General features: G+C 46.6%; 2 protein-coding genes across 3 annotated transcripts; one reads left to right on the forward strand and one right to left on the reverse strand.

Moving 5' to 3' along the window:
• The first annotated feature begins 4,322 nt into the window (after positions 1–4,322).
• On the forward strand, positions 4,323–21,678 carry IDH3A (isocitrate dehydrogenase (NAD(+)) 3 catalytic subunit alpha). 2 transcript variants are annotated; one of them, XM_055555591.1, is made up of 11 exons: positions 4,323–4,422; positions 8,907–8,969; positions 11,315–11,398; positions 12,981–13,095; positions 14,168–14,355; positions 14,819–14,952; positions 15,816–15,918; positions 16,019–16,083; positions 17,023–17,107; positions 17,560–17,712; positions 19,086–19,122. In XM_055555591.1, exons 1-11 carry the CDS (start codon positions 4,396–4,398, stop codon positions 19,101–19,103), a joined length of 1,035 nt encoding a protein of 344 aa, XP_055411566.1. In that variant the 5' UTR covers positions 4,323–4,395; the 3' UTR covers positions 19,104–19,122. The 2 variants fall into 2 exon arrangements, with proteins under 2 accessions (XP_055411566.1, XP_055411565.1); XM_055555590.1 differs by lacking the exon at positions 19,086–19,122 and adding an exon at positions 20,136–21,678 and having other exon boundaries at positions 4,329–4,422.
• Positions 21,679–22,506: 828 nt separating this feature from the next.
• Positions 22,507–82,161, reverse strand: ACSBG1 (acyl-CoA synthetase bubblegum family member 1). Its single transcript, XM_055555589.1, has 14 exons — positions 82,067–82,161; positions 53,392–53,492; positions 39,648–39,868; positions 39,127–39,215; positions 38,707–38,827; positions 29,750–29,830; positions 29,511–29,660; positions 28,998–29,174; positions 27,892–28,073; positions 26,740–26,970; positions 25,815–26,032; positions 24,633–24,772; positions 23,857–24,103; positions 22,507–22,632 (listed from the first exon to the last, which is right to left on the reverse strand). The coding sequence occupies exons 1-14, from the start codon at positions 82,144–82,146 to the stop codon at positions 22,547–22,549; spliced, it is 2,124 nt and encodes a 707-aa protein (XP_055411564.1). The 5' UTR covers positions 82,147–82,161; the 3' UTR covers positions 22,507–22,546.
• Between the last annotated feature and the right edge of the window lie 22,538 nt (positions 82,162–104,699).

Below are 104,699 nucleotides of genomic sequence, written 5' to 3' on the forward strand. Positions count from 1 at the left end.
CTAGGCATATACCCTGAGGAAAGCAAAATTGAAAAAGACACATGTATTCCATTGTTCGTTGAAGCACTATTTACAACAGCTAGAACATGGAAGCAACCTAGATGTCCATAGACAGATGAATGGATAAAGAAGTTGTGGTACATATATACAATGGAATATTACTCAGCCATAAAAAGGAACACATTTGAGGCAGTTATGATGAAGTGGATGAACCTAGAACCTATTATACAGAGTAAAGTGAGTCAGAAAGAGAAAGATAAATATCATATTCTAAAGCAAATATATGGAATCTAGAAATATGGTACTGAAGAATTTATTTTCAGGGCAGCAGTGGAGAAACAGACATAGAGAATACACTTATGGACATGGGGAGAGGGGAGGAGAGGGTGAGATATATGGAAAGGGTAACATGGAAACTTTACATTACCATATGTAAAACAGATAGCCAATGGGAATTTGCTGTATGGCTCAGCAAACTCAAACAGAAGCTCTGTATCAATCTAGAGAGATGGGATGGGGTGGGAGATGGTAGGGAGGTTCAAAAGGGATGGGATATATGTATACCCATGGCTGATTCATGTTGAGGTTTGACAGAAAACAACAAAACTCTGTAAAGCAATTGTCCTTCAATAAAAAAAAAAATTTTTTTTTAAAGAAGAAAAGAAAAAATTTTTTAAAGTTTATTTGTGAGATTTCCCAGTGTCCAGTGGTTAAGAATCCACCCTCCAATGCAGGAAATTCGGGTTCAGTCGCTCACTGGGGAACTAAGATTCCACATGCAGTGGGGGAGCTAAGGCCCTGCCACAGTTACTCAACCCATGAACCTCAACTAGAGAACCCATGCACCACAACTAGAGAACTCCTGTGCTGCAAATACTGAGTCGGTGTGCTCTGAAGCCCTCGCCACAACTAGAGAGAAGCCTGAGCACCGCAATGAAGATCCCGTGTGCCACAACTAAGACCCAATGCTGCTGCTGCTGCTGCTAAGTCGCTTTAGTTGTGTCCAACTCTGTGTGACCCCATAGACAGCAGCCCACCAGGCTCCCCTGTCCCTGGGATTCTCCAGGCAAGAACACTGGAGTGGGTTGCCATTTCCTTCTCCAATGCATGAAAGTGAAAAGTGAACGTGAAGTCGCTCAGTCGTGTCCGACTCTTCGAGACCCCATGGACTGTAGCCTACCAGGCTCCTCCGTCCATGGGATTTTCCAGGCAAGAATACTGGAGTGGGTTGCCATTGCCTTCTCCAAGACCCGATGCAGTCAAAGATAAATATATTAAGTAAGTAAATATTTTTAAAATAAAATGTTTGCATTTCTTTGACTGTGAACTGGTTATTCAGAACCTTTTCCCATTTATTTACTAAAGCCCTAATAGGAAAATAAACTAGGGATATTCTGTTGAAATAGATTTGTGTCCCTTTGGTAAAAATTTTTTGAAAAGCTTTTGGTATGTGAATAATCATATTCCAGTTTTACCGACTAATTTAAAAATTGCCGTCTTGGCTGCAAAAATTTTACTTAGAGTGAAGCACACCTGGATCGGGTAGTGTTGTCACAAATAAGGGCGCACCTTCCAGATCCTCCTGGAGAAGGAAATGGCAACCCACTCCAGTAATCTTGCCTGGAAAATCCCACGGACAGAGGAACCTGGTAGGCTACAGTCCATGGGGTTGCAAAGAGTCGGACATGACTGAGCGACTTGACTTTCACTTCCCAGATCCTTCTCCTGAGAGGCAGTTTTCCCACTGTCTGGTCCAAACACGGCTCGCTGATGGGATCTCTGGACACTACAGAGCACAAGAGACAGGACAAGGGGGCTTTTCCAGAGGAGAGTGACCTGCATGTTGGAGAAACTCTGGAATGCGTATTAAGAAAGTGCCTGGCAGTTCTGGACTCAGGAACAGGTCCTGGCTGCAGGGGAGGTAGCTTTCTCTCTCCCTGCTGTCCTTCCAGCCGCTCCAGAGTCAGGAAGCACCTTGATATGCGAGTTAGACTAGGAAACCTCTGAGGTCTTGTCAATCCCCAGAGCCTGAGCTTCCAAGGATTTGTCACTTTTCTGCCTCAAAGTCTTGGCTGGCTCTGGTCTTTCCTCAGGGCCCCATCTCAGGCTGCTGACCTTTTCAATCTCTTCAAAGTGAAAGTGAAAGTGTCAGTTGCTCAGTCCTGTCTGACTCTTTGAGATCCCATCTGAGCTACCAGGGAAGCCCTCAATCTCTTCAAGGATGATTCAAATGCCATCTCCGCAGTGGAATCTTCCCTAATCAACACCCCTCTCGCCCTGCCCTGCACCCCCTCCCCAAACTGTTAGAGCACCTGGCTGAATCTCTTCTGTGTTTCTCCCTCACTAGACTCCAAGGGCACGGCTGGGGCTGATTCATTCCCTTGTCTTCACAGTGCACCTGAGAGGGACTCTACTTAGGAAGGATCTGGTGAGGTGAATGACCCTCCTTCCCAGGGGTAGTTTAACCGTGAGAACTGCCTTGGTAATTAGGAAGCATCCTAGTACAATGTCAGCATCATCACTTACTAGCTATACCTCAGTTTTCCTACGGGACTGTTGTGAGGATTAAATAGACCTTGGAGAAAATCATTTCACATTTTGTTTTTCCATCAATGAGCAGCAAGTAGTTTCAGTCTGTATTCCAGAAACAAAGACATAACAGACTGTCTCTGAGCTTGAGGAGGCTCTTCAGTGGTACACAGCAGGGGAGAAAGCGATTAAGTTCCTGGAAGAGGTGGGAACCAAGTTCTACTGGCTCTAGGTATGGAGGAGGAACACATGCGTGAGTCTGAGGGGCTTCCTAAAGGAATCAACATCCAAACTGAGTCTTGACGAGTGACTGGAATGTCAACAGGTGGAAATGGCACAAAAGAGCATTCAAGCAGAGGGAACGGCATGAGCATAGTGCGGGTAAACTATGGGAAGCATTTGTGGGCTGGCCAGGAGCCCTACTTGGCAGGCAGTCCAGGACTTTGGGGCTGGACGGAGTGACAGGAAATACAGCTGAATAAAAGACGGTGGTGAGAGATGAATGGGAGAGCCAAGAGGTGTTAGGGCGGCATGGGCTGTGGCCAGAGCTGTGAGAGAAGGAGAGGACTGTGTGGAGAAAAGATTGGAAGGGGCAGGTTGTCGGGGGAGGAGGCTGCTGCCGTTGTCTGGACATGAGATGGTCAGTCCTGAAGGAGGGCAGTGATGGCAGTGGGGGTGGAGTGGAGGGGCACTGTGGAGAACACCTTAGAGGGGAACTGCCAGGGCCTGATGAGAGCAAAGGCCAAGAAGAGAGTGATGAGGTCCCTGTATCCTGATGAAGCCACAGACTTAGCAGTACTTTATTACCTCATGCACTGGCATCACTTGTGCATCTAATTCACCACTTCTCTAGGTAGATGGGTAGCTCTTCTCTGGAAAGAACCTTTTTCAGGGTGTGGTGTGGGAAGACTTGGTCTAAATCACCCTGACACCCAACTATGGGACCCGTGATCAGCAGAGCTTCAGGACTCTGGTTGCTGAGAAGATGAGGAGGGAGGGGAATATGACGTTATTTCCTCTGCCCTCTTTCTTAGATTTGAATCAAGTCCCCTGATTTTACCTTCTCATTGCTCCTTGCGCCTTCCCTTCCTGATACTTATCACAGTTTTCATTTACATATTTCTGTCATACTTGATTGGCGTCTGTCTTTTCTACTGGACTGTAAAATTACCATTGAGAACAGTGCCTGGTAACTAGACGGCACTCAGAAATATGTTTAGAGCTTTGAAGACAGAAAGTAGATCGGTAGTTGCTGGGACGTGGGATGGGAAGCTGGGCTGACAGCTAATAGGCACAAGGAGCATTTTCACAGGTTGGAAAACTGGATTGTGGTGATGGTTGTGCAAGTGCTTACATTTATTGAAAATTACTGCGAAATTACAGCGAGTGAATTTTATTGTATATGTTATACGTATACGTTATACCTCAATAAAGCTGTTAAAATAATAAAACATTTGTGAAACAAGTAAATGATCTATCTCCCTCCCTGAGGTTGTAAACTCCGTAAGAGAAGCTATATCCTCCAAATCCATAAGAGTGACTGGCATCCAGTAGACGCGGAACAAACAGCCCACCTAAACACTGAAATCTATGAATGAAGCCGGAGAGGAAGGACTCTGACCTGAGATCCCCGCCAGCAGCTTCCGGGTCGCTGCTCTGCCCGCCCCCGCGAGACGAGCCCGGCGATTGGCCAGCGGAGCCGGGTGTCCAGGGCCCGGACTAGGAGGGTGCTCGGAAAATCCCCTACGCGAACTCGCGGGGTGGGGCTTCCAGGGGGCGGGGCCAAGAAGGGGCGGGCTCCAGGCGCTGGCTGGGCGGCTGCGCACTACTGCCGCCGCTGTCGCCGGGGTGAGAGGAGTGGACGCGATGGCAGGGCCCGCGTGGATCTCCAAGGTGAGCGCCGGGCAGGCCCGCGTGTGGCTGGCGGGCGTGCTGGGTGCTGGGCGGGGGCTGGCGCGCGGGCCCGGATGGGAAGACGGCGGCGCGCGACTGGCTGGGAACAGACGGAGCCGGTCCTGGCCGCCCGTGCGCCTGGCTCGGTGGCCCGCAGGCGGTGTATAGGCAGCCCCGCTCCCGGAAGGTCGCGCCTGGGGCAGGGACAGCATCAAGGTCAAGGCGGGGAGCGCCGGTCCTGTTCCCGATGAGACCCCAGTGCTACCGCCGGCATCTGTCCCGGCCGGAGCCCAGGCCTAGCGCGGAGCCCGGGAAGGTCACCGGAGCCGCCGACCAGGCTCCACCATACCGACTATTTCCGAAGCTGCGGCCCTGCAGCCTGCTGATCGCGCAGAGTCCGCCTCAGCACGACCCGGGCCTTCCCCCGGTCTCTACTCCGGCCCCGGCCGGGTAACCTCCCTAGCCACCGGCACGTGCGTTGGGCTTGAGAGGTTTTCTCAGGTGAGGGAATCCCGGGGTCATTTTCCTGCCAGATTTTTTTCTCCCTTGGAGCGCTTCCCAGTCTGCTGTTGTAGCTATTTCCCCTTCAAAGGACACAGGACACGTTGCACCTTGGAACCTGAGCACCCAGAGACTGGGAGAGGGAGACCAGCAACGCCTCTCCTTTACCTTGTGTTGGTGAGAGTCCTGTGATCTCACCTTGACAGCTGGGGTGCCTGCCAGAGCTGGAAAGGGTTGCAGACCGTCTGCAGTTCCTTGGTTCCTCAGTGGAACTAACTATGCCTGAAAACGTAATTGCTCAAGGTCACACAGGAAATCCCTGCCAGAACTGGAAGAGGAACTCAGGTGTCTCAGGATTACCAGTTCCAAGTCCCATTTTGCCTGCTGTGTCTGTGGTCAAGGTCAGACAACAAATTATAGGCAGAGGGAAAAATGGGCCCTCAGGTCTCCTGTTGCTTTTAGAGAATGATCCCCTAAAAACCTACCATAAGCAGTTTAATTTTTTCTCTAGAAAGTTTGATACTGTATTTCTCCCTTGCTTTGAGTTTAAAGTGAGGTTTGCATACATTTAATTTAGTGAAAAGTGCTCTACACCGGAATTTAGGAGACTTAGGTTTAAATCTTGGCAATGCCACCAACTGGCCATGTGACCCTGAGCAAATTACTTAACATTTGTGAGTCTTAATAAGCTATCTGTAAAATATCTATACTTGCTTCACAGAGTTGTTGAGGATCGAATAAAATAATGTGAGAGCACCTAATACATATAGAAGCAACACAAAAGTCTGAAGCTCTCCTACCTGTCAACATTCTTATCTTACCGCCTTCAAGCAGACAGTTGGGCATCAGTAGCCTCATTTTATTTACTAACTGGGTTCTGCTTTGTTACCCTCTTCAGACCTGGACTTGTGTGTAATGATAACTTATTTCACATTCACTCCTGAAGGTAAAGCAACTTCTGTGTCATTGTCTAAACAGAAGTCAATCCTTCAATCACTGAGCTTACACCTAACACCTAATTATCTTTGATCAATACATAAGAGTTCAGAATGAGGGACTAAAATAGCTAGTAAAGTGCAAGTAAATTTGTTTTTCCCTTAGTGTGGTCTTGAAGGAAAAAACTATGCAGTAGGTATTCAGAAAGTGTTGGGTTGTGGAATCAGACGATGAGGTTCTCTGACATGGACTCCCAGTGTGACCTTTGGCAGTCATTTGACCTCTGGCAGTCATTTGACCTTTGTGGGCCAGTTTCTCCCTTTAGGGACTGGAGTAGGTGGTGCCTTGGATGCTCCCTTTAGGGACTGGAGTGGGCAGTGCCTTGGAAGTTGACGTCCCAGGATGCTGAGCTGGTTGTGAGTTTCAGTCAAAATAAGTCCTCTATTAAGAGTTCCATTTCAGGTTCTATTTGAAAAAGATCTGTATAAGCTTATATATATATATATATATATATATTTCTTTTTTTTTTCCTAAAGAAGTTTTATTTAGAGAAAATTAAAGGGTTTCTAAAGACCTTTCTGGCTCTAAAATTCTATAATTGTAATGAGGCAGTTTCCCGTTAGCAGGCTTTTATTGAGTACCTGTCATACTTTCAAGAGTGTATTTATATGTTTTTAAGTTGGAGGATGAAGGTAAAAAAGGAAATGAGGTGCTATGGGTGAAGTCACAGGTTCAGTCCATATTCTGTGAGCCTGGTCTTGGTCTCCTTACCTGAAAAGGACTACAAATGCAATCTCCCCAGGCTTTATAAAAAATAAAATGATGTATGTATATAATACATGTAACTATATATGTATATTATACAAGTACAATATAACGTAGAAGACAGTCTGTGCTTTAAAAAATCTTGTTTTACTTTAAGTTCTGGGTGATTTAGATGCAGTACTGCCTTACTTTTAAGGTCACAAAGGAGAGATGACAAATATGGAAAAGACTGGTTAAGAGAAAGCTATTGCAAGTATTGAAGCTGTTTGCTGGAGTGGCTGGGAACTCATCAGATAGGGCGATACTTGAGACTGGCCTCAGTTTTTCCAAAAGTATTCTGAGCACCTACTATGAACCAGGCATTTTCTAGGTACTGGAGATGGAAAAGCAATGAACAAAACATGAAAATCTTTGCCTTGTGGATTTACATTTTAAATCAGTTTGGTTGGGTCTTTTGCCACAAAGACATGGGCCTGTTTTGAGTGAATGTTTTTTGTCTCTTTTTGAAGGGTGGGGAGAAGGACCCACACAAATTTTATAGCATAGCCTTAAAGTGGTCTCCCTTCCTTTCAATAGCCCATTTGCTGGTGGATGAACCACGCTCTAGGGCTGAGTTTTTGGCCAGTGGTTTTGGCATAGCGTATTCTTTGGGTTCATGCCCTATCTTTTATTTTATTTTCAGTCCAGAGAGATAACTAGTTGCTGGGTTAGAGGATACAACCTGTTCTCAGCTCCTTGGCTGTTAGTGTCGCTTTACTGCTGCTGCTAAGTCGCTTCAGTCGTGTCCGACTCTGTGCGACCCCATAGACGGCAGCCCACCAGGCTCCCCCGTCCCTGGGATTCTCCAGGCAAGAACACTGGAGTGGGTTGCCATTTCCTTCTCCAGTGCATGAAAGTGAAACGTGAAAGTGAAGTCGCTCATTCGTGTTCGACTCTTAGCGACCCCATGGACTGCAGCCTTCCAGGCTCCTCCATCCATGGGATTTGCCAGGCAAGAGCACTGGAGTGGGGTGCCATTGCCTTCTCCAGTCACTTTACTACATGCTGATATTACAGCCAAAAGTTCAGGACTTACAAGAACTGTCCCCCAAAAGGAAAACTAAGGATATAACAAATGTATCTTTGCTCATGTATCTAGCATGAAAAAAAGTTAACCTTTAAAACTTTTAATGAATTTTAGTTTTAATACCTTTGGTCTATGTAGCCAATTTCTTTTATTATATTCTGTGTATTATAATGTAATGTGGCTTTATAGTAGTTTTCAAGAACTGAATTATTGAAGTTCGAAATAACCTATTAGAATTTATATTTCTGGTATGTCATAGTGTTAAGTGGAAAAAAGATGTTCCAATGGCAACATCTTTGGGTAGTGGAGTTGGTGGTGGTTTAGTCACTAAGTCGTGTCCAACTCTTATGACCCCCTGGACTGTAGCCTGCCAGGCTTCTCTGTCCATGGGATTCTCCAGGCAAGAGTACTGGAGTGGGTTGCCATTTCCTTCTCCAAATGGGGTTAGTAGGTCACATTTATTTTTTTTTTTATATCTTTCCCCATCCCAGCAATTAATAATAATGATGGCATTACCTATATTATCAGAAGTAGATAATTTGTTTAAAATCTTCATTCTGTATGACGCATGTCAAGATGGTATTCAATAAACTTTGTTAGATTTTTATTACAAAGTAAAATTTCTTAATATTCATGGGAGAAGAATAGGCAGAGTGTGTAACTGGAGAAGCCCTGGAATAGGAGTTAGGAGACCCAGATTCTGGTCTCTTTGTGGTCTCTCTGTGGCTTTAGACAAATCCCTACTCTTTGGACCCATTGTTTCCACTGTATAATGAGTGAGTTGGGCTCTGGAATTCAAGGACGCTGCTGGCTCTTAAAATTAGTGATAGTTTTCCTAGGGTGTGTGTGACCCCCAGATTGATCCAGTGGTCAAGAATGTGGACATAAAACTGTCCAGATCATCTGAGGAAAATTCAGTGTTTGAGTTTTAAAAAAGTAGAGTTTCATTCTATTTTCAACATTGATAAAATCGACTTTAAAAGTACATATATAGTACTTAAATTCTCAAAGCAAAGGTAAACTGAAAATTTTGGTTTTCAAATCCAAGAGAGCTTGCTACGTTGAGCTAATACATGAGAAAAATATTCCTCGGAAATTCCTGAATATATCTGTGTGAGCTACAGCATTGTCAGCTGTCAGAGACGGTGCCATGTCTGCCTTTTAACACTATGTGGTTAATCTGTACATGACATTTCTTTGTTGATATTAAATGTAGGTCTCTCGGCTGCTGGGGGCATTCCACAACCAAAAACAGGTGACCAGAGGTTTTGCTGGTGGTGTGAGTATAATTATGTCTTTTATTTTTTCCCTTTTAGAAGTTTCTCAAGAAAAGTGCTCTAACGCATTTATTATATGGCATTTAATCTCCATTTATTTAAAATTGGGGAAAAGTGGCCATACTTATACATTTAAGTTACTGATGAACATGTGTAAATCGATTAGGTCACTTGTACATTTTAAAAAAGATTGTATTATAGCTGGCTATATAAGCCTGTTGAAGGAGGCTTGTTTAAAAATAGAAATTACCCTTGAGCCTGTTACTTTATTTCACAATCTCATTTGGATAAGACAGTTTTTTTCCAAACTAGTACAAGTTGAGAGAAAATTGTTGAGAAGCTTCAAAACCTGCTTCGCATTTTTATTTTGTAAGCTTCCCTGAAAACAGTAGATTGATCACCAATTAAGAATGCCTCAAATATCTATAAGCCCTATAGGCTTATATGTATTGATATGTTCCTTACATAGTCTTCATAGACTCTCCTGTTAACGGATCATCTGTTTCTCATTAAATCTGCTGCTTTTAGAATTCCCTGCATTAGAGTTGTGTGCTTTAAAAACTGATACCACATTTTTAGAGCATTCTAAGACTGTGGGTCAGTGACTTCCTGTATGTTTTTATTTTACCTCCTTTTTACAGAATCTGATTTGGATTCATAATTCCTATACTCCCATATAACATCTTACCCCATGAGGTATTTATAAGAGCATAGTACATTTTTTTTTTTTTCCATTTACTTTCTGAACTCTGGAAGTAAAGTAGATTTTTCTGGTGGCCTGATGACATTTTGTATTACATGTTGGGAGAACAGGAAGAAGAAGCCAAAGGGGTTCTTTTGGCTCTGCTTTTGCTACAAAAGATGCAGAAAGAGGCTTGTTAGCATTTCAGATGCATTCTGAAAGCTAATGAGATGATCATTGCTCTCTGCTATTACTTAATTTTCAGGTTTTCCATTAAAATTTATGTTATCCTGGTGGGAAGGCGGTTATATTTGAGAGAAATAAGAGAAACTAATTTTTAAAAAAGCATCCTTCCATTGTATAGCTAAATTCAGAAATAATTAGTCCACCTGCTTAGGGAGCATCATGTGTGCTTGCTGAGTCCTGTCCAACTCTTTGTGACCCCATGGGCTGTGGCCCACCAGGCTGCTCTGTCCATGGGATTTTTCCAGGCAAGAATACTGGAGTGGGTTGCCATTTCCTTCTCCAGGGATAGTCCCAAGCCAGGGATCAAACCCTAGTCTCCTGCATTGGCAGGCAGATTGTTTACCACTGAATCACCTGGGAAGCCCGTTGGGCAGGATCACTGGAAGCTAAAAGACCAGGGAAATGAATCAGTGATTTTTTTTTTTTAAATCTAAGTTTTTATTTTTTTAATTCTTAGAGAAAATTGTTTCCATCCTAGATTATTTTGTCTAGCTTAACCAAACCAGCAGAGGCAACTAGAACTGAGAAATGCCAGGGACCATTGTCTGGGCCAAACTTCTAGGTAGGGGAAAGTCCACAAATAATGACATATTTAGTTTCCACATGGAAGCCCTCACTTAAATCCTCTCATCATTTCCCTTTACATTTTTTTTTTTTTTTCCCCTGTGTTTGAAATGCTGGCTTTATTCTATTTGAAGCCTTTGCACTAAATCACTGATGTTACATTATAGATCACTTTGCCATTCAATGTGTGATTCAGACATTGCAGGCATGATCACATACCATATTCTTAATGGTTCGAAATGAACTTCACTGGGCTTATTTGGATTACTGCTGTCATTAGGGGCCAGTCTTATAAAGGAACTCAGGAAAACAGACCCTCTCTTGATGTGAAGTCTGATTTTCTGTGTGTCAAAATAGACCACAGTGCTACTCTGGAGGTATCTGAGAGTGTTTTATAAGACTGAATGAGTTACATGAGAAATGGAAATTTCTAGCCTCCTGTTGGAGAGGAATATGTCTGCCTTCATAGGAAACCCTCTAAATTTTAGTGAGAGAACCCTGTTGAAATGTTTTGCTCTCCTTGGCTTTACAGACTTGAACAAAGTGGTCTCTTTGTAGTTTGTCTGAAAAGAAATTTCACTTGGGAAGTTAACTTGGTAGTTTATTTTTGTTTTCTCTGGAGAGCATTGCTTAAGTTCTTTTTGAAACCTCTGGACTCAGCTAGGAAGTAGAGTTGTGGCATCTCTTGATTCTTGCCTCCACTTTGATGAGCTATCGGGAGGTAGGTCTGTTTTCTTAAAAGCATTTCTTATGAGTTAAGAACCCCTAAACTCGATTTCTTTTTGAACGATGTTCTTTTTTTAAACCTTCCAAAATCAGTTCTGACTGTCTCCTCTGATGATTTCTTATATTCAGGTTAAGACAGTAACTTTAATTCCAGGAGATGGAATTGGCCCAGAAATTTCTGCTGCAGTTATGAAGATTTTTGATGCTGCCAAAGTAAGTGGGCTTACATACTTTTGATAATAAATTGTACAAAAGTTTTCTTAGCCATTTGGAGCCTATGAACTCTTAGGATGAATTGTGCACGTTTGTATGGAGTTGGCGAGGTCTCGCATTAAGACTTCACAGATTCTGGCTTGAAGAGCGTTGTTGCTGCCGTCATTGTGAACGGTTTAAGCTACTGCGCTGGCGTCAGTTACGTATAAAGGAATCCAAGTAGTGCTGTAATTTTTATGCATTTTTGAACTCTGCCTCGGTTTAAGGTCTTTAAGTCCTGCCAAGTCACCTGTCTCCCTCATTCTACCTTCTTCTACCTTCCTGCCAAAAAAAAGAAAAAAAAGAAAACAGAATAGATAGTTCAAAAAACTATTGATATATAGGCGATTTTGAAAGGTTTTTTTTCTGGTGTGGTAATACCAAATATGAGATATTATTGTCAAATAGTCTATCCTTCAATGCAGGTAGATATTTAAAAGTGGGAATTTAGGAAAGTTGGATTTTGTTTGACCTGATGCTTTATTATTGCTATTTATAGCTGCTAGGTGAAATAATGTATAAAATTAAATAAGTGGTTAATTTTGATACCAACAGATAAAAGTCAAGGACTTTGATTTATTTATGCTGAATATACATTGTTTTTCTATATGCATTTCTAATTAAAACTCCTACAGAGGAAATGATGCTTATGCAAAAGTGTTCCCTGAGGGAGCTGAACTCTGCTCACTCTCAGCTGTGCGCTCCTGGTGAGCCAGGACCAAGTCTTGCTCTGGTTCCTCTTCCTAGTGCGTTCCCTGTTGGCTGTCAGCTGTGTGTGTACACAATGAAAAGTGTGGGTGAAAAGAAAGGATAGCACTGGTTTATACCTTAAAATTCTTGCCTTTATAGGTTATATAATATTTCTTTTTTTTTTCTTAACAGCTTTATTGAGATTTAATTCATATACTGTTCAGTTCATCATGTAAAGTATGCAGTTCATTTCATTCATGGAGTTGTGTAATTATTACCACAATCTAATGTTAGAACATTTTCATCACTCAAAAAGAAACCCCATACTCATCAGCAGTCATTCCCCATGACCCTTATCTCTCCCACCCTACCCACTCCCATCACCAGCCCTAGGCAACCACTAATCTACTTTCTCTCTCTGTAGATTTGCCTATTCTGGACTCTTCATATAAATAGAATGTTAAAATTACATGATTTTTATTATTGGCTCTTTGCACTTAGCATAATGTTTTCAAAGTTCATCCACGTATCAGTACTATGTGATACTTCTACGAATCCTATTTCTCTGCTCGTTACGATATTCTCATTATAGCACGCTAAGAGTCATTGTGAAAAAAAGAAATGGGCAGGTGGCAGCTAGGAGTGATGACTGGACAAGGGTAATGTGGAGAATCCCTCTGGGCATGCTGGAGAATGACATCTCTTCTTGCATGCCAGGAACTTTCTGGACCTTTACTGTATGTGTTTTCACCAGTTGCATCCAAAGTTGAAGAAGTCTGTTTATAGCTGCAGTGTGAATGTGAGTCACATATAGTTCTTTCCAGTTCACTGTGCTCTGTGGTGTGGCATCTAGGCACCTATTCAGTGGGAGGAGCGAAACGTCACCGCCATTCAAGGTCCGGGAGGCAAGTGGATGATCCCTCCAGAAGCCAAAGAGTCCATGGATAAGAACAAGATGGGCTTGAAAGGTAGTGCTGATGTGATATGATCGTTATTATTGATTTCTGTGACAGGTGTTGTATTTATCTCTACCTGGGTTTATCTTTGCATGATTTTTACATTTTTATTAATTTTAGCTTATACGTGCTCCAGGCCATGATTCAAAACACTGGCATGTGACAGATTGGAGTTAAGCACTAGGGAGGTGGTGTCATAGGATTGGCTAATGTCAGGGACATGATACAGTGCTTGGTCCTCAGTCGGTGTTCAGTGCAGTTGATATTCCAGAAAGCTTCACTGAGGAAATTTCTTCCATATCTGGATCTGAAGCAGAGGGTCAAGTTAGAGGCAGAAAACATTTTTACAGGGTGTGTAGCGTGTGCTCACTGCTGCCTGAGAGTGACCAGCTATGCGTGGGCTCATTTATGATGAAGAGGGTATCAGACTTAGAAACAGAGCCCCTGTCTGTCCTTTCAAATGATGCTGGTAAAAGTGTCCCTCGTTTCATGAAGCATGTGTGTTAAACGTGTCACACAGCTACTTCATGTCCAAAGAAAGGATCCTAAATACAGCTCTGATGGAATGGTGGAAAAATGAAAATTAGAATTTCAAATACAGTTGGCCCTCCATATCTGTGCATTGTGCATTCATGAATAACATGAACCAACCATGTATTGAAAATATTAAGAATTCCAGAAAGTTCCAAAAAGCAAAACTTGAATATTTCCACTGGCAACTATTAACATAGTCGTTTACATCGTGTTAGGTACTATAAGCAGTCTGCTGCTGCTGCTAAGTCGCTTCAGTCGTGTCCAACTCTGTGCGACCCCATAGATGGCAGCCCACCAGGCTCCACCGTCCCTGGGATTCTCCAGGCAAGAACATGGAGTGGGTTGTTAAAGGAGGATGTGTGTAGGTTACATGCAAATACTGTGTCATTTTATAAGGGACTTGAGCATCCATGGATTTTGGTATCTGCTAGGTCCCTTCCCCTTCTCGATGCTGAGGGACAAGTGTCAACATTATGAGCTTGGGTTTATAAAGAAAAAGAAAAGACCAGAATGTATTTTGTTGTCATCTGCATATTCTTCTTTATTATAGGCCCTTTAAAAACACCAATAGCTGCTGGTCACCCATCTATGAATTTATTGCTGCGTAAAACATTTGACCTTTATGCAAATGTCCGACCATGTGTCTCAATCGAAGGCTATAAAACCCCTTACCATGATGTAAATATTGTCACCATTCGAGAGAACACGGAAGGAGAATACAGTGGAATCGAGCATGTGGTATGTTCATTTGGATACTTTTTCATTTTTAGTTAGGTTGCTTTCTGTGTACTTGGGACTGTTGTTCAAATTCCCAGGTGAAAATATTTCCCAAAGACAGTTCCCTTTCACTCAGTGAGGAGTTGTGGGTATTTGTCTTGTGGCCTCAAAAGGATGCCTGGGGGAGGGAGCGTGGTGCTTCAGGGCACAGGCTTGGGAACTTGTCCTCTGTTTGAAGTTTGAATCCTCAGCTTCATGGGTGACCATCTCTGTACCTCGGTTTTCCTCATCTGTGCAGTGGAGCTATTATAGTATGTGGCTCACTGGGCTGGGGTGAGCATGACTAACCCTGCCGACATGCCATATGCATGATGCTCGCCTTGGCAGCTGGCGCCGTGCAGGCCTGGCACAGGTGGTGTTGTCTGCACACACCAGCAGTCTAGAGCCACACCCTCTCAACAAGACAGGACTTCCTCTCTTTCAGATCGTGGATGGAGTTGTGCAGAGTATCAAGCTCATCACCGAGGCAGCGAGCAAGCGCATCGCAGAGTTTGCCTTTGAATACGCACGGAACAACCACCGGAGCAACGTCACGGCCGTGCACAAAGCCAACATCATGTGAGTCCCAGTGGGCGGTGCTCCCTCCAGCTGTGTGGGTGCCAAGCAGTGGCAGGGCTTGCTTTTCCTCTCTGCAGCTTGCTCACTGCTTCCTGATAGTTCTGGAAGATGGCCTTGCAGCCAGTCAGAGGGTCGGGCATTGCTCCTGTGTCAGAGTCTCCTATTTAATGTGTTTCCTCGGGTGGGTGATGAACAAGTTTGGAAGGAGCAGGAATTCCGGTCCCGGCAGTTTAAGGGAGGGGAAGAGAAGGAAGCCAGAGAGACCAGATCCTCAGATGAGGTGGCCAGTTAGCTAGTCACGTCTATAAAAGGGCAGTCGTTCCTGTGTTAGGAGGGGAATAGCAGGAATGTTTCTGAAATGGCCACCTGTTCAGGAGCTTAAAATAGTGCTCATAGTGCTAATCTGATCCGATGTATCATTCTAGCAATTTGAATTCTCCTCATCCCTAGTGCAGTAAAGGCTAACTCGGTGTGTTAAGAAGCAGGTTTCCTAACCTAAGAAAAGTGTTGAGCATGTACATAGTAAAACTATTTAAATAATTGAGTAAGTTAACCTTGTTAAGGCAATTTTAGCATTTCCTTATTAATAGATATTTCTTAATTCTTGCTAGGTAACACTACAAAAATATAGTCTTCTTCATTATGATCAAACTACTTTACATTTTATACCCTTCTGTGCTTCCAGAAGTATCCCAGCATTTAAATTTGCATTTTACTGATTGCCCCCCAAAATTTTTTTACTGTAATTGAAATCAGACATCTTGGCTTCTGGAACTTGAGTTTCTTGAACTTTACTTCTCTGATTTGATCTTTCTCTCTTTGCAAGTCTTTGCTTTCAACAATTTTTATTTGATTAAATACAGGCGAATGTCAGATGGGCTTTTTCTGCAAAAATGCAGGGAAGTTGCAGAAAACTGTAAAGATATTAAATTTAATGAGATGTACCTTGATACAGTATGTTTGAATGTAAGTATATATTCACACTTACCTGCTATGTTTTGTGGTGTATAGTGTGTACATGTGGTGCAGTTTTTGATTGCTGAATGCACAAATGCATTTTTTGTAGATGGTCCAAGACCCGTCCCAGTTTGATGTTCTTGTTATGCCAAATTTGTATGGAGACATCCTTAGGTAAGTCTGGCTGCACCCTTTTAGCCTACAGTTTATTTATAAATGTTCTAAAATAAATTGTGGCTTAAGAATTTTAATCAAGGGTTATAAAAAATAGCGTTTGTTAGAAGATATGAGTTGAATTCTGATAGTGCAGGTGGTGATAATGGTTACATGTTGGGTAGGTTATTCCTTTGTTCATTTGCCAAATTAGCTCTGGACTGTAGTTCCCTGACCATTAGTTCCCTCTTCCCACTTTACAGATATTTTATTGGTTGGTTGGTTGATTTCAGTGTTTTATCATGTATAGCTAGGCAGGTGGGTGTTCATTTTTACAAGGTTTTTTGGGGGTAACTTTTGGCATAATTTCAGACTTACAGGAAAGTTGCAAGAACAGCACAAAGAAATCCTGTGTACTCAGCACCACATTCACCAAATGTTAACATTTTTATCAGACTTACTTTATTACTCCCTCCTTCCTCCTCCTCATTTCTCTGTCTCTACACACATACATGCTGGTGGCCAAATGGTGCTTTTGTAAACCCATCATTCCTTTTACGTCTGTTAGTTGGCATTCTACTGTAAGGATAGCTTTTCTTTCTGTCTGATTTGTTTACTGACTTACCTATGTCAGTCTGGACTCTCGGCTTCTGTCTTACTCAGCGGTTCTGTCCCTCACTATCGTCACTGATATTGGTGCTTAGATCGCACAGACTTGGCCAGTGTCAGTCCCTCGGAGCCGTGTCTGTGCCCTCTTGACAAAGCCCCTTATTTGCTCTCTGGCACAGTAAGGTGTTTCAGGCTCATCCTATATGTTCCTGACTAGTCCTGAAATCAGCTGTTTCTTCAAGGAGCCCAAGGTTCTCTTAGTGGAGAATGGTATGTAAAGATAGAAGTCTGACCACTAGGTGAGCTGTTTTGTTTTTCAAAATGTCCTTTGAAATGCTTTTGTGCCCCCAGTGACCTGTGTGCGGGATTGATTGGAGGTCTTGGTGTGACACCGAGCGGCAACATCGGAGCCAATGGAGTTGCAATCTTTGAGTCGGTAAGGACCCTGGTGACACCTGAAGCTGAATTCAAGTCAGAGTGACGTGAGAACCCAAGAGGGATTAGCTGCATAAATATCTGTTAACTCTTGAGTTTTTCCAGTTGTCAAAAGAAAGTGAAGCTTTGTTTAGCTTTTTGTATAAGCTCAGTTGATTCATTCATTTGCCTCTGGTTTCTTTTGTATCCTCATTATTTATTGTGTTTCCTTCCTCAGTTAAAATATTTTACCAGAAGTTCACTGGATAAGATTGTTTGTTCATCTTTTTATACTTAAAAAAAATTACTTTAGCTCTTCATTTTTCTGAGGCTTTATTTCTAAAACCTGTGTCTGGATAGCTGTTCCGTAGCTATTTTCCATCAGAGAGGAAAGCTGATTAAGAGCCCAGCTTCCCCGGAGGAGAGCTGTTTGCTTCTGTCCCCCTTCTGACTGCCCCACCCCGACCCCCGCAGGTTCACGGGACCGCCCCGGACATTGCAGGCAAGGACATGGCCAACCCCACAGCCCTCCTGCTCAGCGCCGTGATGATGCTGCGCCACATGGGGCTTTTTGACCACGCTGCGAAAATTGAGACGGCGTGTTTTGCTACAATTAAGGATGGAAAGGTATCGGTGATCTTGCCACACTTGGGCTGGGTGAAATTCATTTCCTCCTTGGGTTTTGTATGTGAAGGACAGATGATGGTTCTTCTCAAGAGGGCCAAAGGATTGGACATCAAGCAGGCATTCCTAATGCAGGCTCCCTGGGTGAACTCAAGGGGTGTGCACATGTTGCATCTTCTGAAGGGAGGACCCGTGTGTTTCATTAGGGGAGGGTTGAGAAGCACCGAGGCAGGGGCGTCAGTGTGCAGTGGGAAGGACAGTGATGTGGGGGTCAGAGCAGGGCAGACCTGGTTATCCTGTTGCTACCCATGGGGTCTTGGCTAAGTCCAATAATTTTTCTCAGTAGCTTTTTCCTCTTTGCAGCAAACATCTCTTGCATACATTATAAGGTATGGAGGATATAATAAAATAAGGAATAAAGTAAGGTCTCAGACCTCAAGGAGCTGGAAATCTAGCAGTAGACACAGATGTAGACGTGTCTGTAATAAAGTGGTGCTCTGTGTTACTGTAAATGCATCTGTGGTATAAAAGTAATATAGAAGGTTTATAGATGTATTAATGGCTGATACTTGAATACTTACATGATCTTATACTCTTTATATATATATATATAATCTCAGCAAATTTCTACTACTCTGTGGCATAGATACTGTAATTAAGCCCATTTTAGAGATGAGGGCTTCCTACGTGGCGCTAGTGGTAAAGAACCCACCTGCCAATGCAGGAGATGCAGGTTCGATCCCTGGGTTGGGAAGAGCACCTGGAGGAGGGCATGGCAACCCACTCTGGTATTCTTGCCTGGAGGATCCAATGGACAGAGAAGCCTGGCGGGCTACAGTCCATGGGGTCTCAGAGAGTCAGACATGACTAAAGTGACTGAGCACATAGATGAGCAAGTTTGTCCAAGGTCTCACAGCTCCTAACTGGCAGAGTTGGGGTTCACACCTAGTCTGGCTCTTACCCAACAAGCTTCACTGTTTCCATAAGAGGTTGTGGCCCGTGGGAGGTTGTGATCGATTATTCTGAAAGTGGGAGAATGGAGGAGATCATGGCTTTACAAGGCTGGGCCCGAAAGGCTGATCCTTAGCCTGAGATCTCTTCATTTTTTTCAAGTTATCATTTTAAAAAAGGACAAAGTGCACTTAATACAAAATTGACTGCTTTAATAATTTCTGAGGTGCACAGTCTATTGGGTATTAAATACCCAGTATTTTCACATTGTTGTGTGACCTTCACCACCATCCATCTCCAGACTTTTTCATTTTCCTGAACTGAAACTGTCCCCATTAAACAATGATTTCCGTATTTTCTGCTGTTGCCTCACCCTCTGGCGAGCACCGTTCTACTTTCTGTCTCTATAAATCTGACTGCTCTAGGTACCTCACGTCAGCTGAATCACACACTTGTACTGTTCGGACTGCCTTACTTCACTTAGCACAAGGTTTGCTGCTTATTTTTTAAAAAATTCTGTACTTTGAAATTTCTGTGGCCAAAATATAAGAAACCCAAGCTTATTTTTGACAGTCTGATATAGTCATATTGAAGGGCATGTGCTTATATATATTTTTTGTTCTGATGCTGTATTAGAGAAGCTACTCATAGAACCCAGCAGAGAGATGCCTAAATTACACAGTAGGCTCTTTAAATTGCATAGGATGTGATGAGATGAGAGAATTAAATATATTGAGTTCTGTTTGGGAGTAAAGAGCGTAAGCTGGTAGAAAACAGGGGAAATGGGAGGATTTCTCTCCTAAAGAGGGGAGTTGAAGAGTTAGTAATTTAAATACTTCCCTAGTATTGGTTTCTCAGCCTCCCCAAATAGGTCAAAACGTGTTTTTTAAAAAACAAACTTAAATTCCCCCAGAGATTTATGTAACCTCTTGTTTAGATTTGCTGTCAATGAAATGTCCATGATCAAATGCTTCCTTAGAATCTATTGTACAGATCAAGGGAAAATTTTTGGAAAGCATCCCTCCTCCCTTTGGGGTGAGAGCATCTTCTTTTGTTTTTTAATTTTGGCTGTACTGGGTTTTTGTTGAGGCATGCTAGTGGGGTTCTCTCGTTGTGGTGCGCAGGCTTAGCTGCTCTGCAGCTCCTGGAATCTTAGTTCCCTGACCAGAGATTGAGCCCATGTCCCCTGCACTGGAAGGCAGATTCTTCACCACTGGGCCACCAGGGAAGTCCCAGGAGACTTGCTCTTGTTCTTGCCGTGTTTCTGCATACACTATCCAGTTAGCTTTTCCAAGTCCGCCTGGGGTAGGTGGATGGTGGTAGAGCCTGTCTCACTTTGAAATGAGGAACTAAATGAGAGAGTAGCCAGGTAACTCACTCAGCCGGTGTCTCACTGAGGACTTTAAATAAAAACGTTTTTTACTTCAGTTTAACATGTAGGTACATTTTCTGTCTTTGCTTTTTCCTTTTCTCAGAGCTTAACCAAAGATTTGGGAGGCAATTCAAAATGCTCGGACTTCACAGAAGAAATCTGTCGCCGAGTAAAAGATTTAGATTAAGGCTTCTACGGACGGTGTCTGCATCAGTCACTCCTAGGGGACGCCACATCAGCCTGTGTTAGATACTCCCATTATGTATGCATTTATGCATTTGTTGCTTGTTTCTTGACAGAGTACATTTTTAGACCTGGCCTTTTTTCTTAAAATCTGTGCAGAGGCTGCAGGTAATGTCCCTAGGCCTGCTTTCAAAGGACTTCTTCCAAGTGCTTGTTTTATTTATTAAACGTCTATCTGGTATACATTTTTTTGTAAACTCTCAAGTGAACTGTTATCATTTGCTGTTGTTAACCATTTTATGCTTCAGTTAAAATAGTTTTTCTTTCACTGTAAATATGATACAGAAATACTAAGAGAAAACATCTAACTTTTTAAAGAAAAACACTGATATTCTTGGTTTACGAAAAATATAATGGAGATAAAGTAGAATGTTGGCATAATAGCATGAGAGGATATTCTTATAAAACTAAATGGGCACAAGAGAAATTTCCTGGGAAAGTTTACATCAAAAACAGTGAGTATTTCTTAGTGATATGGAAAGTAAAGACTAATTTGTACTTTACATGAATTACTGAGTATAAATAAAGACTTCGGATCGGAGAAATATATAATGAGAGATGTAATTTTTGTTCATAGGATACGGGTAATATATCGGGTATAAAGACACAAGTGGATTGTGTGTTCAGTTATTTTTGTTATCTTGAGATTTACTGTTCTTGGTAAGAGCTTTTAATGAAGTGAAGGGGTGGTCCTTCCTTTTCACTGGACGTATATCAAGCATGGTGCCTACACAGCCCTCGATCTCCTGTCCCTTGTTCCCTTGGGGGACCCTGACATGGACCTGGGAGCAGTCCCTCTTCCGCAGCCTGTCTGTGTCTGTCAAGAAGTGGACCACGCTCCCGCTGATAGGGCTAACAGGCCTCACCATATAAATTTTGACTGCAATTGAGGAACCTGGAGTACTGGCTGTTAATTTTACATTTCACTGGCTTCTCCTTCCCCAAAGCACCAAATCACCACCCTCTGCCTCAGCACCACCAGGGAAAGAGGAGCTGCAAACTCAGCCTGAATTGACTTCACAAAATCGTGCCACCCTGGGGCTTGGCTTAGCTTTTGACCTTCAGGCACCTCCCCATCCTTCCTCCAGTCCTCACCTTTAGCATGATTTGTCTTTAATCTTCAGAAACTGAGTCACTATTTTCATGAACCCTTTGGTCCAAACCGAAGGCAGCTCGTCCCCCTTGGCCCTTGTGTAACGTCTCCAGCCTGCGGCTTTACGTTGTCACAGGGGGTTTTAACCACAACCAATACTCCTGTCTGGGTCCTTTTTTGAAGCTCGTAACCAGACAAATAATCTTATATGTATTTTACTCTGTTTAAACTGCTGCTGCTTCTGTTTTATTGAATTGTGCTAATTATCGGTGACCCTTCGGTTTACACAAATAAAGAATTCCCAAACGAATTGAGCTGTATGCTTTCCTCTACCCAATTAGATGCCTTGTTTCATCTTGGCTCAGCTTGCTCCTAAGGATGGCTGCTCGAAGTATTCAGAGTGGGCAGAGGGGGCATGGTGGTGACAGACTAGCACACTTTAATGAGGACATTCCCCTTGACCCCCTCCCTCACCTTTGCTTATTCCAGGGCACTAAAGGTCACTCGTATACCTATCGCACACTGTCCTGTGGGCTGAATACCCACCACTCTGGACTCATCTGTTGCTCAGTTGACAAAATCAGGTGCTTGTTGACAGTTCTGTTAAAAAGTTTAATTTCAAGTTACACATTAAATACAATCAAATAGGCAGCAGCAGTTTTATTAAGCATCAGAGTCAGTGGGCATGTGCATTGACAGAACGCCTGGTAATGGGATGATGGGAGCGGCAGCAGCCAGTGAGAGTCCACAGTAGGCCAGCCCGAGAGGGGAGTCACAGCTGAGCGCTTTCCCGGCCGCACACTTCATCCAAGCCGTCTTCCCTCTCCTCCCTCCCCTCAGCACCCAGTCGGCCTCCAGCTGGCCGGTGAAGTGAGCTAGCAGCGTGTTAAATCTACCTGAAACTAAGGTCCCAAACTCAGCCCTTTAGTTCTGGGAAGGAGAGCTAATCTCGTTGTCACCTGAACAAAAAGCAGTACTTAAAACTGTCCACACATGAAGCTTCTCGGGATTGTTGGCTATTGTTGATGTAAGGCCTGGCAGATACCAGGACTGTGCCTAACCTGGAGAACCTAAGAGACTTGCCAGAAGTCTGTGTGCCCAGACCAAAGAGGACCTGAGGGTCAGGAAGATGCTCAGTCTGCCATCTTAAGGAAAAACCAGGGAGGGATGACCCCTGCTTACTTTTTTTGCTCTTGGTAAAAGGAATCGATGACATCTTTGTACTTCTCCAGGACTGCGAGCCGTTTCAGTTTCATTGTGGGACCTAAGAGAAATTGGAAGAGATGAGTGAGGCCTGGGCTTGAGATGTTTGTGAAGGTTATGTGGTAAAGCTCTAGACTCACTAAGTTCCGTAACCCTGGAACTAAGCCAGACCAACGAGTAGCCAGCCTCCAAAATGGCCCATGGTGATCCCTGCGCCTGGCAGTCATACCCCTTGGTGGCTCCTTCCCACACTGTGCCAGGGTTGGTCTAAGTGGCCAGTAGAATACAGAGGAAGTTGGGTAGTTTACATGATGCAACTAATAGGCATATCATCCCTGCATTTCAGTGATCACTAATACAATGTTGGACATTATGCTTTGATTGCTTGTGATGGGGGCAGGGGAAAGCCCTGGCCAGGGAGGGCCTCTGCCATGGTCTTTATGAGAGGTCTTCCTCGTTTCACTTTTCTTGGCCTTGGTTCTCTCCTTTAAGGCAAGGCTGAAAGGGCTCTGCTTTGGGTAGCTTAGATTCCATTTTGTGCTAACTCACACTTGGCTGTGTAACTGGAGACTTCAAGATCAAAGCCATTTATAGAAACTGCTTAGAGAGGACATCTGTCTGGTTGACCTTACATTCAATTTGTTAGCACCAGACAGCCAGATAAACTCAGGGTCTCTGATAGCAGCTCAGCATTGCTGTAGATAGTTGCCTCTGGGTTCAGCCTGACGGGTTGGAGGGAGTCTCATTGAAAAAGCCATTTCCACCTTGCCCTGTGTCATGAACACCCCAAGATGCTACAGCTAAGAGCAACTTCATCCATCTGGCTGAGGCCACCCCAGAGGTCTTTTCTGATTCTGTGGACCATTGGTCCAGAAGGGTTTCACCCCTTTACCTGTTGCATGAGCTGCCTTTACAAAAGATTATGGTGTTCTCACTCCCTGGAGCCAGGTGAAACTCTAGCCCAAACTCTAACAGGGCCTTGGTGTCTGCTTGGTGGTCCCATTGTGCTTTCAGAGGAAAACGATTCCTCAGTCAAAGCAAAGTTAAATGTCGTATGTTCAAATGAGTGAGTTCCAGCACATGTACATTGAACAGGCTCTACCCAAACACAAGCCCAGGCACTGAGCAGTCAAGGTCCTCCCACAGGAAGGAGGTAGGTGTCACCTGAAGTGCCATCAGGGACCTTCAGTTTGCCAAGGCTGCTTCCTAGTGGGCACCTCCCAGGCTCTGCCATGGCCTCTGCCCCCCTGCACAGCCCCTGCAATTGTGTAAAGAAAACACCTACCCAACTCTCCACCTGAAATGGAGAAGTCCTTCTCAAGAATGGCCCACTTCTGGATGTGGTAGGGTCGTGCAGCTGCATTCATGTTGACTCGCTGGATCCCTTCTTCGATGGCCTGATACACGGCCTCATCCTTCTTCCCCACAACCTCAGATACCGTGGTGGCTTTGCTGCCCACCCTCTGGCAGAACTCCACAGCTTGTTCCGTCAGATTATCCGTGGGCTCAAAGGTGTCAGGGTCCAGAGTACACTGAAAAGCCAGAGACAGATCAGAACCAAGCCTCACTCCACAGGAGGTCTCACTGCTGATCGTCACGGATGTGGATCACTGTGAGCTGTTTCAGAGAGATGGTTCTAGAATGAATAGGACGTGCTACTCAGACTGCTTGAGCCCCTTAGGGCAGGTAGAAGGAAGGGAGGACTGAGATTTAGATGACCTCAGCCAATGAGATCATCTTTTAAAACAGGGGCCACAGCTCTAGGCCTGTCTACTACCCCAGAATCAGATACCAGACATCAAACTGGGAGGTATCTACAGCACTTTGTACACTGGACTGTACTAGAAAACACAGGATCACCAAGACAGCACATTACTAACTCTAAAATGGGGCAGAGGGATTCCTGTATGCCACGGCTGCCCTGTAGTACAAGAAGATCTGACTACTTATTCCAGAATACGGTTGTGACATCCGCACTGTCTTGGCCAAACGTTGCTTCTGCCTGGGGCCAGACCCACAGACCACCCACTGGCTGCTCCTTCCCCCACCCCCCAGACACACCTTCAAGGTGAGCAGCATGGACAGGAACTTCCTCTGGTCTCCAATCAGCATGGCGTTGCTGATGATTGGCAGCTCCGTCTTCACGGCCTCCTCAATGGGCACAGGGGGCACGTTCTCCCCACCAGCCGTGATGATTAACTCTGAGGAGGCAAGGCCAGGCCCCCAGCATAGGCTTTAGTCCAGGGGCTCAGGACAAGTACACCCAGACTCCGCCTGGAGAGCTGACCCTCTATGGCCAGAAGGACCCAGGTTCGATCACACACCTGCCTGCATGATTTCCAGAAAGATATTCATCCATTCACTGAGCTTCAGTTTCCCCTGGGAAATTGAGGTGTGGGGTTCCCACAGGGATGCTGAGGGCATTGGGCAACATAAATAAAGCACCTCTTCCTCGGAGGTGTCCCCAACTTTCTTCCCTGGGGGAGCCAAGTTGCTCATGGGAAATTTGAAGTTTCATGCTTTATTTTAAATTTTATGTCCAATTTATTTTCTACTTGGCATCACATCCATGTTTGGGTCCATGTTTGCATATAGAAATACAAAATATTACCCCTCACGTCTTGGTAGTTAGGACTCAGTGCTTTCACTGTTGGGGCCCAGGTTCAATCCCTGGTAGGGGAACTAAGATCCTGCAAGTCGAGCAGCATGCCCCACCCTTCCCTCCAAAAATTACATCCTCCAATTTTCTGGAAAGGCTTGCCTTGTTTACAGAGGGAGTTTGAATTCCAACTTTGTCATTTATTAGCTGTGTGACCTTGGGCAAATTACCTAACCTCTCTGGTTGTCCTCATTAGGTTGGAGTAATAGCAGTATCTTTCCCACGGGAGACAATAATAAGTAAAACAATGTCATTCGTTCATTGTTTTTCATTGGCCATTCATTCATTCACCTAAAAACCTTTAACTGGCCCTACCTCTCAGCTCTGCAGCAGCCTGGCACCCACTACCTTGCTGCAGCTGGGGGTGGAGGGGCCCGGAGGTGTGGGCAAAGGGAGCAGGTTCCTCCAAGCCCTGGATCAACCCCACAGGGAGTCCTGGGGTCCCCAACTTCTCAAGTGTTCATCAATGGCAAGGCATGTGGCATTAACTAAGACCTCAATACTTATAGTGGGTACAAATAGTGGTTGCAGTATAATTGCTCCCACGTCCCACCACAGCCTCGAACCCAGCTGGTGGCACTCACCTTTGAGACGCCCCGTGATATAGAGGAAGCCGTCGGCATCCAGGCGGCCCGTGTCTCCTGTGTGCAGCCAGCCCTCAGCGTCGATGGCCTCACACGTCTTGTCCTCCATGTTCAGGTAGCCCATGAAGATGGTGCGGCCCCACAGGCAGATCTCCCCGATGCCCTCTGCGTCCTCATTCACCAGCTTCACCTGGCAGCCTGGCACCACCTTGCCGGAACTGGGTGTAGAGGGGCCAGGAGGGATGGTCACAGGGAGCAGTTTCCTCCAAGCCCTAGATCAGCCCCTACAGGGAGCCCTGGGGCCACCAACCTCTCAGTGTTCATCGACAGCTAGAATGTCCCCTCCTGGGATTTTTATATTTTAATAGGGTACTCATAGCTAAGAGGTAGGGCCAGTTAAACGTTTACAGGTGAATGAATGAATGAATGAATGGGCAAAATCTTAATGGGATAACTTCATGTGCTGTGATGGGCAGGCAGGGAGGGAGATATTTAAGTACAACAGAGAATCCTTCAACTCACTCCCCAGAGCTGACTGCCTTCCCAGTGCACCAGAGGACTGGCCCAGTCCCCACCAGCTCCCATCACAGTTGGAGCCTGGGCCATCAACAATGCTGGGACACCCTCTAACACACCCCATGCTACTGGAGGGAGGGAACAAAGGGATGTTCCTCCCTCAGAACCCTGCTCAGGGAGCCCCTGAGCTGCAAGGCTGTTTATATCCACAGACCCATGTGACACTGGCACAGGGACCACCCCCACAAGACTCAGGCCTGGCAAAGGGACTTGGCCCAAGATCGAGCTGTTGACACTTAGGGATCCATGGTCCAGTGGTCGGAGCCCAGGGTCCTAATCAGCAGATAGGCACCGACAGGTGTCAGCAAAGATGTTCAGGCCAGCATATGTGCCAAAACCTGGGACACACCTGTAGAGTCGGTAGTTGTAGGGGCTGGACATGAAGTGGGGGCCTGAGGTCTCGCTGAGGCCGTAGCCTGCATACAAGCGGATGTTGAGGCCCAGGAAGAAGTGCTGTGTCTCCGCAGTCATGGGGGCTGCCCCGTAGAAGTTCTTCTGACACTTGGCAAAGCCTAGCGCCTGGCGGACCTTGGCTAGCACCAAGTAATCTGCCAGTCGGGTTGTGAAGGGCTTCAGATCGCTGGTAGGAGAGAGAGAATGGCTCGAGAAGACATCACATCCACATACATGCATTAAAAGGGAGGGGGTGGTCAGTGGGTACCCTGAATGGCAATTTCAGTTATCTACTCTGATTGATGATGTGGTGATGCTGAATCCATCACTAAATATTTTCAATATTGGCCCTTCCTATGAACATGCATGCACACATGGGTGTATACATGTAGTTTTGTGCAAATACATCTTGAGCAGGAAGTCAGAAAAACAGATTCAGCTGTGTGTGACAACACAGATGCACAAAAGTGCACACACAATAACATGCACATGTAGACACTTGAAGTATGTATGCATGGACACGTGAACACACATGTCTGATCCCATTTGAAACCCCTGAATAGAGTTGTTTATACATATTTACTTTTCACATCCTTGCAAATGAAATGGTACAGACACGTGTACACATCGCATGTGACACGATACAGTTTCACAGACACACTAGTGGTGGAAAACATTTCCAAATTGGAACAGGCCAGATTTACGCTGTCGACCCTCCTACAGCACTGGGTGAGAATTTAAAAGCGATCAAAAGGCTGTGGGTGGAAGACTGGGATGTTGGGAAGGCTGGAAAAGCCCCATCACTGTGGCCTCTACTTGAGCCACCTTCTGAAGTCAGGAGTCCCCTCAGGAGACTTCCGGAAGCTGCTCCCAGGGAGGTGAGTGCTACTCCAGAGGGAGCAAGTCAGTCCTTGCAGTCAGAACCCAAAGATGGGGTTACTGTCTCCTGTGGGATCTGGGAGGAGAACAGGGGTTCCAGCCCAGCCACTGATGGGGCCTCTGCGAAGGGGTCGGGATAAGCCTGGCCTCTCAGATCCTACGTTGTGTCCCGGGGTTATGAGCCAGCCCTGCTGCCTCCCCAGGCCTCTTCTTTCCTGGCCCCCTGTACCTGCTCGGGCAGGTGAGGTTCTGCTCCAAGGTCACCGACATGGCCCAGAGCAGCATCTTGCGCCGGATGAAGCCAGACTGAGCCGCCACCTCCTGGATCCGCTCCATGATCTTCTCCCACACCCGAGGCACCCCCATGTGGGACGTGGGCTCCACCTCCCGCAGCGTGTTCACCAGACTCCCCTGTTTGCCACCAGCGAGAGACAGGCTTGTGGTAGAGAGCCAGCTGGGAGCCCGGAGGCCTGTCCCCAGAGTCAGCGTGCACCCGTGCAGGCCCCCTGCACACAGGCACTCGCACAGGTGCGCACCATGCAACTCACGTCCCATACTATTGGCTAGGACGCAACAGCCATCCCTTCCCCACTCTTCTTTGTTAACAGAACCCTGATGTTGCTCAGGTGCCAGGGTGGCCAGTCCTGGTGGCAGCCACTTTTCTATCAGACTAACTCAGAAATGGTCATCCCATTCCCCTAAGCGGTGACTGGGCTTCCCAGGTGGCGCTAGTGGTAAAGAACCCATCTGCTAAAGCAGAAGACATAAGAGATGCAGGTTCAATCCCTGAGTTGGGAAGATCCCCTGGAGGAGGGCATGGCAACCCACTCCAGTGTTCTTTCCTAGAGAATCCCATGGACAGAGGAGCCTGGTGGGCTACAGTCCATAGGGTCGCAAAGAGTCAGACATGACTAAAGCGACTTAGCACGCACACAAACAAGCAGTGACTAGTTGAGGAATGAACGTGAGACATGATTTGGGCCAATGTGGGGGAAGGAAGAAGGCTGCTACAGGGCTTCTGGGGACGTTCTTCTTACAGTAAAAAGAAGGAGCCCAGGCACAGGTGTAGTGTATGAGACCGTGATGCAGGGCAGGGCTGTGGCCATCTGTGACCATCCTGTGATCTTACACTGAGGGTGGCCTGTCCTTGCTGGTATTGCGGACCCACAGAACCACTCTGACTCAACTTCGCTTTACGTAATATCATTGAGTTCCCTTCTTGTTTGGTCATCTGAGTTAGGCTGTGAACACACAGGGGACCGGCAGGCTCACAAATGCTCACACAGGGCCCACAGACACAAGCACACACATGGGCACACGTACAGGCAGACTGACCTTCAGAGCATCAGGCTCAGCGAAGCAGACCTGGGCCCCCCACTGGATGCCTGTCCACAGGTCATAGATCTGGGCGGCAATGTGGCTGAGAGGCAGGTAGCTGACCACCACCTCCTGTTGGATTTCCGCAGGTTGGATGTCACCGGCCTGGCTGCCGTACCGTGCTGTCCATGTGATCTGGAGGATGGGCAGATGGGCGCTGGGCAGTATCTTCAAGTCAGCTCTGAAAGTGCCCACACCTGGAGCCACCCTAGGGGCTTGGGGTACTTCTTTGGAGTGTTCTTTGAACACCTTCCTGGGCATCTCTACAGAAACCCCTCTGGGCCAGGCCTTGCCCTTCCATCCCACTCCACTTTGCTGGGCTCAGTCTGGACCACAGACTTAAAAGCTGTCGTACTTATCTCAGAGTCCTGAACGGAGGGGCTGAAGGAACCCCCTCGAGGGCTGCTGGGGCAAGGCCATTGCCCAGGTCCACCCTCAGCCCACCCCCACACATCTGGGCATCCGTCCTACATTGTCCTGACTCAGCATCACACCCTTGGGGTTCCCGGTGGTGCCCGACGTGTAGACCAATGCACAGCACTGGTTAGGCTTCTGGGCGTTGACGATGACATCCAGGGCCTCCTCAGGCACCTCATTCCCCAGCTCCATGAGCTCCTCCATCTGCACCAGGTGGGAGAGTGGGGGCAGTCCTGGTGAGCTGGGTGGGCTCGCACAGGCCCCTGCTGCCCCCCAGGCCCCCCTACCCATACCGTGTACACGCTGGGCATCCGCATGGGAGGCGCTTCTCTATATATCACTACTGCCTTCAGATGTGGTAGGTGTTTCCAGATCTGTGTGGACAGAGAAAATAAGTGGGGTTTCATTAAAAATAAAAGTCACTTCTTAAGAAGAGCCCCACCCCCAGGTGTTAGCCAGCCTGGCAGGTGTCTTGTGGCAAAGGTTGTTGGTCCCCAGCTCTGACCTTTGACTCAGCAGGACACCTGCCACCCTTAATGCCTGATTTCCCATCATGAGAACTTTGGAGCATCAAAGGTGGAATAAACCGATGGCAGGGAATGACTTCTATTAAAGGAAAGCCAGACAAGCTGGGGCCTGGCTGAACGGAGCAGAAGACTGTGTAACTATGGAAGAGAGAAGCAGAGAGGAAGGGGTAGAGGAAATCAGAACTCAGTTATCTCAGTGAGTTGAGATGTCAGAGGTCAGAGTTCAGGAAAGCTGGGGTGCCTAGAATTTGTGAGATAGAATACCAGACAGGAGAGAACTGGCAGAGAAAGAGTTTGACGAATCTCTTTAGGTGTCTTCCTGAATCTTTGGCGGAATACCAATCCGCACAGGCATAGGTGAAACTTCAAGAAACTGGAAGAACAGATGCTGGAGGAAGATCAATGGCTGGGGCTAGAAGACAAACAAGAGCTTGTATGGGGCCAGAGATATTTGTGTTTCCATCAGCCAGAGTGAAGGGCCCTTAGGAGGTATAAAATACAGACTTCAGAAGCGACAAGTGTTAGCTATGGGGCTAAATCAGCCTTAGAGGAAAGGCTATGTAAACCTGCCCTGAAAGGCTTCATTAAACACAAATTTCAAAACGAAGTTGAGAAAGAGAAAAAAACTGGAATAAATTAACATGGGGGAGAAAACTAAGAAACCTAACATACATGTAATTGGAGTCCCAGGAAACATTTTTTAATTGAAAAAAGCCTGAGAAATTTCTAAATTTGATTAAAACTATAAATCCATCAACTCAAGACTCCCAGTGAATCCTAAGCAGGGTAATCACAAAGGAAAACCATTCCAAGACACAGCATGATCCAATTGCTGAAAACCAGTGATAAAGGAAAAAATCTTAAAAGAGGTCAGAGAAATAAGATATACCATGTGGAAAGGAACAAAGATAAGAAAGTATAGACTATCAGAAGTTATGCAAAGTAGAAAATATTGGGATGGAGTCTTTAAAGAGCTAAAAGAAAAAAAAAAGAAACCCCATCAACCCTGAATTCTAAACCAAATGAAAATAACTTTTGAAAAATGAAGGCAAAATTGAGAAGCTGACAGAAGGCAATTGCCCTTGGACTTGTATTCCAAGAAATGTTGAAGAAAACTTTATAGGAGGAAGGAAGATGAACCAGATGAAAACTCGGGGAGGACATGAAGGGATGAAGAGAGCCAGAAACAGCACATATGTGGGCAAACCAAAAAGAGACATCTTCCCTTTCTTTAAAAAAGTTTTGAATGATACATGACTATTTAAATACTACATTGCAGTGACTTCTCTGGTGGGTCCAGTGGCTAAGACTCTGTTCTCCCAGTGCAGGGGGCCCAGGTTTAATCCCTGGTCAGGGAACTAGATCCCACATGTTAAAACTAAGAGTTGAGCTCCTATGCCACATTGGAGATCGAAGATCCCAGGTGCTGCAACTAAGATCTGACATCAGTTCAGTTCAGTCGCTCAGTCGTGTCCAACTTTTTGTGACCCCATGAATTGCAGCACGCCAGGCCTCCCTGTCCATCACCAACTCCCGGAGTTCACTCAAACTCATGTCCATCGAGTCGGTGATGACATCCAGCCATCTCATCCTCTGTCGTCCCCTTCTCCTCCTGCCCCCAATCCCTCCCAGCATCAGGGTTTATTCCAATGAGTCAAATCTTCTCATGAGGTGGCCGAAGTATTGGAGTTTCGGCTTTAGCATCAGTCCTTCCAATGAACAAACACCCAGGACTGATCTCCTTTAGAATGGACTGGTTGGATCTCCTTGCAGTCCAAGGAACTCTCAAGAGTCTTCTCCAACACCACAGTTCAAAACATCAATTCTTTGGTGCTCAGCTTTCTTCACAGTCCAACTCTCACATCCATACATGACCACTGGAAAAACCATAGCCTTGACTAGACGAACCTTCGTTGGCAAGTAATGTCTCTGCTTTTGAATATGCTATCTAGGTTGGTCACAACTTTCCTTCCAAGGAGTAAGGGTCTTTTAATTTCATGGCTGCAGTCACCATCTGCAGTGATTTTCAAGCCCAGAAAAATAAAGTCTGACACTGTTTCCACTGTTTCCCCATCTATTTCTCATGAAGTGATGGGACCAGATGCCATGATTTTTGTTTTCTGAATGTTGAGCTTTAAGCCAACTTTTTCACTCTCCACTTTCACTTTCATCAAGAGGCTTTTGAGTTCCTCTTCACTTTCTGCCGTAAGGGTGGTGTCATCTGCATATTTGAGGTTATTGATATTTCTCCCGGCAATCTTGATTTCCAGCTTGTGCTTCTTCCAGCCCAGCGTTTCTCATGATGTACTCTGCATACAAATTAAATAAGCAGGGTGACAATATACAGCCTTGACATATTCCTTTTCCTATTTGGAACCAGTCTGTTGTTCTATGTCCAGTTCTAACTGTTGCTTCCTGACCTGCATATAGGTTTCTCAAGAGGCAGGTCAGGTGGTCTGGTATTCCCATCTCTTTCAGAATTTTCCACAGTTAATTGTGATCCACACAGTCAAAGGCTTTGGCATAGTCAATAAAGCAGAAATAGATGTTTTTCTGGAACTTTCTTGCTTTTTCCAGGATCCAGCAGATGTTGGCAATTTGATCTCTGGTTCCTCTGCCTTTTCTAAAACCAGCTTGAACATCTGGAAGTCCATGGTTCACGTATTGCTGAAGCCTGGCTTGGAGAATTTTGAGCATTACTTTACTAGCATGTGAGATGAGTGCAATTGTGCGGTAGTTTGAGCATTCTTTGGCATTGCCTTTCTTTGGGATTGGAATGAAAACTGCCCTTTTCCAGTCCTGTGGCCACTGCTGAGTTTTTCAAATTTGCTGGCATATTGAGTGCATCACTTTCATAGCATCATCTTTCAGGATTTGAAAGAACTCAACTGGAATTCCGTCACTTCCACTAGCTTTGTTTGTAGTGATCTTTCTAAGGCCCACTTGACTTCACATTCCAGGATGTCTGGCTCTAGGTGAGTGATCACACCATTGTGATTATCTGGGTCGTGAAAATCTTTTTTGTACAGTTCTTCTGTGTATTTTTGCCTCCTCTTCTTAATATCTTCTGCTTCTGTTAGGTCCATACAATTTCTGTCCTTTATCGAGCCCATCTTTGCATGAAATGTTCCCTTGGTATCTCTAATTTTCTTGAAGAGATCTCTAGTCTTTCCCATTCTGTTGTTTTCCTCTATTTCTTTGCATTGATCGCTGAAGAAGGCTTTCTTATCTCTTCTTGCTATTCTTTGGAACTCTGCATTCAGATGCTTATATCTCTCCTTTTCTCCTTTGCTTTTCGCTTCTCTTCCTTTCACAGCTATTTGTAAGGCCTCCTCAGACAACCATTTTGCTTTTTTGCATTTCTTTGTCTTGGGGATAGTCTTGATCCCTGTCTCCTGTAAAATGTCACGAACCTCCATCCATAGTTCATCAGGCACTCTGTCTATCAGATCTAGTCCCTTAAATCTATTTCTCACTTCCACTGTATAATCATAAGGGATTTGATTTAGGTCATACATGAATGGCATAGTGGTTTTCCCCACTTTCTTCAATTTAAGTCTGAATCTGGCAATAAGGAGTTCATGATCTGAGCCACAGTCAGCTCCCGGTCTTGTTTTTGCTGACTGTATAGAACTTCTCCATCTTTGGCTGCAAAGAATATAATCAATCTGATTTTGGTGTTGACCATCTGGTGATGTCCACGTGTAGTCTTCTCTTGTGTTGAAGGTGTTGCTATGACCGGTGCATTTTCTTGGCAAAACTCTATTAGCCTTTGCCCTGCTTCATTCCGTATTCCAAGGCCAAACTTGCCTGTTACTCCAGGTGTTTCTTGACTTCCTACTTTTGCATTCCAGTCACCTATAATGAAAAAGATATCTTTTTTGGGTGTTAATTCTAAAAGGTCTTGTAGGTCTTCATAGCATCATTCAACTTCAGCTTTTTCAGTGTTACTGGTTGGAGCATAGGCTTGGATTACTGTGATATTGAATGGTTTGCCTTGGAAACGAACAGAGATCATTCTGTCATTTTTGAGATTGCATCCAAGTATTGCATTTCGGACTTTTTTATTGACCATGATGGCTACTCCATTTCTTCTGAGGGATTCCTGCCCGCAGTAGTAGATAAAATGGTCATCTGAGTTAAATTCACCCATTCCAGTCCATTTTAGTTCGCTGATTCCTAGAATGTCGACATTCACTCTTGCCATCTCCTGTTTGACCACTTCCAATTTGCCTTGATTCATGGACCTGACCTCCAGGTTCCTATGCAATATTGCTCTTTACAGCATCGGACCTTGCTTCTATCACCAGTCACATCCACAGCTGGGTATTCTTTTTGCTTTGGCTCCATCCCTTCACTCTTTCTGGAGTTATTTCTCCACTGATCTCCAGTAGCATATTGGGCACTTACCGACCCAGGGAGTTCCCTTTCAGTATCCTATCATTTTGCCTTTTCATACTGTTCATGGGGTTCTCAAGGCAAGAATACTGAAGTGGTTTGCCATTCCCCTCTCTAGTGGACCACATTCTTTCAGACCTCTCCACTATGACCCGCCTGTCTTGGGTGGCCCCACACGGCATGGCTTAGTTTCACTGAGTTAGACGAGGCTGTGGTCCGTGTGATCTGACAAGATCTGACACAGCCAAATAAATAACCAAGTAAGTAAATAAAATACTACATTGCAGGGCTTATAACTTACGTAGAACTTAAGCAGGAATGACAATCGCACAAAGTATGGAAAGGGGATGCAAGTACACAGTTGTAAGATTCATATGTTACATGCAAAGTAGTACAATATTACATGCTACTCGTATTTGAAAGTAGACTGTGATGAATTAAAGATGCATATTGTAAGCCCTAGAGCAAACACTAGAGGGAGAGCTAAGAAGCCAGTAGATAGAATGGAATGAAAGTGAAAGTGTCAGTTGCTCAGTCGTGTCCCACTCTTTATGACCCCACAGACTGTATAGCCCACCAGTCCATGGAATTCTTCTGTCCATGGAATTTTTCTGAAAAGATTGCTGGAGTGGGTTGCCATTCCTTTCTCCAGGGGATCTTCCCGACCCAGGGATGGAACCCACATCTGTTGCATTGCAGGCAAATTCTTTATCATCTGAGCCATCATTCAGTCATGTCAGACTCTTTGTGACCCCATGGACTGCAGCACGCCAGGCCCCCCTGTCCATCACCAACTCCCAGAGTTTACTCAAACTCATGTCCATTGAGTCGGTGATGCCATCCAACCATCTCATCCTCTGTCGTTCCCTTCTCCTCCTGCCCTCAATTTTTCCCAGCATCAGGGTCTCTTCAAATGAGTCAGCTCTTCGCATCAGGTGGCCAAAGTATTTGAGTTCAGCTTCAACATCAGTCCTTCCAGCGAATATTCAGGATTGATTTCCTTTAGGATGGACTGGTTGGCTCTCCTTGCTGTCCAAGGAGCTCTCAAGAGTCTTCTCCAACACCACAGTTCAAAAGCATCAGTTCTTCGGTGCCCAGTTTTCTTCATAGTCCAGCTCTCACATCCATACGTGACTAGATGGACCTTTGCTGGCAAAGTAATGTCTCTGCTTTTTAGTATGCTGTCTAGGTTGGTCATCAGTTTTCTTCCAAGGAGCAAGTGTCTTTTGACTTCAGGGCTGCAGTCACCATCTGCAGTGATTTTGGAGCCCCCAAAAATAAAGTCTCTCACTGTGTCCACTGTTTCCCCATTTTTTGCCATGAAGTGATGTGACCAGATGCCATGATGTTAGTTTTCTGAATGCTGAATTTTAAGCCAACTTTTTCACTCTCCTCTTTTACTTTCATCAAGAGGCTCTTCAGTTCTTCACTTTCTGCCATAAAGTGGTGTCATCTACATATTTGAGGTTATTGGTATTTCTCCCGGCAGTCTTGATTCCAGCTTGTGCTTCATCCAGCCCAGCATTTCACATGATGTACTCTGCACATAAGTTAAATAAGCAGGGTGACAGTATACAGCCTTGATGTACTCCTTTCCCAATTTGGAACCAGTCTGTTGTTCCATGTCCAGTTCTAACTGTTGCTTCCTGACCTGCATACAGATTTCTCAGGAGGCAGATCAGTGGTCTGGTATTGCCATCTCTTTAAGAATTTTCCACATTTTGTTGTGATCCACACAGTCAAAGGCTTTGGCATAGTCAATAAAGCAGAAGTAGATGTTTTTCTGGAACTCTCTTGCTTTTTTGATGATCCAGTGGATGTTAGCAACTTGCTCTCTGGTTCCTCTGCCTTTTCTAAATCCTACTTAAACATCTGGAAGTTCATGGTTCACGTTCTGTTGAAGCCTGGCTTGAAGAATTTTGAGCCACCAGGGAAACCCATAGAATGGAATACTCAAAAATAAAACAAAAACAAAAAACTGCATTCAAAAGAAATCATGAGAGAGGAGAAAAGGATCAAGGGATGGATGGGATCAAAGAACAAATAGGAAAGAACCAAGTGGTAGTTTTATAGACAATTTTGTCAGACTAGATAAAAAGTATAACTCAACTGTATGCTGTCTAAAGAGACTTGATTTAAATATAAGGACATATGTGGGTTAAAAGAGAAACAATGCAAAAATATATACCATGCAAACATTGATCAGAAGAGATCTGCAGTGGCTATATTAATGTAAGACAAAGTAGCTTTAGAAGAATGGTTCTCAGAGGTAAAGAGGGACATTTCTTAATGATAAAGGAGTTAAGTCATCCAGATGACATAACAACATAACTATGTGCATACATGACAGAGTTTCAAAGTACACAAAGCAAAACCAGATTTAAAAGGATAAATAAATAATCCACAATAATTGAGATTTCAACCCTCAGTATTTGTTACCAACAGAACAAACAGATAGAAAATTAACAGGGATATAGATGAGTTAAACAACATATCAATCAAGTTGACATTATTAATATTTATAGAACTTTCTACCTGACAAACTGAAGAATGCACATTCATTCAAATATGCATGGAACAGTCACCAACATAGGCCAGTTTTTTATCTACCACATCTACTTTGTACAAACAGGATGTTTCAAGTAGCAAAGAGCCCCAGGTGATGAGAGAAAGTTCTTTCTTTGGAAAAGAATCCTAGCCGATCAATTAGAAAACCAGTGTTTTCCCATGGCTCATGTATTCAATAATAATTAATTCAGGCAAAGTTCATCAGTGGAGAGTGATGGGGAATGCCGCAGTGGGTGAGCAGGTGGCCACCCGAATCCAGGGAATGAAGCTCAGCGTCAGTATAAGCGGTACTACCTGACGTCACATGCCTCTTGAAGCTGTGCGATGGGGAGTGCACAGCACCACCTATGGGGTGTTTTTGCCAATTAGCATCTAATCTGAAGGGCATCAAGGTTTGCGATCTAACAGGAAGTGTGGAGGTTACAGGGATAAGCTACACAACAGCTCAGGACCCCTGACCTGGTTTCTGCAGCATGTCTATGACAGAGGCTCTCACGCTTGAGCCTGTGTCAGAATCACCAGGAGGCATGGGCCCCACACCCCTTTTTTAGAATCCTGGGTGGGTGGGTTCTGAAACTAAGTTCCCAGGTGATGTGACTGGTCCTGGACCGCACTGGTTTATGGTACCGGACAAAAGGTGGGGGCTCTGTTTTGAATTAAAAGACTCTTAAGAGACACCACCAAATGCAACACATGGGCCTGGTTTAGATCTCGATTCAAACGAATTGCCTGGAAAAACACATTGTCGGTATTAGATGATAGGAAAGAATTCTTTGACGAGTGTAAATAAAGGTGATAAAGTTGCTGTGATGAAGAAACTGTCTTATATTTTATAAATATTGAGCTATTTAGGGGGTGAAATGCTGTGATGTCAGACATTTGCCTTCAAATACTTCATACTGATGGGTGTGATGAAAAAACATTGATGATTATTAAATCTGGATGATCACTCTATGAGAGTCCACTATACTTTTCTCTCTATTTATGTTTGTCTGGAGAGTTTCAGAACACAGATTTTAGTCTGGCCAGTCCGGGGCTCCAGGTCCCACCATCCCAGGAGGCTGGAGACCACTTCTCCTGCCCTCAGGAGCAGGGGGGCACCGAGGTCCAGGTAACAGCTCCAGAACCAGAGCCAAGTCAACCCGGAGGAAGCCTCTCTGAGATGCCAGGAGCCATGGAGGGCCTTGCAGGCTGTTGGGTACAGCTGGGGCCAGAGGTGTCCTCAGGCCACTGAATGCCAGCGTGGTGTACATGACGACAGGGTCAATAGGAAGGGGCCTTAAATGGATCAGGAGGCATCAGTGCGCCAGAAAGGTGCCAGCTGCCCCAAGAGGCACTTTTGGGCTCCTACTGTGCCCTACAGTCTCTAGAAGACACTGCAGTACTTGCTCTGGCTTGGCCCAAGCCCCACCCTGTGGCAGCCCGTACGTACCCCCATTCCCCACCAAGACTCAGACTTGGGTGCTCACGTGTCAGTGCCCTGAACCACCCTCAGGGCACTCAACCCTTCCCTGAAGGGAAAACCATGGAAGGCCATGGGCTGGCTGCGGGGGATGAAGGGTATGTTCCTTGAGCTTCCTGGGTCTCAGTTTTCAGACCTGACAAATGGGTCAGCGGCCATTGCCCTGCTGTGCTGATGTGTGCGTGTCCTGGGGAGGGTTGCTGCTGAGGATGATGGGTGACTCTGGCAGGGAAGGTGGAGGTCTGTGAGGGTGCCTAGCCTGACCCCCGTGGCTGCTGCCCCCTTTCCCCCAAACCTTCAGGATCTTTTCCAGCTGCTTCTGTGTGTCGACCACGATGATGTTGGCGCGGCAGTCATAGGCGATATACTGGCAGGCCTCAGGGGAGCTGGTCGTGTAGATGCCGGTGATGATGCCACTGTCAGAGACCCGGGAAGATGTGTGTCTGGGCGGGTACAGCAGCCCACCCCCTCAGCCCCGACCCCTGCCCAACACACCCACAGCCCCTGGCCCCAGAGAGCTCCCATGGCCGGCCAGGCAGCTCAGCACAGCTGCCCTAGGCAGAAGGGGACAAAAGCGGGTCTGGAGAGGGCCCCAGGGAAGAGAGGAGATGTTGGGGAGCGGGTGGGGGGCGCCTAAAAAGAGATAACGACCGTCTCTTCACTCTTTGCCCCCCTCCAACCCACTGGAAACTCTGCCCCTCCCTCAGCCACTCACCCTGCGAAGACTGCGCCCACCGCTGAGAAGAACCACTCCGGGGAGTTGAAGGCAAGGATGGCCACGCTGTGGGCCCGCTCCAGGCCGAGCTCCAGGCCAAAGGTAGACAGTCCGGGTCAACCAGCAGGAAAGGGGCCTCTCATTCTCACCAAACCCCCCTTCCAGACAGCAGGGGACTCTGCCGGCCCACCTCAGGGACCACCTCCCAGGGTCAGAGTGTGCCCTGCGGGACCAGCCCTTGCTGCCCCTCCCAGGCCTTCCCGGGGAGCCCACCCCTCAGCCCAGTGCACCAGGCTTCCCAGCCCCCTCGAGCGGGCCGAGAAATGAGAAGCTTGTGACACATCCTGGCACATAGTAAGGGTCCAATGAACGTAAACCCTCAGCCCCAGGCCAGAATGGACCATTAGCTCAATGAACAGGATGGTTTTACAGTGATCTTGCCTAAGGGCTTGCCCAGTGGGGTATCAGAAGGAGGTCTGTGAAGGCCAGAACTGAGGTCAGGCCTTGGGCGGCTTCCTCACCTTCAGGAAGCCCTTGGCGGCTTTGCGGGCCAGCAGGTAGTACTGGGTGTAGGAGATGTGTTCCCACGTGCCCTGCCTCTTGAAGCCCATAGCACTGAGGTCCCCATACTTGTCCAGAGTCGTGGAGAACATCTGATGAACAGTGCGGGGAGTCTGCGAGCAGATGGGGTCTATGCGTAGGCGGACGCGCCCGTCGGCCCGAGTCGTCCATAGCGCCTCCTCTGCAGGGTCAGGGAGACCACAGCTTGCATTGTGCCAGCCAGGGCTTGTCCCCGGGGGACTCTTGCTCCTTCCCTGGGCAGAGCTCCCAGGCCTCTGGTTCCCACAATGCCTTGAGCACTGAGCCACGAGGGCTGGCAGACTCATGAGGAGGCTGCCTGGAGGGGGACGCCTGATGGCCTTGAAGGATGGGCAAGGCTCTAGGGAGGCAGCAATGAAGAGGAAGGGCAGAAGGAGGCCTTGGGGACCCTAGACATTTTTCTGCTAGTGTCCATCATGCCAGCTGGAATTTGCCTCCTGAGGCTGGGTAGTCAGCAGTGGATTTGGGGGTTGCCCAGAAGAGCAGGACTCTCAGATCCTCTGGGGTTTCTACCCTTCCTCTGTCTCCTGAGAAGCGGTTGGGGACAGACCCAAATGGCAGAAGATCAAAACATCAAAAATAGCAACACTTCCAGGGGGCTAGAGGAGACTGGAAACTAGCAGGCTCTGATCACTAGCCTGGAAAATTTCCCAGTCCCACGAGATAATCTAACCATCTCTTTGCTCATCCCTGCCAGGGCCAGGCCCCATGTGAAACCCTCACGTGAGGATCTCATCTCATCTGCACAACATGGGTCTGGTAGCCCCCTTTTACAGATGGGGCAGCTGCAGCTCAGCGAGGCTCAGTCATTTTCCCCATGTCGCACAGTGGGAAAGGCATGCCTGACACTGTCCCGGGCACCACCTACCCATTAAGTTTACTGAGTACGATAGATGAAACAGAGCTTTACCATCTCGTCCGTGAGATGTGGGGTGAGCTATTCGACCTCTGAGTCTGTTTCCTCAGGGGAAAGCTGAGGGTTTAGTTCTCAGGGATGTTATGAGGGTCAAAAGAATGAAAGAGCTTCAGCATGTAGTTTGTGCCCAATAAATGCACACCTTGTTCTTCTTCCCTTTTTCCGGATCATTTGCAAAGGGGTTGGGTGGTCTAGACACTAGTCCATGGGGCTGCCTTCTGGGGCCAGAGAAGCCATTCTACGGTGAGTCATGGGTGAGGGAGTGGGGACCACAGGGGCTGCTGCGCCACCTGCTGGCCAACCCGCTCTGAGCTGGAGAGGTCCCACTTCCTTGGACATCCATCTGGAGGCAAGACCAACAGTGAGCTGTATGACAGACGGTTCTGAGGCAGCCAGCAGATGGACCTTGTTTCATGTGAACCCTGGAGTTGGCAGAAAGAGGTGGAGGCCCTGGGGCTGGGACAGAAGAGCCCATCCTTCCTTCCATGGAGGCCAAGGATGGGGAACAGGGGACATACATGCGTGCTTAGTTGCTCCATCGTGTCTGAATCTTTGGGACCCTTTGGGCTGTAGCCCGCCAGGCTCCTTTGTCCATGGAATTCTTCAGGAAAGAATACTGGAGTGGGTTGCCATTTCCTCCTCCAGGCAACCTTCCCGACCCAGGGATTGAACCCGCGTCTCCTGTGTCTCCTGCATTGCAGATGGATTCTTGACCCACTGAGCCATCAGAGAAGCCATTGAAAGGGGACATGCTGCTAAGTCACATCAGTCGTGTCCGACTCTGTGTGACCCCATAGATGGCAGCCCACCAGGCTCCCCCGTCCCTGGGATTCTCCAGGCAAGAACACTGGAGTGGGTTGCCATTGCCTTCTCTAATGCAGCAAAGTGAAAAAAGTGAAGTCGCTCAGTCATGTCCAACTTTTAGCGACCCCATGGACTGCAGCCCACCAGGCTCCTCCATCCATGGGATTTTCCAGGCAAAAGTACTGGAGTGGGGTGCCATTGCCTTCTCCGAAAAGGGGACATATCCAGGCCCAAATAGGAAAACAGAATGTCTGGGGAAGGGGCATGGCTGCTTGGAAATGCAGACTGGGGCAGAGAGACGGTCACCCAGTGCCAGGCAGTGTGTACTGTTGAAGGCTAAGACCAGGCTGGCTGGCATCCATGGCTGCCTTCTCTGACAGAGGCCCATCACCAGCCGCTGCTGGACCCCCGCGCCCCCTAGTGGAGGTTTGAGTCAGTGCCAGCTGAGGAGCCCTCTCCAATTGCTCCTTAGACTTCTCCAAGCCCCTTCTTCCAGGTTCTTCTTCCTGGAACCCCAGCCTGGCAGACCCCAGAGATCAACCTCTTTACAGTCTCCAACCCCTGCACTTTGTGCAAGTCCGCTCACATGAGCAGACCAGGGTAAAGACACAGCCTGTAGAGTCAGGTCAACCTGGGTTCAAATTCCCTTCTGCCATTCCCTGTTGCGTGACTTTGGCAAGTCTTTCTCCTCCCAGCTCCATTTGAATAGTCTTCAAGCGCAAAGGGCTGGCAAGAGAGACCAGAGCCTCATACAGGTGGGAAGAATAGAAAATGGTGCAGCCATGATGGTAGACAGTTAGGCAGTTTCTTAAAAAGTTAAACGTAAATCTACTATACAACCCAGCAAGAAATGAAAGTACGTACCCCACAAAGACTTGTACAGGAACATTCATAGCAGCATGAGTTACAGAAGTCAAGAGGTGGGAACAACAAATGTCCATCAACTGGACACTATTTGGCTCTACAAAGGAACAAAGTGCTGATACAGGCAACACCATGAATGAAACTCAAAACATATCTGATGAAAGAAGCCAAAAGGACCACATATTGTCTGATTTCATTTATATGATATGTCCAGAAAAGGTGGTAATGATAGAAAGCAGATGAGTGGTAGCCTGGGACTTGGGAATGGGGAGTGACCACAAATTTGCATCAAGGGTCTTTTTGGGGTGATGGAAATGTTCTAAAATTGAATTGCAATGAGGCTGGTACATTTGCAAATTTGCTAAAAAATCATTGAAAAGGTGACTTTTTTCAATGAAAAAGTGAAAAATCATTGCATTTACAAAGGGCAAATTCAATAGCATATAATGTACACCTGAATAAAACTGCTTTTAAAAATGGGAGGATGGGAGGAAATGAAATTCCCTGGTGGTCTACTGGTTAGGACTCTGCACTTTCATTGCCAAGGGCCCTGGTTCGATCCCTGGTTGGGAATTCCACAAGACATGAGATGCAGCCAGAAAAAAAAAAGAAGGAAGAATGCTAACACCACCCCCCAAATTGACATGAGAATTCTGTAAGGTAGCCCAACCAGAGTGCCCAGAGTCTGGCAATCACTTTCCAGTAGCTGGTAGCTGTCTTCCCTTCCCTAGTACAGGTTCTTCTTGGTGCTTAGGACAGAAAAGGTATATTTTCCTGTGGGCATTCTAGTTGCTCAGGTTCCACTACATTTACCTGTTCCCCCAGGCTTGCCAAGATAATGAGAGATAAGTCTTACAACCTCTTGTGAAAGTTTCCCTCAGCCAAGAGTTTTCACTTATCACTTTTTAAGTGATAACCTTTTTTTAAAAAAAATTACAAAACTATATGTTTGTTCTAAGAAACAGGAAATGTTAGAAGTACATAATATAAAAATGGATAGGTCTTCCTTAAGTCTAGGTAATCACTGTTGTCATTTGGTGTGTGTCCTGCGTATACAGGGGCTTCCTAGGTGACGCTAGTGGTAAAGAAGCCACCTCCCAATGCAGGAGACCTAAGAGACGTGGGTTCGATCCCAGGGTTGGGAAGATCCCCTGGAGAAGAGAATGGCAACCCACTCCAGTATTCTTGCCTGGAGAATCCCATGGATAGCGGAGCCTGGCAGCTGCCGTCCATGGGGTTGCACAGAGTCAGACACGACTGAAGCGACTTAGCACACATGCACGCACTGTGTATACAAATATATGTACAAGGAATTCGTTTTAATTTTGTGGCTGTTATCTTTTTAACCAAAGGGGAAAAAAAAAGAATCATGTTACTATTGTATTAATCAAGGGTAAAGGGCCTTCCCTGGTGGCTCAGATGGTAAAGCGTCTGTCTGCAATGCTGGAGATCTGGGTTCGATCCCTAGGTCGGGAAAATCCCCTGGAGAAGGAAATGGCAACCCACTCCAGGACTCTTGTCTGGAAAATTCCATGGACAGAGAAGCCTGGTAGGTTACAGTCCATGGGGTCTCAAAGAGTCAGACATTACTGAGCAACTTTACTCAGGGTAAAGTAATCAAGGGTAGCAAACCCAAAATGCCAACGGGGGGCAGGTAGGTAATGTGTCAACATCAATAATAAATAATGTATAATACTAAACAATAAATAAATGAATTGCCCCAGGATTTGCAAGTGAAACTCAGAGGCACAGTCTTGCTTTTCACAAAGAAATAGGCTCCCTCTCATTTTCTTTGAGACACATGGCTCCTGTAGTCTGCCTTTTGTTTCTCTGTTTTTGACAAAGACAGAGAATAGTACAATATTCTGCTAAGGGAAGCTGTAATACAAGGGCAGTGACCATTGTCCCAACCCCAGACTCAGGGCCAGGGAGGTAACAGGGAGTAGTGGAGACTGGCAGGGGGATACAAGCCTCTAAAGAGGGCAGCTGCTCCTTGGCTCTAGGATTTGGTGCCCAGGAGGAATGGAAACCAAGAGCTACCTGAAATCTGGGTGTTAAAGTACAATCACTTGATTTTTAATGTTGCTCACACTTTAAAAACATGTTATATGGACCCAATCAAACATTATCATTATCCAAATCATCCATCTTTAGCTTTTGTGACATTAATATCTATCTCTCAGGACTTCCCTGGTGGTCCAGTGGTTAAGAATCTGCCTTGCAATGCAGGGGACATGGGGTCAATCCTTGGTCAGGGAACTAAGATTCCCATGTACTGCAGAGCATCTAATCTGGCGAGCCGCAGCTAGAGAGTCCATCTATCACAGTGAAATATCCCAAGGGCTGCAACTAAGACCCGGTGCAGCCAAATAAATTAATATTAAATTTTAAAAATCTAGTAAAACAAAAGATTTTAACTTAAAAAAAAATCTCTCTTTCTCTCCCTCATTGTGTGTGTGTGGCTACATAATACTCCATTGGCCATATCAATTTCATAACATAATGTACATATCATAGAAGTCTCCCCACTGAAAGATACTCAAGTGATTTCCAGCTTTCAGCCCTGTTCTAGGCTGTCCTAAGGATGGATTTCTAGAAGTGGGTTTACTGCATCTGAAAAAAAAGCACTTAAATTTTGATGGCTATTTTGGATAGAGTTCCTTTATTTGGTTCCTTTTCTCCCACAGAATGCATGGTTCTGTCTTTTTGCTGCATTGGGTTTTTGTTTTTTGTTTTTTGTTTTTTTTTAGCTCAGGTGGTAAAGAATCTGCCTGAAATGCAGGAGACCTTGGTTAGATCCCTGGGTTGGAAAGATCCCCTGGAGGAGGAAATGGCAATCCACTCCAGTATCCTTGCCTGGAGAATCCCATGGACAGAGGAGCTTGGCGGGCTGCAGTCCATGGGGTCACAAAGAGTCAGACACGACTGAGCATCTAACACACACACACACACCTCTCTTTTTATCCATGGTGCCTATGATTCAGGGATAAGTTGTCTTACCTCCTTCTTAGAAGAAGAAAAGAAGGGACAGATAAGAGAAGGAAAGGCAGTTGGTCTGTGAGTTCAGTCTCCTCTTAGCTTGGTTGCTTTGTGACAGGGATGAGAGCCCTGGCCCCTGGTGGAACCACGCCCTTCAGGAAGTGTGACCGGGCAGCTTGGCTCTGGCCTGGCCCTTTCTCTCCAAGTTCACTGCACAGGCTCAGCTGTCGGAACCCCCAGACCACCAGAAGAGGAGACTTTGGTGGGAAGGGGTCCACCCTGCCCCTGGCCTCCCAGAGAGAGGCCCCATCATTGTCCTTCCCATGAAGGAGTTAAAATGATCACAGCTCCCGTTTACCGAGCACCCTCCTGTGCCAAGTGGGCTGCGTGCCATCTGGTTGTGTGACCTCACACTGAACAACCTTCCATATTGTGCTGTAGCTCACTCTATGACTCTCAGAAAGGCTAAGCCACAGCTGGCACAGCTGGGATCCCCACCCACGGTCTGACTCCCAAACCCATGCTGGGGTTGCAGTAGGGTTCCAGGCTGACCTCAGCACCCGCACCTCCCCTGCGAAAGGACCGTCCTGTCTCCTACCCAAGTCCTGTGCTCAAGCTCAGGCTCAGTGACCTTAGGCAGTCATGATCTCTGGCCACTTCCTCTTCCTACGTTCCAGAGTTTCCCAAAACCACCCTTCTTAACCCATATCTGACCTGTTCAAAGCCTCCCACATCTCCCCTTGACCACAGGGTGATGCCCTCACAGTGGTTTCTAAGGAAGGCCCTCCCCAGAAGGGCTCGCTAGCCTTTGCCACCTTGACATGGCCAGCCTGAGCTGCTCCCAGTGCCCTGCATTCCTGGCCACCCCATGCCTTTGCCCAGGCTGTGACTCTGCCTTGAACACCCTTCTTCTTGAACGCCCTCTCCCGCCCTTCAGGCCCCAAGTGCAACCCCCTCACTGAGGACTTCAGTGCCCAAGCCTCACTGCGGGCCGAGTCCTGGTCGGATGTGCCTCTCCCATCAGGCTAGTGGCTCTCCAAGGCAGGTCTGACTCCTCCCTGGGTCCTGATCACAGATGCCTGGCTCTGAGCAGAGGTCAGGGGGCCTTCAGGGAAGCAGGAGTCAGCCTCTGTCCCATCCCGATCCCAGAGGGCTGGACCGAATGACTGTGTGTCCAGGGCACCCAGGCCTGCCCCTCGCTCCCCGCCTCCCTTCTCCCCAGGTGGCCTGAGGGTGGTGCAGGACACATTGGTGCCCAGGCATAGAGAGAGGTGGGCCACCAGAGCATGTGCCTGCTCCAGCAGCCCATGCCAGGCTGAACCTCTGTCCTGAGCGCCCCTAGGTAGGGCTGGCAAGACCCAGCCTTGCCCAGTGTCCTCCTGAGTCCACCATAGCTCTGTGGCCTTGGGCTTAGGAATGGATCAGAAGGAAGGCAGATGAGTGCCCTGCCTGAGGTGTCCCATCCGTCCTCCCTTCTCATGCCCATGCATCCCCATCTCTGGGCCTTTGCTCACACCATTTCCTCTCCCAATCTCATCTCTGTCAGAGGAGAAATCTCTGGACAGCATGTTGGAAGATCCAGTCTTAGCTATCAGTGAGGTGGGCAGAGCAGTCAGAAGGGTCCCTTGCCTATGAAGCCCCGCTCCCCTAGCCACAGCAATGAGACCAGAACCCCACACCTGCACAGGGGCCATGAGGTCACTGTGCAGGGCCCTGTAAGAGTGCTCCTCGTGGGTCCCTCCTGCAGAGATCATGACGGAGCTGCAGAGATCATGGGGTGGTAGGAGTCCTAGCAGGTCTAGGGAGCAGAGAGAAGCAGGTGGTTTCAGCCAGGCACAGAGAGGCTGGGTTTGAACAGTGGTGGTTGCCACTGGAGTAGGGAACCATGGAGTCTATTTATTCCCACCCCGACCCCCACATAGCCACTTTCTAAGCTTCCTCTCTTCCCTGCCTGTCCTCACAGTAACCTCCATCCACTAAAGCCATCTGAACTCACCTACCTTCCTATGTACCTGGGTTTCTCCTGAAATCAAAGAACATGAAGTAGCAAAGATTTGTAATAAACAAACAGACAGGAGTTGGCCTTTGTATTGTGGCAAGAGCACTGTGTCATGTAAAAGTGTCAATCGATATAATAGGGGACTGGCTAAATTCGATAGAGTATAGCCATATCATGGATTCATAGGCAGTCATCAAAACAAAGTATTTAAAACATATTTAATAATGCAAGGAGATATTCACAATATAATTTCAAGTAAAAAAAAAGGAGCAAATAAAAGTGCATATAAAAATACATAAGTAAAACTGAAAAGATTTGCATCAAAGTAATATTGTTAAAAAGCTTAGCACATTTTGGCTGCTCAAGAAATAGCTCTCTGGCCTTCTTGACTAGACTCTGAACTTCTGATGCAAGTGTTGGACTTGCAATAAATGTTTGCCAAAAGAATGAATAAAACTACACACACACTGCCCAGCAGGGATATCGACTGAGACCTCAGGGTTGGGGGGAGGGGAGGGCATCCTTGAGAAGTGGAGGCAGGGCATTCCTACACACAGTACACAGAAGGAGAAGGAATGGAGTCTCAGAGTGGGCAAGAATGGCCAACGTCACAGCAGGTTAGGGGCAGAACTGGGACAAGGCACCAGTTCAGGAGCTAGGGGGCTGGTTAGTGAATGAGGTTTAGGCTCTGGGGGTCCATGGTCTGTTCCCTTGGGGAAGAGAAAAGTGGTGCCTGGGTCCCTGACCCTCTGCCACAAAGTGACCTGCTCAGAAGTGAGCAGGAGGGAGGGCTCGTGAAGGGGCTCAGGGCTGCTGTGGTACCTCTCAGCCTGCCTCCCGGGAGTGAGTCCTTGGAGGATAGCAGAGATGTAAGAAATCAGAATGGGCTGCCAGGCCCTTATAGTTGTCCCCATCTCCTTGCCTTGACACTCAACAGGGGCATAGGTCTGCCCTGTGCCCGGCCAAGCTCACTACTCTCATCATAGACAAAACATGGCCAGGATCCAATCAAGGTCCCTGTCACCCAGTGAGGCACCCAAGAGCCAAACCAGACCTAATTCTAGAAGGCAACCAACAGTTAGACCAACAGTCTTAAGCACACATTCAGAGAGTGTCCGCTGAGTCTTGGGGTGGGCTTTCCCAAGGCCCAGATTGCACTTTGTACTGCCTTCCTCCTCCCCCTCTCTCCCCCTCCCTCCCTCCCTCCCTCTCATGTTTCCCCAACTCCTCTTGGCCTGACCAGTCCTGTATCTTATCAATCGCCCTTTATGCTGAGGGTGACTGAGCAGGCAGGGAGCTGTGTTCTCTGGGGCTCTGGAACAAAGGCTTCTAAACAGCAGAGAAAGCCACTCCTAATTCACTGGGAAAGGTCGAAACAGGAGAGCAAGAGTGGAGAGGAGAAATCCGGAGTGTTTTCTGCAACCTGTGGGAAAGGCCTTAGAATGAAGCAGATTAAGCAGAAGGAGGGAGACTCTGATCCTGGATCAACCCATGTTGTTCCCCAGCCAGGACAGACCTCCCTTCAGGGTACCGGATCCCACAGCCTCTGCTGCAAAGGCCCGTCTGGTGACAAGCACCAGGAGGATGCCCCTTCACACAGGCACCCTCTGCTAAGAATCTTTGGAACCCATTTACCCCTGCCAGACACTTTGGGGATATATAAGGCAAAGAGGCCATGGTGGCTTCAGGACCTGGCAAGAGATTAAAGTCAAGGCCTGCCCGGGCCACGGCAGTGTATCCAGCCTCAGGCACACCTATAATTGGCAGAACTGGACATTTTCATTAAGGTAAGTTTTCCGCAAGTATCCCCAGAGGCTCTGCTTTTTTAGACTGTTAAGGTTAAGATTACCACGTGTTCCCATTTCCTCTGACCTCTGCGAAGTCCTTCTTACCTTCCCCTACACTCGCTTCAGGCCGAAATGATAGCAGATCTTCTACCTCACACTGTCTCCAGGACCCCTCCCTGCCCCAACCACAGGCTCTGAGCTCCCTGAGCTCTTTCCAGCAGAAACACTATGTCTGCCCTTGAAACGTGTGGGAGGGTAGCAGCGTGGGACACAGAGAGGCCTGGAAACCAAGCCGGGCTGAGTTCCCAGCCTCCTGACCTCCAGCTCAAAGCTCCCCTGTGGATGTGAGAATCGCCTAGGGAGAGTGGGTGTGGGGAATAGGGCTGACTAGCACTTCTGCCAGCCCCATCCCCAGCAGCTGCTCCCCCTGGACACCCTCCCCTCTCTGTGGTCTTGACATTGCATTGCTCCAGCTGGGGTTCCTGCTCAGCTTAGAAAGGGCTAGGAAAAAATGTATGTCTAGCTTCGGCACAAGGCTGCCTTTGTATGGAGGTCAGATCCCTGCAGCTCTGCAGCCTGACACAGTGGGGCTGTTCCCGGGAGAACAGCCATCTGGGCTGCTCAGAGCCCAGCCTGGGGAGCACAGCTCAAGGACCTGCCAGCTCCTTGGGAACTTGAGGAGACTCAGGTGAACACTGAATCCTGCAGGCAAGGTTCCAAGAGCTCCCCAGAGAGGCTGCAGCTCCGCAGTTAGGAGACAGGGGCTGGCCAGGGTGTGCAGGAGGGGAAGGGACCCCACCTAAACAGTTCCAAAGAGGGGTGTGCCAGTTCCGACTTTCACATCTTCCTAGCTGTGTGACTCTGAGAAGAATCATGGAACCTCTCTGAGCTCAGTTTCCTCTACCAAATGAGATTGATAGACGTGCCTACTCTACTGCTGCCATGAAGAGAAGATGAAAGAATGCAAGTCAGTCCCTTAGCACAGAGCCTGTGCTAAGTGGCTTCAGTCGTGTCCGACTCTTTGTGAGTTTGTGTACTGTAGCCCGTCAGGCTCCTCTGTCCATGGGATTCTCCAGGCAAGAATACTGGAGTGGGTTGCCATTCTGGTCTCCAGGGGAACTTCCCAACCCAGGGCTTGAACCTGAATCTCTTAGTCTCCTGCTTTGATAGGTGAGTTCTTTACCATTAGCGCCACCCAGGAAGCCCAGCACCGAGCCTAGCAAAAGCTGCTCTTATTAAGGGGGCAGATGTGTGGGGATTTAACCCATCTCATAATCCCGTGAAACCTTCTCCCTAACAGTCTTTGGTGCAGATGGTTGCTTTCTCTCAGTTTTATGGAAATGGCAGTTTTGAGGCCCCTCCCCATGCGTGGCTGCTCCAATATCCTCTTCCACACAAGGCCGGGCTCTTGGAGCCTCTGGGGAATTGTGAAACTAAGACCCAGGGCCAGACTGGCACCCAGTGGGCACTCAAACCGTGGTGAATCTGGATCTTAGTGCAGCTGCATTCCAGAGCCTCCCCCTCCACACTTCAAAACCCTGGAGGCTGCACGAGATGGAAATGGGCAGAGCATGACCCACGGGCCAGGCTTGTGGGAGTCAATGAGGCCGGCTTGGCACTGACCTCGGACCCTGTGCCTGGGGTCCCTTGGGCAACTGTGCTGAGAAACCGCCTCAGTCCCTCCCAGATTGTCCCTGTCTCCTAATCCCCAGCTCTAGATGCTAAACTCCCAAGGGCAGACCACTCAGCTCAGGCCTAGGCCTAAGGGGAGTTTAAAAGTCTGAGACCAGTTAGAAATTGTCCTCATCCAGGAAGTCCACCCTGATCACCCAATTCCTAGATAGCACGCCTTCCTTCTTCAGCCTCAGTGTGTCCTTCGCCCAGAGCCTGTCTGCCCTCAGACTAGGAGTTCCTGGAGGCAGGAAAGAAACTTGTCCATCTCAGTATCCCCAGCAGCCTAGCCCTGCACAAAGGATGGGGAGTCCAGATGCACCCGCCAGCCTGGCTGTCCCCACAGCTTTTGGAAGTCCTGGCAAATCTGAATGGCCTTACTGCCTCCCCTACAGTTGCCTACTCCTTCCCCACCCCTCCATTAAAGCTGGTAACTTGCCCCCACCTCACTCTGGCCTGGGCCCTGGCTGTCAGCCCTCACTGATGGGACCCTCTTTGGGATTCCCTACCCACCTGTTTGAAATCTGCTTAGTCTCTGCCCTACTGCTGCAGGGCTGCCAGGTACTAACTCAGGTTAAGCAATTACGCCCAACGGGGTTGGAGATTACTCCTTTTTCCTTGGAAACACTCCAGACACCGAATGCTCTGAGGACACCGAGCTTGCACCACTTTAGCTCCCTTCCTGCCCTTCAAGTTGCAAAACACCAAAGCCATCACCCACAGCCAGGACTTCTGAGCTCTAGGGCTTTGCTGTGTGCATTCCCCAGGTGCTGACGGCTGCTGTGTGAGCACTGCAGAGACAGAATTATCTAGTCAGGAAAGCAAGCCTGAGCAAGCCAATGGGACCTGCCAGAGGTGAGACACAGCAACAGAACAAGTCAGCTAGCTGCCCTGAATCCCAGGATGAGATGCTGGAGTTGCTTGGGCCCAGCTGGCCCCTCTCCTGGGCTCTCTTGGTGCCTTTCGAATGCTTCCCCTCAAAAATCAGTCAATCTGGGGCCTCCCTGATGGTCCAGTGACTAAGACTCCACACTCCTACTGCAGGGGCCCCGGGTTCAATCCCTGGTTGGGGAATTAGATCCCACATGCCACCACTAAGACCCAGAGCAGTCAAATAAAAGAAAGAAAAAAAAAGAAGAAATCAGTCAATCCTTTCCTTGGTCCTAGTCTTTCTTCATCTCTGAGGAAGAGCAGAGAGGCCGAGTCCAGGAAAGTACACATTACAGGCCAGATCCCTGCCAAGGCCACTCCGAGACACCCAGCCTGGGAGAGGGGCAGCTGCGAGCCCCACCAGGGTGAGGGGAGTGGCATTTGGTCTCCAGGACACCAGGCAGCGGGGGAGTTGGGTATCCAGAGCCCTGGGCTGGCATTACCATCTCTTCAGTCTCAGCTTCCTCACCAACAAGGAGCATGGTGATCTGGGCCCAGTTTCTGCCTCCAGTCCATGACAGAGTTTGTGGCAGAGCAGAGAGGTCCTGATTCTGTCCCTGCCCTCACACCAGGCCTGTCCTCTCCCCAGGAAACCCAGGTCAGAAGAAAAGCTGAGGGAAGAGACCTTGGAATAAAGGCCCCAGTCCTCTTCTCCTTCCTCCTGTCCCCAATTCTGGCCTCTTTTTCTGCTCCATTCGGGGACCCTTAGAACTGACCTCCCCAGCCAGTCCCCCTTCAAATGCTACCACCTGCTACCCCTAAACCCACAATCCCTGTCTGAAGACACCAGGCGTACCCACGTTGGAGATCATCCTTCAAAATACTCAACCAGTCCAGACTCTACCACCTAAAAGTCAACTTGCTATCTCCCTGACCAGCTCCCACCCAAACCCCTCTCAGGGACCTACCCCTAAACCTGGATTCTCTGGGGGAATCTGGGAAAGCTCTGAGAAAACCAGCACCTCTGAGGGATCTCATCCCCGGGCAGCTGACACAGACCAGAGACATGATGGCAACAATGGACCGTCCCAAGGACATCTCAGAACCGGGGAGGCGGTGACCCGCTCCCCTGGGCACCGGTCACTTCCACTTTTTTTAAACTTCCACTGTTGCTACAATATCGTTGTACAGCCAATAAAAGTGAACAAAAGCCGTGTTGTTACTATCATTTTGATGACTCACCAGGGTAAATGCCTCCCTCAAGGTGCAATTATCTGGAAGTAAATGTCATTAGAAGAGTACGTGGCCTCCCAAGGCTTCAAAAACAACTCTGCCAGTGACTGCCAGCCAGCCTGCCCCTTGGCCCAGCAAGAAACTGCCTCAACCCACTTGAAAACTCCAAGGCCTTGTTTATCTGGGCCTCCTCTCCTCCTTTACCAACCCCAAGCCGAGATCCCAGGTACCCAACACGTGAGGCCCCAGGTGTCTTTCCATTGCTGACCTCTCTTCTTCCCAAGCTTCCTAAAGAGAAAAACCTTCCTCCCACCACCTTCCATCAAGCTTGGCCCTGATGGCCGTGAAAGGAGAAGGGACGTAGTGGGGTCCCTGGGGACGTGGAGATCAGTATTTCTACCTGGCCTGTCCCCCCAAGTTTTGTCCTGTGGGTTACCTGGGTTGCTTCGTAGGGTTCTGTTAACCCCCTCCAGCACTCCCAGTACAGCTACATCCCTGTCCCGCCCACCCAGTCCTGCCCGGCAGCCTCCCAGCCAGCTCACCTGGAGGATTCAACTGGGCATCTTTCACCTTCTCTGGGGTCGAGAGTTTGAGAGCATGGCTTAGAGGCTCTTTGGAGAGCGTCTGCCCATCAGTCAGGGAGCTGGAGGGGTAAGGGGGAAACAATTGTTAGAAGATAACAGGCTGGCCTGGGCTCCCGATGCCAGCCCAGAATGCGTCGAGCACCCCCGGGGGTGACACTGGCATCGCTGTATCCTAGGGGGCTCGGGGGACAAGACCTTATTATTTGCAGGAGTTAACCTCACCCCTCGGAGAAGGCAATGGCACCCCACTCCAGTCCTCTTGCCTGGAAAATCCCATGGATGGAGGAGCCTGGGAGGCTGTAGTCCATGGGGTCACTAAGAGTCGGACACGACTGAGCGATTTCCCTTTCACTTTTCACTTTGCTGCATTGGAGAAGGAAATGGCAACCCACTCCAATGTTCTTGCCTGGAGAATCCCAGGGACGGGGGAGCCTGGTGGGCTGCCGTCTCTGGGGTCGCACAGAGTCAGACACGACTGAGGCGACTTAGCAGCAGTAGCAGCAGCAGCAACCTCACCCCCATGCCATGCTTTCCCTTCAGTTTCTAAGGGCTCAGTAGAAAGAAAAATCAAGCCCTGCTCTATTCTAATTTGCTGTGTGACTCTGGGAAAGCACATGACTCTCTCTGGGCTCAGTGTCCCCATCTGGACAAGGAAAGGCTTGGAGTCCAGCTTGCAAGGTTTGAGGATTGGGAGGTGCCTCCAAGTTCCTCACTCCCATACCCACCAGCCCTCAGGCACTGAGAGCAGCCGTTCTTGTCAGCAGCTCATGCAGAGCTGATGACATTCCTACAGCTCTCATGGCTCCTAAGCTGGTCCCCAAATGAGGCCCTCTTCCCAGTGGTGTCTGTGAAGGTGCCCTGTATCCATTCCCTGATGGAGAGGAGAGGCATGAGACCAGGGAAACCTGGGGCTCTTGCCATTTGTCTTCACTCCTGGTCTAGATCCCCTTGCCTTCAAGGCTTGGTGGCCCTGCACAATGAATCATCTTCTTGTCAACACAGCCCACGGGGTTATTGGGCCTCTGCTATATACTCAGCCTCAATGCTCTTCCGCATGATTCCTCCTCGAAGGAATCTGGCCAGACCTCAACCTTCTGGGTGGATGAGCATATGGGGTTCAGTATTCACCTCAGGGTCAAACAAGGCTATGGTGTTACTCAACTCTGGGGACTCGTGTCACAGTGATAGACTATATAAAAAGAGCCTGGAGTTGTGCAGTGTGTAACCTGTGCAGCTGGTCGTGGCAGCCCTGAGGCAGGACCCTGGCTTCAGAGTCCCACCTGTCTGTCAGGGTGGAACTGGTCCCATCCCTGCCCAGTTCCCAGGCACCTGGCTCAGTTACCTGCTTTTCACATTCGCTCTTACTTCTTGCTGGTACCGCAGGTTCAAACTGAGTTTGCGAACACACTCAGGCCCACCTGGCGGTAGTCTGTTTAAGAACCTGAGATAGATTTGAAAGCAAAAGACATCATGAGGTTTTGAAAGGGGGAGGGTGAGGAGGAGAGAGATAAGGAGTGGGGTGCCAGGCTGGTCCCCTTCTTGGGAACTTTGTGAGCAAGGCTGGGCCACAAGGCTGGAGCAGCCCTTCTGTTGCTATGGTAACCTGCTCCAAGAGGCTGCCAGAAGGACTGAAAAGTGTGCTTCTGGGATGAGGCCTGTTGTGCCAGCAGAGGGAAACAGAGGCTTCTGAAAACCGTAGGACGTGTCCTGTGACTTTGGATCATTGGTCACTGCCACTACTCTCTTGGGTCATTGAGTAAAAGCTGCTTCCACTTTGGGGCGAAGAAGACTGTGATGTCACCAAATGACCCCTGAGCTCTGGGCTCAGGCAATTACAGGGCAAGCTGGGGCACACACACCCAACTAGGCTGAGGGTCCCACACGGAGAGCCTGGGAGTGGAGGATGGTATCCCGTGAACTCGGTACAACATCCATGCTCTATCTTGGTCCCTGCCCTCAAAAGATAGGGCTGCCTGCTTAAAGTGATCAACTTTTGAAATCACCCGCTGGGTAGCCACCCCCAAATTGGCCAAGGCCATCGTTGGCTATAATCTCCCACCATCTTAACTGCTGCCTCACAAAAATCCCCACCATCAAAAGGTACAGGCGGCGTTTCTGCCACCTAATCAAATTTGCATAAACCAGTTCTGGTTTTAAAATAGCTTAACAAACAGTAAATGAAGGGACACCTCAGGAAGCCAAGGGCCCAGCCTAACCATCAGATTGGAACCTCCTTCAGACTATGGGGAGGAGAGACAGTAGGAAGCAACTTCCTGTGGGGCCTTCTGGGAAGCATCTGCCCCCGCCCCCGCCACCGCAGCAGCGCCTCTTGTGACCCAGTCGCCTTCGCTGTCCTCTCCTCTCCCGTGTCCTGCGCTGTCCCTCCCTCAAGAAGAGGGTGGATCCTGTCCCCCTGCCTGTACTTGGTGGGACGAGAACCCCTTGAGGATGGCCCACAGAGGGTCTTACTCAGCCCTCTATGGGCCTGAAGAGTATTGCATGCTTAAGACAAGGCCAGGAGAAGGCCATGGCACCCCACTCCAGTCCTCTTGCCTGGAAAATCCCATGGATGGAGGAGCCTGGTGGACCGCAGTCCATGGAGTCACTAAGAGTCAGACACGACTGAGCGACTTCACTTTCACTTTTCACTTCCATGCACTGGAGAAGGAAATGGCAACCCACTCCAGTGTTCTTGCCTGGAGAATCCCAGGGACGGGGAGCCTGGTAGGCTGCCGTCTATGGGGTCGCACAGAGTCAGACATGACTGAAGCGACTTAGCAGCAGCAAGACAAGGCCAAGATCTAATTATCCAAATGAGTAAAGAGTACTCTGCCCCTTGGCTCAAACCTTCAAGATTTAGTCCCCTTAAGGGGAGGGCATCCTTGTCCATCGACTGAAACAGAATGTGCTGAACCTTCCTATGACTTTTTTCTGCTCACCCAGGGCCATGCTAGTAACAAAATCTACCGGTTTGGCTTGTGACACAGAAGTGAGTCAAACTGCAGGGCGTGGAGGGCCACCTGTCCTTTCCTGAGGTGGCTGCTGCCTCACGTGTCGCTGCTGGCCATGCTTGTCTTTAGTCTTTAATCCTCGCCTGCATCACCAGTGGCCGCTTCGTGCCCCTGTCACTGTGCTAGCCTCCAGTGACTCACCTCCCTCCTGCTCTGCGGGCTTTTTCCGGTAGCAGACTAGTAAATAAAATAGCCAAGCTTGTTAGAATTGTGAAGTCAGAGGAGATGGCTTCCAAAGTGGAATTTATGTTTTCCTCAAAGAAAAGAGATATGGGGAGAAATCCCTTCTGTTTTGACTCCTCAAGAGCAATCTGGGCCCCTTCTGATTCTTGCTGCTGTTCCAGAAATCACAAGTGGCTGGCAAATCATTGTGACAGGGGAAGTGTGACTATTATATAGTCAACCCATGGAGCCTGTCAAAGGTGAGGAACACAGTATTCCCTCGACTACGCCTGGAACATGGCACTCCAGAACTTAGCTCAGTGTCACAGGAGAAAGTTCCTAAGTAGCAGAATGACAGTGACGATGAGAGAACGGCCCAAGGGGACTGACTTGCCTCTGCGTTTCCATTCCTAGGAGAAAGAGGAAAATCCGATGAGGACGCTAAAGTGGTGTTGGTGGTAAAGAGCTCACCTACCAATGCAGGAAACATAAGAGATTTGGGTTCAATCCCTGATTCGGAAAGATCCCCTGGAGGAGGGGCCCAGCAACCCACTCCAATATTCTTGCCTGGAGAATTCCATGGACAGAGGAGCCTGGTGGGCTATGGGCCATGTGGTCGCAAAGTCGGACGTGACTGAAGCGACTTAGCACAAGAATGCAAACTGTTCTCAGCCCCGGCTCACACACACGGCCTGTGAGCATCCTGCCTTACTCACTTTCACAGAAGCAAGAACTCCTTCAGCATCTGCCCAATAGTAGCATGGGGAGCAAGAAGCACTTCGAGGGCACGTACGAGCAGGTATATTGTGCGGTGTGGGGGGTAAGCAGAGGCGTCTGGGAGGGCTTGCACTCTCCTTTCCCTGAACTGGCTCTCCTTTCTCCTCCTAACTTTCCAGAAGATCTGATGGGAATCATTTAAAAACAAAGCCTGCCAATAGCTTCCTTCAGCTCCTCTTTCAGGAAGCCCTTCTGGATGATCCCCAACACCCTCTCACCCTTGTAGCCCTCAAACACGCAGGTTTGGGCTTTGAAGGCCACCTGTAGCTTGGGAAGCTTCTTGAGAGTAGGGGTCATGCCTGATTCAACCCTGTCCTCTGGCCCTAAGTGCTCAGTAAATGTTGGTTGGATCTAATCCTTCTCAAGTCGTCACTATGTGTGTGACATTTAAGTCAAGGGGAGCCTTCATTTTCCATGTGAACCCCTCATGGATGGAGATCCAGTTCCTATTTATTTCTGTTGCCCTTTCTTCCCATTCAGCACTCTGCCCTGTATGCAGTAAGTACTCCATAAATGCTTTCTTGAAACAATAGAGCACTCAGATTTACCAGAGTTGGCCTGCCTGGGTTTAAGTCACTTTACTTGCTGTACAACCTTTGGCAAGTCATGTACCTCTCTGAGCCTCTAGTTGTCTGCCTAAATCCCATGGCTATTGTGAGGATAACAGGATACATGTAGTGCTTAGGCTATCACAAATCTTTTGGTGAATAAGTAGGAGGAAATTCTTTTTTGAGATTAGGAGGGTTACTAAATAGGGTGAAAAGTCCCAATCCAAGTCTGGGTGTCCAGGTACCCTGCCAAGCCCAAGAACTCTCCTTTCTGGAAGGCAGTGTGGGAGCCAGGAGGTGGGAGGGGGTAGGATCCTTGTTCCTTACACGGTCCTCAGGATAGAGCTGGCAGACCTGAGCAGGAGTGCCTCTGGCATTGTCCCCGAGAGGTGGCCACACCCTGCAAGCTCACCCCAGAGAGAATGAGAACCTCAGAGAGCCTGTTCAGGCGTCCCCTGGGAGAGCCGCATCAGCCCCAGAGAGGCCCAGCACCACCAAAGCGCCCTGCAATAGAGACACAGAGTGAGTCACCCTGTGCCTGGCCAGGTCTGGGGCGACTGCCCTCCTTCCAGGGCGTACCTCACTGGTTCCCGGCCTCGGTACCTGTCTGTAATTCACCATCACCTAAGCCCACATGCTCTGATCACATTGGGAACAACACAGCCTCGCAGCAGGTGGCTGCCTTGGGCCCCAGGGCCAATCAATTACCAGGATGAGCAAATACATCAGATTCCCGGCCTCCTGACTCCTGTCCACTATGAGTAAACCCCTACCACCACCACCACCACCACCACCACTCTTTCCCATCCCCTTCTTGTTCTGGTTCTCATCTCTCTCTGTCCTAGGGGCAAAGGGAGAACCTGTCTTCTACGTGCTGCAGGGTATTTTCAATCGAAGGCATTGTCCAAATACTTCCCCAAATCCTAAAACCTCCTGAGTAGGGAGGGGAGCTGTGCCTCCTTCTGATCCCATGGTCCTGGGCACACAGACACAGCTGCACAGCTGGAGCTCTTGACGGCGGTGGCTTCCTACTGGCTTCCCTGCTGCCCCGCATAGCAGACCCCACACTCCATACTGCTCTTTAGTTGGCCTGACCTGCCTGTCTCATCTCAAAGATAAGGCTCCCCTGGCATCTCTCTTGCGATCCCTGATTCCCAGCCGGAAGACCCCCATCGAGGACTTACAGTGATGGACTGTGCACGTCCAGGGAGGATCTGGCTGCCACAGGGTGTTCACCTTCCTCCTTGGGGCGGGTAGGCACAGGGCACAGCATTCGCTGTGCTCCTTCAGCTAAGGCATCGTAGGTGTGGGAGCCAGTGCTTCAGGGTCCCTGGTCCCAGGTAATGAGGCAGTGGGGCTGGGCGGGAGTGGGGACCCACCCCAGTCTGCCCTGGCACTGTCGGTGAGGTGTGGCCACAGATACCTCTGACCTACCTGGCACAGGTCCTTGCTGCCCACCTGTGAGGCTTAAATAAAGAGGGGCGGGAGGCGAGGGAGGGGCCTGCCGATGCCAGTGGGTGTGTTGTCTGTCATCCTTGGCAGAGACGCAGGAAGACACTGTTCCTGCTGCAGGGCTTTCTGCCTGGAGCTGGTGCTGGGCCCCAGGGGTTAGGCAGGCAACCTGAACTTTTTTTCCTTTGCTTTTCCAAACTTTTCTTTACTAAATACACGGATTGCGCCTAGTGTTTTATGTGTGTTGGCTCTTCACGTCTTCCAACAGCCCAATGTGGATCAATGGTGCCATTTCCCAGGTGAGGGGACAGAGGCCCAGAGAACTTTATTTTATTTTTTTCTCCTTCCTCTTTTATCCCCCCCTTTTTTAAATTGGAGGATAATTGCTTTCCAGTGTTGTGTTGGTTTCTGCTGCATAGCAATGTGAATCAGTCATAATTATATATATATACACACACATAATTGTATATATATACATGGACTTCTCTTGTGGCTCAGCTGGTAAAGAATCCACCTGTAATGTGGGAGACCTGGGTTCAATCCCTGGGTTAGGAAGATCCCTTGGATAAGGGAAAGGTTACATATATCCCCTTCCTCTTAAACCTCCCTCCTACCTCCCATCCTACCCCTCTAAGTCATCACAGAGCACCAGGCTGGGCTCCTTTGTTATACAGCAACTTCCCACCAGCCATATATTTTACAAATGATGGTGTATATGTCAATGCTACTTGAGAGCTTTAGACATGTTCAATGTCCTGCCCAGCAAGAGGCAGAGATGTCATTTGAAATCCAGCTTTCCATAACTGACTTTGAAACCAGGACACCATGTAAGCTGGATTTGACCATTATTTGCATCATAAACCTCGGCTGACGGCTCCACCTCACATTGCCTCTAGAGAGCCCCTCTTCTGTGGAAACAGTATCTCTGCACATTGTCCTTTGTCCTCTAATGCCCTCACCACTTCCACCTCATTCCAGAGACTCTTGGGTTTGTGGCATTATATGTGCATCTTCTAAAACCTGGGCCCTGCTCTCTGGAAACACCCCTGCCAATCACTGTGCTATTTCACCTTCCAACCCCAAACCCCTTCCCACCTGAGTTGTCACCTGTCAACTGCCTCTGGGGTGAGCAGGTGTTGGAAGAGGTGAAAAAACAGAGGCCACTGGGTGTTAGGGGAAAATTTAAGCAAGCCCTAAACTGAAGGCTCAGATGCAGGGCACAGCAGCAGGATGGGGCAGGGGTTATTCCAAGGCTCTCCACCCATTCATGGCATATGACTCCCAGATTGCTACACTAGGCTGGTGTGTCACTACCAGCACACCAACTTCAAGAGAATTCTCCCCTTTCAAATTCCAATTTCTTAACAGCTTTTTTCTTAGCAATGATCCTCGCCCACCACCACTTTGGGGCACCTGACAATTCAGGCCTGGGGTGCTGCCCCTGAGCCTCTCATGGGTCAGGAGTCCCTTTGAGAACTGCTGGAAGCCCTCCGCTCACCCCTATCAGTGTGCCCAAATGCTCTTGCAGTTTCAGGGCACCCAGGGTGCTTTGGAAATCCATACACCCCAGCCCCAGTGAACCCCAGATAGAAATGCAGATCCTTCCTCTGTCCTAAAGACAGTGTGGCTTGCCCCACTTTTTTCCTCTTCCTCCCACTCTCCTGGCGAGGATAGAGCATTGATGTTGGAATTGGCACTGGGGGTCGAAGTTGGCGGGGATGGCGGGAGAAATGTCCTCACTTTGGGGGGCTAGCAGGAATGCACGCCCAGATCCCTCAGCTCCTCCCAGGCAGCTCGACAACTCCTCTAAATGTAGAGTTTCCAAACTGATAGGAGGCTGAGCAAATGGGCTTATTCTAGGCAGGAGGACTTGGGGGATGCGTCATCTTCCCTTTCTATCCCCTCTCAAAAACTGCAAGCTTGCCTTCCCTGGCACACATTTCCTACTGTTCTTCAGACCCCTCCTCCTCCAGGAAGCCCTTTGGGAAGGACCCCCAGCTCTCATGCTTCTTGCTGGAGCCGTGCTAGCTGTGTCCATCCCAGAGCGCTTAACGTTTAGAGGCTGGGTGTTCCTTTTTAAAACTGAACTGTCTACTATGAAATAAAAATCTTAAGCCCATATTCTCAGAGTTGGAAATGACCTCTGCTTGTCCCATGACTGCCAGCTCCAGGAGGCTCCTCCTTCCTACTATAATTACTGAGTACCTCCTCTGCAGACATTGCTGGGGGCCTTTGGGGCGGAGGCAAGCCCTTGTCTCAAAGGCAGAGCCTGGTCCCTGCCTCAAAGTCTTAGAGATGATGGAATTGACAGTTAATAAGTAAAGATGCTTTCAAGGTCACTGTGGGGTCACTAGACCAGGCTGGGGAAAGGGTACAAGGAAATTGAAGGAGGAAAGATGGATAGGGGTGAAGGTTTACTTAACATGAGGCAGAGGACAACTGCCCCAGGCAGTGGTGGAGCAGAGGAAGCTGGTGCAGATAGGAGAGTGTCCAAGTGCCACAGACCAGGCTGCGGACCGCCCCCAGGCCTGGGACCCCAGCCCACAGATGGAGCTTGTCCAAGGCAGAGATCTTCTGGGGACACACGGTCTCTCAGAAAGGGTGAGGGCAGGGCAGGAGTGGCCCAAGACATATCTTGCCAGGTCCATCAGAAGGAACATATTTGGGGCAGGCGCCTGGGGCCCTTGACTGTGGCTGATCCCCAGTGCAAGGAAGATCAGTGTTTCTCCTCCATCTTTGCCTAACAGGAGTGCTTGCTGAGAGACCAAAGGCTTGTCTCAGCTTCATCTTGGCTCCTGCCATGGTGGATGTGGGTGTCCCATCAGCCAGCTGACTTCTAACCCAATCTGCAGCATCAAATGCTTAACCTTCTCAAGCCAATCACACAGCCTACAGGGTCACACCAAGGTCCTCTGCATGGCCTAGGAGGAGTCTGGTCATGCCCTAGACAGGTCCCTGGACACTGGGACACATGGATTCTAGTTCAAATTCCACCTCAGTTGGATAACCTTGGGAAAGTCCCTGGTCCTCTCTGGGACTCAATTTCCCCAGGCAAGTCACAGGCAGAGGGCTTTGCAGTTTTCTGTCTATGACTGGTGATTTGGATGTCTGGGCTGGAATTCTGCTGTGCCAGGCAAGGACAAGGCTACAGGACTGGGTGTTTCTGGACTCCAAGGCCTGAGAAGCTGTGGGGAACAAGGCAAGAATAATGATAGTAATGGCTGAGTTGACTCATTGGAAAAGACCCTGATTCTGGGAGGGATTGGGGGCAGGAGGAGAAGGGGAAGACAGAGGATGAGATGGCTGGATGGCATCACCAACTCGATGGGCATGAGTTTGAGTGAACTCCAGGAGTTGGTGATGGACAGGGAAGCCTGGCATGCTGTGATTCATGGTGTCGCAAAGAGTCGGACATGACTGAGCGACTGAACTGAACTGAACTGAACTGAATGGCTAATAATCAACACATTTGCACTAGTAACGTGTGCCAGGCAGGGTTCTGTGCACCTTATACATATATTGACACATTCAGTCCTCTCAACAGCGCAATCACTATCAACAGCTCAACAGCTTCTATCACATCCTCACTTTACAGATGAGGAAACTGAGGTACAAGGAGATTATGTAACTTGCCAAAGGTCTTTTGGTTAGCAGAGTAGGATGCAAACTTGGGCAGGTTCAGTGTTTATGCTGTTAACAGGCTGTACCTGATAGGCTCGGGCCTGCTGCGTGATTTGAGTGGGTGGGACAGGGGCCAAAGTGAGTGAGGTGCAGAAAGGTGGGCGTCCCATGGTCCTCTGAACTCCCACTCCCAAGCATTCATCATTAGACGTTTTTAATACACCCTTCTTCCAAAAGTTTGAAAAATCTGGGGTAGAGGCAAGGTTTAAATCCTCAAACCATTTTCTTCTGTTGTATTGATGACCGACAGAGAGAACTGTCAACTGGTGTTTTGCATCGTAATTGGGAGGCAGCTTGAAACTTGGAGTTGACGCAGTTCTGGCAGACAGCAAAGAAGCTTGCCATTTCCTGTCACTCGCCGTTTTTATTTGAAGACCCGCAAGTCTGACTTTGGGTTACACTTTTTCTCCTGTTATGGCTTCAGTTAGTCCATCTATAAAATGAAGGGGTGGAAGGGATGGTCTCTAAATTCCAGCTCTGATGATAGGTGGTTTTCCATGTTTCTACTAAGGAGATGAGAGGAAGAAAGAACACTGCCATTTTTCAGGTTCTGGACCAGTTCTTAGCCAGAGAAACTTCATGGTGTCAGGATAGGGGCAAGGTTGGGGTTTAGACTTCTGCCAACAGGGGTGTTGTGCCCCTGCAGCATATGGATGTTGGCTCCCAGCCTTGGTCCCTGCCCTGGAGGAGCCCACAGTCTAAAGATGGGCATGAAGGAGACAGGCACATATATGGCCTACACACTCGAGAGACATCTGTGAGCCTGGCAGGCAAAGGTGTTGTGCAGTGTGGACACAGAGCCTCGGGAGACTGATCTAGAAGAACATCATTTCACTTTATTAACAATGAGAACTAATACTTACTGAACAATTAGTACGTGCCAGGCACTGTTCCAATAATGTCATACGTGTCAACACATTTACTTATCTCAACAATCTTATAAAGCAGGTACTGAATTATAATCCCCATTTAAGAGGCAAATGAAGCACAGAGAAATGAAGTAATTTGCTAAAGTCTACAGAGCTTGTAACTAGAATGGTTGGGATTCAAATCTAGGCAATCTGGCTCCAGATTTTATGTTATGAACCATAATGGGCACTGCTTAAAATTGAGTGAGGCTCTCTGAGGCTCCTTATTCCTCTCCACACACTTCAGCAACATGGGATTTGGAAGGAGAAACTGACTCAGAAAGGCAGAGCCCTGTGGTTGAGACACTAGTTTAATGCACATGTAATTTTACATTCTTCAAATCAATATACTCCTGACGTGTCATTACAGTATCCAACATGTAATAAAAAATGATCAGACATCTGAAAAATCAGGAAATGTGGGCCAAAATCAAGAGGAGAAAATAGTCAATAGAAACATACTCGGCTGAGTAATACTCCATTGTGTATATGTACCACAGCTTTCTTATCCATTCATCTGCTGATGGACATCTAGGTTGCTTCCATGTCCTGGCTATTATAAACAGTGCTGCGATGAACATTGGGGTACACGTGTCTCTTTCCCTTCTGGTTTCCTCAGTGTGTATGCCCAGCAGTGGGATTGCTGGATCATAAGGTAGTTCTATTTCCAGTTTTTTAAGGAATCTCCACACTGTTCTCCATAGTGGCTGAACTAGTTTGCATTCTCACCAACAGTGTAAGAGGGTTCCCTTTTCTCCACACCCTCTACAGCATTTATTGCTTGTAGACTTTTGGATCGCAGCCATTCTGACTGGCATGAAATGGTACCTCATAGTGGTTTTGATTTGCATTTCTCTGATAATGAGTGATGTTGAGCATCTTTTCATGTGTTTGTTAGCCATCTGTATGTCTTCTTTGGAGAAATGTCTATTTAGTTCTTTGGCCCATTTTTTGATTGGGTCATTTATTTTTCTGGAGTTGAGCAACCTAGATGCCCATCAGCAGATGAATGGATAAGAAAGCTGTGGTACATATACACAATGGAGTATTACTCAGCCATTAAAAAGAATACATTTGAATCAGTTCTAATGAGGTGGATGAAACTGGAACCTATTATACAGAGTGAAGTAAGCCAGAAAGAAAAACACCAATACAGTATACTAACGCATATATATGGAATTTAGAAAGATGGTAACAATAACCCTGTGTACGAGACAGCAAAAGAGACACTGATGTATAGATCAGTCTTATGGACTCTGTGGGAGAGGGAGAGGGTGGGGAGATTTGGGAGAATGGCATTGAAACATGTATAATATCATGTATGAAATGAGTCGCCAGTCCAGGTTCGATGCACGATACTGGATGCTTGGGGCTGGTGCACCGGGACGGCCCAGAGGGAGGGTATGGGGAGGGAGGAGGGAGGAGGGTTCAGGATGGGGAGCACGGGTATACCTGTGGCGGATTCATTTCGATGTTTGGCAAAACTAATACAATATTGTAAAGTTTAAAAATAAAATTTAAAAAAAAAAAAAAGAAAGAAACATACTCGGGCATGACACAAATGTTGGAATAAGCATGAGTGCTTGCTCAATTGCTCAGTCCTGTCTGGCCCCTTGCGACCCTTTGGACTGTAGCCCACCAGGCTTCTCTGTCCATGGAATTTCTCAGGCAAGAATACTGGAGTGGGTTTCCATTTCTTACCCGAGGGAATCTTCCCAACCCAGGGATTGAGCCCAAGTCTCCTATGTCTCTTGCATTGGCACGCAGATTCTTTACTACTGAGCCACCTGGGAAGCCCTAGAATAAGCATACAAAGACTTTAAAACGGTTACTAATAGTTCAATAATTTAAAGAAAAAATGATAGAACTGATGAACAGATGAAAATCACAACATAAAAATACAAAGTATAAGAAAAATACAATCTCTGAAATGAGAAATTTACCAGATGAGTTTGACAGCAGATTGAAAAGTTCATATACCTGAAAGTTCATTCCCCTTAAGACAGAATAATAGAAATTATTCAATCCAAAGAGCAGAGAGAAAAAGGTTTTTTAATTGAACAGAACAAAACGTTGCTGAAAGAAGAAGACAAAAAGCTAAGTAAATGCAAAGGCATCTCAAGATCAAGAGACTTGATATTGTAGATCCCAAATGGATCTGCAGGTCAACATAATCCCTATCAAAATCCTAGCTGGTTTTTCTGCAGAAATTAACAAACTGGTATAAAATTACTATGAGATTTCAAAAGACCCAGATAGACAAAACAATCTTGAGAAAGAACAAGTTGGAGGATCCACACTTCTTGATTTCAAAACATACTATAAACCTACAGTGTCCTGCTTCCATGGTGGCTCAGCAGTAAAGAATCTGCTTGCAATGCAGGAGACGCAGTTTCAGTCCCTGAGTGGGGAAGATCCCCTGGAGGAGGGAATGGCAACCCACTCCAGGATTCTTGCCAGGAAAACCCTATCGACAGAGGAGACTGGCAGGCTACAGTCCATAGGTTCACAAAGAGTCAGACGCGACTGAAGCGACTGAGCACGCACGCACAGTGTGTCCTTCAGTAATCAGGATAAAGTGGTACTGGCATAAAACAGACGTACACATAAATGCAGTAGAATCTAGAATCCAGAAATCAGTCTTCGTATTTATAGTCAATTGATTCTCAACAAGCTGGAATCAAGATTGCTGGGAGAAATATCAATAACCTCAGGTATGCAGATGACACCGCCCTTATGGCAGAAAATGAAGAAGAACTAAAGAGCCTCTTGATGAAAGTGAAAGAGGAGAGTGAAAAAGTTGGCTTAAAACTCAACATTCAGAAAACTAAGGTCATGGCATCCGGTCCCATTACTTCATGGCAAATAGATGGGGAAACAGTGGCAGACTTTATTTTGGGGGGCTCCAAAATCACTGCAGATGGTGATTACAGCCATGAAATTAAAAGACACTCCTTGGAAGGAAAGTTATGACCAACCTAGAAAGCATACTCAAAAGCAGAGACATTACTTTGCCAACAAAGGTCTGTCTAGTCAAGGCTATAGTTTTTCCAGGACTCATGTATGGATGTGAGAGTTGGACTATAAAGAAAGCTAAGCGCCGAAGAATTGATGCTTTTGAACTGTGGTGTTGGAGAAGACTCTTGAGAGTCCCTTGGACAGCAAGGAGATCCAACCAGTCATTCCTAAAGGAAATCAGTTCAGAATATTCATTGGAAGGACTGATGTTGAAGCTGAAACTTGAATACTTGGCCACCTGATATGAAAAGCTGACTCATTTGAAGAGACCCTGATGCTGGGAAAGATTGAGGGCGGGAGGGAAAGGGGACGACAGAGGATGAGATGGTTGGATAGCATCACCGACACAATGGACATGGGTTTGAGTAAACTCCAGGAGTTGGTGATGGACAGGGAGCCCTGGCGTGCTGCAGTCCATGGGGTCGCAAAGAGTCAGACACGACTGAGCAACTGAACTGATTCTCAACAAGGGTGCCATGACAATTCAATGTGGGAAGTATTCTTTTCAACAAGTGGTACTGGGGCGACTCAATATCCATGTGCAGAAGTATAAAGTTGGACACTTTCCTCACACCATACACAAAAAATTAATTTGAAATGTATCAAAGAGGTACCTAAATGCAAGAGTTTAAACTGTAAAAATGCTAGAAGAAAATATAAGAATAAATCTATATAGACTTGAATTAGGTAAAGCCTTCTTAGCTATGACACCAAAAGCACAAGAAACAAAAGAAAAATAGACAAATTGGACTACATCAAAATTAAACCTCTTTGTGCTTCAAAGGACATCATCAAGAAAGTGAAAAGATAACCCACAGAATGGAAGAAAATATTAGCAAATCATTCATCTGATAAGAGAATTAGCAAATCATTTATCCTGATATGAGAACTCTAATAATTCAACAAAATAGAAAAATAACCCAATGGAAACTGGACAAAGGATTTGAATAGACATTTTTCCAAAGATAAACAAATGGAGAAGAAATGTGTGATGTCCAGCATTATCAGCTATCAGAAAATACAAATCAAAACCAGAATGAGGTAACACTTCATACCCACTAGAATGGCCTTATAAAAAAGATGGATACTGGGAATTCCCTCATGGCACAATGATTAGAACTCTGTGCTATCACTTCCCAGGGCATGGGTTCAGTCCCTGGTCAGAGAACTAAGATCCCACAAGTGAGGATGTGGAGAAAATGGAACTCTTGTACACTTCTGATGGTAGGTGATGCAGCTGCTTTGAAAAACAGTCTGCTAGTTCCTCAAAAGATTATGCATGGCGTTATATGATTGAACAATTCCACTTTTAGGTTTATATCTGAAATAAAACATATGTCCATACAAAAACTTATACGTAAATATTTATTGGAGCATTATTCATAATAGCCAGAAAATAAAAACCCAAATGTTCATTAGCTGATAAATGGGTAAACTAAACGTGGCATGTCAATAGATTAGAATTTATTTGGCCATAAAAAGAATGAAGGACTGATACATGATATAACATGAATATGAATCATGAAAACATGCTGAATAAAGGAAGCCATTCACAATAGATGATATATCATATCAGACCATTTAAGTGAAACATCCAGACTAAGCAAATCTATATAGACAAAAAGTAGATTAGTGGTTGCCTAGGGCTGGGGGCTTGAGGGAAAATGGAAATGCTAATGGGTTAGGGGTTCATTTTGGGTAATGAAAATACTTTAAAATAGACTGTGGTGATGTTTGCACAAATCTAGAAATACACTAAAAATCATTGGATTTTATACTTTAAATGGGTAAAATTTATGGTATGTGATTTATATCTCAATAAAGCTGTTATAGTAAAAAAATAAATGCAGCCTCAGCTATCTGTAAAACATCAAATATCTTTAAAAATGAATGTAAATATGAGACAAACAAGGACCTATTGTTGGTACAGAGGACTATATTCAATACCTTTTAATAACCTATAATGGAAAATAGTCAAAAACAGAATGTGTATATATATATATATTTTTATATGTATACACACACATTTATGTATAACTGAATCACTTTCACTTTTCTGTACACCTGAAACTCACACAACATTGTCAATCAACCATATTTCAATATTTTTTTTAAAGTGAAATGATATCTAAATGAAATATGAGAGTTTTTTCATCACCACGCTTATGTGATGACTTGAAATCATGTCTGCAAATTCTTTACACTCTTCCCATCAATCAATTGTCTTATTCTCCTCTTCTTAAATATGAGATGGCCTTAATGACCAGCTTCTAACAAATACCATGTAGCAGAAGTGACACTACGTGATTTCCAAGGCTAGCTCATAAAAGGTAATACAGTTTTCACCTGATTCTCTCACAATACACACTTTTTTGTCCTTGACCTACCATGTCAGAAGTCAGGCTACCTTGAAGCCACTATGAAGGAGACCATGTGAAATTAAATAGAGGAGATACTGAGCCTTCCTGGTTGATCCAAACCCCAGCCTATTGCGTCTCACCACCTCAGGCATCAGACATATGAGTAAAGAACACTGGAGACAACCCCAGGCCCAGCCACCAGTTGTCATGTCAAGAAAACACTCAAGCAGACTATACTAGAGAAGTCCACTAGCAAAACTAAGGTCTCTGGTGAACAGCAAGAGTGGTAAGTTGAAAATGCCCCCTACCTAAATATTCATCTCCTAATCTCTCAAAACTGAATATTACCTTATATGCCCCCCATCCAATAAAAGGGGGGGTGTTGCAGATGTGATTAAATTGAGGATCTTGAGACAAGGGGTTGATCATGGATTATCTTGGTGGGCACTAAACTCAGTCCCATGAACTCCTTATTGCAAAATTCAGACTTAAGCTGAAGAAAGTAGGGAAAACCACTAGACCATTCAGGTATGACCTAAATCATATCCTTTACAATTATACAGTAGAAGTGACAAGTAGATTCAAGGGATTAGATCTGATAGACAGAGTGCCTGAAGAACTATGAATGGAGGTTTGTGACATTATACAGGGGGCAGTGATCAAGACCATCCCCAAGAAAAAGAAATACAAAAAGGTAAAATGGTTGTCTGAGGAGGCCTTACAAATAGCTGAGAAAAGAGAAGCTAAAGTCAAAGGAGAAAAGAAAAGACATATGCATCTGAATGCAGAGTTCTAAAAAATAGCAAGGAGAGATAACAAAGTTTTCCTCAGTGATCAATGCAAAGAAATAGAGAAAAACAACAGAATGGGAAAGAGTAGATATCTCTTCAAGAAAATTAGAGACACCAAGGGAACATTTCATGCAAATATGGGCACAATAAAGGACAGAAACAGTATGGACCTAACAGAAGCCGAAGATATTAAGAAGAGGTGGCAAGAATACACAGAAGAACTGTACAAAAAAGATCTTCATGACCCAGATAATCAAGATGGTGTGATTACTCACCTAGAGCCAGACATTATGGAATGCGAAGTCAAGTGGGCCTTAGGAAGCATCACTACGAACAAAACTAGTGGAGGTGATGGAATTCCAGTTGAGCTATTTCAAATCCGAAAAGATGATGCTGTGAAAGTGCTGTACTCAATATGCCAGCAAATTTGGAAAACTCAGCAGGGGCCACAGAACTGGAAAAGGTCAGTTTTCATTCCAATCCCAAAGAAAGGCAATGCCAAAGAATGCTCAAACTACTGCACAACTGCACTCATCTCACACACTAGCAAAGTAATGCTCCAAATTCTCCAAGCCAGGCTTAAACAGTACATGAACCATGAACTTCCAGGTGTTCGAGCTGATTTTAGAAAAGTCAGAGGAACCAGAGTTCAAATTGACAGCATCTGTTGGATCATCAAGAAAGCCAGAATCCCAGAAAAGCATCTACTTGTGCTTTATTGACTATGCCAAAGCCTTTGACTGTATAGATCACAATAAACTGTGGAAAATTCTGAAAGAGATGATAATACCAGACCACTTGACCTGCCTCCTGAGAAATGTATGCAGGTCAAGAAGCAACAATTAGAACTGGACATGGAATAATAGACTGGTTCCAAATCAGGAAAGGAGCATGTCAAGGCTGTATATTGCCACCCCATTTATTTAACTTCCATGCAGAGCACATTATGTGAAATGCCAGGCTGGATGAAACACAGGCTAGAATCAAGATTGCTGGGAGAAATATCAATAACCTCAGATATGCAGATAATACCACCCGTTTGACAGAAAGCAAAGAGGAACTAAAGAGCCTCCTGTTGAAAGTAAAAGAGGAGAGCGAAAAAGTTGGCTTAAAATTCAACATTCAGAAAACTAAGTTCATGGCATCTGGTCCCATAACTTCATGGCAAATAGATGGGGAAACAATGGAAACAGTGACAGAGTTTATTTTTTTGGTCTCCAAAATTACTGCAGATGGTGACTGCAGCCATGAAATTAAAAGATGCTTGCCCCTTGGAAGAAAAGCTATAACCAACTTAGACAACATATTAAAAAGCAGAGACATTGTTTTGCCAACAAAGGTCCATCTAGTCAAAGCTATGGTTTTTCTAGTAGTCACATATGGATGTGAGAGTTGGAGTATAAAGAAAGCTGAGTGCCGAAGAATTGATGCTTTGAATTGTGGTGTTGGAGAAGACTCTTGAAAGCCCCTTGGACAGCAAGGAGATCCAACCAGTCCATCCTAAAGGAAATCAGTCCTGAATATTCATTGGAAGGACTGATGCTGAAGCTGAAACTCCAATACTTTGGCCACCTGCTGTGAAGAACCAACCCTGATGCTGGGAGGGATTGGGGGCAGGAGAAGGGGACAACAGAGGATGAGATGGTTGGATAGCATCACCGACACAATGGACATAGGTTTGAGTAGTCTCCGGGAGTTGGTGATGGACAGGGAGGCCTAGCGTGCTGCAGTCCATGGGGTCTCAACAAGTCAGACATGACTGAGCAACTGAACTGAACTGAACTGGATTGCAATCCCATGTATCATGAGAGGGAGATAGAGGGAGATTGGACACACACACAAAGGAGAAGAAGGCAGGGTGAGCGCAGAACAGAGACTGGAGAGGTATAACCACAAGCCAAGGGTAGATGTTGGTAGAGGAAAGAAGAAGAAAAAGGAAAGAGGCAAAGAAGAGGAGATTCTCCCCTGCAGCCTCTGAAGGGAGCACAACCCTGATGACACCTTGATTTTAGCCCCATGAAACTGATTTCAGACTTCTGCCCTCTAGAATTATGAAAGAATAAATGTATTCTGTTTTAAACCACTAAGCTTATGGTGATTTGTTACAGTGGCAACAGGAAACTAACACAGCCAATGAAGAACAGAGGTCTGCCAACAACCTTATAGATAAGCTTGAAAGAGGATCTTCCATCCAGATGAGTGTTACCCTGGCTAACATCTTGAGTGTAACCTCATGAGAGACCCTGAGCTAGAATCACTTAACTAAGTTGCTCCTGAATTACTGACCCGTAGAAACCATGAGAGATAATAAGGAATGGTTGTTGGCTTGAGGCACCACAGTTTTGAGTGACTTGTTAAGCAGCAAGAAATAACCACAACGTTTTCACTACAAGAAATGCTACAAGAGTGTATTCAGGGAATAATGTTTATTCAGGTTTATAGTGGGAATTACACTAGATGAAAACATGGATCTGCTAGGGGAGGCACACTGATTGAAACCACCCACCCTGGCCAGGTACCATAGCAACTATTTGCATGAGTTGTTTTAGGACAAGATGTCCTGGTAAGGAACACGGAACTAATAAGCCTCCACCAACCAGAAGAGTTCAGGAAAGGTCAAGAGAAGACACCACATGTCTGATCACCTCCTAGAATCCTTTCTGGCATCCACCTTGGCTGAACAAGGTGTGCACCACCAGGATGGACTATGAGTCAGAATAATTGGCTAAAGACAACCCAGAAACTAATCCCATCACCATAAAACCCAAGACCGCAAGCCATGTGACAGAGCTGTTCTCCTGGGTTCCCTTACCCTGCTACTCTCCTCCCGGTGCCCTTTCCCAATAAAATCTCTTGCTTTGTCAGCACATGTGTCTCCTTGGACAATTCATTTCCTAGTGTTAGACAAGAGCCCAGTTTCAGGCCCTGGAAGGGGTCCCCCTTCCTGCAACAGATCTACAAGAGGGAATAAAGATCACTGGAAATGCTAAATATATTAGAAACAAGGCAAGGATACCTGCTCTTACTGTCTCTATTCAGCATTATATTGGAGGTCCTAGTCAGTGTAACAAGGCAAGACAAATTAAAAAGTGAAATGATTGGAAGCAGGTAGAAGAAATAAAGCTATCTGTTAAAATAAATAACAAATTTGTATGCATAAAAAATCCAAAGGCATCTACCAAAAAAAAAGCACTAGAACTAACAAATGTAATTAACCAAGATCACAAGATTCAAGGTCAATATTTTTTTTAAATCAATTGTATTTCTATACAAACAACAAATGATTAGAAAATTAATTACAAAATACAATTTACATAGTATCAAAACCCATGCAATTCTAAAGAACAGGTTTAGGAAAAAAGTGTGTAAGACATCTACACTGAAAACTACAATTCATAGCTGAGAGAAATCAAAGATCTAAATAAATGGAAATACATACCATGTTCATTGATCAGGAAATTCTCCCCAGTTTGAAACATAGATTCAATTTGTTCTTAGCCAAAATTCCAACAGTCTTTTTTGTTGAGACTGACTTGTTTACTTGCTAATTCTTGTCTGACTTTTTGTGACCCTATGGACTATAACTGGCTAGGCTCCTCTGTACATGGGATTTCCCAGGCAAGAATACTGGAGTAGGTTGCCATTTCCTTCTCCAGGGGATCTTCCTGAACAAAGGATTGAACCTGAGTCTCCTGCATTGGCAGGCAGATTCATTACCTCTGAACCACCAGGAAAGTCCCATGACTAGATAATTCTAAATTCTGCATGAGAATACAAAGGAGCTATTGCGTGGACTTCCCTGGTGCCCCAGTGGCTGACTCTGCACTCCCAATGAAGGGGTCCCAGATTTGATTCCTGATCAGTGAACTAGACTCCACATGCTGAAACTATTATGGAAATGAGTGGGGGCAGGGAAGGGAAGCCAATAAACAGGGCAGATCGGGTGGAAAGGAAAGTTTGCTTTATTTCAGGTGCTGGCAACTGTCGGGGGAAGGTGGTGGATATTTTTCCAAAGGCTGACTTCTTCCCCTGACAAGCATGGGGTGCGAGCATTTATAGACAGAGTAGGGGATGCTGTTACCTGCAGAAACAACATAGACATCTCTAACAGTCATCTTCAATCGGTCATCAGCGGTCTGACTAGCATTATCTTGGTTGTTTTAGGTACAGTTAGTCTTCAATTTGGGTGCACTTGTTCTCATTTTTTTTGTGGTCAGTTTTCAGAATTGTGGAAGCTCAAGTCCTGGGTACAGTCTGGTCATCATGTAGTTAACTTTTCCACCTGGTGTTTTGGTATCTTTAAGACAGCTCACAAGATATGGCTAAGAATATTATCTACAGCCCTTGAGAACGGAAGGTCCTTGACTATGTTTAATAACTACATTATTATTATTTAGTCTCCTTAGACTGTTGTCTTTTCTTTCAGTATTTCTCATTTCTCTGATTAAACTTATTCTTTGACTAAAGTTTTCCACAGACAAAAGGAAGGCAGAGGACATGATGGGGGGGGTGGGGTGGGGGGGGGGGACAAGGACCACACAGTCCTGCTCTGTTTCAAAACTAAGAGTTCAAATGACACAACCAAAGATCCTGCCTGCCACAACTAAGTGCAGCCAAATAAATAGATAAAGATAAATATTAAACAAGCAAACGAACAAACAAAAAAACCCAAAGGAGCTATTGTGTTATTAACCCATTATAACAAGCATCCCCAAGTGTAGTGACTTTTTAAAAATAGGCATTTATTATCTTGCAGTTTCTATGGGTTAAGAATCTAGGTTTAGCTGAGTGCCTCTGGCTCAAAATCTCTCATGACATTGTCATCAAACCGTCAGTCTCAGCTGAAAGTTTAACTCATGGGGTTGTGGGCAGAACTCAGTTCCTTGCAGGTTGTTGGGCTGAGGATCTCAATCCCTCGCTGGCTGATGGCCAGAGGTCTCCCTCAGGTCTTTGCCACCTGGGCCTCTCCCTCAGAGAAAGTAAGTAAGAAAATGAGAGAAAGCAGTAAAAATGAAATCATGGTCTTTTTATAACCATATCTCTGAAGTGAAATCCCACCACTTTTGCCATATTCTGCTTCTTAGAAATAAGTTAGTAGGTTGGTCCCCATTCACGGATATGGAATTACACAAGAATCCAAAAGGCAAGAGTCAATGAGGCACATCTTAGAGGCTGTCTACCACGCCCAGGACAGCCAAAACAATTGTGTTTATAAAACAAAAGAACAAAGTTGAAAGACAAACATTACCTGATGCAAGACCTAGTATAAAGCTATAGTAATGAGGACAGTGTGATATTGACATAAAGATATAAAAATGGTTTAGTGGAAGTAAATCCAGAAATAGATTCAGACATGTAGCCAGTTGACTTTTTTTTTTTAAACAAAGGGGCCACAACAATTTAATACAGAAAAAAAAAATCATTTTCAACAAAGGGCATTTGAAGAACTGGATAAATATGTGAGAAAAAGGAAAATATTAATTTGAGATGGATCATGGGCCTAACTATAAAAACTAAAACCATAAAGCTTCTCATAGAACATATACAGAAAGAGTTCTATGTGTTCATAGAGGGACTGATATCAAGAATTTATGGAGAAATCTCTACAAATCAATAATAAAAGGTTTAATAATAAAAGCCCAATTACAAAATGGGCTAAAGTTTTGGATAGATACTTCACAAAAGAAGATGCAGAGATGGCCAACATGCACATGAAAATATGTTCAACATCATTATCAGGGAAATTAAAATTACAATGAAATACCACCATTCACTCACGAGAAAAGCTATAATTGAAAAAGAGTAACAATAGATAATGATGACAAAGATGTGGAGCAACAGAAACTTCTTGTGGGGATGCTAGGACCACTTTGGAAAACCTCTGGTGGCTTCCTTATACATGTATTTGTTGTTCAGTCGCTAAGTCATGTCCAGCTCTTTGTGACCCCAAGGACTGCAGCATGCCAGGCTTCCCTGTCCTTCCCTATCTCCTGGAATTTGCTCAAATTCATGTCCATTGAGTCGGTGATGCTATCTAACCATCTCATCCTCTGCTGCCCTCTTCTCCTTTTGCCTTCAATTTTTCCCAGAATCAAGGTCTTTTCCAATGACTTGGCTCTTCATATCAGATGACCAAGGTAGTGGAGCTTCAGCTTCAGCATCAGTTCTTATAATGAATATTCAGGATTGATTTCCTTTAGGATTGACTCGTTTAATCCCCTTATATATATACCTATCTTTTGACTGACATGAAACAACAGCCTGGTTCCAAATAGGTAAAGAAGTACGTCAAGATTGTGTATTGTCACCCTGCTTATTTAACTTATATGCAGAGTATATCATGCGAAATGCTGGGCTAGATGAAGCACAAGCTGGAACCAAGATTGCTGGGAGAAATATCAATAACCTCAGATACGCAGATGACACCACCCTTATGGCAGAAAGTGAAGAACTAAAGAGCCTCTTGATGAAAGTGAAAGAGGAGAGTGAAAAAGTTGGCTTAAAATTCAACATTCAGAAAACTAAGTTCATGGCATCCGGTCCCATCATTTCATGGCAAATAGATGGAGAAACAATGGAAACAGTGGCAGACTTTATTTTGGGGGGCTCCAGAATCACTGCAGATGGTGACTGCAGCCAAGAAATTAAAAGATGCTTGCTCCTTGGAAGAAAAGCTATGACCAACCTAGAAAGTATATTAAAAAGCAGAGATGTTACTTTGCCAACAAAGGTCCATCTAGTCAAAGCTATGGTTTTTCTAGTAGTCACGTATGGATGTGAGAGTTGGAGTATAAAGACAGCTGAGCGCCAAAGAATTGATGCTTTGAACTGTGGTGTTGAAGAAGACTCCTGAGAGTCCCTTGGACTGCAAGGAGATCCGACCAGTCATTCCTAAAGGAAATCAGTCCTGAATATTCATTGGGAGGACTGATGCTGAAGCCGAAACTCCAGTACTTTGGCCACCTGATGCGAAGAACTGACTCACTTGAAAAGACCCTGATGCTGGGAGGGATTGAGGACAGGAGGAGAAGGGGTTGACAGAGGATGAGATGGTTGGATGGCATCACCGACGCAATGGACTTGAGTTTAAGCAAGCTTTGGGAGTTGGTGATGGATAGGGAAATCTGGCGTGCTGCAGTCCATGGGGTTGCAAAGAGTTGGACATGACTGAGCGACAGAACTGAACTGACCTTTTGATACAACAACCTAGAGACTTCTCCAAGGAAATCAGTATATATGTCTACAAAAAAACCTTATACAAGAGTGTTTGCAGTAGCTTTATTCATAAAATCTCCAAACCAGAAACAACTCAAATCCCCTCAACAAGAGAAAGGATAAACAAATTGTGGTATAGCCACATGACGGCATCGTACCCAACAGTATAAAGCAACACCACTGCAGAAACACTTGACAGTGTGGAGGAATCTTGTAGACACTGTGATTAGTGAAAGGAACCAGGCGTAGAAAAGCACATACAGTGGGTTCCATTCGTATGATGTTCAAGAGCAGACCGAAGAGTGGCTTTTCAAATCTAGTTATTTAAGGATGAGTGGGGGTGAAAGTCGACTAGAAGGAAGCACAGAGAACATTCTGGAGTGATGAAAATATTCTACATTTCTATTGAGTTGTTGATTACATGGGTATATGCTTTTTGTCAAAAGCCATCTAGTGAAAAATTTGCTTCCATTAATAAAAAACACAACCCATTACATTTTGCAGATGTAAATTCTTATGTACAGCTTCTTGGGGCTAGAGTCCGTGCTAGGTCCTAGATGTCCTTCACATGGTCACAACCTTTGCAGTTTCCAAAGTACCTTCCTAGCCCTGACTTCATTGTTCCTCACAGGCTCCTTTGCAAGGAACCAGGGCTGCCTGTGGAGGAAGGCTATAGAGCCAGGACCCAGGGAAGCACACATGGAACCAAATGTGATACAGGACTTTCTCCCGCCACTGCCCCTGTCTTTTGCAGGGACAAAGAGTTAAGTGAGTGAGTTCCTCGTCCCTGGAGGTATTCAAGTCAGGGTAGGTTGATAATATGTGAATGTGGGGTTAGACTCAATGACCTAAAGAAAAACTTCACTGGCCTGAGAGGCTGTCAATAGGGAACTTGCCTGGGGACAGAGTGAGTCAGCTTCTGGTTCAGTGTTCTGACTCCAGGCCAGCCTGCGTTCTGCTGTTCCCAGTTAACGACTCTGTAGCCCCTGCAAAACCTCAGCTCTGGCCTGGGTTGACCTGCATCCTGAAGGCATCCAGATCTGTATTCAGATGTCTGGGACAGGGTTATTTTGCTGTAGGGACTCCGATTTCTGGGATGTGCTCTGCCCTTTATCCTAGGACTCTTGACCTTGCCTTCCAGTGGCACTTATAATATACTCCCATGTCCTCTGGGACAATATTTATTCAACAATAAATATTATATATTTTTGAGTTTGAAGACTACACTGCTGTTATTTATTTATTTTTAAAAAAATTTTGGCCGTACCAGGAAGCATGTGGCATCATAGTTCCTCAGCCAGTGACTGAACCTGCACACGCTGCATTGGAAGCACAGAGTCTTAACCACTGGACCACTAGGAAAGTCCCAACAGGAAATAATCTTCAATAGACGAATGTATGCTTATGGAAACCGATAAATAGCAAAGAATCCAAAATATGAGAAAGAAAGTAATTCTACTACAATAACCATTTTTTTGGTATCACGGGGAAGTGAGGGGAAGGAAGTTGGGAAAACTGGAAGGCCCTGGATATTCCATATTCTTAAGGATGCCTGTATAATTTCCATAGTATTTGCATTGTGATTGTTTGTTCCTCCCAGACTTGCATACCCCAGAGATGGGGAGCTCACTCCCTATCATCCACAGGAAGCTTTGGCAGTGAGAGCAGCCTTCTTCACCAGGCTTGCAGCAGCCTCCTGTGCCTGCCCCATGCTCCTGACTCCAAGGGGTCTCCTCTCTGCCCCCAGTGCAGAGCAGGTAGAGCTGGGAAAGGCAGCTGGGAGTCCAGGAGTACAGTCAGTTCAGAGTTCACTGTCCTCCTCTCGGCCACACTCAACTTTGCAGGTTCCCTTCCTCTGGCGTCTGCCTCCAGCCCACCCAACTCCAGCCTGTCTTCACCGCTGCCAGAGACACCTCCACAAACTAGGCTCCTCTTCTGCTTCTGCTGCATCCACGCCTCCCAAGTCTCCTCTTTGCCTCTTCTTCTGACTCTGGTGGCCCCTAGTCTGGCCACACCGGCCTATCCAGACCTAGCAGTTAATCTGGCCCAATCTAACTGGTCTGATGGCTACCTTAACTCTTCCACAACCACACCTTCTGTCCACAGAATGCCCCTGCCTGCCACCAGGGCATCCACGGCCCTTCAAACCCAGGGTGAACTGTCCCCTTCTCTGGTTCTTTTAAAGCCCTTCCTCCAACTTGGGCCCCTTCCAGCTCAGGGAGGCTGGTACCTCTACTGGACTAAGAATTTAACAGGACTCTGGACATATCCAATGGATACCCCTGATGGATGGCACAGTCTACAACTGTGGCCTCAAAGGGCACAGAGCACAAGCTGCCAGGTCAGCATCAGATCCGCCCCAGCTCCAGCCCAGCAGAGGCTCCTTCCCTCCAGCCCTGCAAGTGGTGTGATACAAAAGGAAACTCATCTGGGGGAGCCTGGCATGCAAACCCTCCTCTGCTCTCAGTCTCCAGCTCCCCGATCTCCGGCCTTCCTTCTGAAACCCTGGGAAGGGGAGGGGGGAAAGATAAGGCCTCTCCCAGACTATTGGAGGAGTGTAGACCCACCCTGCCCCAGGAGCAGCAGCCTGCCAGGGGCCACAAGGCCAGGAGAGATGGACAAGCCTGAGATGGAGCCCTGTGCTCCTGGGGCCAGTCTGGAGGGATGAGGAGCATCACGGCCATGGTAATGGCTTCTGACCTTAGAACATGTTAAACAAGGGTTCAAAGCTCTTTCCTCGTAGCTATTCTGCAAGGCCTAGGAGGTTCACTGTGCCTGTGAGGGGTGGCCCTTGTGCCTTTGGAAGCATTTCATACACACCAGCTGATAGACTCTGCACAGATTTTCTGCAAGGTCAACAGAGGTCAAGCTTTTGTCTTCCTTTGAACAGAGAGTGATAACGAGACTCAGAGAAGCTAAACAACTTACCCAAAGTTGCTAAGCAAGAAAGCGGAGGGGGACTGACCTTCTGAGTTTTCTGCCCTCTCTTCCCTCATAGGCCCCCTCATATACCTACCATTCCCTGCTCTGCCTCCCTTTCATAGAGTCTGCAAAAGGGGCCCCCGCCTCTGTGAGCCCATTCCCCAGGGTGAGGGAGCTCCAGCCAGCCCCCTTGAATCCTATTGACCCTCTGCGTGTGGCCCACGTCCAGGGAGGGGGCTGGACCTCAAGCTCTTGGAGGCCTTGCAGGTAAGGTGCCTCTGCTTCTGCGAGGAAAGGAGCCCACTCTGGGCTCTCTGGAGACCCAGGGCAGGGCCCAGACCCTCAGCCTCGGGGGGCAGGGGGGTCCTCTGTCTGTCCATCACATTGACATTTCTTTCATTTGCTCCATCTTTCCTTCCTCATAACTCCCATGAGAACAATGGCCATTCACTCTGTAGCTCAAACACCGGCAACTATCCCCAGAGGGCTCAGCCCCTGGCATTTCTCCCTTGTCCTTCTCCCCTTCTGTACTGCGCACTGCAGCCAGCGAGACCTCGCCCCTCCCTGAGTTCCCCATCTTTCTTCACATCTTCTCACCATCCCAACGCTGTTCCCTCTAGCCGCACGGCTCTTCCTCTCTGAATGTCAGTGCCCTCCTGGCCATCCAAGGCCTGTGTGATGTTCGGGACTTTCCTGATGGTCCAGTGGCTAAGACTGCACGTTCCCAAAGCAGGGGGCCTGAGTTCAATCCCTGGTCAGGGAACTAGATCCCACATGCTGCAACTAAGAGTTCGCACGCTGCAACCACAGATCCTGCGGGCCGCAACTAAGACCCAGTGCAGCACCCCGCCCACAAAACAAACAAAATAGTCCGCGGTAGAAGCCCCTCTCGCCTCCTCTGGGCCTGTACCCTCCTGGCACAGATCACAGGCATCTGGAGGTCTGTGTGTCTGCCTTCTCCCTGCCCTCTTGTTGGGGAATCCTGGGGCCAGGACTGGGTTCCAACTTCTCAGGATCCCCCATCCTTGAATGGGGAGGGCCTAGGCCAGAGTGGGCACTGGTGATGACTGACAAACTGAATCTGCTTCCTCTGGATCACAGGTTGCACTCAGTCGCTCAGTCATTTCCGACTCTTTGTGACCCCACTGGGGTGTGCCCCCCAGGCTCCTCTCTCCATGGGGATTCTCCAGGCAAGAATACTGGGGTGGGTTGCTATGCCCTCCTCCAGGGGATCTTCCCAACCCAGGAACTGAACCCAGGTCTCCCGCGTTGCAGGTGGATTCTTTACCAACTGAGCCACCAGGGAAACCCAGATTAGTAGAACACATACAGCAGAAGGGCTTTGGGGGAACTTCACCTCTTGCATTCATGTCCAGACAGGGAAGCTGCAGCCCAGAGAGGGGCAGGGACCCACCAAGGTCACACAGCAAGTTGGAGCCGGACTCTTTGGTTTTCCCCTGTCCTTGTCTGACATTGACCCCACATGCCAAAGTTCCCCCTTGAGAAGACAGGGAAACATTCTTATTGTCTTCTTCTTCCTCCATCCAACCGCAGCCCCCTACTCATGCCCTCATTCTTCGGCTGAGCCCCTCTGGGCCACGCAGGGGAGTACGCATGTCCCACTCCAGGGCTTATCCCATTTAGCGATCATCCAGACCCTTTCTTTAGTTTCCTAGATGAAGAGACTGAGGCTCAGAGAGTGAAGCAGCCTGCTCAGGGTCACACAGCAGAGTCAAGTCCAGAACTTGGCCATGGGCTCAGTGGACAGAGACCCGACCTCCGACTTACCTGGTTCCCACGTTTTCTTGGGTGGTCCCCAGGCTTGCATCCAGCAGGCTCTCCTGCGGGGCTGCTCTGCTGTCCGGCATGCTGGGGTTCTAGGGGGGACAGCTGCGTCCAGCTCCAGAACTGTGTGGCACCAGCCTCGGGCATCTGCCAGAGAGAGCGGTCTCCCTCAGCCTGGGAGGTTGGCCTTGACGGGGCAGGGGGGCGGGCCTGGGGCCGGGGGAGGCGGCGACTGGAGTGGCCCAAAGAGACCTATTTGCTCTCCATTTTTAGAAACTCAAAACACTCCTCAACGGTGAAATTGCTCAAGATTAAAACTTTCCTTTTCTTTGTGGTTTTGTTTTCACTCAAGACGAGAAGAATTTCAATGAAGCCAGTGTTCTTTTTCATGCAAATCTGCTCTGGTTCTCCCAGGAAGTCTGGCCAATGGGCTCAGGGCTTCTGGGTCCCCAGAAAACCTCCTCACTGGCTTTAGAGGCCATGTCAGAGCACAAGGGGTTCTCAGCACCAGTCTGGATTCAGATCCTGCAGTAGCTGCTAACCTCACCCTGCAAATCTGCCTCGCTGTTGACACAGCACCCAGGAAGGGGTTTTACCCTCTCAACCCACCTCCCCCAGGTTCTGCGCTGAAGGCTGGAGCTCTGAGCAGGACCCGTGGTTCCTGCCCTCAAGGAACCCCAGTGTGAAGGAAGGAGAGAGACATTGCCAACACTGAGGACTACGGTACAGTTGACAGAAGCATTTGCACAGAAGCAGATGTAATAAGGGACCCAGGAGCGTGACCACCAGGGCCTCCTAGTAGAAGTGTGGATCTGCTCCTTCAGTTAGAGGAAAGCAGGGTGTTGATGGTGGGTTTGCAGGCATCTGTAAACAGATGTGGGAAATTCACGTACGGCAGGGCAAACTGAGGGCTTTCTCAGAATACCAAGAATCTCCTCCCTTGGGCAGTTCTCGCCAGAACGAAGTACCGTGAACTGGGTGGCTTAAAAGAGAAATGTATTCTCTTACAGTTCTGGAGGCCAGAAGTCTGAAATCAAGGTCTTGGCAAGGCCTTGCTATAAAGGCTCCAGGAAAGAATCTTTCTTTTTCTCTTCTGGCTTCTGGTGGCTCCCAGCAATCCTTGAGGTTCCTTGGGTCATAGCTGCATCTGTCCAATCTTTGCCTGAGTCTTCACATGACTGTCTTCCCCCTCTGTGTCTTTGCCCCTATATCCCCTTAAGGACGATAGTCATCAGACTAGGACCCATCTTCATCCAATATGACATCGTCTTAAAAAATTATATCTCTAAAGACCTTATTTTCAAATAAGGTCACATTCCAAGACTGTGGGTGGGCATGACTTCTGGGGGAACATGAGTCTGCTGAATATAAACTGTCTACAGGAGGCATTGGTGGAGATTCCTGCAAGATGTCCCCAAAGTGGTTAGTAGGTTCAGCTGGGCCACAGGTAATACTGTCTTAACTGGTGGATGCAGGTGGCTGAGAAAGTTTGTCAGCATTCATGGAAATTCAGGGCATGGACCCCAGGGTGCTGTCTCCCAATACATTGAAGGCACATTAGACAGGAGGCCTGAAGTCTGGCTTTGAGGCCTGAATCTTCCACTCACCTCTTCTCCCTGTGACCTTGGGCAGGCCTCTGTCCCTCTCTGGGCCTCAAATTGACTGTTTGGATCACAAGGGTGATGGCTTGGAGGCTGGCTAAGGTGGCTGCCAGCTCCAACTGGACATGAGAAGGTGATGGGCCGAGTCATGCTCATGGGCTGGCTGGGTTCGCCAAGAGGGACATCACTGTGAGTGCTAAGTGGTGAGCCCCCCGCAAGGGGATACTGAATCAGAGAAAAAAGACATCTAATTCTTAAGCTCAAAAGCTTTGGTTAAGATGAAAGCCTGAAAAGGTCTGGAAAGATGTGCAATGTGGCAGAACAAATTCTCCCTCCCCCAACCCCATCCCTCAGATTCTTAGGGATCTTGAGAGCTGAGAAGGGAAGAAACTTCAAAAAGGAAGCCAGACCATGAGTGGGGCTCAGAGAGGAGCTCCCTAGGGTACAATTCCTGAGCAGTAAGAAGGGAAGAAGTTAGTAGGGCCTGAGGCTTCCCAAGAAAGTGACAAGGCCCTAGAGTATGCAGCACAGGCCACAGAGGAGGAGATGGTCCCAGGGCACCAGAACCAAGAGGGCCTGGGCGGCCCCCCTCAGTGCAGCAGTGGAGCAAGGGTCCACATGAGCAGAGGGCAGGGTCGGCGCGCTGGCCACAGAGGCTGATGGGAGAATGGGTATTCAGTGGGCCCGGTAGGAAGAGTTGACCCCACCTGAGGCCCAGGACCACAGATCTCATACAGAAGGGGCGGGACATGGAGCAGCAAAGTCTAATTTCGCTGAGCTTTAAAAACAGTTACCTAACGTCATTTGAAAAAGCGTCTATAACCACGTGCTGGTTAGTCGGCCTTTGTGACCGGATTCCCTCTCCATGGGCTCGGTCCCCTGGGAGCTGACCTGTATGGGCATCTCCGAGGCCCCTGGCCTCTGGTCAAGTTAGGCCAATACAGACGGCAGCGGAACGGAGGGCCGATAGAAAGAGGTTGGGAATTTGATTCCTCGTGCTCTCTCCCTGCTGGCTGCAGTTTTGGCAGCAGCTTCCTCCTGGTCCTGGCAGCTGAAGGTCCTGTCTGACCTCCTGCCCAGACGGCTTGGGACTTCAGGAGTGGTCCAACTCCCTGCTGTGGCTTTCCCATCCTTTGCGGCCCCCTTTACCCTGCCCTCCCCTCTCTAACTGCCCCTCTGAGTGGGCCATCTCTTTCTTATGGGGACCCTCACTGATAAAGCAGGAACATAAATGTACAAAGGGAGTTGATTGTTTAACGGGCACAAAGTTTCCTTTTTGAGGTGATGGAATGTTTTAGAAGTAGATAGAGGTGTTGGCTACACAAAATGGTGAATGCACACCATGGTGAATGCACAATATGACACAGAATTGTGCACTTTAAAATGGTAACGTTACGTGAATTTTTTCTCAATAAATTTTTTTCTTAAAAGAGTCACAGAGAATTTCAGTAAAAAGTGTCAAGTTTCCTTCCATCCTTCTCCCTCCTTTGCTCACCCATTTCTTCTCCCAGAGCCACCACTGTTAAAACTTGCTTTTGCATCATTCTAGAAGTATTCTAGGGGCTTCATCTGGGGCTCAGAGGTAAAGAATCTGTCTGAAATGCAGGAGACGCGGGTTCAGTCTCTGGGTTGGGAAGATCCCTTGGAGGAGGGCATGGCAACCCACTCCAGTAGTCTTGCCTGGAGAATCCTATAAACAGAGAAGCCTGGCGGGCTGCAGTCCATGGGGTCACAAAGAGTCATGACTGAAGCAACTGAGCACACACCCATGCAGAAGTATTCTCAGTTCAGTTCAGTCGCTCTGTCGTGTCCGACTCTTTGTGACCCCATGAATCGCAGCACACCAGGCCTCCCTGTCCATCACCAACTCCTGGAGTTCACTCAAACTCATGTCCATCGAGTCGGTGATGCCATCCAGCCATCTCATCCTCTGTCGTCCCCTCCTCCTCCTGCCCCCAATCCCTCCCAGCATCAGGGTCTTTCTAGACATACACAAATGGTAACACGGTATGCAGTTTTGTATCTTGTTTCTCACACTTGACAATGTTCTCTGGAGAACCTTTCCTATTGTACTGAGGGCTTCCTAGTGCTTCTGTTGGGATGTACAGCGTTCCATGGATGGTCTGGCAGGGATGCATTTAATCTGTCCTGTGCAATGAACAGGTTGTTTTCAGTCTTTTGCTGAAACAAACAACCTTATTTCTGCACCATGTGCACTCGAGTTGGTGTAGCTCTAAGATAAATCCCTAGAAGTGGAACCGCTGGGACTCGACTTAGTTTAAACTGGAAAATGACATTTTTTGTGTGTGAAATGGATACATTAATTATTTTGTCATAGGAGGAAGGGGGAAGAGATTTTAAAAAATTCATGGAGTTACAGAAAAATAAAGTTTCGATTTTGCCTACATGAGTTTGTTGACTGGGAATATCTGTTCCTTCCATGTGTGTGTGTGTGTGTGTGTGTGTGAGAGAGAGAGAGAGAGAGAGAGAGGCTAAAATGTTTTCTGCATCAGTTGGAGGGCTCTCCTCTTGCTCTGGCTGCGTGGGGGGCAGGGGGATGTGGTTGTTGGCTAGGAACTCTAGGGATCTCTAGGATGCTCTGGGGGCCAAGGGCATTGCATTGCAAGGAGGGCCCAGCCCACTGAGTGCCTTTCAGAGAGACAGCCCAAGGATGGTATGGGTGTTCTTAACTAGACTCTAGGAATCCCCTGAAGTCACAGGCAATGAGAGGTGTGTGTGTGTGTGTGTGCCTTTTTTTGGGGAAAAGGCTCCTAGCTCTTTGTAGACCCTCAGAATCTGTATCTGACAGTGAGGAACCACAGGATGTGGGAAACCCCAAACTTTGCATTTAAACAGATCTGGGTTCAAATTCTTCATCTTCTGCTTATGACCTGCGTGACTTTGGGCTAGGGCCCCACCTCTCTGAGCCTGTGTGCGTGCTAAGTCACTTCAGTCATGTCCAACTCTGTGCCAACCCTACTGCAGCCTGCCAGGCTCTTCAGTCATGTCCAACTCTGTGCCAACCCTACTGCAGCCTGCCAGGCTCCTCTAACCAAGGGATTCTCCAGGCAAAAATATTGGAGTGGGTTGCCATGCCTTTCTCCAGGGGATCTTCCCAACCCAGGGATCAAACCTCTCTGAGCCTGAGCTTTGTCATAGTGATGAGGGTCAGTAATCAATGCTTCTTGGAGTTGTGGGTAAGGAGGACTAGAAGACGGGAGACAGGGTGAGTCGGGGCTTTCTTGAGGCACTGCTGTATCTCTGATGATAATCTGGTGCCTACCTCTCTGCCTCCTTCCTTCTCCTGGGGCCCGGTGAACACCACATTCCCTCCGCTGGTCCACACTAAGGCAGAAACAGAGGTTCCCAGAAACATCTGACCTAGAACATGTTGATGCAAAGGAGTGCACAGAACCAGTTGTTCCTCCCCCTGAGATTAGATAAGAAAAGAGAGGAGGTGGAGTGAGAGTTGAGGGGGTACACGGGAAGGGAGAAGCTAGAGGGATTCAGGACAGGGTGTGCTGATGGGGGAGCCCCGACCCCATCAGATGCGGATGACCAGCCTTTGGGTCCTGGGCCCCTGTGAGCCTTCCTGAGCAGTGGGTCTCAGATCACACACCTCCCCCGCCCCAGCCAGGGCTGAGGCCTCAAAGGCCTTGCTCTGACAAGCATACTGCAAGCAGTCTGCAAGCATACTGCACTCTGCCAGAACTGTCTAAGGCTTCTCTTAACAGAACAGAAGCCAAAGTCCTCACGCTGGGCCATGGGGCTCTCTGATCTGGCCCTGACCCCCTCTCTGAGCTCTCCTCCCACAACACCTCCCGCCTGCCTCGCTTCCCTTCCCTGCTGCCCATGTTCTACCTCCTGCCACAGATTTTGGACAGGTTGTTCCCTCAGCCTGGGACACAGTGTCCCCATGTATCATCCAACTCCCTCTTTATCCCTTCAGCATTCACTCAGATAATCACCTTCTCAGTGAGGCCTTCCCCAACCGCTGCAGCTAAACCCATACCCCCACCCAGCACCCCGCTCTCTTTCTGTTTATTTTTTCTCTATGCCTTCACCATCACCTCACTTCAGGATACTCTGTGCGTCAACATCTGTCCACTAGGATGCTGGCTCCTACAAGGTAGCAATTCTGTCTCTTTAGTTCCTTTCTTAAAAACAATGCCTAGTATTACTATCTATAAAATGGACAACATTTTATAATAAGAACCTCCTGCATAGCATGGGGAACTCTACTCAATACTCTCTAATCACCTATATGGGAATAGAATCTAAAAACGAGTGGATAAATGTACCCTGATCCACTTTGCTATACACAGAAGCTAACGGGGCTTTGTAAATTAGCTATTCTCCAATAAAAATTAACTGAAAAAATAATTATACAACTGCTTAAAACTGCGTTTCTAAAAAGAAGGCCTGTGACGGCATTTTGGAAAATAAAATGTAACCTTTCCACTTCAAAAAAAGAAAACAAAACAGTGCCTGGTAGAGGGTAAGTGCTAAATAAATGTTGGTCAAGTGAATGACTTTTCAAAAAAAGTTCGGAACATAGTTGCTTTGCAATGTTGTGTGAGTTTCTGCTGTACAGCAAAGTGAATCAACTATATGTATATATGAACGTGATAAGTGTTAGTTGCTCAGTCGTGTCTGACTCTTTGCGACCCCATGGACTGTAGCCTGCCAGGGTCCTCTGTCAATTTGCCTCTGTCAAATCCCTAGTCAATTGCCTTATTTGCAAATATTTTCTCCCATACTGAAGGTTGTCTTTTTGTCTTGCTTATGGTTTCTTTTGCTATGCAAAAGGTTGTAAGTTTAATTAGGCCCCATTTATTTATTTTTGTTTTTATTTTCACTATTCTATCAGTGGGCCAAAAAAGATCTTGCTGCAATTTATGTCAAAGAGCATTCTACCTATGTTTTCCTTTAAGGGCTTCCCTGGTGGAGACCTGGGTTCAATACCTGGGTTGGAAAGATCCCCTGCAGAAGGGAACAGCTACCCACTCCAGTATTCTGGCCTGGAGAATTCCATGGAATGTATAGTCCATGGGGTCACAATTAGTCAGACACGACTGAATGACTTTCACTTTTCGAGAGTTTTATAGTGTTCAGCCTATTTAGTTCTTTAATCCATTTTGAGCTTATTTTGTGTATGGTGTTGGTGTTAGGGAGTGTTCTAATTTCATTCTTCTTCTTCTTTTTCTTTGCTCATCTGGGTCTTGGTTGCAGCATGCAGGGTCTAGTTTCCTGACTAGGGAATCTAACCCAGGCCCCCTGCTCTGGGCAGAGTCTTAATCACTGGACCACCAAGGAAGTCCCTCTAATTTTATTCTTTTACCTGTAATTCTCCAGTTTTCCCAGGACCATTTACTAAAAACTGTCTTTTCTCCATTGTATATTCCTGCCTCTTTATCATAGATTAGGTGACGGTAGGTGCATGGGTTTATCTTTGGGCTTTCTACTCTGTTCCGTTGATCTATATGTCTGTTTTTGTGCCAGTAACATACTGTCTTGATTACTGAAGCTTTATAGTATAGTTTGAAGTTTGGGAGCCGAATTCCTCCAGTTCTGTTTTTATTTCTCAAAATTGCTTTGACTGTTCAGGGTCTTTTGGGTTTCCACACATACTGTAAAATTCTTTATCCTAATTCTATGAAGAATGCCATTAGTGATTTGATAGGAATTGCATTAAATCTGTAGATTGTTTTGGGAAGTATAGTTATTTTCACAATATTGATGCTTCTAATCCAAGAAAATGGTATATCTCTCCATCTGTGTAGTCTTTATTTCTTTCATCTGCATCTTATGGTTTTCTGAGTACAGGTCTTTTGTCTTCTTAGGTAAATTTACTCCTGGGCATTTATTCTTTTTGTTAAATGATAAATGGGATTGTCTTCTTAATTTCTCTTTCTGATCTCTTGTTGTTGGTGTATAAGAATGTAAGAGATTTATTTGTATTAATATTGTATTCTGCAACTATTGGTAGCTTTCTGGTGGCATTTTCAGGATTTTTCTATATACAGGATCATGTCATCTGCAAACAGTGGCAGTTCTACTTCTTTTCCAATTTGGATTCCTTTTATTCCCCTTTCTTCTCTGATTGCCATGGCCAGGAATGCCAAAACTCTGTTGAATAATAGTAGTGACAGTGGACTTTCTTCTTTTGTTACTTAGAAGAAATGCTTTCAATTTTTTACCATTGAGAATGATGCTTGTCATATATGACTTTTATTATCCTGAGGTGGGTTCTCTCTATGCCCACTTTCTAGAGTTTTGTCTTTTTTTTTTTATCATAAATCGGTGTAGAATTTTGTCAAAAGCTTTTTCTGCATCTATTGAGATAGTTTTTATTCTCCAATTTGTTAATATGATGTACCACATTGATTTGCACATATTAAAGAATCCTTGTATCTCTGGGATAAATCCCACTTGATCACGGTATATGATCATTTTCATATGTTGTTGGATTCTGTTTGTTAGTATTTTGTGTCTATGTTCATCAGTAATATTGGTCTATAATTTTCTCTTTTTGTGATATCTTTGTCTGGTTTTGGTATTAGGGTAATGGTGGCCTTGTAGAATGAGCTTGGGAATGTTCCTTCCTTCACAATTTTTGCAAGAGTTTGATAAGGATGGATGTTAGTTCTTCTCTAAATGTTTGATAGAATTCATCTGTGAAGCCATCTGGTCCTGGACTTCTGTTTGTTGGAAGACTTTTTAATCACATATCCTGGAGAATGTTTCAACTACATTACTTGTGTTTGGTCTGTTTATATTACTATTTATCCCTCGTTCAGTCTTGGAAGGTTGTACTTTTCTAAGAATTTGTCCATTTATTCCAGGTTGCCTATTTTCTTGGCATATAGTTGCTTGTAGTAATCTCTTAAGATCCTTTGTATTTCTGCAGTGTCAGTTGTAATTTCTCCTTTTTTATTTCTAATTTTATTGATTTGCATCCTCTCCTTTTTTTCTTGATTAGTCTAGCTAAAATTTTATCAATTTTGTTCATCTTCTCAAAGAACCAGCTTCTAGTTTTATTAATCTTTGCTGTTGTTTTCTTTGTTCCTCTTTCATTTACTTCTGCTCTGCTTTTTGTGATTTCTTTCCTTCTACTAACTTTGAGTTTTGTTTGTTCTTATTTAGGGGTAAGGTTAGGTTGTTTATTTGAGATTTTTCCTGTTTTTTTTTTTTTTTTGAGGTAGAACTGTATTGATGTAAACTTACTTCTTAGAACTGCTTTTGCTGCACCCCATAAGTCTGGGGTCACCATGCTTTCATTGTCATTGGTTTGGATGTATTATTTCCTCTTTGATTTCTTTAGTGATCTCTTGATTATTTACTAGCTTATTGTTTAGTTTCTATGCATTTGTGGGTTTTGTTTTTTTTTTTTTTTTTACAGTTTTCTTCCTATAATTGATTTCTAACCCCATAGCATTGTGGTCAAAAAAGATGCTTGATACGATTTCAGTTTTCTTAAATCTACTGAGGCTTGATTTGTGACCCAAGATGTGATCTATCCTGGAGAATATTCTATGTGCACTTGAGAAGAAAGTGTGTTCTGCTGCTTTCGGATGGAACTTCCTATACATATCCATTAAGTATACCTGGTCTAATGTGTCATTTAAAGCTCGTGTTTCCTTATTACTTTTCTGACTGGATGATCTGCCTATGGATATGAGTGGGGTTTTAAACTTCCTCGCTATTATTGTGTTACTGTCAATTTCCCCCTTAATGGTCATTAACATTTTCCTTATGGGTTGAGATGCTTCTACGCTGGGTGAATAAATATTTACAATTGTTATATCTTCTTCTTGGAATGATTCCTTGATCATTATGTAGTATCTTTCCTTGTCTCTTCTGACAGTCTTTATTTTAAAGTCTATGCTGTCTGATATGAGCGTTGCTACTCCAGCTTCCTTTTGATCTCCATTTGCATGGAATATCTTTTTCCATCTCCTCACTTTCAGTCTGTATGTGTCCCTAAGTCTGAAGTGGATCTCTTATAGACAACTTATATATGGTCTTATTTTGTATCCATTCAGCCAATCTGTGTCTTTTGGTTGGAGCATTTAATCCATTTACATTCAAGGTAATTATCCATATGTATGTCCCTGTTGGCTCTAGGTCAGTAATCACACCATCGTGATTATCTGGGTCGTGAAGATCTTTTTTGTACAGTTCTTCTGTGTATTCTTGCCACCTCTTCTTAATATCTTCTGCTTCTGTTAGGTCCATACCATTTCTGTCCTTTATTGAGCCCATCTTTGCATGAAATTTTCCCTTGGTATCTCTAGTTTTCTTGAAGAGATCTCTACTCTTTCCCATTCTGTTGTTTTCCTCTATTTCTTTGCACTGATCACTGAGGAAGGCTTTCTTATCTCTCCTTGCTATTCTTTGGAACTCTGCATTCAAATGGGTATATCTTTCCTTTTCTCCTTTGTTTTTCGCTTCTCTTCTATTCACAGCTATTTGTAAGGCCTCCTCAGACAGCCATTTAGTGTTTTTGCATTTCTTTTTCTTGGGGATGGTCTTGATCACTGCCTCCTGTACAATGTCATGAACTTCTGTCCATAGTTCATCAGGCACTCTGTCTATCAGATCTAGTCCCTTAAATCTATTTCTCACTTCCACTGTATAATCGTAAGGGATTTGATTTAGGCCATACCTGAATGGTCTAGTGGTTTTCCCCACTTTCTTCAATTTGTCTGAATTTGGCAATAAGGAGTTCATGATTTGAGCCACAGTCAGCTCCTGGTCTTGTTTTTGCTGACTGTATAGAGCTTCTCCATCTTTGGCTGCAAAGAATATAATCAGTCTGATTTCAGTGTTGACCATCTGGTGATGTCCATGTGTAGAGTCTTCTCTTGTGTTGTTGGAAGAGGGTGTTGCTATGACCAGTGCGTTTTCTTGGCAAAACTCTATTAGCCTTTGCCCTGCTTCATTTTGTACTCCAAGGCCAAATTTGCCTGTTACCCCAGGTGTTTCTTGACTTCCGACTTTTGCATTCCAGTCCCCTATAGTGAAAAGGTCATCTTTTTGGGGTGTTAGTTCTAAAAGGTCTTGTAGGTCTTCATAGAACCATTCAACTTCAGCTTCTTCAGCATTACTGGTCAGGGCATAGACTTGGATTATCATGATATTGAATGGTTTGCCTTGGAAATGAACCGAGATCATTCTGTCGTTTTTGAGATTGCATCCAAGTACTGCATTTTGGACTCTTGTTGACTATGAGGGCTACTCCATTTCTTCTAAGGGATTCTTGACCACTGTAGTAGATATAATGGTCATCTGAGTTAAATTTACCCATTCCAGTCCATTTTACTTCGTTGTTTCCTAAAATGTCGATGTTCACTCTTGTCATCTCCTGTTTGACCACTTCCAATTTGCCCTGATTCATGGACCTAACATTCCAGGTTCCTCTACAATATTGCTCTTTACAGTATCGGACCTTGTTTCCATCACCAGTCACATCCACAACTGGGTGTTGTTTTTGCTTCGGCTCCACCTCTTCACTCTTTGTGGAGTTATTTCTCCACTGATCTCCAGTAGCATATTGGAGATGGGGAGTTCCGACCTGGGGAGTTCATCTTTCAGTGTCCTAACTTTTTGCCTTTTCATACTGTTCATGGGGTTCTCAAGGCAAGAATACTGAAGTGGTTTGCCATTCCCTTCTCCAGTGGACCATGTTTTGTCAGACCTCTCCACCATGACCTGCCAGTCTTGGGTGGCCCTACACAGCATGGCTTACAGTTTTATGTGATTAGATTGGTTAGTTTTTTGTGATTGTCTGTCTGCCCTCTGATGGAGAGGGATAAGAGGCTTATGGAAGCTTCCTGATGGGAGAGACTGACTGAGGGGGAAACTGGGTCTGTCTTGTTCTGATGGGTGGGGCCATGCTCAGTAAATCTTTAATCCAATTTTCTGTTGATGGGTGGAGCTGTGTTCCCTTCCTGCTATTTACCTGGGGCAAAACTATGGTGGAGGTAATGAAGATAATGGCGACCTCCTTCAAAACATCCCATGCATGTACTGCTACACTTAGTGCCCCCAACCCTGCCGCAGGCCACCACCAATCCACGTCTCCGCCAGAGACTCCTGGACACTCATGGGCAAGTCTGGGTCAGTCTCTTGTGGGGTCACTGCTCCTTTTTCCTGGGTCCTGGTGCACACAACGTTTCTTTGTGCCCTCCCAGAGTCTATTTCCCATTCCTGTGTAAGTTCTGGCAGCTCTACGGTGGGGTTAATGGCGACCTCCTCCAAGAGAACGTATGCCATACCCAAGTCTGCTGCACCCAGAGCCCCTGTCCCTGCGACAGTCCACTGCTGAGCCGTACCTCAATAGAAGATGCTCAGACACTGTTCTGTCTCAGTCTCTGTGGGGTCCCTGGATCCTGGTGTGCACAAGGTTTGTTTGAGCCCTCTTAGTGTCTCGGGCAGGAATGGGGTTTGTGTCTAAACACAAATTCGCCCCTCCTACTGTCTTGCTGGGGCTTCTCCTTTGCCCTTGGATGTGGAGTATCTCCTCTCGGCCACTCCAGTGCTGCGCAGATGCCGCTCTCCACTCCAGTGCCACGCAGGATGTGAAAAATCCTGGAATGTGAAGTCAAGCGGGCCTTAGGAAGCGTCACTACGAACAAAGCTAGTGGAGGTGATGGACTTCCAGTTGACCTATTTCAAATCCTAAAAGATGATGCTGTGAAAGTACCTCACTCAATATGCCAGCAAATTTGGAAAACTCAGCAGTGGCCACAGGACTGGAAAAGGTCAGTTTTTATTCCAATCCCTAAGAAAGACAATGCCAAAGAATGCTCAAACTGCCGCACAATTGCACTCATCTCACACGCTAGTAAAGTAATGCTCAAAATGCTCCAAATTCTCCAAGCCAGGCTTCTATGTGAACCATGAACTACCGGATGCTCCAGCTGGTTTTAGAAAAGTCAGAAGAACCAGAGATCAAATTACCAACATCCACTGGATCATCGAAAAAGCAAGAGAGTTCCCGAAAACATCTATTTCTGCTTTATTGACTATGCCAAAGCCTTTGACTGTGTGGATCACAATTAACTGTGGAAAATTCTGAAAGAGATGGGAATACCAGACCACCTGACCTGCCTCTTGAGAAACCTGTATGCAGGTCAGGAAGGAACAGTTAGAACTGGACATGGAACAACAGACTGGTTCCAAATAGGAAAAGGAGTACGTCAGGGCTGTATATTGTCACCCTGCTTATTTAACTTATATGCAGAGTACATCATGAGAAACCCTGGGCTGGATGAAGCACAAGCTGGAATCAAGACTGCCAGGAGAAATATCAATAACCTCAGATATGCAGACGACACCACCCTTACGGCAGAAAGTGAAGAACTGAAGAGCCTCTTGATGAAAGTGAAAGAGGAGAGTGAAAAAGTTGGCTTAAACCTCAACATTCAGAAAACTAAGATCATGGCATCAGGTCCCATCACTTCATGGCAGATAGATGGGGAAACAGTGAGTGGAAACAGTGGCAGACTTTATTTTGGGGGGCTCCAAAATCACTGCAGATGGCGATTGCAGCCATGAAATTAAAAGACGCTTACTCCTTGGAAGGAAAGTTATGACCAACCCAGATAGCATATTAAAAAGCAGAGACATTACTTTGCCAACAAAGGTCCGTCTGGTCAGGGGTATGATTTTTCCAGTGGTCATGTATGGATGTGAGAGTTGAACTATAAAGACAGCTGAGTGCCAAAGAATTGATGCTTTTGAACTGTGGTGTTGGAGAAGACTCTAGAGAGTCCCTTGGATTTCAAGGAGATCCAACCAGTCCATCATAAGGGAGATCAGTCCTGAGTGTTCATTGGAAGAACTGATGTTGAAGCTGAAACTCCAATATTTTGGCCACCTGATGCGAAGAACTGACTCATTTGAAAAGACCCTGATGCTGGGAAAGACTGAAGGCGGGAGGAGAAGGGGATGACAGAGGATGAGATGGTTGGATGGCATCACCAGCTCAATGGATATGAGTTTGGGTAAACTCTGGGATGTGGTGATGGACAGGGAGGCCTGGTGTGCTGCAGTCCATGGGTTGCAAAGAGTCAGATACGACTGAACAACTGAACTGAACTGATGTCCCTGTTACCATTTTCCTGATTGTTTTGGGTTTGTTTTTGTAGGTCTTTTTTCTTCTCTTGTGTTTCCTGCCTAGAGAAATTCCTTTATTATTTATTGTAAAGCTGGATTGGTGGTGCTGAATTCTGTTCAATTTTGCTTGTCTATAAAGCTTTTGATTTTTCCACTGAATCGGAATGAGATCCTTGCTGGGTAGAGTAATTTTGGTTTTAGGATTTTCCCTTTTATCACTTTAAATATATCCTGCTACTCCCTTCTGGACTACAGAGTTTCTGCTGAAAAGTCAGCTCATAACCTTATGGGATTCCATTATATGTTATTTGTTGCTTTCCCTTGCTGCTTTTAATATTTTTTCTTTATATTTAATTTTTATTAATTTCCTTAATATGTGCCTGGTATGTTTCTTCTTGGGTTTATTTTATATGAGACTCTGCACTTCATCGACTTGGGTGGCTATTTCCTTTCCCATGTTTGGGAAGTTTTCAATTATAATCTCTTCAAATATTTTCTCAGATTCTTTCTCTTTCTTCTTCTAGGACCCCTATCATTTGAATGTTGGTACATTTAATGTTGTCTCAGAGGTTTCTGAGACTGTCTTCATTTTTTTTTTTTTCATTCTTTTTCCTTTATGCTGTTCCACATTTCTACCATTCGATCTTCCAGCGCACTTACCCACTCTGTCTCAGTTTTTCTGCTGTTAATTCCTTCTAGTATATATTTTTTATTTTAGTTATGGTGTTGTTCATCACTATTTGTTTGTTCTTTACTTCTTCTAGGTCCCTGTTAAACACTGTTTTCTCAGCCCATACTCTTCATTCTATTTCTAAGATTTTGGATCATCTTTACTTTTATTTCTCTGAATTCTTTTTCAGGTAGGTTGCTTATTTCCTCTTCGTTTACTTGGCCTAGTAAGTTTTTACTTTACTTCTTCATCTGTGACATATTTTTCTGTTGTTTCATTTTTTGCGGATGGATGGGGCTGTTTTCCTGTCTTGCTGATTGCTAGGTCTGAGGTGTCCAGCACTGGATCCTGTAGGCAGCTGGGTGGAACCTGGTCTTGGTGCTGAGATGAGGACCTTCAGGAGAGCTCACACTGATTACTATTCCTTGGGGTCTGAAGTTCTCTGGTGGTCCAGTGGCTTGGACTTGGCACTATCATGGGGACTCAGGCCTGACCCCTGCCCTGGGAACCAAGACCCTCCAAGTCATGGGTTTTTGCACTGTGGCAAAAAAACAAACAAAACCGCCCAAAACAAATGATAAAAATAAAACAGAACAAAAAATAAAAACAGACACACAAACAAAAAAGAAAGCAAACAGACAAATACAATCCTAGACAAATAGCAAAAGCAAATCCAAGCAACCAAAAAACAAACCAACAAGCAAAAAAAAGGAAAGCAAAAACAAGTAACCCAAAGAAACATGAGCTCCCAAATCAAAACCAGTAACTAACCTAAACAGAAAATAAAAGTTAAAAAACTGAAAGAAAAGCTAAGAGGACAAAAGAAAAAAAAAAAAAAAAGACATGAAAATGACAAGAACAAAAATAAAAAATAAATAAAAGCAAGATTAAACAACACAAAAATATCAAATGGACAGATAACAACAAAAAACAAAAACAGACAACACACAGAAAAGAGCAGAATAACAGAATAAAAGATAAAATAAAATTAGAAAAATAAAAATAGAAAAAAGGAAACATCAAAGCAAAACACAACAGCAAAAAAAAAAAAAATACAAGAAAACAAAAGAAAATTAAAAATAAGATTTTGTATATATAAGAAAATTCAAAGTTCCCTGATGCCTCCGCTCTTGGTGTCCTTATCCCCATGGAGGGCTGCATCTAACCCCTGCCTCCCTAGGAGGCCCTCCAAGACCCTGAGGTAGGTGCCTGGACCCACTGTGTCTGCTCCACCTCTGCAAGTGTTCCATCCTGAAGCACACATGCCCACACGGGCCAGCTGGGGCACAGGCTTCTACAAGCTGGAGGAGGCTTGTGGCAGGGGGTGTGGGGGTGGCAGATCAACTGAATGACTTCTGACCTGTGAGTATAGATATGGACTCTAACCTCTGCAACATAATCAACAGTTCTTGGGTGATTAACAGTTCTCCAGGTAAAAGGGCCCCTCCATGTAACCAGTGGGATGACTGAGACAATGATTAAACCTGAAGATGTGCTGTTTGATTGAAACAAAAAAAAAGAAGAAGGGTGATTAGGGACACCAAGAGAAACAACTTGCAGAAATGAATGGTGGTGCAACAACGAAAGTGAAACACTTGGAAACAATTAAGTGGAAGAAGACAGAGTTGATACGTGGGTTGGGCTGCATCCTGCAGGTCTGCAAGACGGGTAGTTGCTCAGCCTTGAGACTGAAGAAAGCCTGAAGACTGGGGCAGAGACATCGATGGTCTATTAGGCAAGGGATCCTATGTGTCTCAAAGAGTCCTGGGACAACTTCACTCTGTGGGCGGCACCTGGCAAGCAGGAAGTGGCAGCCATCTTTGTTACACTGGGGAGAAGAGGCTACCGTTTATAGGGGGAACAGACATCAGCTGGGCTCATTAGTTACCAGGGACTAAGTAAGGCCTATAATTAGAGGATTGAATAGTCACGTGAATGAAGCAGAGACGAGTCTAGCAGGGGATGTACAGAGAGCTAGAGAACAGCCATCTTGAATGGCCTGAGCATACAGTGTTCTCAGTGCTGGCAGGTTGCTTTTTGAGAAACCTAGGCTCTGGGACACCCGATTACAGACGGAAACATCATTGCAGTTTGCTGCTGGGCTCAGCAGAGGAGGAGTACTGTCATAGCAAAGCAATTGCTGTGCTTGCTATTAATAGTTTTTGAATTTGAGAATTAAAACCAGTTTTCCAATCAATCTCTTAGCCCTTTCATGATTTTTCCTACATCTGCATGCCTTGGGTGTTTACCATCATTTAATATTTTTCTTCGCCTTAACTCAGTTTTAACATTTAGGAATTGACTCTAGCTTCATCCTAAGCAATTAGATTTGTGAAAACACATACTGAAGGACTCATTATATACATGCATACATAATACATATTAAAATAAATATAAAACCATTTTGTACAGTATTTGTCTGTGTACCACCGTGCTCACAATGCAGGGAGCACAGGTTCGATTATTTATACTATTTGATATATAGGATATATATATAATATTATATATACATATATAATATTTGATCATAGGATACTTTTGGGAACTGCTATAGAAAAAGCTTGGAAATTTGAATTTTGTTTTCATTAAAGAATGTAAATGTTATTTATCTGAACAAAGTCAGAGTTAAGGGCCAGTTGACGGAAGTCATAGGATAGATGGGAGTAGGGTTCTCTCAGACTTTCATCTTACACTGAGGGTTTTGAGATACTGTGCCAAGTGGATGGAACAAGAGATAGATAAGATGCTGTTTAGAGCTACAGAAATGAATAGTAGAACCAGAAATTGGAGTAAGTGATCAAGCACTGGAAGGAAATGTGGAGGGGAGCTAAGTATATGAGCGCAATCATTGTTCACAGGTGTCCTTTGCGGTAACAAATCACACTCTAGAGAGAGAAGCACATGCTTGAAACCAGTAGAGCCCTCGAAAGAGATAGGTTATAGATAAACATAGAAATGAGGTTATAGATAAACATAGAAGTGAGTGAGTGAGTGTCACTGTCAGGTCCAGCTTTTTGCGACACCATGGACTGTAGTCTGCCAGGTTCCTCTGTCCATGGAATTCTCCAGGCAAGAATACTGGAGTGAGTTCCCATTCCCTTCTCCAGGGGATCTTTCCAACCCAGGGATCAAACTCAGGTCTTCTGCATTGCAAGCTGATTCTTTACCATCCGAACCACCAGGAAGCCCTAAACCTAGAAATCTTTATAGGTAAGCAACAAGGATTTACTGTATAGTACAGGGTTATTTCGGAGAAGGCGATGGCACCCCACTCCGGTACTCTTGCCTGGAAAATCCCATGGATGGAGGAGCCTGGTAGGCTGCGGTCCATGGGGTCGAGAAGAGTCGGACACAACTGAGCGACTTCACTTTCACTTTTCACTTTCATGCATTGGAGAAGGAAATGGCAACCCACTCCAGTGTTCTTGCCTGGAGAATTCCAGGGACGGCAGAGCCTGGTGGGCTGCTGTCTGTATTTTGTATTTATAGCTATATTTAATAACTTGTAATAACATATAATGGAAAAGAATCTGAAAAAGAATTTTATATAACTGAATCATTATGCCATATACCTCAAAGAACTAACACAACATTGTAAATCAACTACAATTCAACTTTTTAAAAAGCTTAAAAAAAATTTAAAGAAACAGCTAAAAAAAAAGAATAAAAACAGTTTTAAAAAACCCCAAATGGTTTGTCTCTGCTAATCCCATGCCTCTAACTTGTTTCTCCTCACTCCCAATCTCCTTTGGCAAACATAAATTTGTTTGTGAGTCTGTTACCATTTTGTGTACGTATTCATTTGTATTATTTTTTAGATTCCACATATGAGAGATATCATACAGTATCTGCTGCTGCTGCTAAGTCGCTTCAGTCATGTCCGACTCTGTGCGACCCCATAGACGGCAGCCCACCAGGCTCCCCCGTCCCTGGGATTCTCCAGGCAAGAACACTGGAGTGGGTTGCCATTTCCTTCTCCAGTGCATGAAAGTGAAAAGTGAAAGTGAAGTCGCTCAAGTCCTGCCCAACCCTCAGCGACCCCATGGACTGCAGCCTACCAGGCTCCTCCATCCACAGGATTTTCCAGGCAGGAGTACTGGAGTGGGGTGCCATTGCCTTAATCAACATACTTCTATAAAAATAAATGAATGAATTCCCTGGTGGCTCAGACGGTAAAGTGTCTGCCTACAATGTGGGAGAATCGGGTTTGATCCTGGGGTGGGGATGATCCTCTGGAGAAGGAAATGGCACCCCACTCCAGTACTCTTGCCTGGGAAATTCCACGGGAGGAGCCTGGTAAGGCTACAGTCCACAGGGTCGCAAAGAGCCCAACACGACTGATCGACTGATCGACTTGACTTCACTTCACTTCAATACAAAACAAACACCTCCCACACCCACCCTGCCAGGTGCCTCTGGGCTTGGGCAGGGGGAGCATGCTGTATATTTTCTGTATCAGTTCCTCTGGGCTACTTTTTTGTTACCATGTATATGTGTCACATCGGAGAAGGCAATGGCACCCCACTCCAGTACTCTTGCCTGGAAAATCCCATGGATGGAGGAGCCTGGTAGGCTGCGGTCCATGGGGTCGAGAAGAGTCGGACACAACTGAGCGATTTCCCTTTCACTTTTCACTTTCATGCACTGGAGAAGGAAATGGCAACCCACTTCAGTGTTCTTGCCTGGAGAATCCCAGGGACAGGGGAGCCTGGTGGGCTGCCGTCTATGGGGTCGCACAGAGTCGGACACGACTGAAGCGACTTAGCAGCAGCAGCAGCAGCATATGTGTTACATATGTAATATATTTTTTTTTAAATGCTGCATCCTGGGGCTCTGGCTTGAGGCTTCCTGGGCCCAGGGCTTGGAAGGGCAGGAGCACTTTGGGCCTCTGCTGACCCCTGCTGGCCACAGTGCCTCCCACCGTCTCTTTTCTCAAGATACATGGATCTTGCCACCCACCCCCACCCACAGAAACTGTCTTCCTCCAACCCCCACAGGATACCTGTGTCAGCTGCCGCAGTGTGCCCTGGACATCGGGCTCCAAGGCCTCAGCTGTGAGACCCCTGCACACTGGAGAGCGCTGTGGCCCCGGGCTGCAGCCGCATCCTCTGTGGGGGGGGGGGGGCGGGGGGTCCCTGTCTGTGATGAATGGGGGCGGTGGGGGGTAGGCGCGGTGGTGGGTTCGGTGCAGAGTTCGGTCCTGGAATCAGAGCTGAGTTTTCTCCAGCTGCAGATAGAAGACAGGGATTTCTGAGGTTCAGTCTCCTCTCCAGGGACTCAGCTTCTCAGAGACTCAGGCCACCAGGGTAGAAGTTTCCTGAGAGCAGGGGCAGAGGAACGTGGGAGCACAGACGACTCTACAGATAACTAGTGGGGGAAGACTGGAAAGGGTGACAGGGCCACCTAGGACCAAGTCCTTTGTTGGAAGAAGTTAGGGCAGAAAGGAAGGAAGGGAGCAGACCTAGACGCCTGCCCCATGTCTGCAGAGGACACACCTTCTCCCCTTACCCTGATCTTCCCTCACCTAGAGAGGCCTGGATGGCGGGCTGCGTGACCCTCACGCTCAGGGTCTGGATGGGACAGGCCGAGTTTGAGCACACTGGCTTCTGGATTAGCTATGTGACCCAGGCCGAGTCACCTTACCACTCAGAGTCTCAGTCTGCTCATCTGTAAAATGGGGACTCTTGGTTGCCAGGGGCCAGAAACCCTAAATGAAACCAGCTGAAGCAAAAAGGGCAGCAAAATGACCCACACAATCCAAGACAAGGCGAGCAATTGAACACGGGGGGACGCAGGGTGCCGGCTGGGACCCGGATCCGGTCTGCCACATGGATGGCTGGCTCTCACCTCTCCCGTCCTTTCTCCTTCCTGGTCACCACACTCCTCACTCTGCATGGGCTCCTTCTTGTGGACACACAGGAGAAAGTTTGCAGTGAGTCCCTTCCTTTCATCCCCTCAACAAAGTGTTGCCAGGAGCAGAGCACAGGGCCTGTCCAGATGTCCTCCACGATGTAGCAAAGAGCTGTGTTCTCCCTTGGGATGGTGTCCAGCTCAGAAATGCCCTTACTATCTTGTATTTGCTTTCCTCCCTTTTCTTTCTTCCTTCTTTCCCCTCTCCTTACTTTTGTGCCCTACGATGCACTCCCAGCAAAGCCGTAGAGCATAAGCTTTGCCTTAGGCTCTGTTCTCTAGGGAACATGGGGATGCTTACAAGCTGTGTGACTCAGGCACATTACTTAACCTCTCTGTGCTTCAGTGTGAATGCACGCCAAGTCGCTTCAGTTGTGTGTGACTCTTTGTGACCCTCCAAGCCTGCATAACCCTCCAGGCTTCTCTGTCCATGGAATTCTTCAGGCAAGAATACGGGAGTGGGTTGCCATGCCCTCCTCCAGGGGATCTTCCCTATCCAGGGATCAAATCCAGGTATTTTACGTTTCCTAGCATTGGCAGGCAGATTCTTTACCACTAGTGCCACCTGGGAAGCCCATGGTTCAGTGTTCTTATCTGTAAAATGGAGTCACAATAATTCCTAACTCTTAGGGTCATACTGTGGAGAAGGCAATGGCACCCCACTCCAGTACTCTTGCCTGGAAAATCCTATGGATGGAGGAGCCTGGTGGGCTACAGTCCATGGGGTCACTAAAAGTTGGACACGACTGAGCGACTTCACTTTCACTTTTCACTTTCCTGCATTGGAGAAGGAAATGGCAACCCACTCCAGTGTTCCTGCCTGGAGAATCGCAGGGACGGGGGAGCCTGGTGGGCTGCCGTCTATGGGGTCACACAGAGTCAGACACGACTGAAGTGACTTAGCAGCAGCAGCAGCAGCAGGGTCATACTGAGTTAGTACACAGAAAGCACCTACAACAGAGTGGAAGCTTTCAGTAAGAACGAATGTTTATTTTTTTTGTTACCCTAAAGCCCAGGGAAACTCTGTAAATTGGGACGGAGGCAGGCCATCATGAGAAAAACAGAGGTTTGAACAGCTTTCTTCAGGGTCTCTCATCAGTTACAACCTCAGGGCTGAGGGTGCTTGTTGCTGCCTGGGCTGGTGCCCCTGAGGGTGGGAGAGTGGGCCGCAATGGGCAAGGGACTGAGAGCCAGCATGACTTGATTTCAGCCTGTGTGACCCTGGACATGGCCGTCACGTCTCAGAACGTCCATTTCCTCACCTGACAGTGACTATAATGTATACACAACTGTTTCTGAGGCTCCTCCCCTGGGCAGGAGTCAAGGGTGCTCCAAAAGTTCAACCCAGAAACCCAGCGAGCACTTGGGTGAGGTCCGTAACTTCAGACCTGAAAGGCCAGGAGTCGACGTCTTCCAGCCTTCTGCCTCCATTTTGCAGATGAGGAAATTGAGGTCCAGAGAGGAGAAATAACCTGGCTGACATAAGGGAGAGGGGCTGTGGTGCTGGACAGGGACAGAGGGGTGCCCTGGGGGGAGGGGCACACAGGTCCTCCTCTCTGAGCCTGAGTGCTGGCCTGGGAAGACCCTCCTCTGAGACACACCCCAACATCAGGGAGCTGGCAGTGGGGTCTCCTCTGAGCTTGGGGCCTCGCCAGCGTCTGCCTGGGCTGGCTGTGTCTGTGACCTCCCCAGGGGATGGCCAGGAGTGGGAACAACAGACAAGCAGCCAAGGCCTCAGCATCCTGGCGAGTGGCCTGGGCAGCCAGGAGTCAGGCCCAGGCAGGCTGGGACAGGTCGGCGCTGCTCCCCAGGAGGGCTGAACACCCGAGCATGGAGAATCTGCTCCCAGCTCAGACCCAGTGTCCTGCTTAACAACAAACCTCCAAGGCTAGGCTGCGGGGGGTGAAGAGCCCTTTGTGGAGGATGGAGAGTCTTTGACTGAGCCAGGGAAGTCCCCTTTCCTGTCAGGGTTAGGGTGACCCTTTTCTCTCCCAGGACCTGCTCCTTGATGTCCAGAGGGCCTGCGCTGTGCCCAGAGTTGTTCACAGTCAGGTGTGAGTGATGGCTTTCTAATGATGCTGGGAGCCCCAGCCTTCTGAAACAAGGGCAGAAGGCAGGTTACCCTGGTGCTGCGTGTACCCAGAGCCATGCCAAGCATCCTCATCCAAGGGTCATGCGTGCCTCATGACAGCCCTGCCAGGAGGCATTATTACCCATCCTCCAGAGAGGGACACTCTGAGGGGTGGAACATGTCGAGGCCCCACAGCTAGCTCTCACGGACGTGGGAGCAGAACCCAGGCAGTGTGGCCTTCAATCCAGGACTTGGTCTCCA

Source organism: Bubalus kerabau, chromosome 19, assembly GCF_029407905.1.
Source record: "Bubalus kerabau isolate K-KA32 ecotype Philippines breed swamp buffalo chromosome 19, PCC_UOA_SB_1v2, whole genome shotgun sequence".
Lineage (NCBI taxonomy): Eukaryota > Metazoa > Chordata > Mammalia > Artiodactyla > Bovidae > Bubalus > Bubalus kerabau.

Coding starts and splice junctions, on each gene's coding strand:
- IDH3A (XM_055555590.1), top strand. CDS start 4,396: ATGGCAGGGCCCGCGTGGATCTCCAAG. Junction 15,919..16,018: donor TTGATACAGTATGTTTGAAT/GTAAGTATATAT, acceptor CATTTTTTGTAG/ATGGTCCAAGACCCGTCCCA. Junction 16,084..17,022: donor TTGTATGGAGACATCCTTAG/GTAAGTCTGGCT, acceptor TTGTGCCCCCAG/TGACCTGTGTGCGGGATTGA.
- ACSBG1 (XM_055555589.1), bottom strand. CDS start 82,146: ATGCCGGACAGCAGAGCAGCCCCGCAGGAGAGCCTGCTGGATGCAAGC. Junction 29,831..38,706: donor AGCTGGAAAAGATCCTGAAG/GTTTGGGGGAAA, acceptor CTGTCCACACAG/ATCTGGAAACACCTACCACA. Junction 24,773..25,814: donor TATCACGGGGCGTCTCAAAG/GTGAGTGCCACC, acceptor TTGCCTCCTCAG/AGTTAATCATCACGGCTGGT.